We start from the raw sequence: 126,027 nt of genomic DNA on the forward strand, positions 1-126,027 counted from the left end.
AGAGGTGAGGTGGGGGCGGAGCGCTTTGGTCACTGCTGGAACCCCAAAAACGAGTATGGCCGGGCGTCAAGGTGATTATCCTGCCGATAATCTTAATAATATCCTGTAGTGCGTGGTGCGCCACATTTACAAATCTTGTAGTGTGTGCATGTTTGAGATTCTAGGGGAGATAAACGATAATGACGGGAGGCTTGCACAGCAGCAGGATGATGTAGGCTATTCACGCAGATTTTCAGTCCTAAATATCAAACATGTTTGATATGAAAGCATTCATATTGACTTAAATATTTTATTCATATAAAAACGTGTGTAGAGCACAGTGGTAGAGTACATGTAAACTATGTTATGAAAAAAAGTATCCATCGCTGCTGTAATTTTAAGGAAAATAAAAAAATATATATATTTCCTATCTATCCCTTGCTGCCACTGGGAAAAAAAAGAAAAAAAAATTCCCTACCGAACTGACAACCAACAGGAACCAAACTTTTTTTTTTTTTAGGCCCGGCTGAGATCAACCTGTGCAGTCAGGCCGTCCTCAGGATCGTCTCAAGAGGAAACGCCATCATCGCCGAGCTGCTGCGCCTCTCCGAGTTCATCCCCACAGTTTTCAGGCTCAAAGACAAGAGCGACCAGCAGAAATATGGAGACATCATCTGTGACTTCAGCTACTTCAAGGTATGGAATGGCTCAGACAGTATACAGTATAATATAGTATATATATATATATATATATATATATATATATATATATATATATATATATATATGTATATAAAAGCATGTGAGCCGCTGTGTGTTGGAAAATAAGCTATTTACAAGACATAAATACAAGCATTTTCAGTTTTCAGGTCGTTTTCAGGTCGCAGTTCAAAACTGATGATCGTTTCTGCTGATGCTAATCAAACTGAAGTTGTCAGGGTGACTTAAAAATCATATTTAAAGCTGGAAATAAGGTCCAGCGTGTAAAAAAAAACAGAATTCTCCTTTAATAGCCCTGGTGTCAAATTGAGACTGGCGTTTATTTACCAAAACATGTAGCCAAGAGACCCCACGTCTATTTGGCACCTGCGTCAATTTGGGACTTTGCTTTTATTTGAAGTTTTACGGTATATATAGATAGATATAGATGGATATTGTAACGGCACAGACGAGGCTGGGTTCAAACCCGAGGTCTCCAACTTACAAGCCCAACACGTTAACCATCCGACCAAAGGAACAATCCCCTTGGCCAAGGACCAACGTGCTCGCTTTATCCACCCAGACCCAGGATCACTACTATATATATATAATATGTTGGTTCTCCTCCAGGGTCCAGAGTATTACGATGGGAAGCTGGAAGCCAAACCAGAGCTTCAGGACCTGGATGAAGAGTTCAGAGAGAACAACATTGAGATCCTGTCACGCTTCTATCTGGCTTTTGAAAGTGTCCACAAATACATCGTGGACCTTAACAGGTGAGGCAGGAGATGAGTGACCAGAGCCCTGTACTACAAAACTAGTTTAACAGATCCGCGATAAGTCCCTTTGATCTGGTTTGACTGAACAGGATCAAAGCTATCTAGTTAACTGATACTACGACGCTGGTTTTTTACTAGGTAAGTGGACCTGGGATCTGCCTGTGCACGCGCACGTTTTTCGCTCGTGCACAGGCGCGCGTCCACGCGAAAGAGGTGCACTAGCCAATCACATTATGAACAGCTGAGTTTATCCACGCCCACACCCATTTCCACACCCATTTCCTCGTTCAATGAAGCGCAGTGCATGATCAGAGTTTTAGCGGATATTTAATGTATCCGCGATTTAATGTCAGAATGAAAATCGGCGTTGGATAGTCTGCTGAAGGGCTGTCTAAAGCAGCAGCTTGTATTCACATCAGTCATTTGATTTACTTTGATCAGCGATTTCTGTCTCCTACAGCTTTGTGCGAGTGTAAATGTACATTAAATGTGTAATCTCAGTCTATAAATTTCCACAATCTGTAAGCCTATTTAGACCATAGATTTAGAAAGCATGCTCAATGAATAATGATCTCTATCACTCATTATGTGTGTGTGGTTGCACTGATCGAATAATTCATATATAGGCTATAATAATGATATCCTAATATAAAAGAGAAAACTGCTGGACTGAATTGAGACGATGCGGGCATACTTTTCATTGATAAAAACTAGCCTATTTTTGCTCATATATTGGCATACAGCCTACAGGACACAGTTCCAGCTGAAACATGCAAGAAGCCTGCATATTTAGTATTGGGGCTATCCCATATTTATCCCATCTATATTATATGTATAGGCTTTTCTGGCATGTAGGAGAATATCACCCTCACTCCATTTGAGGCTCCGTGATATGCGCTGCGGTGATTAATAGTGATCATATTTCTCCACGCATAGTTGAGCTGTTAAGACATAAAGTGGTAAGTAGGCTTAATTTAATTATGTAGCCTACAGAGCCACAAATGTTTTTCTTGTTATATTCTCAGTTGACTGCAATCTATTTTTCATATGGCGATCTTATATGAACGGTGAGTGACTCCAGAGAGCCGATTATATGGGTCTGTCATGGATTTTGATCTTATCCTCTGAAGCTAACCTGGTCGCGACCAGGTTAGCTTTGCAGCGTCAGTTGCCATGGTGATTGAAAGTTAACTTGCTTTGTAGTACGGCTAAACCAGGTTTAAACTCAAACTTACTCGGATAAGGCATTAAACTAGCTTCGTAGTACAGGCTACAGGAGTTTGGTTCAGTTCAATTTGAGGCCCTGTTTACACGGCAACGCTCCCTGCATAAAACAGCAAACTTTTATTTTTAGCGTTAGTGCCTTCCTTTTACACAGCAATGGTGTTCTTGGGGCCTGAAAACCGGTCCCAGAGTGGAATTCTTTGATAACGCCGCCCCTTACTGTTGCCGTGTAAAGTGGCAAAACACAATTCAGGTGACCACACAGCCCTCCTTCACCATGGAAGACAATGATAGACAATAGGAGCATTCAATTAACAAGTGAATCACATTGGCATTCAACAAACGTGATAACGAGTTGCTAAAAACACATAATCTGTGTTAAGTGCCCGCTATTAACGTCACACATATTAATGAATCATATTAATTAATCACTCCCGCATTAAATAATTGAAGACAACTCACGGCCATGCAGATGATTGCAGATGCAGTCCCAATTGTGCTGCAAAGAAAAGCCGTCTTTTTTATGTTTTTTTTTTATTTTATTTTTTTATATATATATATTCCCCCCCCCCCCCGATTTTTTTATCCCATTTTTATCCCCCTTTAGTGCTAATTTAATTTATTTATCCTGGTTGTTGCTCCACCCTCTGCCGATCTGGGGAGAGCCGAAACTGGCTCCATGCTTCCTCCGAGACATGGGCAGTTAGCCAGCCGCTTCTTTTCACTTGACAGGGGAAGCTTCATCGGTAGGACATAGCACGTGGGAGGATCACGCTATTCCAACCAGTTCCCCTCCCTCCGAACAGGCGACCAGAGGAGGAACCACATTAGCAACCAGGATATTGCATGTTTTGGTGAAGGGGGTTCCTATATGAAGGAAACCCCTAGGGGGCACGGGGAGAACATGCAAACTCCACACAGAAAGGCCCTTTTGACGATCCCACCCGGGCGGTGGGCACTCGAGGACATGCGGACGGGCACGCATTCCTTCAGCGTTCACAGCGTCCCAGGTGAGAATCGAACCAAGGACCTTTTAGCTGTGAGGCAACAGCGCCTCCCACTGCACCACCGTACCCCCCTTTTTTATGGGGCTTTACTGGGTTTTTATTCTGTAATGGACCAATCTGGTAACCTGACTCCGCCAGATGGGGGCGGCATTGTTCCACAAATTCACAATGTGAACCAACCTACATCCATCTGGCAGCGTCAGGTTACCAATCTGGAGCTGTTTTCACCATTCGTGACTTCTCTGTCACGCTATCATGTGGAAAATGCATTTAAAGTAGAATCCTATCAAGCTAAATCAATCAGTTAGAAATAGACAGACTATAGGAAGCTAGTGGTTTTCACCTTCAAAATTTCAAAATGAAAGCAGTAATTTATAACTGGGTAAATACAAATCAGGGCCGTCATCGTGTTAAAATGGACTTTTAGTTGTGTGTGTTCTGTGTATTTCAGATCACACACAAAACGTTTTTGCAACATGCATCAATAAGGCAGCGTGCACACACAGAGCGTGTCAACGCACGTGGAAATCATGTCGAGAGCGCTTCCATTGAGCACAAAACACAGAGCACAGAGTGTTTTTTCTGTGCTTTGTTTAGTTTTTCCCTGCAGCCACGTGCAGTACAGTTCAGGATCAGGACACAATGAGCACACAGACGGTAGCCATCTAGTTTGGTCTGTTTGATGTTGTCGATTGTTCACACTGTAAACATGAAAGCCAGATTATTGGCAATTCTGGCAGCAGCGGAGGTTGAAGATCCTCCCTGTCAGGAGAAGAGGTAGGAGGAGCGACATTGATGAGCAGCGCGCTTTTCCTCCAAATGTTGAACTTTTTTCAGCTTGAGACGCCCAGAGCGCTCTGCAAAAAAAACACACTATAGATTAGACGCCAAAAGCGCTTAAAACGCGACGTGCGTTCCTTGAAAGAGAAGCACGCTTAGTGCGTCCTTACCATAGAGAATTAATTGCAGAAAGGCGCTGGCAGCTCAAATAAGCGTGTTGGGTGTGCACGGGCCCCTAAGGCTATTTGTTTATTTAATTGCCATTATTGTGAAGGTTTTAACCAGAAGTTTCAATGTTATTCTGGCTCAAAACGACAGTTTTCCGTTTTATGCAGAGACTGTTTTGATCAAAACCTGGCCTTAGTTCAACCCGCTGAGGAAGTCAATTTTATTCAAAATTGCAACAACAACAAAAACAACAACTTTGTGCTATTCAATTGAATAGGACAACCAATAGAGACAGTCGGCATGTGTGGGAACGCCCACAAAATGTTAAACGGCTGGCGCGCGAGTGGGGTAAAACCGCCCATATATCTCATGGGCTGACTCACCAAAAGACGGTGCTGCGGCTCTAAACTACATGTTTGGGGGTTCTAGAGCAGAACACAAGACATCTGCTCAGATGTGCGTTTACTGCGGTGGTTAAATCCCCGATCGTGTCTGCCTGGGCTGGGCTATCAGCTAAATTCTAACTTTGCTGAATGGATAGAACGGGGGGTTTTACCCCACCCTGACCACGCCCCCAGCCAGGCTGAGCCAGCTAAACCAGCGTCTATGACGAGACGTGGCCTCAACCTATGGGACGCAGCAAGTTGACCTGTTGCTTGGCAACACTTGGTAGTGCAATCCGGAGGGAACTGTTTTTGTTGGCCGAGACAAATAAGAGACAAAAATGATCTGTTGTCTCAAATGACCAAATAAATGCTATTATTACTTGATGAATAGCTTTGTTTATACTGTACAACTGTTGTGTAAACGCAATAGCACACTCGAGGTTGTGCTGTTCTTACTGGATTGTGCTGACCAGTGACACGTAGGAATAGACTAGGTGACAACCAAGTATAGTTTGGTGACGAGCTGGAGAGACGGCATCCGGTACGGGATGGGTTTAAGCACCCCAGCCTGGCTCTCTCGTAAGGGAGAAATCCACAAACGCTACGGATTAGCCTCCTGAAAATCTGTGTAAAGATCGGCGCGGCCTGGGGTCCTTCAGGCTAGAGCGAGGTGCTCGGCGCAGGCGAGTGACGTGCAGCGCACAGGCCTTCTTGAGGCGTCCTCTCTGCCCATGGTAGGATTGCCTTTTCCCCGGGAGGGTCTGGTGAGACGAAGGAGGAGCCCGGCCTGGAGTCACCCACAGGGCCTTAGACCCTCCATGCACCGAAGGTCTCACAATGCTGCGGTGTAGCACTAAACTCTATTGCAGCGGGGATTGGGCGTGATCAACCCTTCCGCGGGCAACGTTGCAGACAGAGTAGGAAGGCTGATCCGTGAGCGGCGGCTTCTGGGACGTGGGTCGGGGTCTTAATCGGCCTCGGCTGGGTCTACTGGGCGAGGGTGTATGATGTTCGACAGACCCGAAACACCTTACGACCCCAGTTAAATCACTGATGACGCGTCCCAGCGCATGCTGTAGTAGTATGTATTTTAAACATAGGGCTGTCACTTTTTCCCAAAATAAAGTTCGAACGAACTTTAATTGCCAGAAAATGTTCAAATATATTCAAAGTTTTTTTACTTTTTTTATTTTTTATTTTTTGCTGCATCCAACTCGAAACAACTTTTCAGACCCTGGAGACAATCTTTCTCAGAAGAGACTAACGCGACAAATCTGGAGACTTTTTCTGACATGGGATTAACATTACCAGCAAGCAGCAGCAGTTGGTTTATTTTGGTTAATAAAAAATCGAATTCAGGTCAATTCGGTCATTTATACATTCGAACATGCCCTCCTCCCCCACATTTGAAGTTAAATTCGAATTTCGAATAAAAAGTGACAGCCCTAATATACAGTACAACAGCCCTCCCTCTCTCGTTGCTTAAATAATTATTAGATTTGATTTTAAACTGCTGTTTTTACCGGGGGTACATGGATACGGCCTCCCACATCGGGGCTGACATGATGGGCCTTCCAGAGGGTCTAGCAGGCTCTTTTTTTAAAGCCAGTGAGTGAAGTATCATAAACTAACGTAACGTAATGCATCCATTTGTAAAATCTATCATGCTAGCTTGTCGGGAAGGTAGATAAATAAAGCGCCAAAGTTAGGCAACATTTTGGCGAGGGAAAACCTGCCATTGTCAAAGGAGTCTCTTGACCTCTGACCTCAAGATATCTGAATGAGAATGTGTTCTATGGGTACTAGGGCTGTGAATCTTCATTGGTCTCATGATTCGATTCGATTACGATTCAGAGGGCTACGATTCGATTCGATTACGATTATCGATGCATCTCGATGCATCACTTTTTCCCCAAATACATGATTTATTTTTTCTCATTTTCTTTTTTCTCACTGTGTGGCTACTTTTAAAATAAAAGTGCATTTAGAATTGCATTGTATTATGATCCATAATTAAAATAAACAACTGCATGTACTTCCATTATATATATATATATTTTTTTTTTAATAATCGATTTTTGACATTTGTGAATCGATGCAGAATCGTGCAGGTCCGCATCGCGAGGCATCTTATAATCGATTATTTTTGACACCCCTAATGGGTACCCACGACGGGTCTCCCCATTACAGACATGCCCACTTGATGCTAATCCCACGCAGTCGGTTTAAATGGCAGCAGGCCTAATTAGCCTCTATGAGACTGTTATGATAACCTGTTTTGATTTGTTCAGAGCTTTCTGACAATGATTTGAATAAGGAGCAATAAGTTCATTATTTAAAAGTTGAAGCACTTACTGAAAGTCAGCTTTAGGGGACATTCAGACCAAAAGCGTTTTTGGAGCTGCCAGCGTCTTTCTGCAATTCATTCTCTATGTAAGGACGCGCTAGACGTGCTCCTCTTTCAATGAACACACCTGGCGTTTCAGCGCTGGTGGCGTCTGTTGTTTTTGGAGGAGCGCTGTGGGCGTTTTAAAGCTGAAAAAAGTTGAACATTAGAGGAAAAGCGCCCTGATCGTCTTTTTCACCCTTCCTACCTTTTCTCCTCCCGAGGGATTTTCAACCTCGGCTGCTGCCAGAATTGGCAATAATCTGGCTTTCATGTTGACAGTGAACAACATCAAACAGACAAAACTAGCTGGTGACCGTTCGTGTGGTCGTTGTGTTCTGATCTGTACTGCACGCGACTACAGGGGAAAACAAACGGAGCGGAAAAAAAACGCTCCGTGCGCTGTGTTTTGTGCACAATGGAAGCGCTCTCAACATGATTTTCATAGCGTTCTGACTGAAAAAAACGCTTTTAGTGTGAATGTCCCCTTAGACCAGGGGTGCCCAAATTCTTTCCCATGAAGGGCCAAAACTCAATCTGGGTGGAGGGCCGAGGGCCAAAAGTAAACGTTGTGGAATTACATTAAAATGTATTGTGTTTTATAGAAAATTAACATTCTAAATCTAAAATAACATTTCAATATAATAAGCTACTTTTTATCTGTTTGGTAATTGTAATACCGTAAATTTCGGACTATAAGCCGCGGCTTTTCCCCCAATTTTCGGCCCTGCGGCTTATATAACGGTGCGGCTTATCTATGGATTTTTACAGCTAACGGCCACTAGGGGACCTCCTAAATCTATGGATTTTGGTACGAGAGACAGAACGAGAGCAAGACAGACATTACGAGAGCGAGACCCTGATTGGATGATGTTGCAAAAAATGTGCCTCGCGACCTGATTGGAGCACTGTGCCACTACGCTCTCTCAGCCACTACTGTAAAACACCCTCCCTCCTCCCACCCTCCCTCACTCCGGGGGAAAAATGGCGGCGATTGAGCCAGAAAGACAGTCTGAATGAAATTGAATGTAACGTTCCCAATTCTATGTATTACATTCTAAAAAAGTAACGGCAACATTTTGGAAGGCTAAGCCACACAACTAGCTTGTTGTAATCTAACATCATGCTTCAAAAGATGGCGAACTGGCTGTGTTACGACGATGAGGGTAAGGACTCAAAACGGTCTCCGCTGATAAGACATTAAAACACCTGCGGCTTATAGTCCGGTGCGGCTTATGTATGTAACAAACATGCAATTTAGCTGCTGCGGCTTATATTCAGGTGCGCCTTATAGTGTGGAAAGTACGGTAATTTGCAATTGGTTATATATATTTAAAAAAACATCTGCATTTGTGGGGAGCTTAAACATGGACCAATAACCAGGATAAATAAAAGTAAATTAGCACTAATGGGGGATAGAAATGGGATAAAAAAATCGGGAAAATATATATATATTTGGCGGGCCAAAACAAACAGCCAAACTTGGCCCACGGGCCCCAAATTGGTCAGCACTGCCTTAGACTGTTGATTTTCTGAAAGCTTTTGAAATCAATCAACTTGAGGAGTAGGTTATAAATGCTGTCAAGTTGAGTGCAAATGCAATTGGAATAAATTGACCCTCTTGCTGTGTGGCGTTAACATGATTCATATTGAAATCAAACAGGTCTGAAGGATTTAGGTTGAAAAGTTTCAGAATACAAATTGTTCCAATGGCATAAGAGTAGCCTACAAATGTGCTAGTATGCATGCTTTTTTTTAAATATATTATTTTCATATTTTAAATTTTTATAGAACACAAACAAGACAAAACAGACAAACAGGCTCACACACAGGGGAAAGAAATGAAAAACAAAACAAAAAATATAATCAACATTACAAAGTGGTGCCGCCAGCCACCTAAGGTTCTTATGTTCTTGTAAACGATATACCTGGGATCTCACTCAAGGGGTCTATGGGAAGCCAGCCGGGTGAGTCACCCGTCACCCCTAGCCTCGTTGAGGTAGACTAAAAACGGGTCCCAGATAGTTATAAATGTTCTAAGTGGATTGGTTCTCAGGAACCTAAGTCTCTCCATGCGTATAACAGAGGTCATGTCCGTCGACCACAATTGGAAAGAGGGTGGAGAGGGAGATTTCCATTCCTTCAGAATTTGTTTTTTGGCGACAGTTGTCCCCAGTGTCAGAGACTGTTGCACAGCTGTCGGAAAGTTCAGAGAGGACTCCGAGCAGCCGAAGATGGCGAGTTCTGCCTCCAGCTGAAGGGCCACCCCCGTAGGCCTTACGCTACGTTCACACAGACAACCTACGCCTGCAGACCTTGAGCTGGGCGTGAACCTATTACACGCTTTTGCGATCACACCGCACGCCTTTGCACGCTGAACCTGTAGCCGAGTCACAAGCACCTCTCCTCTCTCCCGACTGTATTTTTTCACGTGTGGTCCTGAATTATCATCTATCTATCTGCAAAACTACAAAATAAAAGGCCATCAAGGAAAACTGAAATCTAACAGTATTAGCAAAAGATAAGTAAGGCTTCCTCTCCTCCCCCCTTACCTGGAGTGCAGCACAGGGATTGAGCACTTTGTGAGTATGCTGCCGATGATGACGGCCTCCCTGAGAGTGGCAACTCATGTTGTTGCTTATGCAGGTTTTGCTTTACCGTCCATATATCCTCATAAAGCCCAGCTTGGCACAAAAACACTGGTGGTTGGCACGCCTGGTTTTACCAGGAATGGGGTTCAAATCCCTACAGTGTCCTGCTTATTGTTGTGGCAATTTGAGGAAATCAAATATTGTTTTCTCTTAATTAACTATCTAAAAAGTCAACAATACTGTTTCAGTTCATGTACATTTTTATGGTTAGTTTTAAATTCATTAGTTTTAAATTAATTACACACACACATTATATATATATATATATATATATAGTTTATAATTATAAACAATTATTCAACAAAAGTTTTGGCCACCAAAAACTGCATAAAAGCAAAGAAATGCAAAACAATGCAGACATGAAAAAAAAAAAATTTCCTTCTCAACAAAAATACAAAACCTATATAAAGACTTTAAAAAAGCCAGAGGAGTGAAAATTGGCAATACAGAAGTGTTTTCTCATCTCTTTTCCCCTCCCTTTCTCTCTTTTTCTCTCTTTTTTTCTTCTCCCCCTTCTTCCCCCTCTTCTCCTTTCTTCCCCCCCCCCGGGCAGACTATTGTGCCCCAGCTTTAGCTCAGGAGGTAGAGCGGGTCATCCACTAATCGCTTTGGATAAAAGAGGTCGGTGGTTCGATTCCCGGCTCCTCCAGTCTGCATATCGAAGTGTCCTTGGGCAAGACACTGAACCCCAAATTGCTCCCGTTGGTCTGCCAGCACCCTGCGTGGTAACCTGCCGCCATCGGTGTGTGAATGGGTGAATGTACCTACTGACTGTAAAGTGCTTTGGATAAAAGCGCTATATAAATGCAGGCCATTTACCATTTACATAATGATATCACATTTTCACATGGGACATCTCGGATTTGGGTGAATTTGTGCATCTCACTGTTTTGAGGCTGGTTGTTCATCACAGGGATTTGGAGTTATATTCATATACAGTATGTGCACATGTGGGTGAAGAGAAGAACGTCCTGAAAACCACACTTCTTTCTTCAAATCTTCCAACCCTTAAAATAATCTTTTCACACAGGGACAATGCTTTTGAACATTATGTGAAACATTTATTTTTGTGCATGTCAATGGAATAAATAAATATAAATTATTGGTATAAATCAGATTTGTCTAATACAATTTCAAGAGAGTTTAGTAGAGAAAGGCGATAGATGGCTACCGGGAAAAAAATATTAATAATTAGCTTGCTTTGATAAATGAAATAGTCCTTTTCTGTGCACACACATGCTGGTGCATTAAAAAACAAGGCTGAGTCACGAACAAGTCTTGCCTCTTCAATGCCTGCAGAGCAGGCCCGTATCTAGGGTGAGGTTACTGGGTGGGCAATTGAACATTTTGGGGGGCAATGAAAATAGCCAAAATGTGCCTAACTTTGGAACATTATTGCTGACAAGCTAGTATGCCATACAGTACCTGGTACCTGGTCCGTTTTTAGCCTGTTACATCTTTAGGTTGCCCAAAGGGTCTTGGTTTGGGGATGGGGATTAAGTTGCATTATATTCGGGTTTTTTTTTAACATTTTACATTTTTATAGAACACAAACAAAACAAGACAAAACAGACAAACAGGGGAAATAAATGAAAAACAAAACAAAAACAAACAAAAAAATATAATCAACATTACAAAGTGGTGCCGCCAGCCACCTAAGGTTCTTATGTTCTTGTAAACGATATACCTGGGATCTCACTCAAGGGGTCTATGGGAAGCCAGCCGGGTGAGTCACCCGTCACCCCTAGCCTTGTTGAGGTAGACTAAAAACGGGTCCCAGATAGTTATAAATGTTCTAAGTGGATTGGTTCTCAGGAACCTAAGTCTCTCCATGCGTATAACAGAGGTCATGTCCGTCAACCATAATTGGAAAGAGGGTGGAGAGGGAGATTTCCATTCCTTCAGAATTTGTTTTTTGGCGACAGTTGTCCCCAGTGTCAGAGACTGTTGCACAGCTGTAGGAAAGTTCAGAGAAGACTCCGAGCAGCCGAAGATGGCGAGTTCTGCCTCCGGCTGAAGGGTGACCCCCGTAGGCCTTAGAGTACCAGTCAAATATTCTGGCCCAGAATAAGTTGCATTATATTCTAACACTAAACTGTTCCACTAAGTGTCCACATTGTGCTGTGGGTAACCTAAGTATGAACTTTCACTCAGGGGACAGGCCAATGTTTACAAAACTCCTATTATTAAAACTATTTGCAAACTAACTATGTACATACAAACTAACTAACAAACTAACTATTTACAAAACTGTTATTATATTCACAAGACTTTTAGTCTTAAAAGTGAAAAGAAAACAACTTTGAAAGCAGATTGATTTACCATCAAACTTAAAAACATCCTTCATCCATAATTTCAATAATCAACTCCATAACAGTTATTTTCATTGGATGACCTTATTTCTCAAATCAAATTAAAGATTAGTGCAGTGAGACTCAACCATAGCTAAAAACTATTTGCCATTTAGCCTTCAAACCTATATTTACAAGACTTTTAGTCTTATTCAAACTCAAACTGAAATTAAAACTTTGAAAACAGATTGACTTTGTTACCCTAAAAAAGAAATAACAATCCTTCATCCATAGTTTAAAATAATCAATTCCATAATATTATTTTCATTGGATGAGCTTATTTCTCAAATCAAATTAAAGCTATAACTACTGTTAGGTGTCCTAAACTAACTAACCCAGTAGTCTCTTTTTTTGGGGGGGTGGGTGGGGGGGGGGGGGTGGGCAAGATTCATTTTTGGGTGGGCATAGCCCACCCCTGCCACCCCCTAAATCCGGCCCTGACTGCAGAAGGCGATATATGCCTGCAGAGGGAGATATATGCCTGCAGAGGGCGATGTATGCTTGGCAACCTAAGTTGTTCAAAGTCATCCAGCTCTGTCTAGATGGCGTAGTGGAGGCTGAGGGCTTGGACCAAAAGCTTTATACTGTAGTGGAAACTGCGAAAGTAAGAAAGTCCTAATCACAGAGTATATGTAATCAGAGTATATGTAATCAGCTTGACTGAGTCAAGACCAAGACCGAGGGGGGCAGCCACTGATTGGTCAGTTACAGCAGCCTATGTAATTACCTGTATGATGATCTTATGTGGAGTATGCTGTTAATTAACAGAAGCATTAGTCTATAGTGGTTATGTTAAAACATTTATTTTCAAATTCAACCACAAAATGTTCAGTTCTTTTCATTATTATTGTTTTTATTTTCTTCACTCACTGGTTTTCTTAACTTTAATCGAATTTACTCAAAAAAGATTTTTTTTAAACAATAACAACAACATTAACAAGTAAAAGGCAGTACCTCTAAATTCTATTTTTCTTTGCTGTATCTGTATCCTACTACTATTTTATATTGCAACTGCAGGATTTTATCTACATCTATACATCTTCAAAATTTAAACAACAGCAACTTCAGAACATACAAGGAAAAAAACAGACATACAGAAACAAAACTGAAAACTGATTCAATCATGAGAGGCCAGTTGGTAGGATTTAACGAACTTTATTTAGCAATCGGCATGCATGGCAAATACTTTGGCGCATGACTCCATTAGCCAGTGGCGCTGCTCTATGTAATCAGAGTATATGTAATCAGAGTATATGTAATCAGAGTATATGTAATCAGCTTGACTGAGTCAAGACCAAGACCGAGGGGGGCAGCCACTGATTGGTCAGTTACAGTAGCCTATGTAATTACCTCTATGATGATACAGTATATGATCTTATGTGGAGTATGCTGTTAATTAACAGAAGCATTAGTCTATAGTGGTTATGTTAAAACATTTATTTTCAAGTTCAACCACAAAATGTTCAGTTCTTTTCATTATTATTGGTTTCATTTTCTTCACTCACTGGTTTTCTTAACTTTAATCGAATTTACTCAAAAAAAGATTTTTTTTAAACAATAACAACAACATTAACAAGTAAAAGGCAGTACCTCTAAATTCTATTTTTCTTTGTATCTGTATCCTATTACTATTTTCTATTGCAACTGCAGGATTTTATCTACATCTATACATCTTCAAAATTTAAACAACAGCAACTTCAGAACATACAAGGAAAAAAACAGACATACAGAAACAAAACTGAAAACTGATTGTACAGTCCGTCTGTTGTGTCTGAACGCTGTCTGAGTGGCAGACAGTGGAGGTGCTCTTCAGCAGGTGCTTAGATGCAGCGGTGTTTCTTCAGACTATCAGACCGAGGGAACGTTCTCTTACAGCCATCACACCAGTAGCCTGTTCCAGTGTGGATGCGTTGGTGTGTTGTTAGGTTACCTAACCTACTGAACCTGCTCCCACATTGGTCACAGCTGTAGGGTTTAGCTCCAGTGTGTATGCGTTGGTGTCTTGTTAGGGTACCTAACTGACTGAACCTGCTCCCACATTGGTCACAGCTGTAGGGTTTAGCTCCAGTGTGAATGCGTTGGTGTCTTTTTAGGTGACCTAACTGACTGAAGCTGCTCCCACATTGGTCACAGCTGTAGGGTTTAGCTCCAGTGTGAATGCGTTGGTGTGTTGTTAGGTGACCTAACTCCCTGAAGCTGCTCCCACATTGGTCACAGCTGTAGGGTTTAGCTCCAGTGTGTATGCGTTGGTGTTTTGTTAGGTGACCTAACTCACTGAAGCTGCTCCCACATTGGTCACAGCTGTAGGGTTTATCTCCAGTGTGAATGCGTTGGTGTCTTTTTAGGGTACCTAACACACTGAAAGAGTGTCCACACTCCTGACAGGAGTAGGGCTTCTCTCCTGAGTGAACTTTCTGATGACGCTTCAACAGATGAAGTTTTGTGAATGTTTTGTCACATTGATCACAACGATGACGTCTGGGTCCACTGGTGCCTGTCTGTTTCCATAGAGAAAGATACAAGGAAAGAATCAGGACAGAGACTGTGTGTGTGTGTGTGTGTGTGTGTGTGTGTGTGTGTGTGTGTGTGTGTGTGTGTGTGTGTGTGTGTGTGTGTGTGTGTGTGTGTGTGTGTGTGTGTTGCAACATCAGTGATATGTTTTCTCACCTCTCCTGAAGGATTCATCTTGACAGTGTTCCTCTCCTCCTCTGCCAGATGTCTCTCTTTCTGCCAATCAGCTCTGACATGATCAAAACAGACGGTAAGACAGGGAACGCCCACACAAAGAAACAACAACAACAACAATAATTATAATGTGTTTGTAAACATTTGCAAATTAAGTTTGAAGATATTGATTTTAGCTCTATAGTTGCGGAAGGTGAAACGTCACTGTCTACACTTCCTACTGTTTGGTTAGTGGTCTCTTTATGCTCTTCTAGTTAAGCTGTGGGCGAGGCAATTCTGTGATTTCTTGTAAATAAGTAAGGTAACGCTTTAGAATACAGCCCGCAAATAAGCATGTAGTTATAGTATAACTACGGGGTTTAAGGAGTGTAGTTATAGTATAACTACAGGGTTTAAGGAGTGTAGTTATAGTATAACTACGGGGTTTAAGGAGTGTAGTTATAGTATAACTACGGGGTTTAAGGAGTGTAGTTATAGTATAACTACGGGGTTTAAGGAGTGTAGTTATACTATAACTACGGTAACTGCTTGTACCCCGTAGTTACATTATAAGTACAGTGTGGTACCCCGTAATTAGGCTATAAGTACAGAATTGGTCCCCTGCTTCAGAATACAGCCCGCGACCCCGTAGTTACCCTGTAAGTACAGTGTGGTACCCCGTAGTTAGTTATACTATAAGTACAGCTCTTGTTACCCTCTAGTTCAAGTCTAAATTCACTCCTTGTACCCCGTAGTTATACTATAACTACACTCCTTGTACCCCGTAGTTATACTATAACTACACTCCTTAAACCCCGTAGTTATACTATAACTACACTCCTTAAACCCCGTAGTTATACTATAACTACACTCCTTAAACCCCATAGTTATACTATAACTACACTCCTTGTACCCCATAGTTATACTATAACTACACTCCTTGTAACCCGTAGTTATACTATAACTACATGCTTATTTGCGGGCTGTATTCTAAAGCGTTACCATAAGTAATTTGTGGTCTTGAATGCATATAAAAACTCTGCGTTGTGTAATTTTGACAACCGGGTAGAGGATGGTGATACTCGCAGGGCTGCCATGCAGGCAGTGTAAACGCATGCATGGTAAAGTCCTGTACACCAGTGTTCCTTCCTTATGTAGTAAAGCAGTTCACTGGACAGGTAACCTGTCAATCATGCCCAAAACATAGTATTTTCTTTCATCTACCGGTATTTGACTCTAATATAATATATTATATAACTCACTAAACAAGTGAGTTATAGAACTCGCTCATTTAGTGAGTTATATAACTCACCAAAACAAAACCGTGTTTTGAACCAGGCTGTAAACATGTTTAATCCTGTTGTAAAGACAGGCATTTTAACCTGGGGGTGAACAGGGACTGACTGGCTTTTGGAGCCAGCCTCACATCATGGCCATTTGAGTAACTACAGATTTCATCACTTCCGCATAGCTTCATCTGTCCAAGTCTGAGCTTGCCGCCTGCTAAAAACATGCTAGAAGATTGTCGCCTTCAACAGTATACTAGAAATATCATTTCTAGAACTGCCACAAGATAGAGTGTGGCTGATCCTGCTGCCTGTGCTCACATAAAAGATGAAAATCATAAAGCACAAACCACAACACTTACAGTAACGTTGCTTCTGCTGCTGGAGTTCTGTCTCCACGGCACCTCTGAGATCAAACTCTACAAGATACAAATTCATTTAGATTAGATTAGCCTATTGTCTCCCTTAGGATACATTTGTCTTTATTTTATGTTGTGTTAATTATGTGAGTGTATTGTTTGATGTCAGTACAATCATTCATTATTATTATTATTACACTACATTCATAGCCTAATTGAATAAGTATTTAGGTACATGTAATTTATACATGGTGAGAACCAGTGTTGGGCAAGTTACTTAATTCTACTGGACAGACTGGAAAACTGCGTTGGGCTTTCCGGCACGGTCCTAGAGTGGTTCAGATCTTATCTGCAAGACAGGAACTACTTTGTCTCCATTGGCAACTACACATCTGACCAAACCAAAATGACATGTGGGGTACCCCAAGGATCAATTTTAGGTCCTGTCCTATTTAACCTTTATATGCTCTCTCTAGGCCTAATTATGCAAAAAAACAAAATAGCTTACCATAGCTATGCAGATGACACCCAACTTTACATAGCCCTCTCATCGGATGACTATGCCCCCATAGAGACACTGTGTCAGTGCCTTGCGCAAATTAATGATTGGATGTGCCAGAATTTTCTCCAACTTAATAAAGACAAAACAGAGATAATTGTCTTCGGCAAAAAAGAAGATAGGCTCAAAGTTACTGCTCACCTCGAATCCCTATCTTTGAAGCCAAAGGACCAGGTAAAAAATCTTGGCATTATTATTGACTCTGATCTAAATTTCAACTCCCACATCAAGCTTATAAGAAAATCTGCCTTCTATCATCTAAAAAATATAGCAAGGATTAGAGACTATGGGCCCTATTCTCCCACAGGCCTTCGGCGCTAAAACGGGCCTTAAACGCAAAAAAACGTGCCTTGCGCCTGTTTTGGGACGATATCAATATGGCTTTACGCTGCCAAATGCGCTTTAGGCCGAATGGGCGTGGCGCAGTCCCAGAATGGGCCAAAGTGGGCGTGTCGGCGCTAAATACCTATCTTCCGAGCTGGCGTTAATTTAGCGCCTTGCGCCTTTGAAAAGCAGGCCTATTCCCCTCTCTCCTCTGTCACCCTTCTCTGTGTCACTCTCCCCCTCTCTCCTACTGACAGGAGCAGGCATTGGTGTGCGTTTACCAGTTTATTGTGAAATAAATCCTTCCGCGTTGAGTTACTGTCACAAGCCTGTGTGACAACGCGTCCAGCCTGGGTAAAACAACTCCGTGTACCGCTTTGAGGCTGCAGGCAGTCTGACAGGCACAATACGACTGTCTCTCTCTGACTGCCTGTGAATGCCCCAGCATGCAATTGGGTACTCAATTTCGCTACTAAATAGCAACCAAATGAGGCGAAATAGATATAAAAGGTTGATCTAAAATAATGTGTAATGGTAACACAGCCTGCAATTGTAGAACATTTCAATATTGGACCAAATAAATCATCGAAATTAAAACACCACCCTAAGTGAAACATATATGTCCTCCTGGGCCTATATATATCCTTTGTCGATTTAACGTCATTTAGATAAGTGTCAGCGGAACGCGCTTCAGAACGCGCTTCTACTGTCATGTGCTGTACTGTGATGTCCACTCCAATAACTTGGCCCAACTTCACATTTAGTTTTACAATAAAAACACATTTATGCAATGACTTTACATAATGTAGGGTATATTTATGTGCATCATTCTACCTGCAGCAGGGGAGAGAAAACGATATCGTTCTGAACAAACTTTCACCAATATAAAATTAATCTCATCATATAGAGATAGGCTATATTTTTGTAGCTGATGCCTTTAGAACATTATTTTCACTTTGATCTTGCTATAGTGTAGCGTATTTACATGCTTGCAGTATTGAAACTGCAGTTAGATTGGTTTGAGAAGCATAATAATATGGAATAATAGCCTATAATGCAGACAGACAGACTGGATGAAGGGAGGGGGGGGGCAGAGCGTTTGGCTTTCGTCTGGTTTTGCGGGATCACTGGAATTGGAGCTAAAAAGGCAAGCGTGCGATTCGTTTATTGCAGTTATCCAATGAGCATGACGGTGCATAATTTTACGCTTAAAAGGCGTGGTTGTAATGGTTGAGGCTGCATCTAGCGCCAGCACGACGATATCAAGTGCGCTGGTCCACGCCCACTGATTTGAGCTGCGCCAGCCGCTCGGCCTAGAAACAGCGCCGATGCAACGATAGGGACCTATATGTCCAAACAAGATCTTGAAAAACTAATTCATGCTTTAATTTCTAGCAGGCTAGACTACTGCAACAGTCTTTTCAATGGTCTTCCCAAAAAAGCTATTAAACAACTACAGCTCATTCAGAATGCGGCTGCTAGAGTTCTAACAAGAACCAAGAAAGCTGAACACATTACACCAGTTCTCAAATCCCTGCATTGGCTGCCAGTAAATCTTAGAATAGACTTTAAAATTCTGCTAATAGTTTACAAATCTCTCAACGGGTCAGGCCCACACTACATCTCTGAAATGCTTCTACACTATGAACCATCCAGATCCCTGAGATCTTCAGGCACTGGTCTACTAATTGTCCCGAGGACCAAATCAAAACATGGTGAAGCCGCGTTCTCCCACTATGCCTCTCATAACTGGAACAAACTCCCTGAACACATTAGATCTGCCCCTACTCTGCCTATTTTTAAATCCAAGCTAAATACCTTTATGTTTACTCTTGCCTTTAACTGCTACTAAACTACTGCCTCTCTCCAGCCCGGCAGAATAAACCTGTATTCGGCCTGTAATTTTTTCAATTTTTTTCCTGTACATTTCCAACAAATGGACTGTACATGTAATAATAATACTGAAGAATGCCTTGTAACTTATTTAAAACAGAAATAATGTTTCATGTTTGTTAATTTGAGTATATATTCTAACTAAAACTGTCGGCTGTGTTTTTTATATATGCATTGCTTTGCTGCTTGTTTTTTCAATTATTTTTTTGTAAAGCACCTTGAATTGCCTTTGTGTATGAAAGGTGCTATATAAATAAATTTGACTTGACTTGACTTGACTTGACTTTCAAAATGTAATATACTACATATTACTAGTTACTTTCATTTGGAAGTAATAAGTTACTTTACAATAGTACTGTCTGTGTAGAGTAACTCGTTACTTATTACACTAGTAATAATAAGTCAGTGTAAACAATCCAACATTCTAAATGTTATCCTTTTCCTTTGTTATTGTCATCTATAGTGGTTATTTGCATAAAAACACACAGTTTGATTAGGACATGATTGTATCTTTTTTAAATATGTGCTTTGATTAAAAAAGAAACTCAATTTGTAACTTGAGTTACTTGACAAAGTAACTGGTATAATATGACTGAAATCCTATAAGTAATAAGTTATATTACTGAGTTACTGCTAAAAGTAATATATTACATGTAATATGTTACTTCTGTAATGAGTTACCTCCAACACTGGTGTGAAGTGAACACATTTTCAACATGGATGAACAAACAAGTACTGTATACAAAAACATTACAAAATGCGGAACCCCGCAGCAGTAAGAGTTGTGCCAGACAAACATTAATATCTCAAAAACTATACACCACATGGCTTCCATTTTTACATTCTGAGTGAGAGCAGAATTAGCTCGAGTTTGATGACATATGCATGTCGTGTTAAAGTTGTGTGAACTACTACTTACTTAGATTATTCATTCGCTCCAGAGTTGAACTTCTTCCTGGTTTCAACACAAGCGTGTGGTTGAACTTCTTCCTGGTTTCAACACAAGCGTCTCTCTCTCTCTCTCTCTCTGTCTCTCTCTCTCTTTCTGTCTCTCTGTCTCTCTCTCTCTCTCTGTCTCTCCTCTCTCTCTCTCTCTCTCTTTCTGTCTCTCTCTCTCTCTGTCTCTCTCTCTCTCTCTTTCTGTCTCTCTCTCTCTCTCTGTCTCTCTCTCTCTCTCTTTCTGTCTCTCTCTCTCTCTCTCTCTCTCTCTGTCTCTCTCTCTGTCTGTCTCTCTCTCTCTCTCTCTCTCTCTCTCTGTCTCTCCTCTCTCTCTCTTTCTCTCTCTCTCTGTCTCTCCTCTCTCTCTCTCTCTCTCTCATCCTCCTCCTTCTTTCAAGTTTGCAGCAGTATAGACGATACTAGTCGATGATCCCTAGTCTGAAGCATAGACTGTAAAAATATCTGAAGTCATATCTTACAGGATGTGCCCATTTTATTATCAGAGAGGCAATATGAAACTTCTAGTATGAGTTTTGCATCATGGTCTCACCATATATGGCAGACTTAGGCTATATTGGGGCTATTTGTGATATTTTCTACCCTCCTTTCTTTTGATATAGTTAGTAGAATCACATCAGACCTCTCTGTGGAAGAGAGGTATAGCCTACATTTAGGAGACAAATAACATGATAGATGAAAAGGGGGGGGGGTGTTCGGTCTTGATTTGCGTTTTTCTTTTTTTTTCTTCTATATTTTAGTGCAAGTATGCAGCACAGCGGTCACATCAAGTGGAAGACAAACTAATACAGAAAAACAATCACTAATTATGAAGTGCAAAATATCAAGTCCTTTAAAGTGACATGATGGGGGCAGGGTGGGCGGGTTGGGGGGAGGGAGTGATAAAGTCCTTTGTGGAGCTTTCAGGTCTCGTTGAAGAGACAGATGGCAGTTGGGTAGAAGCTGTCCATGTGATGAGAGGTTTTAGTAACACCAGACCTCAGTCTCATGCCAAGGGGGAGAGAGAGCCTTAAAGAGTTTATGACCTGCGGTTCCTGTACTTGCCCCGCCCACCAGCAGACACAAGGCGTTACCTGGCCTACCTGCACCAGCTGGACCTGCTGAGTCGAGACCTGGGACCTGGGTCACTACTGACCTCTAGTCTTTTACTATCAAAACTGTATCCATTATTAACTGTATCCATTATTGACCATGGTCCCGTATTGTTCGTCCATGGGATTATGCCTGTCATCACAATGGTTCTCAGTTCTTTAGCTGACCTTTAACCTTTCACAGACCAGTCTAAGACCTGGGACTCGCACTGCAACAGTCCATCTTTACACTTGACTAACACAACTTTCCTACATGATGTGCTCTCCATATGCTACCAAGACACGGCCACACATCGGAAATCAATGAATTACGTGGACATAATGGGCGGCTGTAGCTCAGGAGGTAGAGCGGGTCGTCCACTAATCGCTTTGGATAAAAGAGGTCGGTGGTTCGATTCCCGGCTCCTCCAGTCTGCATATCGAAGTGTCCTTGGGCAAGACACTGAACCCCAAATTGCTCCCGTTGGTGTGCCAGCACCCTGCGTGGTAACCTGCCACCATCGGTGTGTGAATGGGTGAATGTACCTACTGACTGTAAAGCGCTTTGGATAAAAGCGCTATATAAATGCAGGCCATTTACCATTTACATAATGATATCACATTTTCACATGGGACATCTGGGATTTGGGTGAATTTGTGCATCTCACTGTTTTGAGGCTGGTTGTTCATCACAGGGATTTGGAGTTATATTCATATACAGTATGTGCACATGTGGGTGAAGAGAAGAACGTCCTGAAAACCACACTTCTTTCTTCAAATCTTCCAACCCTTAAAATAATCTTTTCACACAGGGACAATGCTTTTGAACATTATGTGAAACATTTATTTTTGTGCATGTCAATGGAATAAATAAATATAAATTATTGGTATAAATTACATCAGATTGGTCTAATACAATTTCAAGAGAATTTAGTAGAGAAAGGCGATAGATGGCTACCGGGAAAAAAATATTAATAATTAGCTTGCTTTGATAAATGAAATAGTCCTTTTCTGTGCACACACATGCTGGTGCATTAAAAAACAAGGCTGAGTCACGAACAAGTCTTGCCTCTTAAATGCCTGCAGAGCAGGCCCGTATCTAGGGTGAGGTTACTGGGTGGGCAATTGAACATTTTGGGGGGCAATGAAAATAGCCCTAAATGTGCCTAACTTTGGAACATTATTGCTGACAAGCTAGTATGCCATACAGTACCTGGTACCTGGTCCGTTTTTAGCCTGTTACATCTTTAGGTTGCCCAAAGGGTCTTGGTTTGGGGATGGGGATTAAGTTGCATTATATTCGTTTTTTTTTTTTTACATTTTAAATTTTTATAGAACACAAACAAAACAAGACAAAACAGACAAACAGGGGAAATAAATGAAAAACAAAACAAAAACAAACAAAAAATATAATCAACATTACAAAGTGGTGCCGCCAGCCACCTATGGTTCTTATGTTCTTGTAAACGATATACCTGGGATCTCACTCAAGGGGTCTATGGGAAGCCAGCCGGGTGAGTCACCCGTCACCCCTAGCCTCGTTGAGGTAGACTAAAAACGGGTCCCAGATAGTTATAAATGTTCTAAGTGGATTGGTTCTCAGGAACCTAAGTCTCTCCATGCGTATAACAGAGGGCATGTCCGTCAACCACAATTGGAAAGAGGGTGGAGAGGGAGATTTCCATTCCTTCAGAATTTGTTTTTTGGCAACAGTTGTCCCCAGTGTCAGAGACTGTTGCACAGCTGTAGGAAAGTTCAGAGAAGACTCCGAGCAGCCGAAGATGGCGAGTTCTGCCTCCGGCTGAAGGGCCACCCCGTAGGCCTTAGAGTACCAGTCAAATATTCTGGCCCAGAATAAGTTGCATTATATTCTAACACTAAACTGTTCCACTAGGTGTCCACATTGTGCTGTGGGTAACCAAAGTATGAACTTTCACTCAGGGGACAGGCCAATGTTTACAAAACTCCTATTATTAAAACTATTTGCAAACTAACTATGTACATACAAACTAACTAACAAACTAACTATTTATAAAACTGTTATTATATTCACAAGACTTTTAGTCTTAAAAGTGAAAAGAAAACAACTTTGAAAGCAGATTGATTTACCATCAAACTTAAAAACATCCTTCATCCATAATTTCAATAATCAACTCCATAACATAATTATTTTCTATTAGTTTTTCTTATTGAAAGACTGTGTATTTTGTCATACCTGACAGTTTCGACTGCTGCTTCCTGCAGTCTTCCTCAGAGACGTCACGTGATGTTGTTGTGACGTGCTGTATGGCTGGTTTATGTCAGGTATGACAAAATAGTCTTTCAATAAGAAAAACTAATAGTTAAGACGAAATGAACTTGTTTGGATCATTATTTTCATTGGATGACCTTATTTCTCAAATCAAATTAAAGATTAGTGCAGTGAGACTTAACCATAGCTAAAAACTATTTGCCATTTAGCCTTCAAACCTATATTTACAAGACTTTTAGTTTTATTCAAACTCAAACTGAAATTAAAACTTTGAAAGCAGATTGACTTCGTTACCCTAAAAAAGAAATAATCCTTCATCCATATGTGGTAACCTCACAGTAAGTGAGCCACTGGTGTTTAACCTTGACTACGCCACCTTCAGTTTCACTGAGCAGAAGGAGCTCAACACCAAGAATGTATTCAAAACCACCAGTAACTGACTGGTTCGTAAAAGTCACCCAGAATGAGGCATGAATCAGGTTTAGCCAAAAATATACAGTCTTTAATACAATAAATGTTCAGGGTACAAAATATATATGTTAAAATGTTCAATTGTTCTGACAGGTAGGCTATCTTCCTCTGGCCAACCGTTAGCACAGCGTCCGCCCGGGTGCTCGAAGTGCCTGAGTGCACGCCCGCACTCCGCTACCGCAGCGGGGTGCCTGTGAGAGTAGAGAGAGAGCGAGAAGAAAAACCACAGCACCGCAAGACAGCATGCAAGAACAAATCACGCTTTAAAACTGAACGGGGAACATGCAGTCCCCTGACCACTATAAACCATGTGCACACTTGTTCCTTATCACTACACCACCTGAGTACAAGAAGATTGCCCTCCTACACCAGCACCACACCAGAAGCTGCAACGGGGTCGGAACGGCACTCTGCAAGCTACCAAGGACCAGGACGCGCCCTGCCACAGCGAGACGGTGGCCAACTAGAGGAGTACAATGAGAACAGAGCATTTAGCACATAACCACACCACGCACAGTGGTATTAACTGGCGGTGTCACAATGCCAGATGGATAACAATGAAAATCAAAACCCTAAGGAAACAGTGGCTGATCCGGCATGTTACTGTAGTAGTCTGCCCGCCTGGACTGAAACAGAACAGCCACATTATAAGAAACATCTTTAACAAAGTACAGAATATGGATTGATCAAAGGCAGGAGATGCATACTTTCTGAGTTGTTGTATTTGGCCCTGCCAACATATCCAGGTTGTCTCCTGCATGCACAAGACGTCTGAAACCAGCAACATTACAGTTAATACAGGCTTTACATTGAGTATGCAAAAGAACAGACATTAAGAGCTACATACTTGATGATTTAACAATTGGTCAGGCCTCCCAACTCACTGGCTTGAGTCTGTGGGCGTAAAGGGAGAATTTAGGCCACAATCACCACCACACATGAAGAGTCAGGTCATAAAACTAAACATTGGTGCTTACCCACTTTGAAGAGGAGCAATTACTACCCAACAGTGGCATGACCTGTCTGAGAGGTCCACACCCATTGAAAGCCAAGCCAACTCTGGCTCCCTGCTCCCTCCTGGAGTAATAAGCTTCCCCCCCCCCCCCCACACAAGCGGTGGTGGTGATTGCACCTGTAATTGGCGACCAGCCCTGTTCAATCAGGTCCAGGGCACCACACAAGTAAAAGGCAGTACCTCTAAATTCTATTTTTCTTTGCTGTATCTTTATCCTATTACTATTTTCTATTGCAACTGCAGGATTTTATCTACATCTATACATCTTCAAAATCTAAACAACAGCAACTTCAGAACATACAAGGAAAAAAACAGACATACAGAAACAAAACTGAAAACTGATTGTACAGTCCGTCTGTTGTGTCTGAACGCTGTCTGAGTGGCAAACAGTGGAGGTGCTCTTCAGCAGGTGCTTAGATGCAGCGGTGTTTCTTCAGACTATCAGACCGAGGGAACGTTCTCTTACAGCCATCACACCAGTAGCCTGTTCCAGTGTGTATGCGTTGGTGTGTTGTTAGGTTACCTAACCTACTGAAGCTGCTCCCACATTGGTCACAGCTGTAGGGTTTAGCTCCAGTGTGGATGCGTTGGTGTCTTGTTAGGGCACCTAACTGACTGAAGCTGCTCCCACATTGGTCACAGCTGTAGGGTTTAACTCCAGTGTGAATGCGTTGGTGTGTTGTTAGGTGACCTAACTCCCTGAAGCTGCTCCCACATTGGTCACAGCTGTAGGGTTTAGCTCCAGTGTGAATGCGTTGGTGTGTTGTTAGGGCACCTAACTGACTGAAGCTGCTCCCACATTGGTCACAGCTGTAGGGTTTAGCTCCAGTGTGAATGCGTTGGTGTCTTGTTAGGGCACCTAACTCCCTGAAGCTGCTTCCACATTGGTCACAGCTGTAGGGTTTAGCTCCAGTGTGAATGTGTTGGTGTCTTGTTAGGGCACCTAACTCCCTGAAGCTGCTTCCACATTGGTCACAGCTGTAGGGTTTAGCTCCAGTGTGAATGCGTTGGTGTCTTGTTAGGGCACCTAACTCCCTGAAGCTGCTCCCACATTTGTCACAGCTGTAGGCAACGGCATTGGAAGTACGGTGCGGTGGGCGCTGCAGCACCCCCTGGTGGCAAGAGATTAAAATTTCGAAATTGTTGGATTTTGATTTATTTATTTATTTAAATATATTGTACACGCAGCAGCATATTACAAGGTCTCTGCCAGACAATATGTGTGTGTGTAGGATGTGTAGGATGTGTAGGATGTTTAAAATGTGCAAATTTAATTAATTACTCTGATCTTAGTCTGACTGACCACCTGACGTGCGGCCATCATTGTCACGTCACTGACGTGACAGACCATGATAGCCGCACGTCAGGTCAGGGAGGGGTCAGTCAGTCAGTGGGCCAGCTAAACTCCCCGGAGAGATTTTGCGCGGATGCGGAAGTTACCGGCGGCGGGCATCATGTCACAGAAAAGAATATTAGACTTTTTCACTAAAAACCCCAAAGCTACCAAAGCAGCAGCAAGAGTTGTTGTTCAAGATGTACAAGATGAAGAGGACACGGATCCACTGCCAGTCTCTGCTGCTACGTCTACAGTAGCTACACCTGCTGTAGCTCATCCTCCACCACCAGCAGCAGCAGCACCACCACGCCAAGGCCAAGCTGCTCTTTCGCTGTGGCTGCAGAAGCTGATGAGCCGCTGCCACACCCGCAAGAGCCGGACTCGTCAGAGCAGCCGCGGCCTTTGCTAACACTGACAGAGCAGCAGGGCCCGAGAGCAACACCTGTTTCGCCTATGCTGGATTTGAGAAACCATGCCAGCCAAACTCAGGCTTTCCAGGGCGGAGATTTGGGACAGAAACATTTGAACGATCATTTCAGCCAGGTTGGTTTAAGAGGTGGCAGTGGTTGCACTATGTGCCAGATGAAAACATTGCGTTATGCTTTGTTTGCTGCAAGGCAAGAGAGAAGGGTTTCTGCCACGCTGAAGGAAAGGCCAGTCCCTTCACGAGTGGGGGATTTTGCAACTGGCGTAAAGCGACCACTAGGTTCTCCAATCATGACATATCAGACATGCACCTTGAATGCTGTCATCTCTCAATCAAAAAAGTATAATCGCCTTGCTTTCTGATCAGGTTGAGAATAACCAGAAAATTGCCTGCACTGTTTTGGAGCTATTATTTAGATCCATAAAATTCCTTGGACGCGAAGGGCTTCCACTGCGGGGGCATAGCAATCGGGATGGAGTTTTATGGCAACTGATGATGGAACGGACGCATCACATGCCCGTGGAACGTGAGTGGATTCAGCGAAGAGACAACTGGATGTCCAACACTATACAAAATGAAGTGTTGGAAATTTTAGCACATGCAGTACAGAGAGAAATTGTGTCTGAGGCGAGGAAGTGCACTTTCTTTGGACTAACGGCTGACGGGACCACCTATGTAAGTGCATCTGAGCAATTTTCCTGTAGCTTACAGTATGTGGACAAAACACTATCTACTATAAATGTTTTTCTCGGGTTCTACAATGCTCCTGATTCCACGGCAGAAACACTTTTTTCCTGCATCATAGACATATTTAAGCGTCTACATTTCCCTATTGATCGTCTTCAAGGATTTTGTTTTGATGGCCCGAGCAACATGTCTGGCCGTTTTGCAGGTGTCCAGGCAAAGCTGAAAGCACAAGGTCCCACTGCGCTGTATGTTCATTGCAGCAATCATTTATATATATATATATATATATATATATATATATATATATATATATATATATATATATATATATATATATATATCATGCGCTGGATTTGATTTTGCAAGAGGTTGCCAGGGACATACGCCTGGTCGCAGACACCCTCAATTTTGTGCAGGGCCTTTCTGTTGCAATAGGGGAGTCATCAAAACGCAAGGCACTTTTCCATTCACTTTTTGGAGCAGAAGATGTTGTGCGCAATCTATTCTCACTGTGCCCCACAAGATGGGCTGTGCGCACAAAGGCAATCAAGCGTGTTTGTTCATCATACCTAGTGCTTTTGGAGACCCTTAAAGTGCTGCAGCAAGACAAAAATATGAGACACGAGCTAAGTTATCTGGTCTGTACAGGCAAGCAACGAAGGCCAGGACCTACTTCGGCTTGTTGAGCTGTGAAGCCCTGTTTGAGCCATGTGAAACAGTGGCCACCACACTCCAAGATAAAGAAGCCAGTGCAAGGGGTGCCCTGGAGTGTGTTGCTATACTCAGATAAAGAAGCCAGTGCAAGGGGTGCCCTGGAGTGTGTTCCTATACTCAGATAAAGAAGCCAGTGCAAGGGGTGCCCTGGAGTGTGTTGCTATACTCAGATAAAGAAGCCAGTGCAAGGGGTGCCCTGGAGTGTGTTGCTATACTCAGATAAAGAAGCCAGTGCAAGGGGTGCCCTGGAGTGTGTTGCTATACTCAGATAAAGAAGCCAGTGCAAGGGGTGCCCTGGAGTGTGTTGCTATACTCAGATAAAGAAGCCAGTGCAAGGGGTGCCCTGGAGTGTGTTGCTATACTCAGATAAAGAAGCCAGTGCAAGGGGTGCCCTGGAGTGTGTTGCTATACTCAGATAAAGAAGCCAGTGCAAGGGGTGCCCTGGAGTGTATTGCTATACTCAGATAAAGAAGCCAGTGCAAGGGGTGCCCTGGAGTGTGTTGCTATACTCAGATAAAGAAGCCAGTGCAAGGGGTGCCCTGGAGTGTGTTGCTATACTCAGATAAAGAAGCCAGTGCAAGGGGTGCCCTGGAGTGTGTTGCTATACTCAGATAAAGAAGCCAGTGCAAGGGGTGCCCTGGAGTGTGTTGCTATACTCAGATAAAGAAGCCAGTGCAAGGGGTGCCCTGGAGTGTGTTGCTATACTCAGATAAAGAAGCCAGTGCAAGGGGTGCCCTGGAGTGTGTTGCTATACTCAGATAAAGAAGCCAGTGCAAGGGGTGCCCTGGAGTGTGTTGCTATACTCAGAAAACGCATGCAGGCCCTGAGAAAAGATGCCTATGTGTACAAGAAATATTGGCAAAAGTGATAGATGTGCAGCACAGAACAATTTACAAATGCCTGATCCACCAAGAAGCAGCAGAACCCCGGCTCGTTTGAGACAGATGGAGGAGGACGTCGCACCATGCACAGGACATCAGCAGTGGAAACGTGAATTCTTTGAGGCTGTGGACCTTGTAACATCAGAGCTGGACCGCCGATTTGATCAGCCTGGGATGAAAATTGCTGCCCAAAGAGAGAAAATTGTAATAGATGCTGCAAATGGCCGCTACTCAGGCTTGGATGACATTGCTGCCCATCTCCCAAGTCAGATTAACAAGTCTAGCCTGCACATGCAACTCACACTGCTGGGTGATCTTACTAAAGATAAAGGACTGCGAACAGCCAGTGACATTGCAGATTTTTTGAAGGGACTGCAGCCACAAACTCAGGATCTGCTGGCAGAGGTGAAAAAAATGATGGAACTTTGTCTCTGCCTGCCTGTGTCTGTCGCTGGCTCCGAGAGGTCATTCTCCACACTTCGGCGGCTAAAAACATGGTTAAGGAGTAACATGACACAAAAAAGACTCACACACGTGGCGTTGCTCCATGTTCATCAGGACATTTTGGACAGGTTGGACATTGAGCCTTTGATTAAAACATTTGTGCAGCACACAGCAGAACGCAAGGCCACCTTCGGCACCTTCAAATAAAAGTGAGTAGCCTATAGGCTTAGTCCATAATAAAATTCAGTAAACTAATAAATGAAACGAGAAATTTGAAAATTGAAATATATGTTTATACTACTACTACTACTAAATATATGCTGCAGAATTAATTAAAACCATTTTGTTTATCAACATTATTTCTAGTCATATTCCTACTCAGTTTTTGGTAAAATATTTGGTAATGAAGCACACTTGAAGAGACACATGATAGTCCACACAGGAGAGAAAAACAATATTTGCTCAGTCTGTGGTAAAGGTTTTACTTGAAGACACACATGACATGATGAGGCACAATTTAATTGCTCAGTCTGTGCTAAAGGTTATGAGGATTTAAAATCCCTATTTGAAGATTGAAATATATGTTTATACTAGTCAAGTCAAGTCAAGTCAAGTCAAGTTTATTTGTATAGCACATTTCATACACAGAGGCAATTCAAAGTGCTTCACATAAAATGGTTGACAGGAAAAGAAAAGAAAAGAAGAGAATAAAATGGAAAAGCATCACAACAAAACTTTAAAAAAAAAAGAGTATAAAAAGTGCATTAAGCAACAGGCGCAGCAGTTGCAGAAAGAGCTAAAACTTATAGAGGACTCATTGGGTTTGCATAGTAGCTGTCGGTAAACATAAAAGTCTTTAGTCTATTTTTAAAAGTAAGTAAGGTTGGGGCAGATCTGAGGTCTTCAGGCAATTTGTTCCAGCTAGCAGAAGCATAGTGGGTAAATGCAGCCTTCCCATGATTTGATTTGATCCTAGGGACAGTTAATAAGCTGGACCCTGTTGACCTAAGAGTTCTAATCTAGACGGTTCGTAGCGTGGGAGCAATTCAGCTATGTATTTTGGGCCTAGGCCATTAACTCATTGAGTGCCAATGACGTCGATCGGCGTCAAAGTAAATAGTAACATTGAGTGCCAATGACGTCGATCGGCGTCAAATGCGTTTTTTGACGGTGGGACGTGGATCAAAGCCTCAGGCATCTCCTGTACAAATATTGTAGCTATTGAAGGTGTATAACCTATTTTACGGACTCATTAGGTGGCGACAGTGCTCTCCAGATTAGAGAAAGGTCAGGAAAACAGCAGGAAAAAGCCCCGTGATGAAAGAGAAACCGATGCATGCTGCAGCCAGAGCCATATAGATTGCTCTGGCTGGAGCTGACGTTGGCTGCGAACAGCAGTCAATCCGCGCCCACAACTGAGCCCCTCTGTCTCTGCTGCATAGTTTCTCCACACGATTAGCCGCCAGAAAAGCAGCACCCGACGCCGAAGGGCCAAACCATTCTCAGCAGTCCGGTTTGGCTTTTCGGTGTCGCGCTGGGAGCCGGCGCACAAAAACAGAGCGCTCCGAAAATAGACGCTGGGTGCGTGAGGCTGTGTGTTAGTGTGGGGAGGAGTTTGCAGCTGAGGGGGGGGGGGGGGCACGCAGGGCACCACACAACTACACCACGTCACTACATCAGAAAATATTAGCTTCAGAGTCAGTGAATGTGCTTGAAATGCTTCATTTCACAAAAGGCGGAATATCTCAGCTTCTAATTTGAAACGTCTGTTTTTGCTGAAAACAACCTATCTTCTCCGGCTCATAACTAAAGAACGGAAAATGGTATCAATAAACTTTTTTTTGCTGATGATACAATAGAGTCTCCTCATTCTTTGTGCGTGTTCGGTGTTTACATAGTAATATCACACAATATTCTGTGGGCCTCGAGAAATCACTGAAAACGCTCTGAAACTCTGGCACTGGGAGCATCCGTTCTCCAAAAGTGGCTGGCACTCAATGAGTTAAGTGATTTATAGACTAATAACAGTATTTTAAAATCTATTCTATGACACACTGGCAACCAGTGTAAGGACTTAAGAACTGGAGTGATATGATCAGCTTTCTTAGTCTTTGTTAGAACTCTAGCAGCAGCATTCTGAATGAGTTGAAGTTGCCTAAGTTCTTTTTTGGAGAGACCAGAAAAAAGGCTATTGCAGTAGTCTAACCTACTATAAATGAAGGCGTGAATTAGTTTTTCTAGATCCTGTCTGGACATGTATCCCCTAATTCTTGCTATATTTTTAAGATGATAAAAAGCTGATTTTCTAATTGACTTAATGTGGGAGTTAAAGTTGAGATCGGAATCAATAATAACTCCAAGATTTTTGACTTGATCCTTAGGCTTCAGGGATAAAGACTCAAGGCGTACAGTGATTTTAAGCCTTTGTTCTTTGGGGCCAAAGACGATCACCTCAGTTTTGTCTTTGTTTAGCTGTAGGAAATTCTGGCACATCCAGTTATTTATTTGATCAATGCACTGGCACAATGATTCTATGGGGGCATAGTCAGCTGAGGAAAGAGTTATATACAACTGAGTGTCGTCTGCATAGTTATGATAGGCTACTTTGTTTTTTTGCATAATTAGGCCTAGAGGGAGGTTGAAGAGAACGGGCCCCATAATGGATCCTTGAGGCACCCCACAAGTCATCCTAGTTAGGTCAGATGTGTAATTGCCAATGGAGACGAAGTACTTCCTGTCTTGAAGATAGGACTTGAACCACTGGAGGACCGTACCCGATAGCCCAACCCAGTTTTCCAGTCTGTCCAATTAAAATTGAGTGGTCAACAGTGTCAAATGCAGCGCTAAGATCCAGTAGCACTAGAATCAAATTTTTGCCTGAGTCTGTGTTCATTCTGATGTCATTTATGACTTTAGTAAGCGCGGTTTCTGTGCTGTGATGGGGGCGAAAGCCTGATTGGAGTTTATCTAGGAGATCATTTGAGGTTAGGAATCTATTGAGTTGTAGGTAAACAACCTTTTCAATTATTTTGGCTATAAAGGGGAGATTAGATATTGGTCTGTAGTTACTGATTACCGATGCATCAAGGCTACGCTTTTTTAGTAGGGGTTTAATAACTGCAGTTTTCAGGGCCACTTCCAACGCCACTGGCTGTAGAGTTTAGCTCCAGTGTCAATGCATTCGTGTCTTGTTAGGCCACCTAACTCCCTGAAGCTGCTCCCACATTGGTCACAGCTGTAGGGATTAGCTCCAGTGTGAATGCCTTGGTGTCTTGTTAGGGCACCTAACTCCCTGAAGCTGCTTCCACATTGGTCACAGCTGTAGGGTTTAGCTCCAGTGTGAATGCGTTGGTGTGTTATTAGGTGTTCTGACCGACTGAACCTGCTCCCACATTGGTCACAGCTGTAGGGTTTAGCTCCAGTGTGAATGCGTTGGTGTGTTTTTAGGTGTTCTGACCGACTGAAAGAGTGTCCACACTCCTGACAGGAGTAGTGAACTTTCTGATGACGCTTCAACAGATGACGTTTTGTGAATGTTTTGTCACACTGATCACAACGATGACGTCTGGGTCCACTGGTGCCCGTCTGTTTCCATAGAGAAAGATACAAGGAAAGAATCAGGACAGAGACTGTGTGTGTGTGTGTGTGTGTGTGTGTGTGTGTTGCAACATCAGTGATACGTTTTCTCACCTCTCCTGAAGGATTCATCTTGACAGTGTTCCTCTCCTCCTCTGCCAGATGTCTCTCTTCCTGCCAATCAGCTCTGACATGATCAAAACAGACGGTAAGACAGGGAACGCCCACACAAAGAAACAACAACAACAACAACAACAATAATTATAATGTGTTGATGTGTTTGTAAACATTTGCAAATTAAGTTTGAAGATATTGATTTTAGCTCTATAGTTGCGGAAGGTGAAACGTCACTGTCTACACTTCCTACTGTTTGGTTAGTGGTCTCTTTATGCTCTTCTAGTTAAGCTGTGGCGAGGCTATTCTGTGATTTCTTGTAAATAAGTAAGGTAACGCTTTAGAATACAGCCCGCAAATAAGCATGTAGTTATAGTATAACTACGGGGTTTAAGGAGTGTAGTTATAGTATAACTACAGGGTTTAAGGAGTGTAGTTATATTATTTCAATCATGAGAGACTCGTAATATAATTTTAACAAACTTTATTGAATCAGAATAGACAGTTTGAGTATGGCGTATGACTCCATGATGTGACGCTCCTCTTGCTTATGAGAGAGGGGCGTCAGTGCTGTATGAGATAGGACATCCCCCCATGATGTGACGCTCCTCTTGCTTATGAGAGAGGGCGTCGGTGCTGTATGAGATAGGACATCCCCCTTAAGGGGATCTGTTTCCAACAGGAGTCATAACATTGGTGGTGATCTGGGGAGGTGGTGGGATGAAGCTTCTTGCTCTGGAGATGCTGGATGGATGCGTGATGCTGACACGAGGTGAGTGATGACTGCACAAGTGTGATTTAAGCTGTGGTGATGGGGGCTTTATATAGTACCAGGAGAAGGGCATTTATGATGTCATAACTGACGTCATTTGGGCAACTGACGTCGCACTGCGAAGGTGACGTCATGGAGAAGGTGACGTCGGAGATGGTGACGTCATTTAGTGACGTCATTTGGGCTGAGGGTTATGACAGCATGGGGTGCTCTAGTAATGCCTTATTTGGTCTTCCATGATTGAAATTCAGTCTATGACTACACTTCAATCATGAGAGACTCGTAATATAATTTTAACAAACTTTATTGAATCAGAATAGACAGTTTGAGTATGGCGTATGACTCCATGATGTGACGCTCCTCTTGCTTATGAGAGAGGGGCGTCAGTGCTGTATGAGATAGGACATCCCCCAAAGGAATTTAAAGTTTTTTCAGGAACTGGGAGAGTGAAAACGGGGGTCATGGAGCTCGCCTGGGGTATGCTTTAGTCAGGTCGTGGGCTGACAGGGGGAGAATTTAGGCATGTCGGGAGATGAGGGGCTGACCGGGGTTTTTTAAGGCAAAGCGGGGATGCAAGGGAGTGGATGTGGATAGCCCGGGCATGGGCGTATTGATGAGCAAAAGGAGAGTTTGATCACCACCAACGAAGTGCTTGTTGCCTCTTTAGTCATGGAAGGAGGGATCTTTGGGCTGATAATATGGTGTCTTGCTCTGGTCGAATGTAAGGTGCATAGGCGGATGAGGACCAGCGCCCCAGTTGTTGAAGGGAGGCGGAGGACGCCCCCTGCATGGCTGCTGATGTGGCTGCTCCGATCCTGAAGGAGTGACTGGAATAGTTCTCTGCAGGGATGTTGCATTTCTGGAGTGTGGTCTTGAAGTGAAGGATGAACCAGGATCTTGTCATGTGATGATGGGGAGAGATGAGGAAAAGGTGGCAAGGACACTTATGGGGTTATATGCAAATTGCCCGGCATGGGCACCAAACGGGGATTGGGAGAGAAGACCGCCACCAACGAAATGCATTAATACTTCCTACCAATCGTGGAAGGAGGCATCTTTGGGCTGATAATATAGCAGCTTGCTCTGGATGGATGTAGGACGCATGGCTGATGAGGACGGCAGCCCAGTTGTTGAAGGGAGGACCCCCCCGGGAGGGGACCACCCCCCCCAAAAGAAAAAAGGTCAGCGATGACCTGCATTTTTAAGGTCAGTAATGACCAAGGTCGCAACAACCTGCATGAGCATAGCCAGCAATGGCTTAAAGATGCAATATTTAACCTTTAGCATTATATTATTATGGCATGAAAATGTCTAAAAATGAGTAGACATAATGTTATATTCTTTAGTTGTGCACTTACTTTATCCCAAATTGTATGAGGCAAAGATAGGCTTGATATTTTTCTCATAGTTTTCCTATCTATCTGTTCTATTCCTAATAGATGCACGTTCTGATTTGTGCATTTTGACATTTGGAATATTAAAGGTGGGCTGACCATTGTTAATAAGTACGTTTTCCCCTTGGATTTGACTTTAAGTTGCGTGTCTACAGTATGTCTATTATGGGCCTTTTTCATTTGTTTTGACAGTCGTGTACTGTCACTTCGGGAGAGTTGCACCCGCACCCTCGGCTGAGCTGTTGTACGGTGGATTTAGTTCAGTTGAGGCAGAGACTGGCTGTGGAGACACACGGTTTTCGTGCCATGACCTTTTTGATTAGTTCTGACGTCCAGCGGGAGGGGGAGCAGTGAATGTGCTGCATCTGTGAAAAGTTTTAAGTCGTCGGCAGACGAGACGATTTCGTCGTAGAAAAATGAGATTCCGTTCCAATTTTCTAAGAGGTGTGCCCGGAATTTGAGATCGGATCGGCATCCCTCATTGAGGGTAACTTAGTCAAGGAGGCTGGGGACTGAAGATGCTAAATCGAGCAGCCTGGAAATGAATGACCTCCCTTGGGGAATAATGTGCATGGCGAAATTCAGGTGGCCGAGCAGAGACAGAAGGTCTCGTTTTGAAATGTGGCTGGCTGCTGAATGGGACTGGGCTATTTCGCGGATGCGAGACGATTTCTCGAGGGGGAGAGAGCTTGCATAAGCTTGGTGTCAAGATTAAAGCCCAGGAATTCGAGAGATGATGAGGGCCCGGAGGTTTTTTCCCCAGCTAGAGGGACGCCTTTGGCATGGAACTGGAAAACTGGATTTGCCCTGGAAAGCTCTGAATTGAGGCGGGGACTATGGCGACTCTCGTGTACTGTTTGGATGAGGCAGGGTGGTGCTCTGCTGAAGCCACTGTGCTGAGACCGGGGATATGCTTTGCTGAAGCCACTGTGCTGCGACCGGGAATATGCTTTGCTGAAGCCACTGTGCTGTGACCGGGGATAAGCTTTGCTGAAGCCACTGTGCTGTGACCGGGGGTATGCTTTGCTGACGCCACTGTGCTGTGCCCGGGGATATGAGCTGTGAACAGGGATATGCTCTGCTGAGCCACTGCTGTGACCGGGATAGTGTTGCCAGATGGCAAATGTTGAATTATCGTACCAGAGGGTCAAAATTATCGTTTTTGGAGTGAAATTATCGTACGCCCCCTCCCCAGCGCGGCGTGCCTTGGCGCGCCTATGTCGGGGGGCTGCGGCTGATCACAGGCTACTTTTTGGACTTGGCATGATTTTTCAACACTGTGGTCTCGGCCTACGTTGCAACGACAACGAAACACCCTGCACGTATTAGCTGCAAATATGTTTGTTTGAAGAGATGATTGTATAAACAGATAGAGTGATAGACGTAGGATTCGTCTAAGTGTCACGAAATGATGAGATTATCGTACATTTGGGGGATTTGGGGATTATTGATCGTACATCGTACAGAGGTCAAAATTATCGTACAGGTACGATAATTATCGTACGTCTGGCAACGCTGCCGGGATATGCTCTGCTGTAGCCACTGTGCTGTGACCAGGGATGTGCTCTGCTGAATCTACTGCGCCGTGACCGGGGAATGAGCTCTGCTGACCTGACGAGTTATGCATAACGGAAAGCCGGGTGATGCTGCACTGCACATTAAAGCCATGGTGGACTGGGAGGAGCACCTTTTGTTTATGATCGAGACTGAAGCTTCGTATGCATTTGCAATACCAGAGTAAATCTCGTAGAGGAAGATCGATTCCCTACTGGGAGACAGTAGGGAACTCATGGTGCCTCTTTTCTGCAACCATTCACCTCTAGAATACCCCCCAAAACAAAACTTTAATTCAAGCATATGCTGAAGCCAGAACCACCCGCGAGCAACGTGCAAGGAAGGTTTGAAAGTGAAAGTTTTTTCACCCACTATTTGCAGACGTTTATTGAACGTTCAGATTTAGACCATATTTCGCCACATCTTAAATTAAAATATCAGCGCGCACACGGGATTCGAACCCCGCTTTCCCACGTTCAAGCCGGTCCGCTCTAGCGCTGAGCTATACATTTTCTTATATTTTGAAGGACAGGCACCAGCAGAACTGATGATTATCGCCATTTTGCCTGAAGCATGCGACGGGAGACGATAGTGTCGCATCTTGCATTTGCAGTGCGCATCTTTGGCAACGCTAGACCAGCCGCGCGCATGCGCAGTATAGCATGGAAGGCCGGTGGCTAGCCAGGTAGCTAGCGCGCTACTCAGCATGGCCGGAAAAGTTTACAAGGGTTATACTTTATCTAAATGACTGGGATTGGATCGATGGATTGGATGCGTAAGAGAGGAAACATGCTATGAAAAAGAAAAGGTTGACTGGAAACTGGGACTAGAGGCATGTTGTTAAAAGCCCGAATGGACACGGGAGAGGGAAGCGGCCGTATGCAGCAGGGACAGAGTTGCTCTGGCACCCGGCCTGAAATGAGTGCAGCAGCAATGCCGCAACGTTGACTGAAACCAGGGACTAAATGCATGTTTGATTGGCACCCGGCCTGCAATGAGTGCGGCCGCCGGAAGAGATGCGATACGAGCCTGAAACCTGGGCCAGTGCTGCCGTGGGGAGCGTGGGCTCGCCAGCGTCCTCAGCCGGGCATCGATGTCGATGAGGGGCCCGACCAGTGAAGACATCGTTGCGATCAGGGGATCTTGGAGGCCTGGAGGGGCTGGAAGCCTTGGCGCGTCCGCCGAGGAGCCGGCGGTCGTGGTGCGCTTCGCTGGGCCTTTCTTGGAGGTGGACTTCTGGGCTCTTTTGCTGCGGCCACGGCCTCCGGAGTGCTGTGCGGACTGAGATCCGGGGGAGGTGGACTTCTGGGCTCTTTTGCCGCAGCCACGGCCTCCGGAGTGCTGTGCGGACTGAGATCCAGGCGAGACGAGGACCTCCGTGACGTTGGATCTTCTTTTGCGGCCGCGGCCCCTGGTGAGGGGAGCGTCCCATGAGACGCCTGTGACGCCCGGAGATGAAGCCTGGGGATTGGGGATTTGCCCGAGGCTGGCCGGGGCGTGAAGGTGCTCTGGAGGAAAGCGTCCATGGTGGAGCTGGAACTTTGCTGCTCGTTTTCGGACTCGGACATGGTGCTGGACTGAATGAAGCTTCTTGCTCTGGAGATGCTGGATGGATGCGTGATGCTGACACGAGGTGAGTGATGACTGCACAAGTGTGATTTAAGCTGTGGTGATGGGGGCTTTATATAGTACCAGGAGAAGGGCATTTATGATGTCATAACTGACGTCATTTGGGCAACTGACGTCGCACTGCGAAGGTGACGTCATGGAGAAGGTGACGTCGGAGATGGTGACGTCATTTAGTGACGTCATTTGGGCTGAGGGTTATGACAGCATGGGGTGCTCTAGTAATGCCTTATTTGGTCTTCCATGATTGAAATTCAGTCTATGACTACACAACTACAGGGTTTAAGGAGTGTAGTTATAGTATAACTACGGGGTTTAAGGAGTGTAGTTATAGTATAACTACAGGGTTTAAGGAGTGTAGTTATTAGGGGTGGGGGAAAAAATCGATTCACCTAAGTATCGCGATTTTTAATGTCACGATTTTTTGGATCGATCTTTTATTCCAGAATCGATAATCGCAAAAAAAAAAAAAAAAAAAAAAAAAAAAAAAAAAAAAAAAATTGTGGGTGCTTGCAGTCAGGCCACTCACTGAACAGCAGGCCAGGCGCCGCCTACTGGTTTACTAGTGGTTTTATTACTTTATTAGTTAGTCTGAAGTAATAATTACACTTCAGGGTTAAAGTGGGTGCATCTCATTGTAAAATTGGACTTCAAACGGCCCAAATCTGGCTTCAAACGGCCCAAATTTCACGCGCGTTGGCCCATATCGGCCTGGCCTGCTTGGTATCTAATGCCCGGCCTGAATTATGATCCCAGTCCGCCCCTGTTTTTAACTATATCGCCCAGCCCTACTCATGATATATAATATACAGTCTCTAGTGTATGATTAAACTTTTACCATGTTCTAATCTAGTGTAAAAAAGCAAACAAACTGAAAAAAGAAAAGAAAAAAATAAACAAAAATCGCAATAAATCGTAATATCGAATCGCAATAATCGTAGAATCGCAATACTTAAGAATCGCAATATAAATCGAATCGGCACCCAAGAATCGTGATAGTATCGAATCGGGAGATAAGTGAATCGCCACAGCCCTAGTAGTTATAGTATAACTACGGGGTTTAAGGAGTGTAGTTATAGTATAACTACGGGGTTTAAGGAGTGTAGTTATACTATAACTACACTCCTTGTACCCCGTAGTTACACTATAAGTACAGTGTGGTACCCCGTAATTAGCCTATAAGTACAGAATTGGTCCCCTGCTTCAGAATACAGCCCGCGACCCCGTAGTTACCCTGTAAGTACAGTGTGGTACCCCGTAGTTATACTATAACTACATATCTTGTTACCCTCTAGTTAAAGTTTAAATTCACTCCTTGTACCCCGTAGTTATACTATAACTACACTCCTTAAACCCCGTAGTTATACTATAACTACACTCCTTAAACCCCGTAGTTATACTATAACTACACTCCTTGTACCCCATACATATACTATAACTACACTCCTTGTACCCCGTAGTTATACTATAACTACACTCCTTGTACCCCGTAGTTATACTATACTATAACTACACTCCTTAAACCCCGTAGTTATACTATAACTACACTCCTTAAACCCCGTAGTTATACTATAACTACACTCCTTGTACCCCATACATATACTATAACTACACTCCTTGTACCCCGTAGTTATACTATAACTACACTCCTTGTACCCCGTAGTTATACTATACTATAACTACACTCCTTAAACCCCGTAGTTATACTATAACTACACTCCTTAAACCCCGTAGTTATACTATAACTACACTCCTTAAACCCCATAGTTATGCTATAACTACACTCCTTGTACCCCGCAGTTATACTATAAGTACAGATCTTGTTACCCTCTAGTAGTTAAAGTCTAAATTCACTCCTTGTACCCCGTAGTTATACTATAACTACATATCTTGTTACCCTCTAGTTAAAGTCTAAATTCACTCCTTGTACCCCGTAGTTATACTATAAGTACAGATCTTGTTACCCTCTAGTAGTTAAAGTCTAAATTCACTCCTTGTACCCCGTAGTTATACTATAACTACATATCTTGTTACCCTCTAGTTAAAGTTTAAATTCACTCCTTGTACCCAATAGTTATACAACTACACTCCTTCTTGTACCCCGTAGTTATACTATAACTACATGCTTATTTGCGGGCTGTATTCTAAAGCGTTACCATAAGTAATTTGTGGTCTTGAATGCATATAAAAACTCTGCGTTGTGTAATTTTGACAAGCGGGTAGAGGATGGTGTTACTCGCAGGGCTGCCATGCAGGCAGTGTAAACGCATGCATCGTAAGGTCCTGTACACCAGTGTTCCTTCCTTATGTAGTAAAGCAGTTCACTGGACAGGCAACCTGTCAATCATGCCCAAAACATCGTATTTTCTTTCATCTACCGGTATTTGACTCTAATATAATATATAATATAACTCACTAAATGAGTGAGTTATAGAACTCACTCATTTAGTGAGTTATATAACTCACCAAAACAAAACCGTGTTTTGAACCAGGCTGTAAACATGTTTAATCCTGTTGTAAAGACAGGCATTTTAACATGGAGGTGAACAGGGACTGACTCGCTTTTGGAGCCAGCCTCACATCATGGCCATTTGAGTAACTACAGATTTCATCACTTCCGCATAGCTTCATCTGTCCAAGTCTGAGCTTGCCGCCTGCTAAAAACATGCTAGAAGATTGTGGCCTTCAACAGTATACTAGAAATATCATTTCTAGACCTGCCACAAGATAGAGTACTGTGCTGTGGCTGATCCTGCTGCCTGTGCTCACATAAAAGATGAAAATCATAAAGCACAAACCACAACACTTACAGTAACGTTGCTTCTGCTGCTGGAGTTCTGTCTCCACGGCACCTCTGAGATCAAACTCTACAAGATACAAATTCATTTAGATTAGATTAGCTCCCTAGATTGTCTCCCTTAGGATACATTTGTCTTTATTTTATGTTGTGTTAATTATGTGAGTGTATTGTTTGATGTCAGTACAATCATTCATTATTATTATTATTACACATAGTCTAATTGAATAAGTATTTAGGTACATGTAATTTATACATGGTGAGAACCAGTGTTGGGCAAGTTACTTTCAAAATGTAATATACTACATATTACTAGTTACTTTCATTTGGAAGTAATAAGTTACTTTACAATAGTACTGTCTGTGTAGAGTAACTCGTTACTTATTACACTACTTTTGCATTACTTTCACCAAAACAACGGCAGCAGCAGAATGACATCGACGTCACGAAACCATCCCAAAAAATCATTTCAACTGCCTTGAAGTCAGTGTAAACAATCCAACATTCTAAATGTTATTCTTTTCCTTTGTTATTGTCATCTGTAGTGGTTATTTGCATAAAAACACACAGTTTGATTAGGACATGATTGTATCTTTTTTAAATATGTGCATTGATTAAAAAAGAAACTGAATTTGTAACTTGAGTTACTTGACAAAGTAACTGGTATAATATTACTGAAATCCTATAAGTAATAAGTTATATTACTGAGTTACTGCTAAAAGTAATATATTACATGTAATATGTTACTTCTGTAATGAGTTACCTCCAACACTGGTGAGAACACATTTTCAACATGGATGAACAAACAAGTACTGTATACAAAAACATTACAAAATGCGGAACCCCGCAGCAGTAAGAGTTGTGCCAGACAAACGTTAATATCTCAAAAACTATACACCACATCGCTTCTATTTTTACATTCTGAGTGAGAGCAGAATTAGCTCGAGTTTGATGACATATGCATGTCGTGTTAAAGTTGTGTGAACTACTACTTACTTAGATTATTCATTCGCTCCAGAGTTGAACTTCTTCCTGGTTTCAACACAAGCGTGTGGTTGAACTTCTTCCTGGTTTCAACACAAGCGTCTCTCTCTCTCTCTCTCTCTCTCTCTCTCTCTCTGTCTCTCCTCTCTCTCTCTCTCTCTCTCTCTCTCTCTCTCTCTGTCTCTCCTCTCTCTCTCTCTCTCTCTCTCTCTCTCTCTCTCTCTCTCATCCTCCTTCTTCTTTCAAGTTAGTTTCAAGACAAAATACTACGTTATCCCCTCCTCTCTTTTCGACATAACAAACTGCTTCCCAGCAGAAGAGACACTTGCCTCACATGTGAGCCATGCATGTCAGCTAGATCATAATTAAACAAAGTCTACAATGATCAACAATCAATCAATAAGCAGTCAATCAATTATTTTACTCTGACAGTACCTTAACAAAGTTCTTTGCCAATAATTCGGCTTCATCCTTACCTTCTACTATTATATTTCCTCCATCTTTCATTATAGGATATCCATATTCTTTCCTATTACCAGACATTTTTTTAATCATAACCCATACTCGCTCTAACGGCATGGTCCTTCCTAATGAATCACAACTGAACTTGAGCCTTCAGAACAGGACGTGGATCCAGTGTATCGTGGCATACAGCCCATCTGTGTTTCCTTCAGAGCCTATACGATGCAGGCCTGTCCCCTCAGTCCCTGAAGGTGTACGTGGCTGCAATCTCTGCCTGCCACATGGTCATTGATGGCAGGGGGGGAACCTCTTCCTGACCTCTGGGTTCATGAAGGCTGTTCACAGGTTATGCCAGGTGCACTGACACTATTATTAAGTAGGGGGTGCTGCAAGGGACTTGAAGATTTCTTTTACTTTTAGCCATATTTAGAGGAATATTTAATCTTAAATTAACATTAGGATTATACTGTTGTGATGTCATTCAGTATCTTCTCCTTTTCTCACTTACTTTCATGTAACCATCTGCTTTCCCTTTAGATCGTTTTACACTACAACAGACAGCAACACAGAAGAGTTCATTTACTGAACTTATTATTATGGAGAACCAGACTATGATGAAAATCAAACACTTTTGAAGAGAGCGTATGAAATAAGATTGGAGCTGGGAAGCACAAACTGTTTTTTAATGCATTTTGTTGGTGTTAATATAAACACAGGACAGCCAAATCCAAACATTTTGAAAATTGTATTTTTTAATTAGGTGATTGCCCTAATTACCTAATGATGTGATGTCATCACTGATGGTCTAATTGCATGTTCACCCCAACTGTAATTATGACATCATCACTGTCGACTCCTCACTGTAATTATGACATCATCAGTGTCGACTCCTCAATGATGACATCATCAATGTAATTAAGACATCGTCACACATCCTAACTGTAATTATGTCATCGGTGATGTCATGAGTGATGTCCAACTCCCATGGGGGCAGAGTGGGTGGGTCTAACTCCCGGGGCGGAAGGCGTTCAACTCCCACCGGGGGGTGGTCCTAGTATAGAAAATTGAGGGTGTGATACTTGGAGGTCTGATACTTTGAGCGGTATCAAGATGCATCGTGGAATCAAATCTAATTATTGACAGATGAATTGTAATGGAATGGTGAGGCCAGTGAAGATTCACAGCCCTACAGTAGCTCTCACAAACTCCAGCTGCTGAGAAGGTACCACATATCCTCTAGATCAAAGTTCACACTGGTCCTTCAGGACCACAGGAGAAAAGACAAAGAGGAGTCAATTCTGTGTTAGTAACTCAGGACCTTCGACACACCCATACAAGTGCTATAACTGTCCAATCAGTTCCCAGCTAACAGCCTCTGACAACCCTGTAAACTCTGTACACAAACCTCGAACCAACCATTGCGTTTATAAACTAGCCCATAAAAAAGGCAGAATGAATACAGTTATAGGTTGTTTCCAAGAGTCACTTCAACTGGATTTCTGAATTAGTATGAGGCATATTGAAAACACTGAGTAAACAATATATGTGGAGACTTTATTATCAACAGTAGCAGACATGAATTAAGATGAATTACATGAACACATAACAGTGATCAATCTGAAATTAAAAGGGCCGGATTGACATGTCAGTTAGGGGTGTCAAAAATAATCGATTATAAGATGCATCGCGATGCGGACGTGCACGATTCTGCATCGATTCACAAGTGTCAAAAATCTATTATTAATTAAAAAAAAATTATAATCAAATAAAATATAATGGAAGTACATGCAGTTGTTTATTTGGATCATAATACAATGCAATTTCAAATGCACTTTTATTTTAAAAGTAGCCACACAGTGAGAAAAAATAAATCATGTATTGGGGAAAAAAGTGATGCATCGATTGAAGATGCATCGAGATGCATCGATAATCGTAATCAAATCGAATCATAGCCCTCTGAATCGTAATCGAATCGAATCGTGAGGCCAGTGAAGATTCACAGCCCTAATGTCAGTCAATCCAGCTCTGGTCCACTAGCTGTCTACTCTGCATCCTGTGTGAGACACAGATATCATTTCAGATATTAAGTATATTCAAATTCAAGCATATTCCTGCACAACAAAGCACAAAAACATCCACATACATGAACACTCAAATCCCCCCTCCACCACAGATAGCAATTAACAGTTACATGTTCATGGATAACATTCCAAAACTTTTCCATGACTTTTCAAGGATCGATAATATAATCTCCATGTAATGTGAGGCGGTGACTCTGAATCAATACCAGAAATTATTACCTAGGACAAATAGGACACAGCTGCTCTTTATGAGTTTTGGGTGCTTTAGTGTCACTGCATCATAGAAGCTATTGAACTAAAACAGGAATTTTCCATACAAATATTTAGGGCTGCACGATATATCGGCGATCATATCGGTATCGGCAGATGTTAGTCATTTTTTAACATATCGGCATCGGTCCGATGTTGCTATGTTAATATCGGTTATCGGTATGAGCCAAAATTCTCCCGTTGAGAGGAAACATTGTGATAAATCTATGATTTATGGGCTTTTCCAAATGTTTTGGAAATAAAGAAATGCATTACTTTTTCAAATTCAGTGTTCACATGTGTTTTTCACTATGTACAAAATGTGATTATCATAGAAATGTCTTTTTATACAGATCATATCGACATCGGTAAATATCGCTTATCGACCATAACAGCAATGTTAATATCGGTTATCAGTATCGGCCAAAATTTTCATATCGGTGCATCACTACAAATATTAATATAAAATACAAGCAGCACTAAAATCAACACCTATTAAGAGCTACTGTACATTACATCACCAGCTACAGATAAATAAGATACATTTGCCGCCATGTTACATTACATGGAAGGTTATCCACAGGAAGATTAATGTAACCATTTCATTCAACACAATTTCATGACTTTTCCTAAACTTTCACAGATTTTACTAATGCCTACCCCACACTACAGGATAATTAGCAAGATTATGGCCAAGATTCCCTCCTCCCGATTTTCTCGGGGGTGCTCCCGATTTGAGCCGCGTCGGCCAGATAATCTTCCCAAATTATCCTGTAGTGTGTGGGGTTCAAAGATTCACAATCGGGAAGACTGCCTCTTCCCGATTATGAATCGGGCATATCTAACATGTTAGATATTTACAACCCGACAGGCGATTGCATCTTGAGCAGAGAGCCAGTAGTAGCTGCGTTTCCATTAGTTTTTCGCAAAATAATCTGGTCCGCGTTCGCCCGCAGCCCCGCACAGAAACAAAGAACGAGGAAATTGTCATCGAGGTGAAATACCCGTGCGTCTTTGAACGGGACGGAAAACTAATGCTATACTGCAAAGCATGTAGCCTACAACAAGCGCTTAGGTCTCATATGCTCCGCACGGAAAAGTGAGTCAAATCAGCAGACGCGCCCCTCCACAAGACACCTGTGCAGACGGTTTTTGCCTGGCCGTGCACAGTAGGCCTACACCCCGAATGGACGCGGCTGTCCGCGCAAATATTAGTTAAACAAATCCTTTCAGTGCAAATGCATTATAAAAACAAAAAATAAGATTTGTTTAGAAAACGAAATGACACAAATGTATTATTATTATTATTATCATTATTACTACTACTACACCCGGTGCGCACACTGAATAGGCATTTTAAAAGTTAACGTCGAGCCCTGCTTCAAGGTGAATCTTCGGCATAATCTTCTAGTGTGTGGGGTTGCGTTTGAACAGACGCGATTGTGTGTGTGTCCCAAGATTGAAATGTTAAAAAATCGGCTCTCTCTGTCCTGTAGTGTGTGGGCTCTCAAGATTTTTATAGTCTTCAAGGATTTGAAAATCCTGTAGTGTGGGGTAGGCATAATTCCATGACATGAAATCCCATGACTTTTGCAGGTTTTCCACGGCCGTGGGAACCCATAATTAAATGTTCACTCTCCTGTGTGGATTTTCATGTGTCTCTTCAAGGCTCCTTTCTTACCAAAACCTTTACCACAGACTGAGCAATTAAATTGTTTATCTCCTGTGTGGACTATCATGTGTTTCTTCAAGTCTCCTTTCTTACCAAAACCTTTACCACAGACTGAGCAATTAAATTGTTTATCTCCTGTGTGGACTATCATGTGTCTCTTCAAGTCTGCTTTACGGCCAAAACCTTTACCACAGACTGAGCAATTAAATTGTTTATCTCCTGTGTGGATTTCCATGTGTCTCTTCAAGTCCCTTTTACGACCAAAATCTTTACGACAGACTGAGCAATTAAACTGTTTATCTCCTGTGTGGATTTTCATGTGTCTCTTCAAGGATCCTTTATGACCAAAACTTTTACCACAGACTGAGCAAATACATTGTTTATCTCCTGTGTGAACTATCATGTGTTTCTTCAAGTATCCTTTATGACCAAAACCTTTACCACAGACTGAGCAATTAAATTGTTTATCTCTTGTGTGGACTATCATGTGTGTCTTCAAGTCTCCTTTCTTACCAAAACCTTTACCACAGACTGAGCAATTAAATTTTTTATCTCCTGTGTGGACTATCATGTGTGTCTTCAAGTGTTCTTTACGAGCAAAACTTTTACCACAGACTGAGCAATTAAATTGTTTATCTCCTGTGTGGACTATCATGTGTGTCTTCAAGTTTGATTTCTGACTAAAACCTTTACCACAGACTGAGCAATTAAATTGTTTATCTCCTGTGTGGACTATCATGTGTGTCTTCAAGTGTTCTTTACGAGCAAAACTTTTACCACAGACTGAGCAATTAAATTGTTTATCTCCTGTGTGGACTATCATGTGTGTCTTCAAGTCTCCTTTACGACCAAAACCTTTACCACAGACTGAGCAATTAAATTTTTTATCTCCTGTGTGGACTATCATGTGTGTCTTCAAGTGTTCTTTACGAGCAAAACTTTTACCACAGACTGAGCAATTAAATTGTTTATCTCCTGTGTGGACTATCATGTGTGTCTTCAAGTTTGATTTCTGACTAAAACCTTTACCACAGACTGAGCAATTAAATTGTTTATCTCCTGTGTGGACTATCATGTGTGTCTTCAAGTGTTCTTTACGAGCAAAACTTTTACCACAGACTGAGCAATTAAATTGTTTATCTCCAGGGTGGACTATCATGTGTGTCTTCAAGTGTGCTTCATTACCAAATATTTTACCACAAACTGAGCAGCTAAAGTGTTTCTTCCCAATACCTTCGCTGTTTTTCTGTGAGCCTAAACCTGACTGAAGTTCACTAGTTTCCACCCATTCATCATCACTGTATTCAGTCTCAGAAGAGTCTAAAGTCTTGTCATCACTAGTTGGTTGTGAATTACTAGTTGGTTCTGATATTCCACAGTCCTCTCCATCAGCTTCTGTTTGCATCTGTTCAGTTGAGCAGGTGGCTACAGGCTCTGCCTCTCTGTTCTCCTCAGTTTGGCTTTGATGAAGCTGTGAGTACTGAGGTTTCTCTTCCTCAACTTCACTCTTCACAGGAACAGCAGTGAATGGGAACATGTTGATATCAGCCTCCTCCAGCCGTTGAAGCTGTTCTCCCTCCTGACTGATCCAGAGTTCCTCCTGTTTCTCTTTAATGTCTGGGGACTCTGGGTCCTCCTGAAGCTGCTGTTCCTCTTTAATGTGTGGAGGCTCTGGTCCCTCCTGAAGCTGCTGTTCCTCTTTAATCTGTGGAGGCTCTGGTCCCTCCTGAAGCTGCTCTCCCTCCTGATTGATCAGGAGTTCCTCCTGTTCCTCTTTAATGTCTGGGGGCTCTGGTCCCTCCTGAAGCTGCTGTTCCTCTTTAATGTGTGGGGGCTCTGGTCCCTCCTGAAGCTGCTCTCCCTCCTGACTGATCCAGAGTTCCTCCTGTTCCTCTGTAATGTGTGGGGGCTCTGGGTCCACTTGAAGCTGCTCTCCCTCCTGACTGGTCCCGAGTTCCTCTTTAATGTGTGGACCCTCCTGGTCCAGACTGGGGCTCCACTCCAACACATCAGGGGGAACTTCTTTAATAACCCACAACACCTGCTGGAAGTCTGGAGGTATGGCTACTCTATGTAACCGCACTACAGGATTTAAAACAGTGTCCAGCTTTCCTTGTTGCACATTCATTTTTGAACGAGAAGATTCTAGCCTGATAGACTGAATTGTTAACTCGTCACACTCCATTTCCTTCTCCAGAAGCAGTCAACTCAGTGGAGTGGGAAGATCTCAAGGTCTGGACTCAGGCAAAGAAGCTTCCTCCTCCTAATCTATCTTCTTCCAAACAGCCCAAATATCTCTTCAACGGTTAGTTAGTCACTAGTTCAGCAACGCTGTCGGGTTTTGTATTTGACATTATAGACATTTCCAAAAGGTTACACAGGAACTTTTCCTCCTGAAGATTTACTGACAACGCTGTCCTTCAAAGCTCCAACAACAACGTTAGCTCCAATAGCTACACAGCTAGCTAAACCATTCTGAGTCCATAAGAAAGATGAGCTTCTTCTACCTCTCGGTGCTAAACAAGCCTCGTCTCAAGTTGATATATTTGTTATTATATCATCAATACGCCTTCTGTTGGTCAATTACAGCTGTAAATTATGAAACGAGGGGGAAATCCGTAAGTGTACCCAGAACGTTTAACGCTCGCTGTTGTTGTGTCAGCGAGCTAGCGAATATAAGAAGTTCCGGTGAGGTTTTTCAAAGTAAAATAACGATTCTGCACAATTATAGAGCAGGCAGAGGCGATTGAAAAAGTGATTATTTTCCACATTAAACTAATAAACTAAGCATTTAAATGAAGCTATACAATACAAATTATGTTTCTATATGACAATAACTGTTTCAATAACATTGAGAACGTTTTTCTCAGTATCTTAATAAAGTTGTTCACTGGAGTGCATAGCCTTTACAAATTGGACACTGGACAGGTTTGTGTTCAAAGTGGGAGCTTGCCAAACATATACACACGCTCAGGTAGACCTCATCTATGACGTCACACTCGGGAGGTGTAAAAAAAAACTTGGCAGGCCGTCAAGCTCACCCAGGGGGGTGAGTTTCCCCTCCTCTCCTCTCCAGGCAGCCTCTCTGGTCCCCTCCCCTCCATCCAAACACATTCGCTTGGCTATCCTGCATTCCATCTCTTTCTACAGTCTGTGCTCAGACCGTCAGACTCGGTCAGACAGACAGCTGCAGTTACGCTTGACCAGCGTGCGATCAGCAGGAATTTCACTTCCGGTTTAGTGTTTTGCCTTCAGAATAAAAGCATGATAAAGTCCGATTTTTACAATAAGAATATAAAGGACCAGCAGAACAAATATAAAGGAGACTGTGTACAGAAAACTCCTGCTGACCACTTCACACTGGTCAATAGCTGACTCACCTGATTTGCCTCTCGGAAGACATCAATAGGAGAGTATGGGTGCCCCATTAATATGCACAATGGATGATGTGGTTATGTGAAAGGTAGCCACTTCTGCTCATGGGCTTGTGAAATGTCTGCCCATATCAATGAGGCAGACACACATTACAACAGAACAGTAAAATAAGTACATTTTGAAATATTGTTCAAAAATTCAAATTTTAATGCGTTGGGGAAAATTCACTGCAGTCATGTACATCAGTAGCTAGTCCGTCTATCATGCCTAACTAGTGGCTAACCCAAACAGGTGTAAAATTCACTATTGTTGCCATTTTAAAAAACACATTTTACAGCCTACACCCGCCCAGAGTCCGACCAGTAAAATAAGCCCATTTTGAAATATTGGTCAAAAATTCAAATGTTGGTGTGTGTAAAAAGTTGCATCACGCATCAATGCTTCCTGAAGCTCCTTCAAATTGAGGAAAAGTGTTGTGTGTAAAGTACCCAAATGAAAAGTACAATGTATATTGAAGAAAGTATTAAAAGAAAATTGTGGGGCAAGTATATTTAGAGCCACATCAGCCCCACCAACACCAGAAATCTAAAGAGAAGCAAAATAACAGAATATGAACATTTTTATTTATTATTGAATTTCATTAGGCAATGGCACAAAGTGATAGTACACAAACTTGGCAAGTCAACTCACAGGCAATTATAACTGTCTTTCTATCTATGTACAGTCTAATATTAGTGCATTAAGACATTGATGGTCAAAAGCATGAAATGTGTAAGTAAACAAATCAACAGACAATGAAAGCAGAAATGTCTGATGAAGAGACTTCATCCAGATCTTCACAGTATTGTTCTGAACTCATCAAAGATGAAACTGGGGACCTGGGCTTCAGCCACCTTTAGAATACAGAGATAAAGAAACAATAACTCAATTACAAACATTGATAGAACTAGAACACTATACAATGATAAACAATAACTCAATTACAAACATTGATAGAACTAGAACACTATACAATGATAAACAATAACTAAATTACAAACATTGATAGAACTAGAACACTATACAATGCAAGACACCAAAATGTACTCACTAAGATGGACACTATTGACAGTTTGAGCCTCCCAGCAACATTTTGAAAGCATCACTGAAGTATAATGAGTGTAATGTGAGCGTAATGTCCAGATTGAACCAGTGTGAATGTGGTCCTACCTTGCGTGACAGTTTTGTGTACTTGACATAGTCTTCCAGGAACATCAGAGCTCCCACCACATCAGAAGGCATGTCAGGGATCTTCTGACTACAATGGAATCAAATATATACGTTTGCATAACGAGATAGACTTCATAACAGTATTCAGATCAGGTACTACCCAAGCCAAACATAGCATCTAGGAATCTATGAAGGGAAACCATGTTATTTAAGTCCTTTCCTTAAGATGACAGAAAGAAATCTGTAAATGTAACAACGTTCACAAAGTAAATAATCACGTCTGTCGTGTTACCTGGTGCACTGCTCCATTATAGAGCGGATGAACTGGCCAATGAGAGCCAAGAACTGCTCTGTGTATCTGGAGTGGAACTGCTTGAGCAAGGTGAGCAGGCCTAGGACCAGGGGAGGCCAGTCAACTGGGTCTGCAGCTTTCCGGCATGTCATACCTAGGGAGGCACAAGACATCAGGAGTTTCATCCATCTATACCAGGGGTTTGCAAAGTCTGAGAATGTGAGCCTCCCCCAGACAAATCTTGGAAAAAGATGCCCCCCTTGCTCAATTCCATATGGGACCATTGTTATATTATTTGACCCCAGAGACACTCAACAATAGAGAGCCGCAGGAAAGAGTCCGGAAATCATCGATGCTAACACTTCCTGGTTCTTCACTATTTTCGCCTATGGGATTTTTGAATGGGTTTTTGGCGCGATGCTTCTAATAAGGTCTCTGGGCAACGCAAGCTTAATCAAACGCGAACCAGTGTTTAGTAATATTATCTTCACACATAAGGGCCACTTTTATGAGTTTTGAAGCTTTTACGTGCCGTTAAAAAGGCGGCTAGCTAGCAAACGGCTAAATGAGACTACACTGTTGAGTCGACGGGGATATATACGTCAATAACGTCATCACTTCAAAGGATGAACACGGAAATTATCTTTCCCTCACCTGGTTCAGCCCCGTTCAGCCCGGGGTAATCAGTGCACACATCAACAACAGTCCAGGTTGAGTGGTGACGTGACGTGGAAGCCTATGCGACACTGTGTAGTTCTGCATTAGCTTAGCACAAGCTTTTTCCTTCTACGGCATTTACGCTTCAAAACTCATGAAAGTGGTCCTCATGTGTGAAGATTATCCCACTGAACACTGGTTCGCGTTTGATTAAGCTTGCGTTGCCCAGAGACCTTATCTAAGCATCGCGGCAAAAACCCATTCAAAAATCCCATAGACAGAAACAGTGAAGAACCAGGAAGTCTGGGACGTCCGCGTTCTGACTACAAAAATAGGTCATCCCTGCTTGTCTCTATTGAGCCAAGATAGACTGATGTTGCACTTTGACTTACTTCAGACTAAACCAAATACATCAACAGGTCTGTCTGAAGGCATTTAATTGTTTCTGACTCTGGGAAAGTGGGAAAAACAGTCAAACAGTCAAATCTCTTTAACCAAATCACACACATTTAGGCTATTCTATGTGATTCTATGTGAGTCCCTCTGGGGAGGCCCGCCTCCAACTTTGAAAACCCCTGATCTATATACACTGTATATTGTGATAAGTAGCCTATGCAAATAACCGCCATATTCAAACCATAGGAGGTCCAGGAACTGATACTTTTGGAATTGCACTGTGAATGCAGCCAGGTCGCCGCTAAACATGACACCCTCTTCACAGCTACACAAACATAGAGACACTGCATGAAATAGGCCACGCCCATCACGGGGGAAAAGCTCCGTTCATTTCCACACACCAGCGTCATTTTCCTTGAATTAAACATAGCTAAAAGCTGTTGTGTGGTGGGCTGCGCAGACAACAAATGTAAAAAAACCCCGCCAGTTAAAGTTTTTTTGTACTCCTGAGCAAAACAAGGAAGCCATTGAGAATTGACGAGAAGGAAAATGTGGATCTAGCTGTCAAGGAAGTAAGTTGGGAGTGTTCATCTTCCGTATATACAATCTTTTTGTGCAACACACAACCATGCACGCGACATAGGAGAACGCCAGGATTGCAGGGGGGGTTTCTGTTTTCCCCGTTTTGGGCGTGGCTTCTGAATGATGACGCGCTCCGCAGTGTCTCTATCCAACTGTTGCCAGATTAGTGAAACACCTCTGAGGTTGGATAAAGAGTAAGAAATAAATGAAGCTCGCCATCATAGTTGGTTTGACCTTCAGCACCAAACATCATTGTACAACTTGATAGCTCACCAACAACAGCTGGATCACAGTTTTTGAATGCAGGTAACTGATACAAAAGAACTCACCTTGGTTTTTGCTGTACTGTAGTTTCGGCAACTGAGCAATAATGAATAGGAAGTTGATGATGGGGAAGTAGGGGAGGCGCTTTGTGGTGATGTAGATCTGTGAAATACATAAACACAAACAACTGGTAATAAATACCCTCCTATCATTTATAGCCCAACAAACAAAACAAGATAAGACGGAATTAGCTCAGCCTGAGAGCGCAAACTAAATAAGCACACGGAGCTTTCAATGACACGTCTATCCAGGTGGGCTGGAAGAGCAAAGAGTGGCGTCTTGGGAAACTGGGCGGACGTGACGTTGTGGGAGGCCGCCTCAGTCCCAAGATTACCACACCACCTGTCGGTGGATGGTTGGTTATATAAAAATGTCATCTTTGGAGCAAAATTATATTCTTCCAGTTGGCTGCAGTGCGCAGCGAAATGGCACTAGAGTGAGAGCTCTCGTTCGCACTCGTAAAACCTGGGTTGTAGCACAACCCTAACGTTTCTGGACACCAACAAAAACTCAGGTTTCATCTCTCAGCACGAATCTCAAAGACCTAAAGACTGATTTTGCATTGCAGAGGAAATGTGAGATTAGTGTAGGAGGCAAACCTTGTTGAGTGGGTTGTGAATGCCGGCGGCCTCCAGGTAGGCAGTGATCTCATACAGGAGAGTGTTGTCCTCTTTAGGGTAGGGCAGAGACGGGTCCTGGTAGTGGGCCTCAATGTCCGCCAGCAGAGACCTGGCAAGATCGCAATTAGTCAGAGCGGAAGCAGCGCAGATCATGGATCGAATCACAGTGGGAGGCAAAATCAGATTCAGAGAGAGCAATAATTCTTAACACATTCACTGCCAGCTGTTTTTTTTTTTACTGTAGGTAGGTTCTGCCAGAGGGTTTTTTTGAGGATTCTGGCTCATCTTTCAAGACCTGAGGATTCTTTTCTGCTAAGATTTTGTGAACACAAAATATGTAAAAAGAACTAATAGAATGTGTGCTTTCTCTGTCTAAAATAGTTAGTTTGTAGAGTTAGTAGTTATGTAGGCATTAGCACTTGAATACAGCATGGTTTCAGCGTCTGAAAAATTATTCTGAGATAAATGGCTTTTTGTGAAATTCGATAGAACAGTCACTTTAACCATTCATTTTTGGCATCAGTAAGACGTCAGACATCTAAACAATAGTTTTGAACAGTAATTTCCTCCATAACAGCAGGAAACACCCCTCTCCTTCAAACTCCTCCCTCCGTGTGTGTTCTTCTTGGCTGCAGCGGGCGTGTCACAAGCTCGTTTCTGTTGCTCCTGTAACCTCGCGTCACCAGGCTCACTGCTTTGCTGCTGCTGCCTGTCTGCTGGCGGCCGCTGTGCAAGTCTGGATATGGGCTCGCTCGTTTCTTGGAGTTTCGGCTGAGAGCTTTGATGAAGCTTTTGCGATTCTGGTCATATTTATCCTGCGTGTTTCAAAGTGTGTTCCACCCGTAATCTATTATGCAAATTTGCAATCCCGCACCGCCAGCAATCAGCGCGAAAACGAAAGCGTTTTCGCCAATCCATTTTCATGAGAATGGCTTCCTGACACTGCTTTTTGCTTGCCTTCCTCTAGTCAGGAGAGCACTGTCGCCACTTAGTGGGTCGGTGGAATGGGTTGTACACGTTCGGTGGCTTCAATATTTATATAAGAGATGTAAAAGGGTTAGATGTACATCCCACGGTCAAAAAAAAAAAATTCATTTTTTTGACGTATTAATACGTCATTGGCAGTCAACCGTTGGATTTTTTTTGACGGATTAATACGTCATTGGCAGTGAACGTGTTAATAATAAATATCATGCATGAATGCTCATCATTTTGGGGGGGTGGGGTGGATCTCCTGAATGTAATCAGCAGTGGCATGATCATAAATCACTATGATTGACACTTTGATTTCATTCATGTGCGCCAAAGCAATGTAGAAAGCCTAAAGGCCATGAAACATGAGCAACACTGTGAGGCAACGTAATGTCAATACAACATAGATCAGTGGTTCTCAAACCTTTTCATGTCAAAGACCCCTAAACTGACACAAATTAGACTACGAACCCCCATCTGATAAGATGTGTTGCAGGACCCCCATCTGATAAGATGTGTTGCAGGGTCCCCCTTCAGATACCACTTTTGCTTTAAGATGTTTTATTACAGAAAGTGTATGAAGCCCATGACCATTGTGTCTGTCATTGTGTTACTCATGGATGGAATTATAGTGAACACCAAGAACGACACGAATAATCACGCTCCATGCATTCCATGCAGCGGCTGAGCAGCAGTAGCTGGAGGTTTGCTGTCCTTGAACTGCTAAAGCTGCGTTCACACCGTCCTATTAAAGTTTTTCGCTGGCATCGAGTTGACATACAAAGTCCATGCAAACGAGCGACGAGCGATTTAAACACAGCGACAGAGCGATTCCAAAGGGTTGAATCGAGCGACAGAGAGAAAAATAAATATCTCGGTGTGAACACAGCTTAAGCACCTGATTCAGCTGCATTTTGCTGGAAGATACTTGGAGAAGCCTGTTTCAACTATATTTTATTGCTTGGCGTGTTTTTATCCGCATCCGAAAAACCCGCAGAAATTGAGGAAAAAATAAAAACACACCAGAAATACGGAGGTTTCTATTTTAGTGTGGATAGGCTCATTTAAATATATGGGCTATTTTATTTTTTTAATTGATGTGTGATTTATGTGGAGGAATTAAATCAATCTAGTATGATATTGTAATATTCCCCCCACAATATTCTGACAACCATCCTATTGTAAGTAACCCAAACACAGAGATGGTATAACCCAAACACAGAGATGGTATAACCCAAACACAGAGATGGTATAACCCAAACACAGAGATGGTGTGTGCTCTCTGCTGATTTCCAACCCAAGTGAGACTGGACTGACTTGTTGAGGTTCTCCAGGGCGGCGGCCAGGTGTTTGGAGTCAAACTTGCAGGAGTAGTTCAGTTCATTGGCAATCTGCTGTCTGAGAATCTGCATCTGACCAACCTGCAACACACAAGCTTCTTGACTTTATCAGAAAATGATGCACAATGGAGAGAGAGAGAGAGAGACAAGGAATTACAGGAGAGAGTAGAGAATCACATTCAAATAATTTGAACTCACAAGTACAATATGCACCCAGGAAATCAATAGAGACAGTCCGCATGTCTGGGAACGCCCACAAAATGTTGAACGGCTGGCGCGCGAGTGGGGTAAAACCGCCCATATATCTCATGGGCCGACTCACCAAAAGACGGTGCTGCGGCTCTAAACTACAGGTTTGGGGGTTCTAGAGCAGAACACAAGACGTCTGCTCAGATGTGCGTTTACTGCAGTGGTTAAATCCCCGATCGTGTCTGCCTGGGCTGGGCTATCAGCTAAATTCTAACTTTGCTGAATGGATAGAACGGGGGTTTTTACCCCACCCTGACCACGCCCCCAGCCAGGCTGAGCCAGCGAAACCAGCGTCTATGACGAGACGTGGCCTCAACCTATAGGTGATCTCATGAACATGTGCATTTACTGTAAGCCAGAGATATTTCTTGCCTATTAGCAAACACAAGAAAATAAAATGGACCGGTACCTTCATGATTGCCTCCAAGTATGCCCCCCAGATCTTCTGGGTTTTGGCCACAGCGTTGGCGTACACTTTGCTGGCATTAGCTAAGGTAGAAAAAACACTTTGCTGGCATTAGCTAAGGTAGAAAAAACACTTTGCTGGCATTAGCTAAGGTAGAAAAAAACACTTTGCTGGCATTAGCTAAGGTAGAAAAAAACACTTTGCTGGCATTAGCTAAGGTAGAAAAAACACTTTGCTGGCATTAGCTAAGGTAGAAAAAACACTTTGCTGGCATTAGCTAAGGTAGAAAAAACACTTTGCTGGCATTAGCTAAGGTAGAAAATACACTTTGCTGGCATTAGCTAAGGTAGAAAAAACACTTTGCTGCCTGGCATTAGCTAAGGTAGAAAAAACACTTTGCTGGCATTAGCTAAGGTAGAAAAAACACTTTGCTGCCTGGCATTAGCTAAGGTAGAAAAAACACTTTGCTGGCATTAGCTAAGGTAGAAAAAACACTTTGCTGGCATTAGCTAAGGTAGAAAAAAACACTTTGCTGGCATTAGCTAAGGTAGAAAAAACACTTTGCTGGCATTAGCTAAGGTAGAAAAAACACTTTGCTGGCATTAGCTAAGGTAGAAAAAACACTTTGCTGGCATTAGCTAAGGTAGAAAAAACACTTTGCTGGCATTAGCTAAGGTAGAAAAAACACTTTGCTGGCATTAGCTAAGGTAGAAAAAAGACTTTGCTGGCATTAGCTAAGGTAGAAAAAACACTTTGCTGGCATTAGCTAAGGTAGAAAAACAAACAAGCAAAAAGCAGATTGTTTGATATGAATGAAAAGATCCAGGAGGGTTATAGGATTTCCTGAACGCGCTTGCTTGCTTACCCACAATGCCTTGGACTGGGTTGACAGCACCCAGCATGGCCTTGAAGACGTCCACCACAGATCTGTCCCTCAGGATGCTCTTCTGAAGCATCGTCAGGAAGTTCTGATGGCAGAAACAGTTTGCTTGTAATGTAAATATATTCAGTTAGACATACTGAAGGTATTTTTATTAATTTATTTTCCGGTTTTTCTTCAATTTTTTCTCCCAATTGTACTTGGCCAATTCCCCTGCTGGCCTGGCCATTGCTCCACCGGCAGTACTATGTAGGGCACACATGGGCAACATACGGGCCCTCGTGTGGCCCGCGATGGAATTGCAAAAAATAAAAAAATGACAGTGCACCTGAACGCAACATGCAAGATACCCGCTGAATAAGTGTCCAAATGTTCCTGTCATTCTGGCCAATACTCTTCTGTTATAGCATTTCAGTCTGGAATATGGAATATCTTTCAATAATCTTTATGACTAAAAGGCTAAAAGTAATCTCATGTGTAAGAAATGACTGTTCTACATTGAAGTAGAAATTTAAATAATTAATAATTGTTGGTTTTGGATTTATTTAGCTTCAAGAGTGCATTTTTGTTCATGTGACCCTCAACACAGGCTTTGAGAATCCCGGGCCACTTACTGATACTTATGCTTAAATTAACCCACTCATATTCTGGTTTATTTCAAGAAAAACATTTCGGATAGTGGAAATTCTAATTGGCTGGTAACTTTAAAATCTAGCAGCCATATTGGCAGGTGGTGAAAAAAGTTAATTTCAAGCCCTGCAGGGAGAGCAGGTGGTGACATAGGAGTGAAAAAAGGATCAAATATTGGTGGTTAAGACTGCATCACAATTGTTAATTTAAAATTAGTTATTCCTCTAAACCTGGCTTCAAATGCCCCAAATCGTTCACGCTGGCGCCGTTCGGCCCTCTGCAAAATCTGGTAGCGAGGAATTTTTTTTGTGGCCCTCTCCATCATCAAAGTTGCCCATCCATGGGTTACGGCATGACAATATTTGTTCGACCCCCGGCAACAATCTGGGTTTCTCATGTGGCCCCCCATGAAAACTAGTTGCCCACAATAGTTGTAGGGCGTGGGAGGATCACGCTATTGCCCCCAGTTCCCCTCCCCCCGAACAAGCGCCCCAGGAGGTACGAGTGCAGTGTCATACCCCATCGACTTCCCACCCGCAGACACAGCCAATTGATTCTTTAGGAACGTCTGACCAAGCTAGAAGTACCGCTGCCGGGAATTGAACCCGCGTCTCCGCGGCAGGAGGCGAGTGCTTTGACCTCGACAATACCCAGACGGCCCAATGCAGACTTGTGTTTGTATTCAGTAGGCTGATCACCTGCAGCTCCTTGACGATCATGAAGCAGAGCAGACGGTCCAGTCCGTTGAGGCCGAAGGTGCCCAAGGTGTCCTGGATCTCTGAGAACAGCCTGTTGTTGGTCACCTCCTGGTGGCTCTTCAGATCATACCAGGTGTTCATCTGGTCCATGTAGCACGTCACCCTGGACATGTTCAGGAAGAGGCAATGTTTGCAAGGGGGCTGGTATATATTTTTGTAGCAGTATAGAACCACCATAGGTGACGGAATGAAGGGAAAGCACTAGAAAATAAAAAGATAGCATCATTGCATAGATAAAAGTGCTATTTGCTTTAAAGTCGAGCTGAACCCAAAAATGACTTTTCTTTTCATTTAGTTCAAATACCTGGGTATGCAGTGCACCTATTTAATAATGTATGCAAACAAAATCACAAATTTTTTATTTCTTTAGTTTTTCACGCTTTTTCACATCAAAAGTTCATTTTTCAAGATTTCATTGATAACAGTAATCTACAGTTTGCTGACGTCACCTAGTACTATCAAATTTCTACCCCATTTCAACCAATCATATCACGACATGCAGCTGTCAATCAAATCTTCATTTTCTCTTCCAAATGAAGTAGAAAATGGCGCCTAGTGCCTGTCATCTGGCAGAATTCCTATCCCATAAATTAACTACTAACTTGGCCAATTGTTAGAAACATGAACATAAAACAAAAACTATAATCTCTAAGAATGCAAAGAAATGTAACTGGCTCGTTAAAACGCGCATTCCAGGAATATTATTTACATTTATAACGATAATGGCGCGCACCTCCGAGAGCGCGGTTGTCACGGGTTGCCCCTCGGAGATTCCATGCGGGCGGGCAGCACCCATGCATCGGATTGTCTGCTCGTTCCGCACAGAAGCAGCCTGGCTGCCTGGTACTCCGCGGATCCCACTCGCGTAGCACGACAACACGCTGAATCCCACTGGATTTGGGGGTGGAACACGCCAGGATTGGCCAATGCCAAAGCCAGTCCTCAGAATTGTCAAATCAAATAATCGACACCATTATGGTCCGCCTCTCAATTTGTTCTCAGTCTCCGAGGCTCGTGCTAGTGCATTCTGTTCCGGTTCACGTCGACTTTAAACATCATCTTACAAATGAAGAGTGTTAACTTTTTGTACTGTAACCTTGGCTGGCAGCTCAAAAAATATAAAACAGAATGGAGAGCTTTTTGAAATGAACAGTAAGGTTAATCACAATAAGGCTTATGTCTGTATTCACCTTATGCAGCCCTGCCCACTTGACCCATTGTATCACCACTTCCTGTTCAAAACGCCGGCTGTTTTACCTGGTCAAACCTAGTTTGACTCACCTGGTCAAACCTAATTTGACTCACATTATGAGTCAGACTAGGTTTATGAGTCGCAGGAAGTGTAAATACAATCGGAACTTCCGATTGTATTTACACTTCCTGTTAAGTCTCTCAAGCCAGACGGTCTCTTCTGCATAAGATGAATAAGAACTTTGTATTTTGCACTGATGAACGTGATCTTATTGCACCATATCAACTCCGTGTTGGGTCTTAGCAGCTGACATTTATATGGTATATGTTGTGCCGATCAGCATTTTATAGTGTTGTTACTGTATGGTATGTTTTGTTGAGTTGATTACATGTTTTTAGTGTGTACTTTTACTCTTAACCATGACTGCAAAGTAAATGTCACTTACCAGACAATGAAGTTTGAATTGACATTGAAGTGAAGTGTGATTTATGCATGTGATTAATGGCAACCTGACACTGTTATAGGCCTGCACGATATTAGGAAAATCTGCGATGTGCGATAACATTGTTCAATATAGTGATGACGATACGACTTGCGATAAATATAAATAAATAAATAAAAATAAATATTAAAGTATGCATATTAGCTATGCAGTTCCTATGTCTTTCTGCTTTAATAATGCTAACATAGACCCCAAACATAGCCTATGCCCACTGAATAAAGAAATGAAATACACACTGACTCTAGCTGAAACTACACACAGCGTGTTTGGGCTTTGGCAGAGGGGCGGAGCGCACTGTTGCAAGGGAAAGGTGTACGCTGGATTTACAACACAAGACAAAATGATCAGATGCTGAGTGGGAATGATTGACACATGTAAATAAAACCACTTTTGTTATTCATTGTAGGGGTGTCAAAAATAATCGATTATAAGATGCATCGCGATGCGGACGTGCACGATTCTGCATCGATTCACAAATGTCAAAAATCGATATTTTTTTATAATCAAATAAAATATAATGGAAGTACATGCAGTTGTTTAGTTTAATTATGGATCATAATACAATGCAATTCCAAATGCACTTTTATTTTAAAAGTAGCCACACAGTGAGAAAAAAGAAAGTGAGAAAAAATAAATCATGTATTGCGGAAAAAAAGTGATGCATCGAGATGCATCGAGATGCATCGATAATCGTAATCGAATCGAATCGTAGTCCTCTGAATCGTAATCGGATCGAATTGTGAGGCCAGTGAAGATTCACAGCCCTAATTCATTGCGTTTTCAGGCAGTCTTTGCGATGTGTTTATTGCGCATGTTCATATTGCGATGACGATGAAAATACGATTAATTGTGCAGCCCTACACTGTTACATGTGAAAGTCCTACTTGGGGTCTGTGATTCGGAGGATCTCTCTGCAGAGACGACCGATGAAGGTGGCAGACTCATCCACAGAGGAGAACTTGGGGATGGGGATGTGGGTGGACTGGTACACACTCTGCCAGTCCTGGATCTGCATGGATACAAGGAAGGAGTCAGTCAATTGATAAATCTATGACGTCTGGATAAACAAACATAGCATCCCCCTATGACTATAATTACAGAATGATCGACGGGTGCATTTGCAATACTCAGGGCAGTGATCCCTATAAATGCTATTAGGCTGAGTCCAATCTGGGAACCCAGAGTCTATTTTTATCATAAATATACTACTATATCATCTGACATTATTATTATTATATACTATAATTATCATACTGCTGCATTCATCATGAACTATTACTATTATTACCATACCTAAATTATTAAATAATTATTCTTGTCACACTATAGTATACCATTGCCATCAACACTGACATTATTATTATATACTATATTTACACTGCTGCTGTCATTATGAACTATTGCTATTATTACCATATCTCAATTATTAAATAATAATTTCTGCCACACTATTATATGTAAGGGTTAATGCACGACGAGGTGTACATTATCACTTTTTAAGGGACGACGCGGAGGCGTGAACCGTCCGAGGCGAAGCCGAGGATGGTTTGCCTCCGCGAAGTCCCTTAAAAAGTGATAATGTACACCTCGAAGTGCATTAACCCGCTTATACCATGGTCACTTGCCAACAAAACAATAAGACCAGTCATTTATATTTCCATGTGTAATAAATAAAGCAATCTAAATGGCTAAATGTCTGTTATTCATACTGTAAATCAGTCTTCCACGAAATAAAATAGTCCCTCCCACCTCCACCATCCTCCGTTTTAAAGCCGACTCAAACGTTAATTTTATCACAGGAATGCGGGTTTAACGATGTTTTGCGTTCTACATTAAATGAAGACATTAGCGTTTGGCAGCTTGCTTTATTTTGTATGATAGATACGTATTGGACAAGTATATTAACATTTAAGAGCGAAGAGTTTCAGGAAGTGACAGAGCAGCGGGGGCTCGCACTGCGTGTGCTGTTGTGGTGACATGCAGAGAGAGTTCTCTCTCTCTCTCTCTCTCTCTCTCTCTCTCTCTCTCTCTCTCTCTCTCTCTCTCTCTCTCTCTCTCTCTCTCTCTCTCCCTCCCTCCCTCCCTCCCTCCCTCCCTCCCTCCCTCCCTCCCTCCCTCTCAAAGGCCCCCGCTCGTGCACGAGCCGAGGGAAATCATCCTCTTTGTCGCCGAGAAGAGCCTGGTGACGCGAGGTTAGAAATGTCCGAAACGAAAATCAAAATTGTAAATAAGAGTTATTTTTGATAAACTGAGCACACAGGGGTGATTTAAATAGTTACTTTGACCGACTCAATTTCTCTCTCAACATCCAAAATTGTCATATTAACCCTTAACGGGGGTATAGAGCTCAAACAGCTCTCTTGATGCACTGTTGAAACGATGGCGCATTGATATGAACGGTGAACAGACCATTTGGCTGAACAACTTTACCAACTGTACATTATCACTTTTTAACGGACACCCTGCAGCCAATCAGAATCGAGTATTCACCCAGACCATGGTATAAATACAGCTATTGCTGTTTTAAAATGCACTAACCACGTTGCTGCTACCTCATATCGACTGATAGAACTATTAGTAAATTATTATGATGTCTACTGTGGAGCCTGGTAACCTGACGTTGCCAGATGGATGGGTTTGCTGCACATTCTGGATTGTGAATTTGTGGAACAATGCCGCCCCCATCTGGCGGAGTCAGGCTAGGGGCCTAGTGAATTATTGGTGAATTGTTATTTATTGTTATTTAATTTGTTACTGTATGGTTGCACGAAGGGGAGCTTTGCAATTTCGTTGTATATCTTTTCATGCAATGACAAATAAACTACTACTACTACTACTACTACTTTTATTTGAAAAATAGACTCTGGGACAGCCCTACCTTTTTTCCCGGCTTCCTGTACAGCGCGCCTCTCCTGCCACCGTCACTTCCTTTTCCGTGTCGGTGCTCCACTGTTTACAGTCTAAATAGCAACTTGCACCGCAACTTTCCAGTACTTTTCCACTGTTGTTGTAAGACGGGTTGACGTCTTCTATGCAGTGTGTTTATGCGTTAACGTTATTAGCGAATAGTCGAAGCGGACACGGAAAAGGGAGTGATGGTGGCTATTCCGTCACTTCCGCTTACATATTCCGCGTCCATTTCGGCTATTCACTAATAACGTTAAAACTGCATAGAAGACGTCAACTCGTCTTACAACGACTGCCAGTCGTTACTCTGAAGTCACGGCGCAAGTTGCTATTTAGACTGTAAAGAGAGAGAGAGGCGTGCTGTACAGGAAGCCGGGAATTTTTTTATTTTTCAAATAAAAATTAGGCTATTCGCTAATAACGTTAACAGTCTATTTTTCAAATAAACATAGACCCTGGGTTCCCAGATTGGGTTGAGTCTGACCTTGCTTCTGAGGAAGCTGTTGCACTCCTGCTCCACATTGTAGTTGATGATGCGCGACACCTCCTCCTGCCAGATCTTCAGGCCGTAGATGCTGACGTAGTCCTGGATGTACTCAAACGACCTGTAGAAGCCATCCATGGTGGCGGCCATGTCCTTCAACTTGGGCATCAGCTCACTGGGCTGAGAGAGAGGAACATGTCCTTCAACTTGGGCATCAGCTCACTGGGCTGAGAGAGAGGAACATGTCCTTCAACTTGGGCATCAGCGCACTGGGCTGAGAGAGAGGAACATGTCCTTCAACTTGGGCATCAGCTCACTGGGCTGAGAGAGAGGAACATGTCCTTCAACTTGGGCATCAGCTCACTGGGCTGAGAGAGAGGAACATGTCCTTCAACTTGGGCATCAGCTCACTGGGCTGAGAGAGGGGAACATTGTATTCTATGCTCATTTAATTACTTTTTTTAAAATCATATATTATTGTTATCCAAATTTATTTCAAAGGGCAGGTGGTCATTATTCCACATGATTTTAAATGCACCAGGTTGTTGGTAGATATAAAGGACTGCATAGAAGTATGAGGATCTGTAACCTCTGTAGTGACAACTGTGTGGGAGACCAGTATCATGTTTTGTTTGAATGCAAGAATGCAATTATTTTGAATTTCAGAGAGTTATATCTACCCAGATATTATTTAACTTGTCCATCTATGTTTAAACTGATCTTACTACTACAATCAGACAGACAAAAAGTCATGTGTAAATTAGGTGCTTTTTTGAAGAATGTCCTGCCTCTGTTTAAATGACATATGCACTAGCCATGCCGTGTACCATTGTATATTGTTTTTGTATGTTTTGTTTGTGCTCCATACCATGTGATCATGGTCAATGAGTCACATTAAATAAATTAAATAAATTGTAAATAGTTCATGTATGACATGGAGGACAAATAAATAATGAATGGAAAGAGATTAGTGCCCATGGAGATTGTATCTGAATTGCATAAATTTGGATTTGTCATGCTCATAATAACTAAACTGTTAAACAATGAAATAAATAGTTGAATAAATGAATGGAAAAACGTGTAGTTACAGATATAGAGATACTGTAAGGTTTTCTGCAGAACACAATCACTCCAAAACGAAAGCATGAGTCAAAGGTCTGATGTCTGACCTTGGCTTTGGGGTTGAAGATCAATCCTTTGTGCAGAGCGTAAGCCACTCTCCTCACCAGCTCTTTCCTGATGCCGTCCTCCAGAAGCTGCTTAGGATCCACCTAAAGTGTCACAATGTGAGGCACAAAACCAGGATCACTACTGTTGACAAAATGTGCTATTGTAGGTGGATAAAAGCGTCTGCTAAATGATGTCATGTCTGACAGAACAGGATCTGACAGGATATATAACTGCCTCTTGAATGCTTACACAGAAACCCTGCCTGCCTGTGAGAGAGCAAAGGCTTCAGTGGAAAAGTGATGAAGTCAAAAGCAACTAGTAAACATGTTGTCCCCCACCAGTGATGCAGTTTCAGTCAGTCAGTGATCGCTGAGCGTACTTGAAATATGAGTGAAATTGTTGTAAGTATTTTCTTATGGGACAATGAAAGGACAGATTGACTATACTTTTCAAAGTGTGAGGCGCGTGGCGCTGTGCCTGCCCTTGGGGGGGCGTGAGACAGATTGAGGGGAGGCACAGTGCAGCTTCATGTCAATCCATAGTCCCCAATTTGGTGGGGGACAAATACTGTATCTGATGAAGTAGGAGCTTTTCTACAACACATTTTACGACTGTATCTTCATGCTTACAGTAAAGTAGGTGATATGGAAAAAATATAATCTGGATACACCAACTTTATGCGGATTGAGAGGACAACCATTTCTGTAATCAGATTGCAATCAGATTGCAGAAAATGCATGTTAACGCCAGGTGTAAATGGAATCAGGCTGAAGTGATCAAATACAATCTGATGGCAGAAACCACATGTTAACGCCAGGTGTAAATGGAATCAGGCTGAAGTGATCAAATACAATCTGATGGCAGAAACCACATGTTAACGCCAGGTGTAAATGGAATCAGGCTGAAGTGATCAAATACAATCTGATGGCAGAAACCACATGTTAACGCCAGGTGTAAATGGCCTCTATAAGTACCGTTGACTGTGTGTTGAGCCTCACTGCTCTCCTGTATCTCTGTAAACCTGTCATGATGGATGCGTCTATTTGAGATCTCTTTGCAAAATCACACGAGTCGACTTCAAGACTCCTGCCTCAGTTATGATTTTGATCTCAAGTGGTTTTCTTCAAGTGATGCACTGTTGACCTCTGGGCTGTTCAATGTGACCTCTGAGCTGTTCAATGTGACCTCTGAGCTGTTCAATGTGACCTCTGGGCTGTTCAATGTGACCTCTGGGCTGTTCAATGTGACCTCTGGGCTGTTCAATGTGACCTCTGGGCTGTTCAATGTGACCTCTGGGCTGTTCAATGTGACCTCTGGGCTGTTCAATGTGACCTCTGGGCTGTTCAATGTGACCTCTGGGCTGTTCAATGTGACCTCTGGGCTGTTCAATGTGACCTCTGGGCTGTTCAATGTGACCTCTGGGCTGTTCAATGTGACCTCTGGGCTGTTCAATGTGACCTCTGGGCTGTTCAATGTGACCTCTGAGCTGTTCAATGTGACCTCTGGGCTGTTCAATGTGACCTCTGGGCTGTTCAATGTGACCTCTGGGCTGTTCAATGTGACCTCTGGGCTGTTCAATGTGACCTCTGGGCTGTTCAATGTGACCTCTGAGCTGTTCAATGTGACCTCTGGGCTGTTCAATGTGACCTCTGGGCTGTTCAATGTGACCTCTGGGCTGTTCAATGTGACCTCTGAGCTGTTCAATGTGACCTCTGAGCTGTTCAATGTGACCTCTGGGCTGTTCAATGTGACCTCTGAGCTGTTCAATGTGACCTCTGAGCTGTTCAATGTGACCTCTGGGCTGTTCAATGCCATTTTGTATCAGTAGGGAACATTCAAACAACAGAACATCTACCTTGATGATCCCAACCAGAGTGGTCTTCATCATCAGGATCCCCTCAGTGAAGATGGATATGGCGTGGGTGAGTTTAGCCACCTGTACCAATGTGAAGCAGAAAGAAAACGTGTTTAGCCACCTGTACCAATGTGAAGCAGAAAGAAAACGTGTTTAGCCACCTGTACCAATGTGAAGCAGAAAGAAAACGTGTTTAGCCACCTGTACCAATGTGAAGCAGAAAGAAAACGTGTTTAGCCACCTGTACCAATGTGAAGCAGAAAGAAAACGTGTTTAGCCACCTGTACCAATGTGAAGCAGAAAGAAAACGTGATGAGCACAGATACCAGAAGCAACCTAGGGAACCCTATCAGACTAAAGCAGAAGTTTAAAAGCTACTCTTCCTGGGGTCCAAGTGGAAGTATTTGGAAAGAGGAGACTAAAGTAAATCTATGTAAGGATTAGTGCCAGCAGAGATTGTATATAAATTGTGAATTACATGCATACATTTGAATTAGTCTCGTTTGCTTTTCCTGATGTGTGTCTCAAGAAGCTCGGTCTGATTTGAGAAAGCTGAATTTGAACTGCAAAAACTCAAATTTAAATTCTAGTCAAAAGTTAAATTCACTAATAATCATATCACATTTTAAGGCAATCCAATCAATTCCCGTGCATTCAATAGAGACTCAAGTAGCCCCTATATCAAAACAGGGCAACTTGAGGCCTCTGTTCCAATAGGTCAGTTTTTGATTTTATATAAGAACTCAGGGACAATCATTCCTTTCTTCAACGACCTTCTCAAGAAAACTAAAGGAGCTCCTTAAGTTAAAGTTAAGTTATTAAGTTAAGTTATTGCACATAGTGAAGTGCAACTTGTGTAGCCATAAGTTGACCTCATAGCGAGCCCCCAGCTGGGAGAAGTCCTTCAGCTTGTCCTTGTCCAGCCGTGTGGGCACCTCCATGATGTCGTGGATCTGCAGCTTGATGATCTTGGCCAGAGAGGTGAACATGCTCTCTGGGATGATCTGCAGCACCTGGGAATGAAGAGGAAAAAAACACCTTACTGAGCAGTAGGGCTGGGTTTAGAAAAATCGATATATCGATATTGAATCGATATTCATGTGAAGGAACAAGTATCGATACATACATCCCAGTATCGATCTTTTAAAATGCATTTTACATTTTTTTTTTTTTTTTTTTTAATAAACAGGCTATAATATTATAGGCTGACTGTGTGTGGTAGTTAAAACATCGTTTCAAGTTGACATTTATTTATGTTTGTAGTTTAAACAAAAACATAAATACTGTAGGCTACATGTGCATTGTGCATGCACCATGAGCCAGGATGTACAGACCTCAAATCTGTTTGCACTATAATGTTTGTGAACTGGAAATGTTCATGAGCTGTATTTAATTTTATTTAATTTTATTTACAAAGCATTTATACTTTATGAAACACTGTTTACAACATGCTGCTGTTCAATGATTCTGTTGTATAGTGGAAATCTAAATTTGTTTGGCTTCTCACAGAAGACTGTAAAGAAAGAGACAGAAGACTGTAAAGAAAGATAAGATGTTGAATGACTATGTTGGTCATGTTTAAATAAAAAAGAATTACATGATGTAACTGCTTGCTTTATGGTCAATTCTTAATGTAAATAGTAATATTGTTTAATAATGCACCAGGTTAGAGGGTTCCTTGTACAATTTACAGCATTAGTTATTTGAGAATCTCTTCCATTATCAAAGCAAAACTGGAATTGTAACTAAAATATCGATATTGAATCGTATCGTATCGTATCGACTTGGGACCTTGTGTATCGGAATCGTATCGTATCGGGAAGTCAGTGGCGATACCCAGCCCTACTGAGCAGGAATATCAATCTGGGATTTTAAGATAGAAAACAGATTTGTCTTCAAAAGCAGCTGGTATACGATGTAATAGATGAAACATCTTGTATCTAGTCAGTAGGAGCATATCCTCCAGCACGCAGGGAAGCAGCATAGTAAATGATACCAGAAGGTAATAATAGCATAGAAACAGAAGCAAGCACTGTGATGTGGAAACATAACCCTCATGTACCTTTCTGACATAAGCTACCAGCTCTCCGGAGTAGAACTGGGACACGCTCAGCAGGTCAGGGCTGTTGGCCTGGTTGATACGGAGCAACGGAAGGTCCAACGCAGATGCCAGCTGGTCACGTTAAAGAAAAGCAACATTCATTTACCTTCAAATGTGAAAATTCTCTCAAACGAGGCAACGTTCTCAGAATTTAGCAAAAAAAACACAAGGCAACTGTGTGTGTGTGTGTGTGTGTGTGTGTGTGTGTGTGTGTGTGTGTGTGTGTGTGGCTAGTAATGGCTGACCTTCAGAAACGTGGCCCTCAGTTTGGTGACCATGGAGGGGTTCACTCTGATGCTCTCCTGCATAATGGACGTGAAACTGCAGCAAGAGCAGAAGTTTATAATAAAAAACAACAACACACACACTATTCAATTAGAAATCAATCAAAAACTGCACTAAAAGGTGCCAAAAACGATGTATGTTTTCGTGTAATTCGTGCAATTTAATATACTGATTAATTTGATTATTTGATTGGTGGACTTGAATGATGAATTCCCTCTCTGTGGCCTTTAATGTGGACTGTCTGTACCTGTCAATGATCTGCCATGCATAAGACAGGTCTCCAACGATCTGCATGGTAATGAGGACTTCCTCTTTGATATTGATGGTCCGGATCATCTGATGTAGGAACCTCCTGGTGTCAGCCAGGAACTGACAGACCTGCAGGTTTGACTCCAGCTGGTGGAATTCCTGGACCTGGAGACCAAGAAAGAAAAACATGCTAGACACATACACAACTTGGCATTGTTTTGTGTCAATTCTACATTTACATGACATACTGTACATACATTGTCATTTAGACGCTTTGGTCCAAAGCGACGTACAATATCACATCTTGTCAAGACAAGAGCACAGAAAACAACATGCAACACAGTCAATGACAGTCAGACATCTTGATGGACTAGAGTAGCACTTTGTAAAAAGTAGTCTGAGACGGAACAAGTAATATTAGTAGCCTAGTGTTTTGTGTGTGTGTGTGTGTGTGTGTGTGTGTGTGTGTGTGTGCGTGCGTGCGTGCGTGCGTGTGCGCTTGTATTCACTTATTAGTTATAGGCATGAAAATAATTGCAACAAAGTCATTGCGGAATTTAAAAAATACGATTACAACATGAATATTAATATTGTTTGAATGTGCGTTTGATATCATATTCTTTTATGAGCAGCAAGCACAACAGAAAGTTCTGAGGTAATAAGCTCAAACCAATCAAATCAAAGTTGTACCAATCTAATCATCAATCAGTGCTAATTCTCAAAATTGTCTATCAATAGATTGATGACATTAATACACAGCGCTGCCACAATTGGAAACAGGAAAGCTGTCGTGAGGAATCATAACTGTAACTTCATAAAACCAATACAAACCAGAAGGTGAAAGTATTAGAAAAGATGTATTTACAAAAACAACATCGCACAGAGCCCTGTGGTTCAGTCCCATCTCTTATCCATGGGGACTGACCCCTCCTTCCTGTTCTTCACTTCCTTTTATAGAATTCCAACTGAAGTCCCACAACAAAGAGTAGCTTTATGCACTTAGCGCCCCCTACGTCTAGGAGGAGGTATTACAACAACCTCTAAATTCTCTCCACAAAGCGAAAGGTGAAACATCATGACGTTGCTTACCTCAACTAGAGCCGATATGAGCTGGACCGTCTTCCTCCCAGCAGCTGTGGAGTCTTCATAGTTGAGAGACTCAATCTGCTTTGAGATTTCCCTGAACCAGGCCTGCAAGTTCTCTGTGGAGAGGAAAACACTTTGAGATTTCCCTGAACCAGGCCTGCAAGTTCTCTGTGGAGAGGAAAACACTTTGAGATTTCCCTGAACCAGGCCTGCAAGTTCTCTGTGGAGAGGAAAACACTTTGAGATTTCCCTGAACCAGGCCTGCAAGTTCTCTGTGGAGAGGAAAACACTTTGAGATTTCCCTGAACCAGGCCTGCAAGTTCTCTGTGGAGAGGAACACACTCAGAAGTATTTCACAAGGGTTGGCTGAGGGGAAGGTTTTGGCCATTTAGGAACTGACCAAGCTGGAAGGACCGCTACCATGAATTGAACCCAGGGCTCCGCAGTGGTAGGTGAGTGTTTTTACCTCTACACGACCCAGATGCCCCTAATACATGACATACTGTAGTGTACCTAACATAATAGTAATACCTAGCATATCACTCTATGCATGAAGTTTAGTCTTTTTTCTTTTTCTTTTTTTTTTATCCCATTTTTATCCCCCTTTAGTGCTAATTTTTAATTTATTTATCCTGGTTGTTACTCCACCCTCTGCCGATCTGGGGAAAGCCGAAACTGGCTCCATGCTTCCTCCGAGACATGGGCAGTTAGCCAGCCGCTTCTTTTCACCTGACAGGGGAAGCTTCACTGGTAGGACATAGCACGTGGGAGGATCACGCTATTCTAACCAGTTCCCCTCCCTCTGAACAGGCGCCCTTAACGACCAGAGGAGGAACCCCATTAGCAACCAGGATATTGCATGTTTTGGTGAAGGGGTTCCTATATGAAGGAAGCCCCCGGGACTCCCAGGAGGCACGGGGAGAACATGCAAACTCCACACAGAAAGGCCCTTTTGACGACCCCACCCGAGCGGTGGGCACTCGAGGACATGCGGACGGGCACGCATTCCTTCAGCGTTCACAGCGTCCCAGGTGGGAATCGAACCCAGGGCCTTCGAGCTGTGAGGCGACAGTGCTTACCACTGCACCACCGTACCCCCCATCGGCCGATATTCTTACATTATATACAGTATACACATTATATTACACGATTTTTTTGCAATGATCCCTCAAATATCAAACACTTGACAAAGATATGAGTTGATATGAATTGAAATATGTAATGTAGGCAGGATATTTTACAGCTTATTAATAAACTTTATTGTCCAAAATGACATCAATGCAATGAAACAGTAAACTTAACTGGGAATTTGATAATTATAAATAACTAGAAATACAAAAACACAATAGAACAAATAGTTAAGAAAAAATATCAAATATACACAACATGCTGTCTATAACTTAAAAAAAAAAAAAAAAAATCGGCATATCGGCCGATACGATATATCGGTGATCGGCCAATATCGGCCGATAATATCGGCGAACCGATATATCGGTCGGGCTCTAATAGTAATACCTAGCATATCCCTCTATGCATGAAGTTTAGTCTTCACACTATCAAATATGACAATAGCAGAATGTGAAGCCGTATGCATGTCGGGACAGTACAACAGTATTTTCAAATTATTTTCCAAAATCTTGTTCAATTTCCAAGGTTATCAAGACCTTTCCAGACTGTGAAGGAACCCAGTTTAGCATAGTTCCACATTTGTCCGTATTTTCTTCACAGTTTTAGTAATTATTCTGATCAAAGGGCCATTTCTAACATATATTTTTCTGGTGCTGTGATTTTCATCAACAAGTACAGCTGATGCCCCTTTAGTCCGTAAACACCCTGTGTTGTTTCCTTTGCATGTCAGGACAGCACAACGTACCATTTTTCTCCACCCTGGTGAGCGGCTTCACTCCGGAGAAGACCTCCGCCAGCTCAGTCATCCTCTCCGATCCCTCCTTTTTGTAGCTCTCCCATTTGATCTGCTTCTCTGACAGCATCTGCTTGAACATCTGGAGGAGGGACAAGTCGTAGAGAGTCAGCGGTGGTGGCGTTGGATTCGGGGTGAACAAATACATATGGTCCTTTAGAGGCATCGTGATCTGACCTTGAGTTTCCCAGAAAATGTAAACATTTCTCTGATTGGATAGTGGGAGGTAAAAAAAAAAAGGAAACAAATATAAATAAACTCACGGACCACTAGGGGGCGCCCACGGACCACCAGTGTTTGAGAAACACTGTTCTAGACCGAAGTGCAGAGCTCTCGGCACAGGAAATCATGAAGAGAGGTAAACACTGCCCATCTACATATTATAGTACCAACATTGTAATGATACAAAGCGGGTTGAAAATCGGAAAAGCCTTCCTTTAAGATTGACATTCCCCCTAATAACGATAACTGTTGCTGTTAGTTCCACATTCTTCAAAAGAACATAGCCCAGTGAGAGTGATGACCTTCTTTCCTACATGTCCCAGTGGTGCTGAGAAGCTCTCACCTCTTTGAGTGTGAACTCAAACTGAGCCGTGTCCAGCAGGAGCTGGAACAGGATCTTAGGGTTGTACTTGGAGTCGTTGAGCACTTGGTCTTTGATCTGACGCAGCCGTTTGTTGTTCGAGTCGTAGGCTGTAAGACAGAAGAGCACTCGCTTCAATAAACTGAGGAACATACTGAGGAACATACTGAGGAACATACTGAGGAACATACTGAGGAACATACTCTCTTCATTCATGACATTGTTTCTAAAGGCATTCATTGGAAATCTGGTGTTAACTCATTGAGTGCCAGCCACTTTTGGAGAACGGACGCTCCCAGTGCCAGAGTTTCAGAGCGTTTTCAGTGATTTCTCGAGGCCCACAGAATATTGTGTGATATTACTATGTAAACACTGAACATGCACAAAGAACGAGGAGACTCTCTTCTATCATCTGCAAAAAAAAGTTTATTGATCCCATTTTCCGTTCTTTAGTTATGAGCCGGAGAAGATAGCTTGATTTAACGAAAAACAGCAATTTTTTTCTAGAAGCTGAGATAATGAGCCTTTTGTGAAATTAAACATTTCAAGCACATCATTGACTCTGAAGCTAATATTTTCTGATATAATGACACCTCAAAAATAATTTCCTTCAATAAAAGAGTGAAAACAAAGGAATTTTGTTTGGCCAAATAATATGTTTTAGCTGCAACCAGCAGCGCTGGCCCCTGCGTGCGCAGACCCTACACCTTCTTGCTGGTCTTGATTTACTGCTGGTGGGCATCAGATAGCCTATTCTAGCTTGTTTGCTCTCTATGCATCGAGCCTGCTGCTGCCTGGGTCTGTGTGTACTGTCAATGGTTGTATGCTGTAGTGCCCTGCGTGCCCCACCCCCCTCCTCCTCCTCCTCCGTGGTGGGAGGAGTGTCTCTGCTGCGGTTTGCTCTGAGTTTGATCTGCACTGAAAAGTCCGCTGCATCCCCCCGCTTTTTTACAGCGTGTCCTCGGCTCCCAGCTGAGAATAATGTAACTTTTCAGAAAGACGCTGGTGTCGCCGTGTCGGCAACTAAATCATATGGATGGACTATCGCAGCGGACACAGATGGGGCTCAATTGTGGCAGCAGATGACTGCTGTTCACAGGCACAGCTAACGTTATGCTTCAAGCATATCGATGCGATTTCCGTTTCCTCATGACTTCTCTCTTTTCTCCTGGCCTTTGTCTAATCTGGAGAGCACTGTCGCCACCTAAGGGTTCTGTAAAATAGGTTAGACACATTCAATAGCTCCCATATTGTAAGAGGCGATGTAAGAGGCTTAGATCGACATCCCCCTGTCAAAAAACGCAATTGACGAACATGTTCGTCCTTGGCACTCTACGTTACTAAACGAAATGACGAACATGTTCGTCCATGGCACTCAATGAGTTAATTGGAGTGCTATGATATGACTTCCCTTTCCAGTGCTTTTTGAAAGACATTGGAAGGAGAACTTTCAAATCTATTGTACACAGCCAGATCTGAAATTCAGTCCGCTTCCAGATTTATTTTGGGGAAAACACCTTGTTCATTTCTTACTATTCCTCGACCTGGTGCTTAAAAGGTTTCTGAGAGGTAAAGAAAGACTTGCTCTTCATCTAGCTACATTATTGCACTCTTCCGTTGAAACCTGTGTTAATAGTCTCACCAGACTCTGCAGTGTGCAGCATCAACCAGCGGATGGCGACGTTGCAGTCCCTCAGACAGTTGAGCAGTTTGGGAATGTTGTCCAGAACTATCTCCTCCCGGAGGAAACCTTCCTTCAGCAGCTGCTGCACCTGGGGCTTCAGGCTCTCTGTGCTCGCTGCATACCGACACGCCTAAAACATAATATATGATACAATTATTATCTTTCAAGTTGGAGGAATGTTTTCATCTTTATTTCTGGGTGAAATATCTGGAACTGGTGGAGGAGTGCAGAAGGCACGGGTGGAAGGCCAGCTGTGAGCCAACTGAGGTGGGCTGCAGGGGCTTTGCAGGGCAGTCTCTGCATAGGGCACTCTAGACTCAGCCCTCAGTCTTAATCCGTTTCACTACTGTAAGACTGAAGCCATGTCCACACGGAGACGAGTTTAGGTGTATCCGCTAAAGTTTTTTGTCATATAGACGTTTCGTCCAGATGGAACCGCGTTCTGGGACTATACGTTCTGGGAGTATACGCTAATTTTTCAAACCGGGTCCCAGAGTGAATAAATCTGAAGACGCCACCCTTGCATTTCCGTGTTTACAACCCATGCGCATCTTTCCTGAACCGATGACGCCATAGCCCCACCTCTCTCCACCAGCAACAATAACAATCATGGCAGTAGCGTTCGTGCTACAGCAGCTACTGAGCCTGTTGGGGATCTTGCAGCAAAATATAATGCTCCTCTATTACCACCGTCAGCAACAAGTGGACACGGAGAACAGCGTGTAGCCTACAACATCCTCAGGGCTCCACACAGCTGACTCTTCCCATCCACCCCTCCCCTCCCTTCATCGGATATTTCCCAGAAGGCTTAGCGGCGGCTACATTTTTACAATAACACAAACAAAATCAGGCTTAACGTGTTAGATAGAAATTATATTTATTTTGAATACAACATGCAATTCTGGAATATGTTAATATTGGACAAAATTAAATGAAATGAAATGTAAACCCTGAGTGCAACCGACATACTCTCTTGCCCTATATATACCCCTCGTAAATACAACGTGAATAGGGAAGTGAGAGGTTTGACGAACACAGGTTGCACTGTGATGTCTGTGATGTCCGCACGGGTCCACTCTAACAAGACTTTAGCTTACTTGATGCCACTTTTTCAATAAAAACACATTTATGCCATGAGTTTATATAATGTATATTTATGTTGCATCATTTAGCCTGTGCTGTGATGTGCAGGAGCGGCCAATACGCTGGGATGTGTTTGCAACATGTCTAAAGATCATGGAAGTGGATGATATCAGGAACGTCACCGATAGTTAACGTTCTATATTGTAGGCTACAGGGAGACCATCCGCCCTGCTGAACAGCTCTGCATTTGCCTGTATACTGTAGGTTTAATCATTTTATTCATCGATATGGCAAACCTCCCCGCAAAGCCAAGGGTTTAAGCTGCTCGCTACAGTGAGATACACATTATAGACTGTGCGCCCCTAGAGGTTGTATGCCATTATTGACGAGATTGTCTTATTCTCTGTTTTTGGTGTACTTTGTGGCAGCGTTACAGCGACACTTACCGGCCTGGCATATATACTACAGCGGTTTCAGTGGTATTCAGTGGTTTCATGTGGATACACACATTTCTTGAAACGATTCCATGTTTATGGAAAACTTTTCTGAAACGAAAAAAAAAAAAAAGATCGCTTCCGTCTCCGTGTGGACATGGCCTGAGAATATTACTATTTAAATATTTTCATAACGTTAGGTGGCGCTGTTGGACGCCTTGCATCGGAGAACCAATCATGAGTGTTGTGGGCGGGCCTGCTTTCTGGGGGCAGTTCTCATGCAGAACCTGTGTCTCGCAAAACATCGCCGCGTTTGCGGAGAAACATATTAATCACTTAGAAACAAACATAACCTGTTAATAGGACGTGTTTCATCCGGCCCCGGCGGCTAGAGGTCTTTCCCCCAGCGATAAGCCCGACTCCCGAGGCTAACGTTACAGAGCCTGCTGATGACTTCACAGTAGCAAGCGGACCACTTCCGGGTAGGACAAATTATTGTAAAATAAACAACAGGTATAAACTCTCTTTGCAGCACATCAGTGTCTTGCTCTATATTGGAACTATGAAACATTGCATTGCCGCTACCAAATAAAATTCTAATAATAAATGTAGGCGTGTCTGCTGCCGGCCGTTCTCGCCGGGCTCGAAGAGACAGTTTCTGACAGTGAAATTCCCAGACGAGTCCAGTGTGTAGTTGATACCTGCTCTTTGATGTTAGCTGAGTCCAGTGTGTAGTTGATACCTGCTCTTTGATGTTAGCTGGGTCCAGTGTGTAGTTGATACCTGCTCTTTGATGTTAGCTGAGTCCAGTGTGTAGTTGATACCTGCTCTTTGATGTTAGCTGAGTCCAGTGTGTAGTTGATACCTGCTCTTTGATGTCAGCTGAGTCCAGTGTGTAGTTGATACCTGCTCTTTGATGTTAGCTGAGTCCAGTGTGTAGTTGATACCTGCTCTTTGATGTTAGCTAAGTCCAGTGTGTAGTTGATACCTGCTCTTTGATGTTAGCTGAGTCCAGTGTGTAGTTGATACCTGCTCTTTGATGTTAGCTGAGTCCAGTGTGTAGTTGAGGGCAGTCTTGGCAGCTTTGTAGGGTTCCCAGGCCTCCACCAGGTTCACTGTGATCCCCATGTAGATACTGATCACCTGCAGACAGAATGAACACAATAGAACGGTCCCAGTGACAAACGGAGGAGAAAAAGTGACCAGTGGAGAATCTTCTCCCATCTTCTCACCCAGTTGTCAGGGAAGTACTTATCAACGATCTCCCTCATCTTGGCCTGCTGGGTGTGCAGGATGGAGGGGGTGAAGTAGAGGCAGACGTACAACATGGCCGCCTGGTTGGCCAGCGCTGTGCTGCGATGCTCTGGCAGAGGGTAGGCAGACACCTGGTGGACAAGAGGAGAGGCGTGGTTTACTTTCCAGGTCTGGTATTATGTAGTTAAAATGTGTAAGTACAAACAGACACAATCTATGACATGACATTGTTTTTCCTGGCTCAGAATGCGCTTTTGGCGAGTGACTACACATGAAAGTAAGCATGATCGGTCCGTATGTTTGACTTTTAGGTTAGTGTGTCGTCAGGGTTATCCTGAACTCAAATATATCAGTCATTGTCAGAAATTATGGAGCAATGTGTTTTCACAGCACTCCAATGTTCAGACATAAAGTCATTTCAATGGACAAATGTGAGACTTTAAAGGTCCCATTCCGTGCAAAAGCTGTTTTTACTGCTAAATGCATATATACTGCTGTCATCCCTCCCTGTAATGAGTGGTCACAACCTCAGAACTGCCACAGTTGGATTTGTCCCTATCCAGCGTCCCCTTGCAGTCTCCTTCAAACCACGCCCCTTACACTCTGTTCCCCCAGACGGGTTAATGTGATGTCACTCGGGTCCTTAAGCATACTGCGCGGGTCTCTCTCACACAAGCTACCTGCACCATTTTGTCTATAGCCACAAAATTAACACTTCTAGCTGGAGCGATGCCAACTGTACGTGATCCAGCAACTGCGGAGGTGCATTCGGTAAGTCTAGGCATTTTGAGATGTCCTCTTTAGTGTAGCAACCGTTAAGTTAGCGATAGCTCGTTGCTAACGTTAGTTGTGGACACAACCTAGCGTGCTGGTCCACAGATGCTAATCTGATTGGCCTGGGGCGGGCTCTCCCTCAGCGGCCAATGGGAACTGTTAGTTCTGAATATATTATAGAAACAGACCATTCTTGGGACGCAACGAGATGAGGAAGTGACAACTCCGTCAGAACAAACGGGGTTGCTATATTTTCGACAAATTAATCCAGAATCATGTTTTATGGACCAGAGACAGACGTTTTTAAGAGGTTACAGCTGCACAAATTGCGACCTTTAACTTACAGTAAAAAAGAAATGCTTGATTTTTTTGGTGTAGAGAGTTGTCCTGATCTCAAATATATTGTCATTGTCAGTACTTATGGAGCAATGTGTTTTTTTAAGAAAGTAAAACATTTGAAGGTACAAATGTGGGACTTTAACTTAAACAACTTTAACAGGGTTGTCCTGAAAGGGGGGGGGGACCCTATATTACATCTTTCATTTATTTCTTTATTTTCATGAGACATCCGGAGACAAAGATCAGAAGGATATTGGAGCGATAGTTCCTCGCCTGGTTGTAGATGTCGTCTGAGCGCAGTCTTCCGATGACCATGCTGATGAAGGTGTGGCTGATAGGCACCCTCTGGAAGTAGCTCTCTGGGTAGTTGTTGGGCCGTTTGGCTCCTGGCTGACCGGAGTAGCCGGTGCTGCGCAGCAGCTTGCAGATGTCGTCCAGGTTGGAGTCGGCCGACGAGCGGGCGGCACTGAGCAAGAGAGTGTGAAATAATAACAGAGGGTTTCAGAAGGAGGTGAACATGTTCTATGCATTAAAGCAATGCAGAGCGTGTGTGACAGTGTTAGCAATGACACCTACGCGTGTGAGGAGACAAGCCTCACTACTGTCTGAATGATGAATGGTTCAAATGACTCAATAACTTGACATGTATACATTATACACATTTGTTTTTCATTATTATTAGAAATTGTGTACCTACTAGAAACACCCTGTATAGTTCAAATTCCACCACTAATCATCAATGATTCTCCCTGCCTTCAATGTGTGTGTGTGTGTGTGTGTGTGTGTGTGTGTGTGTGTGTGTGTGAGAGAGAGTTCTTCATATAATAGAAATACATTATGGTGATTGATAGGGATGGGGCCGATCCGATCCAATATCGGTAGCCGATATTGGCACTAATTCACGGATCGGATCGGATCGAGAGAGAAAAAATCTGATCAAATTGTTTTTTTTTGTTTTGTTTTTACAATTCCAGCACGGGCGGCGCTGGCCGTAATTTGCCCATGTATAATAGTATCCTTCTTTGCCTTGTATATTTTCTTAATTTTGTCTGCTTTTTGCAAGGTATATTAAAAAAAAAATTAATTGGCCAAATCTTTGCCTAATGTATATTCAAGAAAAATATTGGTATCGGCAGATGGGAAGTGAAAAAAGTGGATGGGTGCATCTCTAGTGATGTTATACATGTACACATACATGTATAACATCTCTAGTGATGTTATACATGTACACATACATGTATAACATCTCTAGTGATGTTATACATGTACACATACATGTATAACATCTCTAGTGATGTTATACATGTACACATACATGTATAAGATCTCTAGTGAGACTAGCAAGTTGTTCATATGCAGCAATGTCTTTAGTGTGATATGTAGGTAGGAAGTGAGTCAAGTAAAAATACCACTCAATCAAGTGTTTGAGTCAGTGAGTGTGTGTGTGTGTGTGTGTGCGTGTGTTTGTGTGTGTGTGTGTGTGTGAGTGTTTGTGTGCGTGCGTGCGTGTGTGTGTGTGCGTGCGTGCGTGCGTGCGTGTGTGTGTGTGTGCGTGCGTGTGTGTGTGTGAGTCACAAGCGCACCTGTATCTGTAATAGGAGACGAGCATCCTCTCTCGGACCTCGCCTTCGATCTTGTGGTCGATAACCAGCAACATGACTCCATACAGGTACAGAGCCTCACACTGTGTGATACAGGAAACACAACATGACTCCATACAGGTACAGAGCCTCACACTGTGTGATACAGGAAACACAACATGACTCTATACAGGTACAGAGCCTCACACTGTGTGATACAGGAAACACAACATGACTCCATACAGGTACAGAGTCTCACACTGTGTGATACAGGAAACACAACATGACTCTATACAGGTACAGAGTCTCACACTGTGTGATACAGGAAACACAACATGACTCTATACAGGTACAGAGCCTCACACTGTGTGATACAGGAAACACAACATGACTCCATACAGGTACAGAGTCTCACACTGTGATACAGGAAACACAACATGACTCCATACAGGTACAGAGTCTCACACTGTGTGATACAGGAAACACAACATGACTCCATACAGGTACAGAGTCTCACACTGTGTGATACAGGAAACACAACATGACTCTATACAGGTACAGAGTCTCACACTGTGTGATACAGGAAACACAACATGACTCCATACAGGTACAGAGTCTCACACTGTGTGATACAGGAAACACAACATGACTCTATACAGGTACAGAGCCTCACACTGTGTGATACAGGAAACACAACATGACTCTATACAGGTACAGAGTCTCACACTGTGTGATACAGGAAACACAACATGACTCTATACAGGTACAGAGCCTCACACTGTGTGATACAGGAAACACAACATGACTCTATACAGGTACAGAGCCTCACACTGTGTGATACAGGAAACACAACATGACTCTATACAGGTACAGAGTCTCACACTGTGTGATACAGGAAACACAACATGACTCTATACAGGTACAGAGCCTCACACTGTGTGATACAGGAAACACAACATGACTCTATACAGGTACAGAGTCTCACACTGTGTGATACAGGAAACACAACATGACTCTATACAGGTACAGAGCCTCACACTGTGTGATACAGGAAACACAACATGACTCTATACAGGTACAGAGTCTCACACTGTGTGATACAGGAAACACAACATGACTCTATACAGGTACAGAGCCTCACACTGTGTGATACAGGAAACACAACATGACTCCATACAGGTACAGAGCCTCACACTGTGTGATACAGGAAACACAACATGACTCTATACAGGTACAGAGCCTCACACTGTGTGATACAGGAAACACAACATGACTCCATACAGGTACAGAGCCTCACACTGTGTGATACAGGAAACACAACATGACTCCATACAGGTATCAGTGTTTCCTATACATAAAGGAATTTGTGGCGCACCGCCACAAAAGGATTTTGACAAAAAAAAAAAAAGGTAAATATTCTATAAGGCCGGAATTCTGGAATGTTGTCGGCTCCATTGGCCATTTAGAAAAAAGTGTGTGTGTGTGTGTGTGTGTGTGTGTGTGTGTGTGTGTGTGTGTGTGTGTGTGTGTGTGTGTGTGTGTGTGTGTGTGTGTGTGTGTGTGTGTGTGTGTGTGTGTGTGTGTGTGTGTGTGTGTGTATGGCGCTTGTGTACTTACTAAGAGCTGCTTTCCATCCTCATTGAGCAGCACAGTCTCCAGGGTCTGCTGAATATAAACACCCTCATGCAGGTCATCCAAATATCTGGAGAGAAGAAGAAATAATAATCATATCATAATCCTCTTGTATTGATTGAGTCCCTCAATCACTGAGCATCTCCTTGTTGCAGGCTGCATGTCAACTTGTTATGGGGCTTCCATGGCGATGACAAAGTAACACATGGAGGAGAAGGCCGGTGTCGGGGTTCAGCCGGGGTTCATACACTTTTTGGGGCCAGGGACCGCGGCGTTACAGGGGAGAACATTTTCCAAGGACCCCCTCATCGGGCCCGGCACCACCAGGGGGCGCCAGGGGGCTTTACATCCTCAGTTCAATTTCCTGCCCCCTCACTTTATTTTTTTATTTTATTTTATTTTTTAGAATAGTTCATCTATAAAGGCCAGTTAGGCGTTTGGAGGAAAAGCGCGCTGCTCATCAATGTCGCTCCTCCTACTCCTTCTCCTGACAGGGGGGATCTTCAACCTCCGCTGCTGCCAGAATTGCCAATAATCTGGCTTTCATGTTTACAGTGTGAACAATCGACAACATCAAACAGACCAAACTAGATGGCTACCGTCTGTGTGCTCATTGTGTCCTGATCCTGAACTGTAGTGCACGTGACTGCAGGGAAAAACTAAACAAAGCACAGAAAAAACACACTGTGTTTTGTGTTTTATGCTCAATGGAAGCGCTCTCAACATGATTTCCGCGTGCGTTGACACGCTCTGTGTGTGCACGCCGCCTTATTGATGCATGTTGCAAAAACGTTTGTCTGAAATACACAGAACACACAGAACACAGACAACTAAAAGTCCATTTTAACACGACGGCCCTGATTTTTATTTACCCAGTTATAGATTACTCCTTTAATTTTGAAATTTTGAAGGTGAAAACCACTAGCTTCCTATAGTCTGTCTATTTCTAACTGATTGATTTAGCTTGATAGGATTCAACTTTAAATGAATTTTCCACACGATAGCGTGACCGAGAAGTCACGAATGGTGAAAACAGCTGAATGCCAATGTGATTCACTTGTGCCATAAGGCTGTATTGGGCTAATTGAATGCTCCTATTGTCTATCATTGTCTTCCATGGTGAAGGAGGGCTGTGTCGTCACCTGAATTGTGTTTTGCCACTTTAAACAGTGACAGTAAGGGGCGGCGTTAGCCGTGTAAACAGGCCCTAAAATGGAACTGAACCAAACTCCTGGTCACTCATCTCCTGCCTCACCTGTTAAGGTCCACGATGTATTTGTGGACACTTTCAAAAGCCAGATAGAAGCGTGACAGGATCTCAATGTTGTTCTCTCTGAACTCTTCATCCAGGTCCTGAAGCTCTGGTTTGGCTTCCAGCTTCCCATCGTAATACTCTGGACCCTGGAGGAGAACCAACATATTATATATATATAGTAGTGATCCTGGGTCTGGGTGGATAAAGCGAGCACGTTGGTCCTTGGCCAAGGGGATTGTCCCTTTGGTCGGATGGTTAACGTGTTGGGCTTGTAATTTGGAGACCTCGGGTTTGAACCCAGCCTCGCCTGTGCCGTTACAATATCCATCTATATCTATCTATATATACTGTAAAACTTAAAATAAAAGCCAAGTCCCAAATTGATGCAGGTCCCAAATAGACGCGGGGTCTCTTGGCTACATCTTTTGGTAAATAAACGCCAGTCTCAATTTGACACCAGGGCTATTAAAGGAGAATTCTGTTTTTTTTTTACACGCTGGACCTTATTTCCAGATTTAAATATGATTTTTAAGTCACCCTGACAACTTCAGTTTGATTAGCATCAGCAGAAACCATCATCAGTTTTGAACTGCGACCTGAAAACGAGGAAAACGGGGCAACATGTGAAATGCTTGTATTTATGTCTTGTAAATAGCTTATTTTCCAACACACAGCGGCTCATATGCTGTTTTTTTGTATAAATATATATACTATATACTGTATAGTCACAAGTCATAAGCTGAGTGAAAATGTTTCACTTTGTGCTGGACTCTGGGAAAACTCACTGCAGCCAATATGGATCTGCTGTGATGTCAGACTGATACGTGTGAAACAGAATGTGACCTCACGTGATCAGTTTGTTTTTTACCAGGCTAAATGTATCTCCCCCCAGAGGTGAATAATGAATATAACATGACTGTATTCCTAAATGTGTCCAGTTTCATGACAGTCAAATTCACCCCAGTTTCAAGCACCCTCATCTGGTGTTTCTTAAACTTGGGGTGGGGACCCTAAAATGAGTCACAGGCTGACCGTTGGTTGGTTGGTTGTTCCCTTCATTACAGCAACACTAGCATCTTACTGAAACCTCTCCAGGACTGCAGCCGTGGTCTGATCCATTCCATACCTTGAAGTAGCTGAAGTCACAGATGATGTCTCCATATTTCTGCTGGTCGCTCTTGTCTTTGAGCCTGAAAACGGTGGGGATGAACTCGGAGAGGCGCAGCAGCTCGGCGATGATGGCGTTTCCTCTCGAGACGATCCTGAGGACGGCCTGACCGCACAGGTTGTTCTCCGCCAGGAAGTCCAACATGGCAGCAGCAGGAAGGGGAGGAGAATGCAGATGATGCAGAGACAGGCCCCGCCTTGACCCTGTGATCCTGGAGCGTTAGTGCTTGGATACTCCTGTTTAGACGAGAACAACACAGGATGTTGGCAAGTCTGATCAAGGTTAATGTATTCCATTTTTGAGACCTTCAACCAGATGGCCTGGGCTCAAGTGTTGGCTGAAGCGTCCTGGAGCAAGGCACTGGTCTGAACCTTACCCTCAGGCTCTTTCTATATTCGTCTCAGGACTTCACGGTAGTAAGAGCCCTCTCATGGAGCATGCTTTTTTCGTTAGACAATCTGTGTTGGGCATTAAACTCACCTTATTTCTGCACTTTGAAGTCACAGGTAGGGTCGGGTGGGACAACCTAATTGACGAACAAATCGCCTGAGGGACAGTTTCTTCCCGCAGGCCACGAGACTCCTTAACACACACAAATAAACAATCATGTAGTAGCTGCTACCATTACATATGATAATTATGCCTATGTTATTTGCACCTGTGCAAACAGAATGTTTAATTATGTTTTAAGGTGTCTATGTTAGAAAAGAAAAGGAACAAGGTTTACTGTTATTGCTTGTTGTTTATCTTGTTTTACTGCATCTATATGCCCTGTTATTTTGCACTATGTTGTAACGGAGTCTACAGCACAAGAATTTCACACGTGATACTTGTACTACGGAGTGACAATAAACATGTTGAATCTTGAATCCTGAGAGGAACATTTGAAAGAGCCTGAGGGTAAGTCTGAAGCCCTTTCATCAACAGAGTATGACTGCTAGTATTGGTATGATTGCTGTTGTTAAGTATTAACAGCTGTAGTCCTGTCACAACACAGGATGAGGTGAGAACGTATGTACTGTCATGTATTTTCACCAGGAAACAACGTTTTCACATGGGCCAACTGAACAATGCAAGACAGTTTGAGGCATTCAGTTTGACGTGACTTTGACTAATACGATTCATTTAAACAGTTGTTCAACACATGCAGACACACACACACCCTAAAAACAGTCCTACTGTTGTTTCTCTTTGCTGTTTTTGGGCCATAACCTTCTACAATGACCAAACTAATGTTAACAGCAAACCTGCTAACATGAGCTTTTCTGATTAACGTCGATGTTGCTGCAACAACATCCAAAGCTACAGACGACGACAACACACGCAGAAGCAGTTAACATGATGTCAACATCAAAACTCACTTTGATCTCTTTGTGTTTGGGTTGATTTAGTTCACGAATGTCAACATTTCCATCATGTCGCTTTGCTTTTTCTCCCCGTCCTGTTTACTTCCGCGAATCAATCCGCGTGATGACAAATCACATGACGCTGCCGCTGGCTGGGTGCTAGGCGAAGGCATGACCCGCCCCTCTCTGCCTCTGATTGGCCTAGCGTCAAACGTTCATCCAATCATATTCGGCTTTTGGCCATAGGGGCGTAAACCAAGGAAACAGGAAACAATACCGGAAATAAGTGCGCAACCGTTACCGTTAGGGTGACGCGGCGAGGTTACATTAGCTAGATAAAAACAACATCAACACAAGTTGTATAAATAGTGTTAGCCCATTTCTCCAGTAGTCACTGCCGAGGAAGGTTTCTGTTTGTTAATGACTGATGAGTCTCGCGTTGAGGCTAGTTGTTTGCCGTTTTATTTTCATATTCGTTGTGTCTATTCTCAAGTGAACGAGCTGTTTCCGCTGCTTGTTTCCTGTCTAGGGCGGGCTCTAGGCCGACGCCCGGAGCGTGATTTCTAACCCCACATAGGATAAGCAATAACCACGCCCTGTGGCGCTGGGATTGGCCAGGAGCAACACTGGAGCAGGCTCTGCACTGGAGGGCACGCAGCCCAGCGATTTCATAAACAAACTGAATAGCTCTTGAGAACGGAGAGCGATTTCGAGAGCGGACATTGAAATGAATTATGGTCACCTACCTTCCTTAGCATAGTAATACTAATAATAAGCATAATAATTGTAATCTACACAATGTACACAATCTACAAAAACATGCAATAATATAAACGTTGTGTTCACGTTCATAGCTCATATAATATAATGTATCATTATCGTTCATTTCAAGCTCAATTCTTACCCAGAGAAAAGGTACAGCACTGAAAATGTAACAAGCAATAGTTTTTTAAACATCTTTATTTTAAAAGATGAAAAACCCCAGGTGCTTTAGTCCCAAGCTTCAATGCTCCTGGCCAATCCCGGCGCCACAGGGCGTGGTTATTGCTTATCCTATGTGGGGTTAGAAATCACGCGACACCGGAACTTCATATATTCGCTAGCTCGCTGACACAACAACAGCGAGCATTAAACGTTCTGGGTACACTTACGGATTTCCCCCTCGTTTCATAATTTACAGCTGTAATTGACCAACAGAAAGCGTATTGATGATATAATAACAAATATATCAACTTGAGACGAGGCTCGTTTAGCACCGAGAGGTAGGAGAAGCTCATCTTTCTTATGGACTCAGAATGGTTTAGCTAGCTGTGTAGCTATTGGAGCTAACGTTGTTGTTGGAGCTTTGAAGGACAGCGTTGTCAGTAAATCTTCAGGAGGAAAAGTTCCTGTGGAACTTTTTGGAAATGTCAAATACAAAACCCGACAGCGTTGCTGAACTAGTGACTAACTAACCGTTGAAGAGATATTTGGGCTGTTTGGAAGAAGATAGATTACGAGGAGGAAGCTTCTTTGCCTGAGTCCAGACCTTGAGATCTTCCCACTCCACTGAGTTGACTGCTTCTGGAGAAGGAAATGGAGTGTGACGAGTTAACAATTCAGTCTATCAGGCTAGAATCTTCTCGTTCAAAAATGAATGTGCAACAAGGAAAGCTGGACACTGTTTTAAATCCTGTAGTGCGGTTACATAGAGTAGCCATACCTCCAGACTTCCAGCAGCTGTTGTGGGTTATTAAAGAAGTTCCCCCTGATGTGTTGGAATGGAGCCCCAGTCTGGACCAGGAGGGTCCACACATTAAAGAGGAACTCGGGACCAGTCAGGGGGGAGAGCAGCTTCAAGTGGACCCAGAGCCCCCAGTGCCACACATTAAAGAGGAACAGGAGGAACTCTGGATCAATCAGGAGGGAGAGCAGCTTCAGGAGGGACCAGAGCCCCCAGACATTGAAGAGGAACAGGAGGAACTCTGGATCAATCAGGAGGGAGAGCAGCTTCAGGAGGGACCAGAGCCCCCAGACATTAAAGAGGAACAGGAGGAACTCTGGATCAATCAGGAGGGAGAGCAGCTTCTGGAGGGACCAGAGCCCCCACACATTAAAGAGGAACAGGAGGAACTCTGGATCAGTCAGGAGGGAGAACAGCTTCTGGAGGACCCAGAGCCCCCAGACATTAAAGAGGAACAGGAGGAACCCTGGATCAGTCAGGAGGGAGAGCAGCTTCAGGAGGACCCAGAGCCTCCACACATTAAAGAGGAACAGCAGCTTCAGGAGGACCCAGATCCTCCACACATTAAAGAGGAACAGCAGCTTCAGGAGCACCCAGAGCCCCCACACATTAAAGAGGAACAGGAGGAACTCTGGATCAGTCAGGAGGGAGAACAGCTTCAAGGACTGGATAAGGCTGATATCAACATGTTCCCATTCACTGCTGTTCCTGTGAAGAGTGAAGTTGAGGAAGACAAACCTCAGTACTCACAGCTTCATCCAAGCCAAACTGAGGAGAACAGAGAGGCAGAGCCTCTAGCAAGCAGCTCAACTGAACAGATGCAAACAGAAGCTGATGGAGAGGACTGTGGAGTATCAGAACCAACTAGTAATTCACAACCAACTAGTGATGACAAGACTTTAGACTCTTCTGAGACTGATGATGAATGGGTGGAAACTAGTGAACTTCAGGCAGGTTTAGGCTCACAGAAAAACAGTGAAGGTATTGGGAAGAAACACTTTAGCTGCTCAGTTTGTGGTAAAGGTTTTGGTCATAAAGGAAGCTTGAAGAGACACATGATAGTCCACACAAGAGATAAACAATTTAATTGCTCAGTCTGTGGTAAAGGTTTTGGTCGTAAAGCAAACTTGAAGAGACACATGATAGGCCACACAGGAGATAAACAATTTAATTGCTCAGTCTGTGGTAAAGGTTTTGGTCATAAAGCAGACTTGAAGAGACACATGGTAGTCCACACAGGAGATAAACAATTTAATTGCCCAGTCTGTGGTAAAGGTTTTGGTAAGAAAGGATGCTTGAAGACACACATGATAGTCCACACAGGAGATAAACAATTTAATTGCTCACTCTGTGGTAAAAGTTTTGGGCAGAAAGGAGACTGGAAGAGACACATGATAATCCACACAGGAGATAAACAATTTAATTGCTCAGTCTGTGGTAAAAGTTTTGCTTGTAAAGAATACTTGAAGATACACATGATAGTCCACACAGCAGATAAACAATTTAATTGCTCAGTCTGTCGTAAAGATTTTGGTCGTAAAAGGGACTTGAAGAGACACATGATAGTCCACACAGGAGATAAACAATTTAATTGCTCAGTCTGTGGTAAAGGTTTTGGTCGTAAAGGAGACTTGAAGAAACACATGATAGTCCACACAGGAGATAAACAATTTAATTGCTCAGTCTGTGGTAAAGGTTTTGGTCATAAAGGATCCTTGAAGATACACATGATAGTCCACACAGGAGATAAACAATTTAATTGCTCAGTCTGTGGTAAAGGTTTTGCTCGTAAAGAACACTTGAAGAGACACATGAAAATCCACACAGGAGATAAACAATTTAATTGCTCAGTCTGTGGTAAAGGTTGTGCTCGTAAAGAACACTTGGAGGAACACATGATAATCCACACAGGAGATAAACAATTTAATTGCTCAGTCTGTGGTAAAGGTTTTAGTCATAAAGGAAACTTGCCGAGACACATGAAAATCCACACAGGAGAGTGAACATTTAATTCTGGGTTCCCACGGCCATGGAAAACCTGCAAAAGTCATGGGATTTCATGTCATGGAATTAGTAAAATCTGTGAAAGTTTAGGAAAAGTCATGAAATTGTGTTGAATGAAATGGTTACAGTAATCTTCCTGTGCATAACCTTCCATGTAATGTAACATGGCGGCAAATGTATCTTATTTATCTGTAGCTGGTGATGTAATGTAGCTCTTAATAGGTGTTGATTTGAGTGCTGGTTGTATTTTATATTAATATTTGTATGGAAAATTCCTGTTTTAGTTCAATAGCTTCTATGATGCAGTGACACTAAAGCACCCAAAACTCATAAAGAGCAGCTGTGTCCTATTTGTCCTAGGTAATAATTTCTGGTATTGATTCAGAGTCACCGCCTCACATTACATGGAGATTATATTATCGATCCTTGAAAAGTCATGGAAAAGTTTTGAAATTTTATCCATGAACATGTGTGGGAACTGTTAATTGCTATCTGTGGTGGAGGGGGGATTTGAGTGTTCATGTATGTGGATGTTTTTGTGCTTTGTTGTGCAGGAATATATATAGACTTAAATATATTATATATTTTTGCCCCGCTGTTATGAAAAGGGGTGAAAAATACAGCAGACGCTCTTTAACTGTTAACGCGCCACGCAAAAGCTGCACACTGCAGCATCCTGCGGCCGACAGCGATTTGGCTTGACTCAAGAGACCAACATGTCAACGCAGACATCCCTCAGCCAGTTCTTTTTATGTAACGATGCTCCAGAACAACATCCAACCAGCCATGAGAAGCCGCCTCACTCGGTGAGGAAAAGTTGGGTAATGATAAGAATCGCAAGTGGCTTCAGCTTTGCACATGCAGCGGAGCGCTGATCATGAAGAAACTGCTGCAGGCGTATTGCGAGAAAAGCAGCAACAGAGAGGTCCTCTGACAGGTTGTAAAGCTTATTATTATTTAATTTAGCCTACTTATGTCAACGTTGTTTCAGCATAAATAACCTACTAGAACCTCAGTTAATTTGCCATTTAACGACTTTATGGAGCATCATCTCAAAGCTCACAACACGCAACAAGGGATTTTGTTCTCAGATGTAGGCTACAGGTAACACAAGGCTAATATTCTTATCTTTGCCCTTCAGTTTAAAGTAAAGCAAATATTCTCGTGTTGTGAAGTAGGCTATACGTCCGTTCTTAAAGCGAGTTGGATGCCCGCGTGTCAACCGGCTTTTAATAACCTCATCATCGTGTCAATATAGACCGCTTCAGAAAATATAGGCTACTTTTAAAAGTTTGACTGACTGCACGTCTCAGCTCTGGCTTGCTACAGGTAGGGAACTGGTTCTTAATTTAGATTATTTTTCAAGTTATTTAATTTCACGTTATTGGATGCAAAGAGACATTTAATTGGCCTGCCAGTGTCTTTCTTTAGGCTTAATTAACTAGGAATTATGACAAACTGTTCAGTTCACAAAGTTTGTGAAGAGTTCATTCACTATAATAAAATACTATAATAATAATTTGTTGGACGATTGGATAATAGCTTTTGTTTTTTTGTGTTTTATTGTTTAATATTTACGGGCCTGCAAACCCGAACCGAATTAATGAAATAAGGAGCGGTGTGCGGCTCGCTCCCTTTGCACTGCAAGCGCAGAGCGCAGTGAATAGTTAGATCATTATTTTTAAATAAATGCCAACAAAAATGATTTAAAATGAAGATTTTGTTTGCTAAAAATATACAATAATATGTTATGTATTTAAGAAATGATTACATCTATCTTTTTTCAATACATTTTGACTGGGCCGGTAAATTTTCTATAAGGTCGGAATTCTGGAATGTTGTCGGCTCCATTGGCCATTTAGAAAAAAGCCTGGTGTGTGTGTGTGTTTGTTTGTTTGTGTGTGTGTGTGTGTGTGTGTGTGTGTGTGTGTCTGTGTGCGTGTGCGTGTGCATGTGCATGGCGCTTGTGTACTTACTAAGAGCTGCTTTCCATCCTCATTGAGCAGCACAGTCTCCAGGGTCTGCTGAATATAAACACCCTCATGCAGGTCATCCAAATATCTGGAGAGAAGAAGAAATAATAATCATATCATAATCCTCTTGTATTGATTGAGTCCCTCAATCACTGAGCATCTCCTTGTTGCAGGCTGCATGTCAACTTGTTATGGGGCTTACAGCTCGAAGGTCCTTGGTTCGATTCCCACCTGCGACGCTGTGAACGCTGAAGGAATGCGTGCCCATCCGCATGTCCTCGAGTGCCCACCGCCCGGGTGGGGTCGTCAAAAGGGCCTTTCTGTGTGGAGTTTGCATGTTCTCCCCGTGCCTCCCGGGGGTTTCCTTCATATAGGAACCCCCTTCACCAAAACATGCAATATCCTGGTTGCTAATGTGGTTCCTCCTCTGGTCGTTAAGGGCGCCTGTTCAGTGGGAGGGGAACTGGTTGGAATAGCGTGATCCTCCCACGTGCTATGTCCTCCCAGTGAAGCTTCCCCTGTCAGGTGAAAAGAAGCGGCTGGCTAACTGCCCATGTCTCAGAGGAAGCATGGAGCCAGTTTCGGCTCTCCCCAGATCGGCAGAGGGTGGAGCAGCAACCAGGATAAATAAATTAAATGAGCACTAATGGGGGATAAAAATGGGATAAAAAAAATCGGGGGGATTAACTTTTTTTTTTTTTATATATATATTTTTTTAGAATAGTTCATCTATAAAGGCCAGTTAGGCAATGTTTGTACCCGACATGTTTCGCCTGCTGTTGCTGCAGTCTTCATCAAATTTGATCAGTTTAAGTTAACGTAGGCTACCTCCTATAAACATAGCTCTGTTGTTTCAGAATTGGCAGGGAAGCGCTATTTGCTGTGCTTTGGTTGTCACAAGGGCAGAAAGACGGAGACAACGCATCTGATCCCTTTATTTCTTTAATTTAATGAACCTGGCACTGACTGGCTATTATTTTGTTTAGTTTTTGTTGATTTTTGGAGCAATTGTTTATTCTATGACTTTTCATATAGACATACAGTATATGTTCAGAGTGCTCCAGGCAGGTCCCGCATTTCACGTTATGCAAAGCTCAGCTCTATTAATGCCTTCATCTGCTGCTGTGAAATAAATGTTTTATTTGATTTTGAATAGTAGTCTTTCTTGTGTTGTTATTGCGCTTTTCAGAGGTTATTATGGTTAAAAAGTCCAGAAATAGGCATAGCGGGTATATCACCTATGTTTTACGATATAAAAATATCAGCCCCCTCCCCAGTTATAACCGCCCCCTAAAGGCCTAAACAGACTCGTCCGTCAGAGCCTCGCCCCGCCCTCCCCGTATGACGGCGGGTGGAGCGCCGTCATGCGGGGAGGGTGACGCCGTCGGCTGACGGGGGCTGCTCGAAAATGTGACGTCAGCAGTCCTTACCGTCCTCATCGTCGTAAAGTCGTCTTCGAAGCATGACGTTAGATTATAACGAACTAGTTGTGTGGCTTAGCCTTCCCAAATGTTGAGGGTCGTTTTTTAGAATTGAATACATAGAATTGGGAACGTTACATTCAATTTCATTCAGACTGCCTTGCACTCAATCGCCGCCATTTTCCAGGAGGGAGGGTGTAGTGACGTCCTAGCGTGTAGGGCTCGCTGGCGCCGGCAGACGGCTCCAATTCGAGGCGGACGGACGAGTCTGTTTAGGCCTTTAGTCATTTCATCCTGGCGCCGGCCCCGCCCCTCATCATCGTAACACCGGTTAAGCATGCATACTAGCACATTTGTAGGCTACTCTTGTGCCATTGGAACAATTTGTATTCTGAAACTTTTCAACCTAAATCCTTCAGACCTGTTTTATTTCAATATGAATCATGTTAACGTGGCGTTAATTACTGCTTTAATTTTTAAATTCTGAAGGTGAAAACCACTAGCTTCCTATAGTCTTTCTATTTCTAACTGATTGATTTAGCTTGATAGGATTCTACTTTAAATGAATTTTCCACACGATAGCGTGACAGAGAAGTCACGACTGGTGAAAACAGCTCCAGATTGGTCCATTACAGAATTAAAACCCAGTAAAGCCCCATAAAAAAAGACGGCTTTTCTTTGCAGCACAAGTGGGACTTGAGGAAATGCATCTGGCTGTGAGATGTCTTCAATTATTTAATGCGGGAGTGATTAATTAATATGATTAATTAATATGCGTGACGTTAATAGCGGGCACTTAACACAGATCATGTGTTTTTAGCAACTCGTTATCACGTTTGTTGAATGCCAATGTGATTCACTTGTTAATTGAATGCTCCTATTGTCTATCATTGTCTTCCATGGCAAAGGAGGGCTGTGTGGTCACCTGAATTGTGTTTTGCCACTTTAAACGGTGACAGTAAGGGGCGGCGTTATCAAAGAATTCCACTCTGGGACCTGTTTTCAGGCCCCAAGAACGCCATTGCTGTGTAAAAGGAAGGCACTAACGCTAAAAAAAAAAGTTTGCAGTTTTATGCAGGGAGCGTTGCCGTGTAAACAGGGCCTCAAATTGAACTGAACCAAACTCCTGGTCACTCATCTCCTGCCTCACCTGTTAAGGTCCACGATGTATTTGTGGACACTTTCAAAAGCCAGATAGAAGCGTGACAGGATCTCAATGTTGTTCTCTCTGAACTCTTCATCCAGGTCCTGAAGCTCTGGTTTGGCTTCCAGCTTCCCATCGTAATACTCTGGACCCTGGAGGAGAACCAACATATTATATATATATAGTAGTGATCCTGGGTCTGGGTGGATAAAGCGAGCACGTTGGTCCTTGGCCAAGGGGATTGTCCCTTTGGTCGGATGGTTAACGTGTTGGGCTTGTAAGTTGGAGACCTCGGGTTTGAACCCAGCCTCGCCTGTGCCGTTACAATATCCATCTATATCTATCTATATATACCGTAAAACTTCAAATAAAAGCCAAGTCCCAAATTGATGCAGGTCCCAAATAGACGCGGGGTCTCTTGGCTACATGTTTTGGTAAATAAACGCCAGTCTCAATTTGACACCAGTAGCGTGTACTACGAAGCTAGTTTAATGCCTTATCCGAGTAAGTTTGAGTTTAAACCTGGTTTAGCCGTACTACAAAGCAAGTTAACTTTCAATCACCATGGCAACTGACGCTGCAAAGCTAACCTGGTCGCGACCAGGTTAGCTTCAGAGGATAAGATCAAAATCCATGACAGACCCATATAATCGGCTCTCTGGAGTCACTCACCGTTCATATAAGATCGCCATATGAAAAATAGATTGCAGTCAACTGAGAATATAACAAGAAAAACATTTGTGGCTCTGTAGGCTACATAATTAAATTAAGCCTACTTACCACTTTATGTCTTAACAGCTCAACGATGCGTGGAGAAATATGATCACTATTAATCACCGCGGCGCATATCATGAATGGACCCTCAAATGGAGTGAGGGTGATATTCTCCTACATGCCAGAAAAGCCTATACATATAATATAGATATGGGATAAATATGGATAGCCCCAATACTAAATATGCAGGCTATTCTTGCATCTTTCAGCTCGAACTGTGTCCTGTAGGCTGTATGCCAATATATGAGCAAAAATAGGCTAGTTTTTATCAATGATAACTATGCTCGCATCGTCTCAATTCAGTTCAGCAGTTTTCTCTTTTATAGTAGGCTATTAGGCTTTATACTAGGCTATTTTATATATGAATTATTCGATCAGTGCAACCACACACATGAGTGATAGAGATCATTATTCATTGAGCATGCGTTTCTAAATCTATGGTCTAAATAGGCTTACAGATTGTGGAAATGTATAGACTGAGATTACACATTTAGATTTGTTGCTGCTGCCTGTATCAATGCAGCTGTATCAATCGCTGATCAAAGTAAATCAAATGACTGATGTGAATACAAGCTGCTGCTTTAGACAGCCCTTCAGCAGACTATCCAACGCGGATTTTCATTCTGACATTAAATCGCGGATACATTAAATATCCGCTAAAACTCTGATCATGCACTGCGCTTCATTGAACGAGGAAATGGGTGTGGAAATGGGTGTGGGCGTGGATAAACTCAGCTGTTCATAATGTGATTGGCTAGTGCACCTCTTTCGCGTGGACGCGCGCCTGTGCACGAGCGAAAAACGTGCGCGTGCACAGGCAGATCCCAGGTCCACTTACCTAGTAAAAAACCAGCGTCGTAGTATCAGTTAACTAGATAGCTTTGATCCTGTTCAGTCAAACCAGATCAAAGGGACTTATCGCGGATCTGTTAAACTAGTTTCGTAGTACAGGGCTCAGGGCTATTAAAGGAGAATTCTGTTTTTTTTTTACACGCTGGACCTTATTTCCAGATTTAAATATGATTTTTAAGTCACCCTGACAACTTCGGTTTGATTAGCATCAGCAGAAACCATCATCAGTTTTGAACTGTGACCTGAAAACGAGGAAAACAGGGCATGAAATGCTTGTATTTATGTCTTGTAAATAGCTTATTTTCCAACACACAGCGGCTCATATGCTGTTTTTTTGTATATATATATATACTATATACTGTATAGTCACAAGTCATAAGCTGAGTGAAAATGTTTCACTTTGTGCTGGACTCTGGGAAAACTCACTGCAGCCAATATGGATCTGCTGTGATGTCAGACTGATACGTGTGAAACAGAATGTGACCTCACGTGATCAGTTTGTTTTTTACCAGGCTAAATGTATCTCCCCCCAGAGGTGAATAATGAATATAACATGACTGTATTCCTAAATGTGTCCAGTTTCATGACAGTCAAATTCACCCCAGTTTCAAGCACCCTCATCTGGTGTTTCTTAAACTTGGGGTGGGGACCCTAAAATGAGTCACAGGCTGACCGGTGGTTGGTTCCCTTCATTACAGCAACACTAGCATCTTACTGAAACCTCTCCAGGACTGCAGCCGTGGTCTGATCCATTCCATACCTTGAAGTAGCTGAAGTCACAGATGATGTCTCCATATTTCTGCTGGTCACTCTTGTCTTTGAGCCTGAAAACGGTGGGGATGAACTCAGAGAGGCGCAGCAGCTCGGCGATGATGGCGTTTCCTCTTGAGACGATCCTGAGGACGGCCTGACCGCACAGGTTGTTCTCCGCCAGGAAGTCCAACATGGCAGCAGCAGGAAGGGGAGGAGAATGCTGATGATGCAGAGACAGGCCCCACCTTGACCCTGTGATCCTGGAGCGTTAGTGCTTTGATACTCCTGTTTAGACGAGAACAACACAGGATGTTGGCAAGTCTGATCAAGGTTAATGTATTCCATTTTTGAGACCTTCAACCAGATGGCCTGGGCTCAAGTGTTGGCTGAAGCGTCCTGGAGCAAGGCACTGGTCTGAACCTTACCCTCAGGCTCTTTCTATGTTCGTCTCAGGACTTCACGGTAGTAAGAGCCCTCTCATGGACCATGCTTTTTTCGTTAGACAATCTGTGTTGGGCATTAAACTCACCTTATTTCTGCACTTTGAAGTCACAGGTAGGGTCGGGTGGGGCAAACTAATTGACGAACAAATCGCCTGAGGGACAGTTTCTTCCCGCAGGCCACGAGACTCCTTAACACACACAAATAAACAATCATGTAGTAGCTGCTACCATTACATATGATAATTATGCCTATGTTATTTGCACCTGTGCAAACAGAATGTTTAATTATGTGTTAAGGTGTCTATGTTAGAAAAGAAAAGGAACAAGGTTTACTGTTATTGCTTGTTGTTTCTCTTGTTTTCCTGCATCTATATGCCCTGTTATTTTGCACTATGTTGTAACGGAGTCTACAGCACAAGAATTTCACACGTGATACTTGTACTACGGAGTGACAATAAACATGTTGAATCTTGAATCCTGAGACGAACATTTGAAAGAGCCTGAGGGTAAGTCTGAAGCCCTTTCATCAACAGAGTATGACTGCTAGTATTGGTATGATTGCTGTTGTTAAGTATTAACAGCTGTAGTCCTGTCACAACACAGGATGAGGTGAGAATGTATGTACTGTCATGTATTTTCACCAGGAAACAACGTTTTCACATGGGCGAACTGAACAATTCAAGACAGTTTGAGGCATTCAGTTTGACGTGACTTTGACTAATACGATTCATTTAAACAGTTGTTCAACACATGCAGACACACACACACACCCTAAAAACAGTCCTACTGTTGTTTCTCTTTGCTGTTTTTGGCCCATAACCTTCTACAATGACCAAACTAATGTTAACAGCAAACCTGCTAACATGAGCTTTTCTGATTAACGTCGATGTTGCTGCAACAACATCCAAAGCTACAGACGACGACAACACACGCAGAACCAGTTCACATGATGTCAACATCAAAACTCACTTTGATCTCTTTGTGTTTGGGTTGATTTAGTTCACGAATGTCAACATTTCCATCATGTCGCTTTGCTTTTTCTCTCCGTCCTGTTTACTTCCGCGAATCAATCCGCGTGATGACAAATCACATGACGCTGCCGCTGGCTGGGGGCTAGGCGAAGGCATGACCCGCCTCTTTCTGCCTCTGATTGGCCTAGCGTCAAACGTTCATCCAATCATATTCGGCTTTTGCCCATAGGGGCGTAAACCAATAAAACGGGAAACAATACCGGAAATAAGTGCGCAACCGTTGTTACCGTTAGGGTGACGCGGCGAGGTTACATTAGCTAGATAAAAACAACATCAACACAAGTTGTATAAATAGTGTTAGCCCATTTCTCCAGTAGTCACTGCCGAGGAAGGTTTCTGTTTGTTAATGACTGATGAGTCTCGCGTTGAGGCTAGTTGTTTGCCGTTTTATTTCCTTATTCGTTGTGTCTGATTCTCAAGTGAACGAGCTGTTTCCGCAGCTTGTTTCCTGTCTAGGGCGGGCTCTAGGCCGACACCGGAACTTCTTATATTCGCTAGCTCGCTGCTGACACAACACAGCGGGCGTTAAACGTTTTGGGTACACTTACGGATTTCCCCCTCGTTTCATAATTTACAGCTGTAATTGACCAACAGAAGGCGTATTGATGATATAATAACAAATATATCAACTTGAGACGAGGCTCGTTTAGCACCGAGAGGTAGGAGAAGCTCATCTTTCTTATGGACTCAGAATGGTTTAGCTAGCTGTGTAGCTATTGGAGCTAACGTTGTTGTTGGAACTTTGAAGGACAGCGTTGTCAGTAAATCTTCAGGAGGAAAAGTTCCTGTGGAACTTTTTGGAAATGTCTATAATGTCAAATACAAAACCCGACAGCGTTGCTGAACTAGTGACTAACTAACCGTTGAAGAGATATTTGGGCTGTTTGGAAGAAGATAGATTACGAGGAGGAAGCTTCTTTGCCTGAGTCCAGACCTTGAGATCTTCCCACTCCACTGAGTTGACTGCTTCTGGAGAAGGAAATGGAGTGTGACGAGTTAACAATTCAGTCTATCAGGCTAGAATCTTCTCGTTCAAAAATGAATGTGCAACAAGGAAAGCTGGACACTGTTTTAAATCCTGTAGTGCTGTTACATAGAGTAGCCATATCTCCAGACTTCCAGCAGCTGTTGTGGGTTATTAAAGAAGTTCCCCCTGATGTGTTGGAGTGGAGCCCCAGTCTGGACCAGGAGGGTCCACACATTAAAGAGGAACTCGGGACCAGTCAGGAGAGAGAGCAGCTTCAAGTGGACCCAGAGCCTCCACACATTAAAGAGGAACAGAAGCTTCAGGAGGACCCAGAGCCCCCAGACATTAAAGAGGAACTCTGGATCAGTCAGGAGGGAGAACAGCTTCAAGGACTGGATGAGGCTGATATCAACATGTTCCCATTCACTGCTGTTTCTGTGAAGAGTGAAGTTGAGGAAGAGAAACCTCAGTACTCACAGCTTCATCAAAGCCAAACTGAGGAGAACAGAGAGGCAGAGCCTGTAGCCACCTGCTCAACTGAACGGATGAAAACAGAAGCTGATGAAGAGGACTGTGGAGTATCAGAACCAGCCAGGAACTTTATATACTTACATCTAGCTAGTAATTCACAACCAACTAGTGATGACAAGACTTCAGACTCTTCTGAGACTGAAGACAATGATGATGAATGGGTGGAAACTAGTGAACTTCAGTCAGGTTTAGGCTCACAGAAAAACAGTGAAGGTATTGGGAAGAAACACTTTAGCTGCTCAGTTTGTGGTAAAAGATTTGGTAATGAAGCACACTTGAAGACACACATGATAATCCACACAGGTGAGAAACCATTTAATTGCTCAGTCTGTGGTAAAGGTGTTAGTCGTAAAAGGGACTTGAAGAGACACATGCTAGTCCACACAGGAGATAAACAATTTAATTGCTCACTCTGTGGTAAAGGTTTTGGTCAGAAAGGAGACTTGAAGAGACACATGATAATCCACACAGGAGATAAACAATTTAATTGCTCACTCTGTGGTAAAGGTTTTGGTCATAAAGAACACTTGAAGAGACACATGATAGTCCACACAGGAGATAAACAATTTAATTGCTCAGTCTGTGGTAAAAGTTTTGGTCATAAAGGAGTCTTGAAGAAACACATGATAGTCCACACAGGAGATAAACAATTTAATTGCTCACTCTGTGGTAAAGGTTTTGGTAAGAAAGGAGACTTGAAGAGACACATGGTAGTCCACACAGGAGATAAACAATTTAATTGCTCAGTCTGTGCTAAAGGTTTTGGACAGAAAGAACATCTGAAGACACACATGATAGTCCACACAGGAGATAAACAATTTAATTGCTCAGTCTGTGGTAAAGGTTTTGGTAAGAAAGGAGACTTGAAGAGACACATGGTAGTCCACACAGGAGATAAACAATTTAATTGCTCAGTCTGTGCTAAAGGTTTTGGACAGAAAGAACATCTGAAGACACACATGATAGTCCACACAGGAGATAAACAATTTAATTGCTCAGTCTGTGCTAAAGGTTTTGGACAGAAAGAACATCTGAAGACACACATGATAGTCCACACAGGAGATAAACAATTTAATTGCTCAGTCTGTGGTAAAGGTTTTGGTAAGAAAGGAGACTTGAAGAGACACATGATAATCCACACAGGAGTTAAACAATTTAATTGCTCAGTCTGTGGTAAAGGTTTTGGTCATGAAGGAAACTTGCAGAGACACATGAAAGTCCACACAGGAGAGTGAAAATTTAATTCTGGGTTCCCACGGCCATGGAAAACCTGCAAAAGTCATGGGATTTCATGTCATGGAATTAGTAAAATCTGTTTTAAGTCATGAAATTGTGTTGAATGAAATGACCTTCCATGTAATGTAACATGGCGGCAAATGTATCTTATTTATCTGTAGCTGGTGATGTAATGTAGCTCTTAATAGGTGTTGATTTTAGTGCTGCTTGTATTTTATATTAATATTTGTATGGAAAATTCCTGTTTTAGTTCAATAGCTTCTATGATGCAGTGACACTAAAGCACCCAAAACTCATAAAGAGCAGCTGTGTCCTATTTGTCCTAGGTAATAATTTCTGCTATTGATTCAGAGTCACCGCCTCACATTACATGGAGATTATATTATCGATCCTTGAAAAGTCATGGAAAAGTTTTGAAATTTTATCCATGAACATGTGTGGGAACTGTTAATTGCTATCTGTGGTGGAGGGGGGATTTGAGTGTTCATGTATGTGGATGTTTTTGTGCTTTGTTGTGCAGGAATATGCTTGAATTTGAATACTCTCCTTGAAAAGTGTTTGATTTTCATCATAATCTGGTGTTCCATCTACACAGTCAGTCACTCATGTCAACCAAAAATATTTTAATATCTGAAATGATATATGTGTCTCACACAGGATGCAGAGTAGACAGCTAGTGGACCAGAGCTGGATTGACTGACATTAGGGCTGTGAATCTTCACTGGCCTCACGATTCGATTCGATTACGATTCAGAGGGCTACGATTCAATTCGATTACGATTATCGATGCATCTCCATGCATCTTAAATCGATGCATCACTTTTTTTCCCCAATACCCGATTTATTTTTTCTCACTTTCTTTTTTCTCACTGTGTGGCTACTTTTAAAATAAGTGAATTTGGAATTGCATTGTATTATGATCCAAATAAACAACTGCATGTTATCCATTATATTTTATTCGATTATAAAAAAAAAAAAATTAAATGTCGATTTTTGACATTTGTGAATCGATGCAGAATCGTGCACGTCCGCATCGCGATGCATCTTATAATGGATTATTTTTGACACCCCTAACTGACATGTCAATCCGGCCCTTTTAATTTTAGATTGATCACTGTTATGTGAAGGTCCTGAGTTACTAACACAGAATTGACTCATCTTTGTCTTTTCTCCTGTGGTCCTGAAGGACCAGTGTGAACTTTGATCTAGAGGATATGTGGTGCCTTCTCAGCAGCTGGAGTTTGTGAGAGCTACTGTAGGGCTGTGAATCTTCACTGGCCTCACCATTCCATTACAATTCATCTGTCAATAATTAGATTTGATTCCACGATGCATCTTGATACCGCTCAAAGTATCAGACCTCCAAGTATCACACCCTCAATTTTCTATACTAGGACCACCCCCCGGTGGAAATTGAACGCCTTCCCCCCGGGAGTTATACCGCATTCAAGACAACTCGGACCGCCATAAGTTTCAACACGGAACCTCCGGCCTGGACAGATTTGCGTTCACGCTGCACCTCCCGCTCGTGGGGAAAACCCAAACTGTTGCTATAGCAACCCGCGTTAGCATGGTAGCTACCTACTAACTAACAATGCTAACCAAACATGCTGAATGTTGAATTTCACACAGAGCGAAACACAGATGACACAAACACATATGAAACGTTAACATTACATCATTAAGACCTCAAATTGTGTGTTAAAACGTCAACAAACGTCTTTATAATAATTTTGTGATTATGATTAACGATGCAAGTTGCCATTGTGATGTGGCTGTGACGTCAACTCGGAGAAACCGGAGCTCTGAATGATACCCGAATTTCCGAGCTGTAATTCTGGCCTGAACGACCGTTCAATTCACTTTTTACAGGTCGGAACCCATTTTTTCCGGCGGTCCGAGTTGTCTTGAATGGGGTATTAGACCCACCCACTCTACCCCCATGGGAGGTGGACATCACTAATGACATCACCGCTGACATAATTACAGTTAGGAGTCGACAGTGACGATGTCTTAATTACATTGATGATGTCATCATTGAGGAGTCGACACTGATGATGTCATAATTACAGTGAGGAGTCGACAGTGATGATGTCATAATTACAGTTGGGGTGAACATGCAATAGACCATCAGTGATGACATCACATCATTAGGTAATTAGGGCAATCACCTCATTAAAAAATACAATTTGGCTGATTTGGCTGTCCTGTGTTTATATTAACACCAACAAAATGCATTAAAAAACAGTTTGTGCTTCTCAGCTCCAATCTTATTTCATTCGCTGTCTTCAAAAGTGTTTGACTTTCATCATAGTCTGGTTCTCCATAATAATAAGTTCAGTAAATGAACTCTTCTGTGTTGCTGTCTGTTGTAGTGTAAAACGATCTAAAGGGAAAGCAGATGGTTACATGAAAGTAAGTGAGAAAAGGAGAAGATACTGAATGACATCACAACAGTATAATCCTAATGTTAATTTAAGATTAAATATTCCTCTAAATATGGCTAAAAGTTAAAAAAAAAAAAAAAAAAAATCTTCAAGTCCCTTGCAGCACCCCCTACTTAATAATAGTGTCAGTGCACCTGGCATAACCTGTGAACAGCCTTCATGAACCCAGAGGTCAGGAAGAGGTTCCCCCCCTGCCATCAATGACCATGTGGCAGGCAGAGATTGCAGCCACGTACACCTTCAGGGACTGAGGGGACAGGCCTGCATCGTATAGGCTCTGAAGGAAACACAGATGGGCTGTATGCCACGATACACTGGATCCACGTCCTGTTCTGAAGGCTCAAGTTCAGTTGTGATTCATTAGGAAGGACCACGCCGTTAGAGCGAGTATGGGTTATGATTAAAAAAATGTCTGGTAATAGGAAAGAATATGGATATCCTATAATGAAAGATGGAGGAAATATAATAGTAGAAGGTAAGGATGAAGCCGAATTATTGGCAAAGAACTTTGTTAAGGTACTGTCAGAGTAAAATAATTGATTGACTGCTTATTGATTGATTGTTGATCATTGTAGACTTTGTTTAATTATGATCTAGCTGACATGCATGGCTCACATGTTAGAGAGAGAGAGAGAGAGAGAGAGAGAGAGAGAGAGAGAGAGAGAGAGAGAGAGAGAGAGAGAGAGAGAGAGAGAGAGAGAGAGAGAGAGAGAGAGAGAGAGAGAGAGAGAGAGAGAGAGAGAGAGAGAGAGAGAGAGAGAGAGAGACGCTTGTGTTGAAACCAGGAAGAAGTTCAACCACACGCTTGTGTTGAAACCAGGAAGAAGTTCAACTCTGGAGCGAATGAATAATCTAAGTAAGTAGTAGTTCACACAACTTTAACACGACATGCATATGTCATCAAACTCGAGCTAATTCTGCTCTCACTCAGAATGTAAAAATAGAAGCGATGTGGTGTATAGTTTTTGAGATATTAACGTTTGTCTGGCACAACTCTTACTGCTGCGGGGTTCCGCATTTTGTAATGTTATTGTATACAGTACTTGTTTGTTCATCCATGTTGAAAATGTGTTCTCACCAGTGTTGGAGGTAACATATTACATGTAATATATTACTTTTAGCAGTAACTCAGTAATATAACTTATTACTTATAGGATTTCAGTAATATTATACCAGTTACTTTGTCAAGTAACTCAAGTTACAAATTGAGTTTCTTTTTTAATCAAAGCACGTGTGTTTTTATGCAAATAACCACTATAGATGACAATAACAAAGGAAAATAACATTTAGAATGTTGGATTGTTTACACTGACTTCAAGGCAGTTGAAATGATTTTTTGGGTTCCGGGACGGCGATGTCATTCTGCTGCTGCTGTTGTTTTGGTGAAAGTAATGCAAAAGTAGTGTAATAAGTAACGAGTTACTCTACACAGACAGTACTATTGTAAAGTAACTTATTACTTCCAAATGAAAGTAACTAGTAATATGTAGTATATTACATTTTGAAAGTAACTTGCCCAACACTGGTTCTCACCATGTATAAATTACATGTACCTAAATACTTATTCAATTAGGCTATGAATGTAGTGTAATAATAATAATAATAATAATGAATGATTGTACTGACATCAAACAATACACTCACATAATTAACACAACATAAAATAAAGACAAATGTATCCTAAGGGAGACAATAGGCTAATATAATCTAAATGAATTTGTATCTTGTAGAGTTTGATCTCAGAGGTGCCGTGGAGACAGAACTCCAGCAGCAGAAGCAACGTTACTGTAAGTGTTGTGGTTTGTGCTTTATGATTTTCATCTTTTATGTGAGCACAGGCAGCAGGATCAGCCACAGCACAGTACTCTATCTTGTGGCAGGTCTAGAAATGATATTTCTAGTATACTGTTGAAGGCGACAATCTTCTAGCATGTTTTTAGCAGGCGGCAAGCTCAGACTTGGACAGATGAAGCTATGCGGAAGTGATGAAATCTGTAGTTACTCAAATGGCCATGATGTGAGGCTGGCTCCAAAAGCCAGTCAGTCCCTGTTCACCCCCATGTTAAAATGCCTCTCTTTACAACAGGATTAAACATGTTTACAGCCTGGTTCAAAACACGGTTTTGTTTTGGTGAGTTATATAACTCACTAAATGAGCGAGTTCTATAACTCACTTGTTTAGTGAGTTATATAATATATTATATTAGAGTCAAATACCGGTAGATGAAAGAAAATACTATGTTTTGGGCATGATTGACAGGTTGCCTGTCCAGTGAACTGCTTTACTACATAAGGAAGGAACACTGGTGTACAGGACTTTACCATGCATGCGTTTACACTGCCTGCATGGCAGCCCTGCGAGTAACACCATCCTCTACCCGCTTGTCAAAATTACGCAACGCAGAGTTTTTATATGCATTCAAGACCACAACTTACTTATGGTAACGCTTTAGAATACAGCCCGCAAATAAGCATGTAGTTATAGTATAACTGCGGGGTACAAGGAGTGTAGTTATAGCATAACTACGGGGTTTAAGGAGTGTAGTTATAGTATAACTACGGGGTACAAGGAGTGTAGTTATAGTATAACTACGGGGTTTAAGGAGTGTAGTTATAGTATAACTACGGGGTTTAAGGAGTGTAGTTATAGTATAAGTACGGGGTACAAGGAGTGAATTTAAACTTTAACTAGAGGGTAACAAGATATAGTTATAGTATAACTACGGGGTACAAGGAGTGAATTTAGACTTTAACTAGAGGGTAACAAGATCTGTACTTATAATATAACTACGGGGTACCACACTGTACTTACAGGGTAACTACGGGGTCGCGGGCTGTATTCTGAAGCAGGGGACCAATTCTGTACTTATAGCCTAATTACGGGGTACCACACTGTACTTATAATGTAACTACGGGGTACAAGCAGTGTACCGTAGTTATAGTATAACTACACTCCTTAAACCCCGTAGTTATACTATAACTACACTCCTTAAACCCCGTAGTTATACTATAACTACACTCCTTAAACCCCGTAGTTATACTATAACTACACTCCTTAAACCCCGTAGTTATACTATAACTACACTCTTTAAACCCCGTAGTTATACTATAACTACATGCTTATTTGCGGGCTGTATTCTAAAGCGTTACCTTACTTATTTACAAGAAATCACAGAATTGCCTCGCCCACAGCTTAACTAGAAGAGCATAAAGAGACCACTAACCAAACAGTAGGAAGTGTAGACAGTGACGTTTCACCTTCTGCAACTATAGAGCTAAAATCAATATCTTCAAACTTAATTTGCAAATGTTTACAAACACATCAACACATTATAATTATTGTTGTTGTTGTTGTTTCTTTGTGTGGGCGTTCCCTGTCTTACCGTCTGTTTTGATCATGTCAGAGCTGATTGGCAGGAAGAGAGACATCTGGCAGAGGAGGAGAGGAACACTGTCAAGATGAATCCTTCAGGAGAGGTGAGAAAACATATCACTGATGTTGCAACACACACACACACACACACACACACACACACACACACACACACACACACAGACATACACACACACACACACACACAGTCTCTGTCCTGATTCTTTCCTTGTATCTTTCTCTATGGAAACAGACAGGCACCAGTGGACCCAGATGTCATCGTTGTGATCAATGTGACAAAACATTCACAAAACTTCATCTGTTGAAGCGTCATCAGAAAGTTCACTCAGGAGAGAAGCCCTACTCCTGTCAGGAGTGTGGGAGCTGTTTCAGTGTGTTAGGTACCCTAAAAAGACACCAACGCATTCACACTGGAGATAAACCCTACAGCTGTGACCAATGTGGGAGCAGCTTCAGTGAGTTAGGTCACCTAACAAAACACCAACGCATACACACTGGAGCTAAACCCTACAGCTGTGACCAATGTGGGAGCAGCTTCAGGGAGTTAGGTCACCTAACAACACACCAACGCATTCACACTGGAGCTAAACCCTACAGCTGTGACCAATGTGGGAGCAGCTTCAGTCAGTTAGGTCACCTAAAAAGACACCAACGCATTCACACTGGAGCTAAACCCTACAGCTGTGACCAATGTGGGAGCAGCTTCAGTCAGTTAGGTACCCTAACAAGACACCAACGCATACACACTGGAGCTAAACCCTACAGCTGTGACCAATGTGGGAGCAGGTTCAGTAGGTTAGGTAACCTAACAACACACCAACGCATCCACACTGGAACAGGCTACTGGTGTGATGGCTGTAAGAGAACGTTCCCTCGGTCTGATAGTCTGAAGAAACACCGCTGCATCTAAGCACCTGCTGAAGAGCACCTCCACTGTCTGCCACTCAGACAGCGTTCAGACACAACAGACGGACTGTACAATCAGTTTTCAGTTTTGTTTCTGTATGTCTGTTTTTTTCCTTGTATGTTCTGAAGTTGCTGTTGTTTAAATTTTGAAGATGTATAGATGTAGATAAAATCCTGCAGTTGCAATAGAAAATAGTAATAGGATACAGATACAAAGAAAAATAGAATTTAGAGGTACTGCCTTTTACTTGTTAATGTTGTTGTTATTGTTTAAAAAAAATCTTTTTTTGAGTAAATTTGATTAAAGTAAGTTAAGAAAACCAGTGAGTGAAGAAAATGAAACCAATAATAATGAAAAGAACTGAACATTTTGTGGTTGAACTTGAAAATAAATGTTTTAACATAACCACTATAGACTAATGCTTCTGTTAATTAACAGCATACTCCACATAAGATCATATACTGTATCATCATACAGGTAATTACATAGGCTACTGTAACTGACCAATCAGTGGCTGCCCCCCTCGGTCTTGGTCTTGACTCAGTCAAGCTGATTACATATACTCTGATTACATATACTCTGATTACATATACTCTGTGATTAGGACTTTCTTACTTTCGCAGTTTCCACTACAGTATAAAGCTTTTGGTCCAAGCCCTCAGCCTCCACTACGCCATCTAGACAGAGCTGGATGACTTTGAACAACTTAGGTTGCCAAGCATACATCGCCCTCTGCAGGCATATATCGCCTTCTGCAGTCAGGGCCGGATTTAGGGGGTGGCAGGGGTGGGCTATGCCCACCCAAAAATGAATCTTGCCCACCCCCCCCCCCCCCACCCCCCCAAAAAAAGAGACTACTGGGTTAGTTAGTTTAGGACACCTAACAGTAGTTATAGCTTTAATTTGATTTGAGAAATAAACTCATCCAATGAAAATAATATTATGGAATTGATTATTTTAAACTATGGATGAAGGATTGTTATTTATTTTTTAGTGTAACAAAGTCAATCTGTTTTCAAAGTTTTAATTTCAGTTTGAGTTTGAATAAGACTAAAAGTCTTGTAAATATAGGTTTGAAGGCTAAATGGCAAATAGTTTTTAGCTATGGTTGAGTCTCACTGCACTAATCTTTAATTTGATTTGAGAAATAAGGTCATCCAATGAAAATAACTGTTATGGAGTTGATTATTGAAATTATGGATGAAGGATGTTTTTAAGTTTGATGGTAAATCAATCTGCTTTCAAAGTTGTTTTCTTTTCACTTTTAAGACTAAAAGTCTTGTGAATATAATAACAGTTTTGTAAATAGTTAGTTTGTTAGTTAGTTTGTATGTACATAGTTAGTTTGCAAATAGTTTTAATAATAGGAGTTTTGTAAACATTGGCCTGTCCCCTGAGTGAAAGTTCATACTTAGGTTACCCACAGCACAATGTGGACACTTAGTGGAACAGTTTAGTGTTAGAATATAATGCAACTTATTCTGGGCCAGAATATTTGACTGGTACTCTAAGGCCTACGGGGGTGGCCCTTCAGCCGGAGGCAGAACTCGCCATCTTCGGCTGCTCGGAGTCTTCTCTGAACTTTCCTACAGCTGTGCAACAGTCTCTGACACTGGGGACAACTGTCGCCAAAAAACAAATTCTGAAGGAATGGAAATCTCCCTCTCCACCCTCTTTCCAATTATGGTTGACGGACATGACCTCTGTTATACGCATGGAGAGACTTAGGTTCCTGAGAACCAATCCACTTAGAACATTTATAACTATCTGGGACCCGTTTTTAGTCTACCTCAACAAGGCTAGGGGTGACGGGTGACTCGCCCGGCTGGCTTCCCATAGACCCCTTGAGTGAGATCCCAGGTATATCGTTTACAAGAACATAAGAACCTTAGGTGGCTGGCGGCACCACTTTGTAATGTTGATTATATTTTTTTGTTTGTTTTTGTTTTGTTTTTCATTTATTTCCCCTGTTTGTCTGTTTTGTCTTGTTTTGTTTGTGTTCTATAAAAATGTAAAATGTTAAAAAAAAAAACGAATATAATGCAACTTAATCCCCATCCCCAAACCAAGACCCTTTGGGCAACCTAAAGATGTAACAGGCTAAAAACGGACCAGGTACCAGGTACTGTATGGCATACTAGCTTGTCAGCAATAATGTTCCAAAGTTAGGCACATTTTGGCTATTTTCATTGCCCCCCAAAATGTTCAATTGCCCACCCAGTAACCTCACCCTAGATACGGGCCTGCTCTGCAGGCATTGAAGAGGCAAGACTTGTTCGTGACTCAGCCTTGTTTTTTAATGCACCAGCATGTGTGTGCACAGAAAAGGACTATTTCATTTATCAAAGCAAGCTAATTATTAATATTTTTTTCCCGGTAGCCATCTATCGCCTTTCTCTACTAAACTCTCTTGAAATTGTATTAGACAAATCTGATGTAATTTATACCAATTATTTATATTTATTTATTCCATTGACATGCACCAAAATAAATGGTTCACATAATGTTCAAAAGCATTGTCCCTGTGTGATATCACATTTTCACATGGGACATCTCGGATTTGGGTGAATTTGTGCATCTCACTGTTTTGAGGCTGGTTGTTCATCACAGGGATTTGGAGTTATATTGATATACAGTATGTGCACATGTGGGTGAAGAGAAGAAGGTCCTGAAAACCACACTTCTTTCTTCAAATCTTCCAACGCTTAAAATAATCTTATGTAAATGGTAAATGGCCTGCATTTATATAGCGCTTTTATCCAAAGCACTTTACAGTCAGTAGGTACATTCACCCATTCACACACCGATGGCGGCAGGTTACCACGCAGGGTGCTGGCACACCAACGGGAGCAATTTGGGGTTCAGTGTCTTGCCCAAGGACACTTCGATATGCAGACTGGAGGAGCCGGGAATCGAACCACCGACCTCTTTTATCCAAAGCGATTAGTGGATGACCCGCTCTACCTCCTGAGCTACTGCCACCCATTATGTCCACGTAATTCATTGATTTCCGATGTGTGGCCGTGTCTTGGTAGCATATGGAGAGCACATCATGTAGGAAAGTTGTGTTAGTCAAGTGTAAAGATGGACTGTTGCAGTGCGAGTCCCAGGTCTTAGACTGGTCTGTGAAAGGTTAAAGGTCAGCTAAAGAACTGAGAACCATTGGTGATGACAGGCATAATCCCATGGACGAACAATACGGGACCATGGTCAATAATGGATACAGTTAATAATGGATACAGTTAATAATGGATACAGTTAAGGTCAATAATGGATACAGTTAATAATGGATACAGTTTTGATAGTAAAAGACTAGAGGTCAGTAGTGACCACAGGAGTTAGCCCGTGGACGAGCAGCGTAGGTCCCAGGTCTCGACTCAGCAGGTCCAGCTGGTGCAGGTAGGCCAGGTAACGCCTTGTGTCTGCTGGTGGGCGGGGCAAGTACAGGAACCGCAGGTCATAAACTCTTTAAGGCTCTCTCTCCCCCTTGGCATGAGACTGAGGTCTGGTGGTACTAAAACCTCTCATCACATGGACAGCTTCTACCCAACTGCCATCTGTCTCTTCAACGAGACCTGAAAGCTCCACAAAGGACTTTATCACTCCCTCCCCCCAACCCGCCCACCCTGCCCCCATCATGTCCCTTTAAAGGACTTGATATTTTGCACTTCATCATTTGTGATTGTTTATCTGTATTAGTTTGTCTTCCACTTTGGTCAATCTCGTGATCGCACGGTGAACATGGCGCTCAGCTAGACAGCTGCTACACCAGACCAAACAATATGTTTTAGCGATCTGATCTAAAATGAATAAGGTGACCAGAACCAACTGAATAACTTTAAAGAGTGGGGCGAATGTCTGCTGGAAGAAGCACAAGACTGAAAACCAGTAAGCAGAAAGAAAAAGACGAAGCAATCATCGCCATGAATGAGGAAATGACTCACCTGCTGGAGGCTGGAGATACACCGGCTTGGGCTAAACTTTTACTCCGTGAAACACTATCGATTAAGTCTGACATCGCTCAGAGGTTTGAGCAGCTTGAAAACAAGTTTGAAAACGTGCTGAAGTCCATCCACTCACTCACTAAAGAAAACAAGGCAACCGTGAACAGAGTTTCTAATGCGGAAAAGCGCATTAGCGCATTGGAGGACAAAAACAACACAGTGAGTCCGAAAGTGGATAAAATGCAAAAACAAATCGAAACCCTGCACACGCAGGTTGATGACTTAATCAGCAGGAGTAAAAGAAATAACATTCGCCTGATCAATGTAAAAGAGGGAGCTGAGATTGGTGACATGGACGCTTTCCTTGGCAAAATCCTGTGTTACATCCTGGACCTGAAGGAAGGCGAGAAACCACCAGAGGTGGACAGGGCACACCGGGCGCCTCGGCCACGTCCAGACCCCGGCCTGCCACCGAGGGCCATCTTCATCCGCCTACTCCGCTGGCCCGACCGTCAACTCATCCTCCAGGCTGCGGGGAAGAAGCCCCTCACCTGGGAGGGTACGCGCTTTTTCGTCCGGCAGGACCTCTCCGCGTTGGTGCAACAGAAACGCGCAACATACAACAGCATCATCGAAAAGGTTAAAGTCAATGGATATCGCTTTGGCGTACTGTACCCAGCGAGACTCGTCATAACCATTGATGGACAGCGATTGATTTATGATTCAGCAGCGGAGGCGGAACGAGAGCTCAAAGTGAAACTGCCGAATATCTTTTGAGTTGGACTGGTCAATAGTACTGTGAGTAACTAAAAGAAAAAAGAAAAAACGGAATTCTCTCTTCTTTAGCACTCTTTTTCTAACTATAAATCCACTTCTGTTTTAATTTTCTCGCTTGCCCTCTTTTCACCACACCGCGGACACTGTGTGCACTGTAAAAAAAAAACTAAAAACATCCATATGTGCAACAGTCGAATGGTGCACTATAAAAGTGAAGTCAACAGAAAGTGGGTGTAAGCTACTGAGCACAAAGGTGAAATTAACATGCCTGGTTTAGAATCACTGCATAGTTTGCCTGTTGGAATGGTCAATAGGACTGTGAGTAACTAAAAAAAAATGCATTCTGTTCTCTTGTGTGCACTGTAAAAATATATATATATATCTGCGACAGTCTAATGGTGCACTATTAAAAGTGAATGGAAACAAAAAGTGGGTGACGGTTACTGAACACAAAGGTGAAATCAACATGCCTGGGTTAGAACACTGCATAGTTTGCCTAGCAATATCATTATTGTTTTTTTTTCCTTTATTATTTTTATTATTAGTATCGTTATTATCATACTTTCCCCCTACATTGCTTGTGGCATTTCATTTCATCTTATAGCCTCAGTGTGCCATACTAAAGCAGAACAGTGGAATTACTTTTATTTTTAGTTTAAAGAAAATGTGAATTACTGCACAGCCTATATTACTTGGTTTATCAGTATCGTTATTTGAATTACATTACGACTATGCAAATGGCCTGGGTGTTACAGTGTGCCTTGTGAGGCCTACACCCAACCTTCACGGATAGGAGATGGACATAGTCCCCATCTCAGGATTAGTTTTTGTTTTTTGCTTGCCCAATGGCAGTGTTTTATTTTTCATGTTAAGTGTTTTATGTATCTTGTGTACCCCTCCCCCCGCTCCCCTCCCCCAACAGTGCAACAGAGGTAAATTAGACGGTGGACCTGCCCGGCGGTCAGGATTCTACAGCCCCCCCCCCATGGTACACTATATCAATGCATTGTTTTTCTTCTCTTCTTCATCAAATATGTGACACACTTTTTTCTAAGCCCAACTTATTAAAATATGTCTAATGCTATAAAACTAGTTACTTGGAATGTAAACGGGATTCAGAACCCAGTAAAAAGATACAAGATTCTAGCACATCTTCAATCATTGAACTGTGATATCGCTATGTTACAAGAAACCCACCTCACTATGCAGGAGTCTTTGAAATTAAAACAAAGATGGGTGGGCCAAGTGTTCTCTTCTCCACGTTCGGGAGCTGCAAGAGGTGTCAGTATACTTATAGCTAAAAGAATCTCCTTCACGCCACAAGAAGTGAGAGTGGATGACGAGGGCCGCTATGTGGTCCTGTCAGGTACAATTCAGAATGAAAAATACACATTGGTCAATCTTTATGCACCAAACTCGGCCCAGGCTCTCTTCCTCTCCCCTCCCAACACCCTGCTAGCTCAGTATGCTGACACCCCCCTAGTGGTGGGCGGTGACCTCAACCTAGTCAGTGACGCTGTCATTGACCGCTCTGGCGGCCCCCTACCATCAGATAGAGCCTCATCAGCAGCATTTAGTGAGATGTTGAGCTCATTGGCATTGACTGATATGTGGCGACTGATAAATCCGCAAGAGCGGGAGTATACATTCTATTCAAATGCGCACAACTCTTATTCTAGGATTGACTATCTCCTCATATCATCCATCCATACTGCAAATGTAATAGACACAGAAATTCATAGTATTCTCATATCTGACCATGCACCCCTGTCAATGACTTTCAGCCTTAGTTTTAATAACCATCACAGAACAAAACAATGGAGATTTAATAATTCATTATTACAGGATGAGGAATTTGTCTCCTTAATAAATCAAAGAGCGGAGGAGTTCTTTAGAATAAACCTGAGTTCAGTCCCTTCTATACAAACTGTATGGGATGCCTTTAAAGTAACCTGCAGGGGCTGGATCATTGGCTACACAGCCATCAAGCGCAGATTGAGAAATGAAAAGAAAACCAACTTACTAGAAAAAGTTAAGACATTAGAGTCACAACATATGTTGGAAACAACTAATCTTGACCTGAAGAGAGATCTACTCATGGCAAGAGCTGACCTACAATCTATACTGCACGAAGAGACTGCCTACGCGCTCTACCGTCTGCGTAGGAGATACTTTGAGAGTGGAGATAAAGCGGGAAAAATGCTAGCCTATCAGCTCAAACAGCAGGAGAGTAAACAGTCAATACCAGCAATAAGGGACTGCAGTGGTAAGATTGTCACTGATCAGGCCTCTATAAATTCATCTTTTAAAGGAACACTCCGCCCATTTTCAACCAGCTTTGTATCATTAGAACATCAGTAGTATATCAGAAAACTGTAAACTGTTTTGAAGTCTGTCATTTGATTTGACAGTTATTGAGTGTTAAAGTGTGGACCAGGGACATCACTGGTCCACACTAACTAAAATGATTAACTCATTAACTCAAATCAACTCTCAATAACTGTCAAACTAGATGAATGATGAATAGTTTGACAGTTATTGAGAGTTGATTTGAGTTAATGAGTTATTAATTTGAGTAAGTGTGGACCAGTGATGTCACTGGTCCACACTTTAACACTCAATAACTGTCAAATTAAATGACAGACTTCAAAACCGTTTACAGTTTTCTGATATACTACTGATGTTCTAATGATACAAAGCTGGTTGAAAATGGGCGGAGTGTTCCTTTAAGGAATTCTACTCCAAATTATATCAAGCTGAATGTCACTCTCAAGAACATAAAGTGGAAGAATTCCTTAAGGACATTTCTCTCCCAACATTAAGCACGCAGCAAAGAGAAGAACTGGACACACCAGTTCAGGAAACTGAGATCTCCACAGCAATTGCAAAGTTAGCCAATGGTAAATCCCCAGGGGGTGATGGGTACACCATATAATTTTATAAACATTTCCAGAACAGCCTGTGCCCAGTCTTGTCCCAGCTATTTAATAATATTATAGATAATCAGTCAATGCCAATGTCAATGCGTTCAGCTACTATCTCACTTATCCCAAAACCTGGAGAAGATCATTTAGATATGGGCAATTATCGCCCTTTAAGTCTTCTGAACAACGATTATGAAGTGTTTACGAAAATTCTGTCCCTTCGCTTGGAGAAAGTTATCAGCTCTTTGGTGCATATAGACCAGGTAGGATTTATACCAGGCAGACTCTCAGCCAACAACATGAGAAGACTGTTTCAAGTCATGCAAAGAGCTAGTTCCCTTCAATGCCCAGCAGTAGCGATATCGCTGGACGCAGAAAAAGCCTTTGATAGGCTAGAGTGGCCTTACCTGTTCCAGATATTGTCAAAGTATGGTTTTGGAGCATTTTCTTTACAATGGCTCAAGGCTCTTTATAACAATCCTGTATCCTCAGTCAAAACCAATGGCCTGATCTCGGAGCCTTTCCACCTCCACCGCGGTACAAGACAAGGATGCCCTTTGAGCCGGCTAATGTTCGTCCTAGCACTCGAACCATTGGCTTGTGTCATCCGCGAAAACACGAATATTATGGGCATAACAATAGGCAACCATGATTTTAAGTTAAATATGTATGCAGATGATATTCTACTGACCTTAACAAACCCAGCTCATTCAGTGCCGAAGGTACTGGAGGTAATTCAACTATTCAGCTCATTTTCAGGCTACAAAATCAATTGGAGTAAGAGTGAAGCAATCCCGCTGAACTCTGGAACATTTTCAGCAGATCTGAGCACCGCTCCTTTTGTCTGGAAGCCTGATGGAATGAGGTATCTAGGGATAACCATCAAATCCCCAATTTCCAGGATTTTTTACCTTAACGGCCCCCCCTTGTTGAGATCGATCCGCGATGATATTAACACATTGAGTGCCAGCGACGCCATATGGCGTCATTAGAAATTTACCGTAGAGTGCCAGCGACGCCAAATGGCGTCAATAACTCGAAATTGTTTTTTTGACGGGGGGGTGTCCATCTCAGCTTCTTACATCGCCTCTTACAATATGAGAGCTATTGAATGTGTCTAACCTATTTTACAGAACCCTTAGGTGGCAACAGCGCACTCCAGATGAGAGAACGTGGAGTGAAACACACAGAAGAAGTCGTTGGGGAAAAGGAAATCGCATCGCATCCGTCCGTATGCAGCTGCTTCATTGAAGCATAACGTTTAGCTGTGCCCCTGCAGCAGCCAATCTGCTATCACAATTGAGCACCTCCGTGTCGCTGCAACAGCCCATTCGCATGATCAGCCGTGGATTTGTTATTATTCTCAACTGGAAGCATCGGAGCTGGTACACGCGGCTGTAAAAAAGCTGGATCTAGCGGACTTTTTCAGTGCTGAGCACACGCAGAGCAAACAGCAGAGCCGAGCAGAGCAGAGAGACACTCCTCCCACAACGGGGGGGGGGGGGGGGGGAGGAGGGGGGGAGGTGGGGCACGCAGAGCAGCACACAGCACTGACCCAGACAGACCCAGACAGCAGGACAGGGTTGGCAAACGCAAGCCAGAATATCCGATGCCCACCAGCAGCAAATAAAGATCAGCAAGAAGCTGCAACCAGCAGCGCACGCAGGGGCCAGCGCTGCTGGTTACAGCTAAAAATATTATTCTTCCAAACAAAATTCCCTGGACTTCACTGTTTTATTGAAGGAAATTATTTTTGAGGTGTGACTACATCAGAAAATTAGCTTCAGAGTCAGTGATGTGTTTGAAATGTTTAATTTCACAAAAGGGCCATTATCTCAGCTTATAGAAAAAAACTGCTCTTTTTTGTTAAATCAAGCTATCTTCTCCGGCTGATAACTAAAGAACGGAAAATGGGATCAATAAACTTTTTTTTGCAGGTGATAGAAGAGAGTCTCATCGTTATTTGTGCGTGTTCAGTGTTTACATAGTAATTATTAAAGAAATTATATGACTGTTTTAAAATGCATTGCGGCCTATGTGGCACAGTACAGCACCTTTTGCCCAAGGGCCGTGGCACTCAAAGTGTTAAGAGGTGGACAGTTCTCCTGCTCTCTTTGTGGGGTAGAGCAGAGGTAATAAAAATGAACATACTGCCCAGACTGTCCTACATTATCTCTGCTCTCCCTCTACAAATTCCACAAGGCTGGTTTCAGGAGATCGACACAATGTTTTCCAGTTTCCTCTGGAAAGACAAGAAGCCGAGAATAAGTCGTAAAAAGCTGTCAAAACCTAGATCCCAAGGTGGATTGGGTGTCCCGGATGTTTTCATGTACTATCTGTCATACAATTTAAGATTCCCACTTTCATGGAGTTACAATGACAGTGTGATAAGGGGTAGCTGGCATTGGCTCGAAAAGGAATTAATTATGGAAAGTAACAGGTCTATTTCTTTATCTTCATTATGGTATTATCCAAAACCTCCCTCCAAATTAGTTAACCCAATTATAAAGTTCTCATGTGATGTTGTGAAAAAGCTGTACACCAAACTAGGTATTAACGGAGCCTCCCTCCCCTCTTGTCCTATATGGAACAACCCATTGCTAACAGCTGGTGGGAACCCATTATCTGACAAAGTTTGGCAGGGACAGAACATACATAAGCTAGGACAGGTGGTGAGGGATGGGTCATTGCTCTCACTAACTGCACTTAAAGAAACGTATGGATTGAGCAACAACGCTTTCTTAACCTATGCACAGCTTAAAGCAACATTAGACAGAATCTTAACTCCGGGCAGTTCCATTGGCGGCCACAGAGAAATAGATGTGCACCTGGGAGTTATTGCCTGTGGGAAAAAAACTGTCTCAAATCTTTATAGGCTTTTGTGCCTTTCCTCTCCCAACTGTAATATTCCGCCCCAAATGCAATGGCAACAAGATCTGGGAATTAACTTAACAGCAGCTGAATGGGACAGTTTGTGGAGGGTTTCAATCACTAGAAGTAAATGTGTTAGATATAGAGTAATACAGATGAAAATAATGCACAGGGCATATTTCACGCCTGGTAAACTTAAAAAGATTGACCAGAACCTGTCAGATCAATGTTGGCATGGTTGTGGTGAAGTAGGAACCCTCACGCACATGCTCTGGAACTGCCCGGCTGTCAGATTCCTGTGGAGGGATGTGGCACAAATGCTTACAAGGATCCTCAACATAGAGTTCCAATTTTCACCCAAGACTTGTCTGTTGGGGTCCCGTATTGAAAATGTGCAAAACGAGAAGCAGCAAAGATTAATCGCTCTTGCATGCCTTGCTACAAAACGATTGATTTTAATGAACTGGAAAGTGAGGAAACCCTCCTGCTTCTCGAGAGACAGATGGCTCGAGGATTTCCTCCAACTTTTAAGTATGGAGAAGGCCACCTCCATCCTCATGGATTTGGATCAGGATGCGGGCGAGCTCTGGGATATTATAAGATCTTTCCTAGATCTACAAGCACACAGATATTTTTTTCCTGCAGAATCTCAGAGCCCACATCAGACCAGCCCACTCTAGATGTTCTTGATTTCCTCCGGCCTCCAGGATCTGTACCCCAATCAAATATGAGCACTGTCCCCCCCCCCCCCCCTCCCCCCCTTTTAATTTTTATTTTTTTGATGTTGTCGTTGTTGTTACACCTGTCTTGTTGATATATATGAGTTGTTGCCAGCATTGCTAGGTAACTTGTAATTGCTAGTATGGTGTGATGTTGTTTGTCGCGTGGCGTTGCTTTAATGTCTTGTATCTCTGTAAAACCAAAAAAAAAAAAAAAAAAAAAATTGTCTTCCACTTGATGTGACCGCTGTACTGCATACTTGCACTCAAATATAATAAAAAGAAAAAAAAGAAGAAAAAAAAAAAAAAAACGCAAATCAAGACCGAACACCCCCCCCCTTTTCATCTATCATGTTATTTGTCTCCTAAATGTAGGCTATACCTCTCTTCCACAGAGAGGTCTGATGTGATTCTACTAACTATATCAAAAGAAAGGAGGGTAGAAAATATCGCAAATAGCCCCAATATAGCCTAAGTCTGCCATATATGGTGAGACCATGATGCCAAACTCATACTAGAAGTTTCATATTGCCTCTCTGATAATAAAATGGGCACATCCTGTAAGATATGACTTCAGATATTTTTACAGTCTATGCTTCAGACTAGGGATCGTCGACTAGTATCGTCTATACTGCTGCAAACTAGAAAGAAGAAGGAGGATGAGAGAGAGAGAGAGAGAGAGAGGAGAGACAGAGAGAGAGAGAGAGAGAGAGACAGAGAGAGAGAGAGACAGAGAGACAGAGAGACAGAGAGAGAGACAGAGAGAGAGAGAGAGAGAGAGAGAGTGTTGAAACCAGGAAGAAGTTCAACCACACGCTTGTGTTGAAACCAGGAAGAAGTTAAACTCTGGAGCGAATGAATAATCTAAGTAAGTAGTAGTTCACACAACTTTAACACGACATGCATATGTCATCAAACTCGAGCTAATTCTGCTCTCACTCAGAATGTAAAAATATAAGCGATGTGGTGTATAGTTTTTGAGATATCAACGTTTGTCTGGCACAACTCTTACTGCTGCGGGGTTCCGTATTTTGTAATGTTTTTGTATACAGTACTTGTTTGTTCATCCATGTTGAAAATGTGTTCTCACCAGTGTTGGACTCAACACTCATTACAGAAGTAACATATTACATGTAATATATTACTTTTAGCAGTAACTCAGTAATATAACTTAGTACTTATAGGATTTCAGTAATATTATACCAGTTACTTTGTCAAGTAACTCAAGTTACAAATTGAGTTTCTTTTTTAATCAAAGCACATATTTAAAAAAGATACAATCATGTCCTAATCAAACTGTGTGTTTTTATGCAAATAACCACTATAGATGACAATAACAAAGGAAAATAATAACATTTAGAATGTTGGATTGTTTACACTGACTTCAAGGCAGTTGAAAAGATTTTTTGGGATGGTTCCGGGACAGCGATGTTATTCTGCTGCTGCTGTTGTTTTGGTGAAAGTACCGGTAATGCAAAAGTAGTGTAATAAGTAACGAGTTACTCTACACAGACAGTACTATTGTAAAGTAACGTATTACTTCCAAATTAAAGTAACTAGTAATATGTAGTATATTACATTTTGAAAGTAACTTGCCCAACACTGGTTCTCACCATGTATAAATTACATGTACCTAAATACTTATTCAATTAGGCTATGAATGTAGTGTAATAATAATAATAATGAATGATTGTACTGACATCAAACAATACACTCACATAATTAACACAACATAAAATAAAGACAAATGTATCCTAAGGGAGACAATAGGCTAATATAATCTAAATTAATTTGTATCTTGTAGAGTTTGATCTCAGAGGTGCCGTGGAGACAGAACTCCAGCAGCAGAAGCAACGTTACTGTAAGTGTTGTGGTTTGTGCTTTATGATTTTCATCTTGTATGTGAGCACAGGCAGCAGGATCAGCCACAGCACAGTACTCTATCTTGTGACAGGTCTAGAAATGATATTTCTAGTATACTGTTGAAGGCGACAATCTTCTAGCATGTTCTACCAGGGGACCAATTCTGTACTTATAGGCTAATTACGGGGTACCACACTGTACTTATAGTGTAACTACGGGGTACAAGGAGTGTAGTTATAGTATAACTATAGTTATATTATAACTACACTCCTTAAACCCTGTAGTTATACTATAACTACACTCCTTAAACCCCGTAGTTATACTATAACTACATGCTTATTTGCGGGCTGTATTCTAAAGCGTTACCTTACTTCAATCACAGAATTGCCTCGCCCACAGCTTAACTAGAAGAGCATAAAGAGACCACTAACCAAACAGTAGGAAGTGTAGACAGTGACGTTTCACCTTCCGCAACTATAGAGCTAAAATCAATATCTTCAAACTTAATTTGCAAATGTTTACAAACACATCAACACATTATAATTATTGTTGTTGTTGTTGTTTCTTTGTGTGGGCGTTCCCTGTCTTACCGTCTGTTTTGATCATGTCAGAGCTGATTGGCAGGAAGAGAGACATCTGGCAGAGGAGGAGAGGAACACTGTCAAGATGAATCCTTCAGGAGAGGTGAGAAAACATATCACTGATGTTGCAACACACACACACACACACACACACACACACACACACACACACACACATACAGTCTCTGTCCTGATTCTTTCCTTGTATCTTTCTCTATGGAAACAGACAGGCACCAGTGGACCCAGACGTCATCGTTGTGATCAGTGTGACAAAACATTCACAAAACTTCATCTGTTGAAGCGTCATCAGAAAGTTCACTCAGGAGAGAAGCCCTACTCCTGTCAGGAGTGTGGACACTCTTTCAGTCGGTCAGAACACCTAAAAACACACCAACACATTCACACTGGAGCTAAACCCTACAGCTGTGACCAATGTGGGAGCAGCTTCAGTCAGTTAGGTCACCTAACAAGACACCAACACATTCACACTGGAGCTAAACCCTACAGCTGTGACCAATGTGGGAGCAGCTTCAGGGAGTTAGGTGCCCTAACAAGACACCAACGCATTCACACTGGAGCTAAACCCTACAGCTGTGACCAATGTGGAAGCAGCTTCAGTCTGTTAGGTAGCCTAACAACACACCAACGCATTCACACTGGAGCTAAACCCTACAGCTGTGACCAATGTGGAAGCAGCTTCAGTCAGTTAGGTCACCTAACAACACACCAACGCATTCACACTGGAGCTAAACCCTACAGCTGTGACCAATGTGGGAGCAGGTTCAGGGAGTTAGGTACCCTAACAAAACACCAACGCATACACACTGGAGCTAAACCCTACAGCTGTGACCAATGTGGGAGCAGCTTCAGGGAGTTAGGTACCCTAACAACACACCAACGCATCCACACTGGAGCTAAACCCTACAACTGTGACCAATGTGGGAGCAGGTTCAGTAGGTTAGGTCACCTAACAAGACACCAACGCATTCACACTGGAACAGGCTACTGGTGTGATGGCTGTAAGAGAACGTTCCCTCGGTCTGATAGTCTGAAGAAACACCGCTGCATCTAAGCACCTGCTGAAGAGCACCTCCACTGTCTGCCACTCAGACAGCGTTCAGACACAACAGATCTGTACAATCAGTTTTCAGTTTTGTTTCTGTATGTCTGTTTTTTTCCTTGTATGTTCTGAAGTTGCTGTTGTTTAAATTTTGAAGATATATAGATGTAGATAAAATCCTGCAGTTGCAATAGAAGATAGTAATAGAATACAGATACAGCAAAGAAAAATAGAATTTAGAGGTACTGCCTTTTACTTGTTAATGTTGTTGTTATTGTTTAAAAAAATCTTTTTTTGAGTAAATTCGATTAAAGTAAGTTAAGAAAACCAGTGAGTGAAGAAAATAAAACCAATAATAATGAAAAGAACTGAACATTTTGTGGTTGAATGCGATATCAAAGGCAACAGGCGGCAAACAAAATTAATTAAACATCAAATACCAGCTCATACATACATGGCAGCTAATTAGCCACTGTAATTAGATTATTGAAATCTATTATGTGAAATATCCACTGACATAAGTGGAGAGCGAGATAGAGAGTCTAGAGGACGAAAGAGAGAGAGCGAGAGGCCTGTTCTCATTTCAAAGGCCTGAAAAGATCAGGGAGTAAGAATAGCTAAGCTATGGGACCTGACTACAAATGAAGCAGGCGTTAATCACCTCACATAGTTCACAGCGGTGTGAAAAGGTTGAATCAGTCGCCGAGCTGAGAGTCAACTTGCTCCTCATAACGGGCACACAAGGCCTGAGGTAACACATACACCCACGCACACACACACACCCCCAATTGTGTATTCGTACACCGTTTTGCATACACAAGTTATTTTTAATCAACCGCTTCTTGCTGCTGAATCCTCTATTTTAACAGCCTGTTCTCTTCAATCTGCATACAAATAACAAACATTTAACACTTTCAAATTGCATGCAGTGCATAATATGCCAAAATACTACTCACCTTTCACGCCCGTGTTCGTGCAAATTCGACATTTCACCCATAATTTGTATTTAGCGTTTTCGCTATTTAAAGGCCCATTCCGTCGGTTCTGGCGAGAAATAAATGTGCACAAAGTGTTTATTATTGGCAATGAGTGAATGCGCCTTGACGTAACTTAAAAATGGCGACCAGGGGTGTTTCTCTCAGACCAGCCGTTCAGAAGATACATGGAAAAACCGCAGTTTCGAAGTGGATAGCATCTCCCGCCACAGCTAGAGGATGTGACGTCTCGCGCGTTCACGAGCTTGTCTCTTGTCCTAGACGCTAACAGGAAATGGCTGAAGTAGCTTTTAACGTTACGTTCGTCGCTAGCTGCTAGCTAAAGGAAACAACAACACAGACTCCAGAAAAAGTCCAGACTAAATAAATAAATATTTATCTAATGAAGCCCGTCTGGCCAGACAGCAGCAATAAGCCTACCCCATAAACCTAAACTTAGCCCATAAACCTAAACCTAGCCCATGAGCATAAACTTAGCCCATTAACCTAAACCTAGCCCATAAGCCTAAACTTAGCCCATGAGCCTCAGCTTAACCAAGTTTGTTTTAATTGCCTTAACACAACCAGTTGTTTTTGCTGCAGCCATGTGCATATTGCCTTGGTCAGGGGCACTGACAGGAGTATTAACCAAAAGACATGTATGTTAGGGTTAATACACCTGTCAGTGCATCTGACCAAGGCAATGGCCAGAAGAACTGGAGCTGGTCCCATGGGTGCTGCACTGCGGCTGCCCACTGCTCCTAGTTCTAGGAAGGTTCCCAGTAGAGGATGGGTCAAATGCATGAATTTCCCCATGGGAATAAATAAAGGGTAACTTAACTTAACTATATAAAACACACAGGTCTCCAGTCTGGAGTCTGGACTTCGACTTTGGCGTACACATTGCATGTATTTTCATGTCTACGCCATGGGGTGAGATTGGGTTGATTTGAAAGAGTCGCCTCTCCATGAAAATATTGATTTCAAATGAAAAAGTCTTGCATTTTGTTCAGACTTAAAGGAGAACTTCACCGAAAAGATATGCCGATTTGCACATGATCTCACATAATCTGAAAACTGTCAACCGTTTTGCAGGAAACTAAAAACAGTTTAGCAGGCATTCATTTAGTTCGACAGTTATCGAGAGTGAATTGATTGGAGTTAAGTTGTGAACCAGTGATGTAATTTGTGCATGAATGACAGCACTGGTCCACAACTTAAATCAACTATCAATAACTGTCACCATTGTAGGGGGAACTTGCATTGACTTATCTGACATTATATGGGACAGGAGTAAGTCCGTGGTGCAACTCTGCTCAGTTAATAGTAGACGCCAACTGATCCAGTTGAAAGTCACTCACCGCCTTCACTATTCTAAACATAAATTGCACAGGATTTACCCGTCTGTCTCATCTCAGGTGTCAGGTGTCAGAGGGTACTCTGTCTCATGCCTTCTGGTTCTGCCCTTTATTATTGTAAGGCCTACAAAATAACCCTTCAGCCGGAGGCAGAAATCGCCATCTTTGGTTGCTCAGAGTCCTCTTTGAACTTTCCTACAGCTGTGCAACAGTCTCTGACACAGGGGACTATTGTCACCAAGAAACTAATTCTGCAGGAATGGAAGTCCCCCTCTCCTCCTCCTTTTGAGCCGTGCTTGGCGGACATGATCTTCGTTATACAAATGGAGAGACTCACTCAGGTTCCTACGGACCAACTTATTACGCGTTCCTTATTACGCTACTTTTGCATTACTTTCACCAAAATAACAGCAGAATGACATTGCGAACCATCCCGAAAAATCATTTAAACTCTCTTGAAGTCAGTGTAACTGTAAACCATCCAAAATTCTATGTTATCCTTTTTCTTTGTTATTGTCATCTATAGTGGTTATTTGCATAAAAACACAGTTTGATTGGGAAATGATTGTATCTTTATTTAAATATGTGGTTTGATTAAGAAAAATAATAATAAAAACAAAATCTATTTGTAACTTGTGTTACTTGACAAAGTAACTGGTATAATATTACTTGAAATCCTATTGGTAATAATGCCTGTTTAACTGGGACTCATGTAAATTCCCTGTACATTTAATCCCTATTTAACTTAGACTG

The 126,027-nt window shown here is 42.5% G+C and overlaps 2 protein-coding genes and 2 long non-coding RNA genes across 8 annotated transcripts; 1 reads left to right on the forward strand and 3 right to left on the reverse strand.

Annotated features, from left to right (window-relative positions):
• Positions 1–13,626: 13,626 nt before the first annotated feature.
• Positions 13,627–16,782, reverse strand: LOC310800136. The gene is made up of 3 exons (XR_014553853.1): positions 16,723–16,782; positions 15,078–15,150; positions 13,627–14,908 (listed from the first exon to the last, which is right to left on the reverse strand). It is a non-coding gene; the product is annotated as an uncharacterized lncRNA (long non-coding RNA).
• Positions 16,783–50,702: 33,920 nt separating this feature from the next.
• On the reverse strand, positions 50,703–88,148 carry washc5 (WASH complex subunit 5). Of its 3 annotated transcripts, none has more exons than XM_083662518.1 (30): positions 88,059–88,148; positions 85,738–85,839; positions 85,216–85,493; positions 84,090–84,235; positions 82,820–82,904; positions 81,206–81,306; positions 79,896–80,088; positions 78,488–78,640; positions 78,285–78,398; positions 75,697–75,868; positions 74,037–74,164; positions 73,424–73,553; positions 71,554–71,666; positions 70,463–70,629; positions 70,176–70,251; positions 69,892–70,002; positions 68,702–68,842; positions 67,830–67,910; positions 65,974–66,075; positions 64,805–64,984; positions 62,298–62,422; positions 59,660–59,822; positions 58,317–58,419; positions 57,455–57,534; positions 56,774–56,877; positions 54,464–54,593; positions 53,870–53,966; positions 51,906–52,059; positions 51,614–51,701; positions 50,703–51,297 (listed from the first exon to the last, which is right to left on the reverse strand). In XM_083662518.1, the coding sequence occupies exons 3-30, from the start codon at positions 85,399–85,401 to the stop codon at positions 51,241–51,243; spliced, it is 3,480 nt and encodes a 1,159-aa protein (XP_083518644.1). In that variant the 5' UTR covers positions 85,402–85,493; positions 85,738–85,839; positions 88,059–88,148; the 3' UTR covers positions 50,703–51,240. The 3 variants fall into 3 exon arrangements, with proteins under 3 accessions (XP_083518644.1, XP_083518643.1, XP_083518645.1); XM_083662517.1 differs by lacking the exon at positions 88,059–88,148 and adding an exon at positions 86,619–86,711; XM_083662519.1 differs by lacking the exons at positions 85,738–85,839; positions 88,059–88,148 and adding an exon at positions 86,619–86,696.
• A 1,885-nt stretch (positions 88,149–90,033) lies between these two features.
• Positions 90,034–98,753, reverse strand: LOC310800123 (WASH complex subunit 5-like). Of its 3 annotated transcripts, none has more exons than XM_083662696.1 (6): positions 98,660–98,753; positions 97,777–97,878; positions 97,255–97,532; positions 94,875–95,020; positions 92,307–92,391; positions 90,034–90,364 (listed from the first exon to the last, which is right to left on the reverse strand). In XM_083662696.1, the coding sequence occupies exons 3-6, from the start codon at positions 97,438–97,440 to the stop codon at positions 90,281–90,283; spliced, it is 501 nt and encodes a 166-aa protein (XP_083518822.1). In that variant the 5' UTR covers positions 97,441–97,532; positions 97,777–97,878; positions 98,660–98,753; the 3' UTR covers positions 90,034–90,280. The 3 variants fall into 3 exon arrangements, with proteins under 3 accessions (XP_083518822.1, XP_083518823.1, XP_083518824.1); XM_083662697.1 differs by having other exon boundaries at positions 97,777–97,875; positions 98,660–98,711; XM_083662698.1 differs by lacking the exon at positions 97,777–97,878 and having other exon boundaries at positions 98,660–98,740.
• Positions 98,754–121,280: 22,527 nt separating this feature from the next.
• Positions 121,281–122,341, forward strand: LOC310800125. The gene is made up of 3 exons (XR_014553851.1): positions 121,281–121,299; positions 121,913–121,985; positions 122,109–122,341. It is a non-coding gene; the product is annotated as an uncharacterized lncRNA (long non-coding RNA).
• Positions 122,342–126,027: the final 3,686 nt, after the last annotated feature.

This window comes from Poromitra crassiceps (genome assembly GCF_964638095.1).
Source record: "Poromitra crassiceps genome assembly, chromosome: 29".
In the NCBI taxonomy this organism is placed as follows: Eukaryota; Metazoa; Chordata; class Actinopteri; order Beryciformes; family Melamphaidae; genus Poromitra; species Poromitra crassiceps.

Coding starts and splice junctions, on each gene's coding strand:
- washc5 (XM_083662518.1), bottom strand. CDS start 85,401: ATGTTGGACTTCCTGGCGGAGAACAACCTGTGCGGTCAGGCCGTCCTC. Junction 66,076..67,829: donor CTCTGGTTGGGATCATCAAG/GTAGATGTTCTG, acceptor GTGACACTTTAG/GTGGATCCTAAGCAGCTTCT. Junction 54,594..56,773: donor GCCCTGGAGAACCTCAACAA/GTCAGTCCAGTC, acceptor CGATCTTGCCAG/GTCTCTGCTGGCGGACATTG.
- LOC310800123 (XM_083662696.1), bottom strand. CDS start 97,440: ATGTTGGACTTCCTGGCGGAGAACAACCTGTGCGGTCAGGCCGTCCTC. Junction 92,392..94,874: donor TACATCGTGGACCTTAACAG/GTGAGGCAGGAG, acceptor TCTTCTCTCCAG/ATATTTGGATGACCTGCATG. Junction 90,365..92,306: donor AGGATGGAAAGCAGCTCTTA/GTAAGTACACAA, acceptor TGACTTTTGCAG/GTTTTCCATGGCCGTGGGAA.